General features: G+C 60.3%; 2 protein-coding genes across 3 annotated transcripts; both read left to right on the top strand.

The window, feature by feature from the left end:
- The first annotated feature begins 45,082 nt into the window (after positions 1–45,082).
- TMEM250 (transmembrane protein 250) lies at positions 45,083–48,544 on the top strand. Its single transcript, XM_028094876.2, has 2 exons — positions 45,083–45,376; positions 46,269–48,544. Exon 2 carries the CDS (start codon positions 46,319–46,321, stop codon positions 46,805–46,807), a length of 489 nt encoding a protein of 162 aa, XP_027950677.1. The 5' UTR covers positions 45,083–45,376; positions 46,269–46,318; the 3' UTR covers positions 46,808–48,544.
- Positions 48,545–65,843: 17,299 nt separating this feature from the next.
- Positions 65,844–131,012, top strand: NACC2 (NACC family member 2). Of its 2 annotated transcripts, none has more exons than XM_028094853.2 (6): positions 65,844–65,916; positions 103,670–104,614; positions 123,321–123,485; positions 125,453–125,558; positions 125,953–126,050; positions 127,330–131,012. In XM_028094853.2, the coding sequence occupies exons 2-6, from the start codon at positions 103,732–103,734 to the stop codon at positions 127,836–127,838; spliced, it is 1,761 nt and encodes a 586-aa protein (XP_027950654.1). In that variant the 5' UTR covers positions 65,844–65,916; positions 103,670–103,731; the 3' UTR covers positions 127,839–131,012. The 2 variants fall into 2 exon arrangements, with proteins under 2 accessions (XP_027950654.1, XP_027950653.1); XM_028094852.2 differs by lacking the exon at positions 65,844–65,916 and adding an exon at positions 102,241–102,317.
- Positions 131,013–133,570: the final 2,558 nt, after the last annotated feature.

Below are 133,570 nucleotides of genomic sequence, written 5' to 3'. Positions count from 1 at the left end.
CTGGGTCAAAATAACTCGGCCCATTAGTTTTTGATTCCAACTAAACTGTTTAATTAAATAGCCGGTTTCAGCTTTTAGGCCGATCTCTTATTAACTCTGTAATCTCTTGGAAATACGAGAAGACAGCTCTCCAGGTTTGACCGCGTAGGGTGTGTTTTAGACACCCGGACAACCTGGGCCTGAGGGACCCTCCCTGTGTGTCCATGACTGAAGTGGCTTTAAGTATTTAAGTATTTAAGGGAGTTTAATTGAGTCGTAGAAGTTCCTGGACATCGCTCTTAGAGTTTGCTAAGCTCCGTTGGTGAACCGTATTTGTAAACTAAAATTTAGAACTTAGGAAACAACGTGAGTTTTGAGTTAATTGAATTGCTGAAAAACCAAAGTAATTACACTGAATACTCTTTTTTTTTTTTTTTAAGATTTTATTTATTTGACAGAGAGAGCTGAAGCAGAGCGAGAGGGAGAAGCAGGCTCCCCACTGAGCAGGGGCCCGACGCAGGGCTCCACCCCAGGACCCCGGGATCATGACCTGAGCCGAAGGCTGATGCTTAACGACTGAGCCACCCAGGTGCCCCTGAATACTCTTCTTTTTATGCTAAAAAAAAAAAAAGGAACATTCAAGAGCACAGAATATTTGACCAATTAAATCTTTGTTGCCCAACTTCACGCTGGGCCGTTGCGTCCTCTGGGTGGTCAGAACCCCCGTCCTTACCCACCCCTCCTCTGGTGCGTCCCCCGAAGAGAGGTGTTTGAGTCTCACCCCCGGGATACGTGAAGGGGACCTGCTGTGGAAAAGGGTCTTTGCAGATGTAACTGAGTGAAGATGAGGTCATAGTGGTTGGGGTGGGTCCTAATCCAGGGACTGGTGTCTCCAGAAGGGAGTGAGCAGGGAGACACACAGTAATGGGGCCGTGCGAGGACAGAGGCAGAGATGGGTGGCGCGGGGATAGGCCGGGGTGGGGGGCCGCCAGGATCCCAGGCACCACCAGAGGCCGGAGGGAGGCCTGGACCAGACCCTCCTTGGAGCCTGCGGCGGAGCTAGCCTGCCCACACCTTGATTTCGGACGGTGGCCTCCACAGGTGGGAGAGAATATGGGTGTTTGAAGCGGGCACGTCTGTAGTACTTTGCTACGGCAGCCCCCCAGGCCTGCCACCCGGTGCTGGCACCACCCCCGTGATGTGATGTGGGTCCCTCGGGTCCCTGCCACGCGCAGGGCACAGGGTGAGCAGGAGTCCGTGGGTCCTGAGCGGGTCAGCTGGGTGCCTGCAGGGGTCCCAGTCCTCCAGGGGCCTGGCCCTTCCTTCCAGGGCCTGCCCGCACCAGCTGGGCCCGTCCTTCCCTCCCGGGCTGCCCCCCGTAGCCAATAGCCTGTGGGTATCTGCAGGTTCAACCTGCAGCCCAGTGGTGCCCCGAGTCTTCCAGGGCCTTTTTATAGGCTGAGGGGGTGGGGAGTAAGCACGTTGGCTGACCCTCCCCCGCACAAAGGCCCCTGCGACCCTGCCTGGCCCTCCCCAATCTGCCAATATTAGAAAGGATTTGTGTCCCCGATAAATAATGCAAAGTTAAATTACATCCGCTCTGGCTTAAATTTTCATATTCCTATTTCTCATCTCCATAAAGAAATTCTGCTTGTGGGCCTCCCAGGGTGGCCTCTGTCAGCTGCCAGGAAGCTCCTAATGAAATTGCTCCTCCGGGGGGCGGCCGGGCAGGGGGTGGGGGCGGCCCCCCTGCCGGGGGAAAAGGTAAAAGGCCGGAGTTCAAATTATTTATCTCCCTAATAACGTAACCGATCGCAGGCATCGAGCGGCCTCGAGCTGGGGCAGGCGGGTGATGCATGAGGAGGCGGGCTGGGGAGGCGTGGGATCTTCCCGGGGGTGACCCCACCACAAGGGCACAGCAAGGACAGGCCTCGGAGATGGCCGCAGAGCAGGGATCCCCCCACAGCCAGGGAGAGGTGGGGCCAGCGGGGCTCAGGGAGTGAGCACGACCCACACGCCCTTGAGAAAATGCAGGAGGACCGGGCCACAGATGCTCCCCTGGGGTCTCGGCCCCTCTGCCGTAGCTGAAGTCAGGGGCTGGCTTTTGCCCACTTTCTAGTGGTTTTCCCAGACCTGGGACAAAGCAGGTGCTTGGAAAATGTTGGGTGCACGGTGTTGCCCACTGAGGGGCCTCCTAGGGGTACAGGCAGGAGGGGAGACCCTGGGCTTGCCCCGGGGGGGGGGGCGCCAAGGGGCCAGATAGAATGAATTGGAATCCCAGGCAGGATGGGGAGAGGCCCCTCAGGCTGACATCCTTGAGAGTGCCAGGCAGGGGGCTGCGGATGGCCTTAAAGGGCCAGGGGGAGAAGGAGTTCCCCACCTGGGGAGCAGCCCTGGGAGGAAGGGCATGTGGCCAGAGTTTGGGAAGGAAGCAGCCAGGCATGGGAAGCCCCCAGACCAAGACAAAGATCTGCAGCTAGAATTTAAATCCCTGGTTACCACTGCAAGGAAGAGGGCGCCCACCGTGTGCACCCTTCCAGACCGCAAGGTCCTCCAGCATCAGACCTCCGTGCGCCCCTCTGCTCCACGAATTGTGTCACTGGTCCAGGACCAGCGTCCCCGGCTGGTTCACCCAGGCCCCGGTGGCCGTCCCCTGGGTCCCCTACCTCCAGAGAGGTCAAGGTGAGCCCTTGCCTGGCTGAGTGCTGCAGCCTCGCTGGCCTGCATCTTGGCCCCACACCCCACCTTCCCTCCCAGCCGGGTCCAGCACCCCAGGTTGGAGAGCCCCAGACCCTGGTTGGACAGGCAGCATGGCCCGGGTTTCCTGCCTCCCTCTCCGTCTGCCGCACCCCCCCACCACCGCCGTATTTATGGCCACTTAATCTGTGTGAGCGGCCAGCCCTAATATATCTCCAAGTATTGATCAGCTTTAGGCTGATAGAAGTTCAAGCTCACAGGGCCTTGCTCTTTGACCCCCAAATAGGGTATGAATCTCAATCGAATAGACTGATATTCGCACATGGCTTCTACCCCGGGCTAGAGGCTGCAGGGAAAATCAATGGAGAGTACTAATGACTCACGATTTATAGAACACCTGCCATTTTAATATTAGAATAAATGTTATATTGCAAAGGGAGGGGACGCAGGGGGTCTCAGGGAAAATATTTCTTAGAGAGCCTTTTCTGCTGGAAAATGATGTGCGTGGAATTTTATGAAGTCAAATTTATAGACCTCATTTAGGCTTATAATTTAAAACTGCTTATGAGAAAGACATTAAGTAGAGTGCTGGGGTGGGGGGGCAGGGGCTGGATGAGTGGGTGGTCCCAGAGCTGGAGGTGGGGGGAAGCTGCAGGGAGGGGGGTCCAGGGTGCCAGGGTGGGGCTCCGCCAGGGCCTGAGCAGCTGGGCATCTCGGGGAGGCAGTGGGCAGGGCAGGATTAGTCCAGGGCAGGGGCCAGCTGGTGGGGGAGGGGGCGCCGGGGAGTCTTCGCTGCAGGGCGGCAGGCCTGACCCAAGAAGGTGAGTCTCCCCGCAGATATCCACACCACCCCAGGCGAAGCCGGGCACGTGTGTGCATGTATGTGCCCTCCGCATGCTCGCCGGGGCACTGTCTGCCCCCACGCAGTGCACACGCACATGCCGCCCGGTGCCCGTTCACCCCATGCCGTGCCCCCGTGCACACACACACCCCTGCTCTTCCGCAGCCTTTCTTCCACCTCCTCTGATTTTCCTGCTGAAGAAAATTCTCGGCCCCAAGCTTCCCACCCCTACAGGGGCTCCAAGTCCCCTGTGTCCTGGGCTGGGTGAAGGTCAAAGGGATATCCTAAACTTTGTCATTTAGATAAACTCTGCTGGGTGACTGGGGGCGGGTGGGTACCATTGTCCGGTAGAAATAGGCTCGGGCCCAGGAGGGCTTCGCCGTCCGGTCTGACATGAAGGCAAGAGGCAGCCGCCTCCCCCGCCCCCCTGCCCACCCCGTGGCAGCCTGACCCCCCAGGCAGAGGCAGGCCCTGGGTATGGAGGAGAGGAGCGGGAGGCCCAACCCAGCTGGCACGGCCCCTCCGAGGGTCTGTGTGTCTGATGGAGACCTCTGGGGCTGCCTGTGGGTGAGCAAATCCTTTCCCTCCGGGCCTCAGTTTCCCCAGCTGTGTCTGGAGAGCTTCCTCGGACCCTGGCCTGATCCCGCACAGTCCCTGCCAGAAACATGCCTGCCCGCGAGGCCTGGCCTTGGGGATCTGGCATTTCTGGAGGAGCGCTGGACGGGGCAGGGATTAGCCGTTTCCTAAGCTGTATCCTCCACCCCAGGACGCCCCTCCAGGCGTGGGGCTCCTCGCTGACAGCTGGGGAGACATCTTTCTGGACGCAAACCTTCCTCCACCCCCATCCAGAATTGCCGGCTTCCCTGCCAAGCGCTCGGGCGGGGCCCGGCAGGTCCCCACTGCGCTTTCCCCAGCGCGAGGCGACAACTCGCTCTCCTTCGTAAGCTCCTTGCACGCTGCCCATGGCGCCCGCTGTGGGATGGGCATATGTTACATTTCCGACTTTATTAAAGGAGTGTGTGGAGCTTGGGAATGCTGCCTTCTCTCGGTGGTCAATTCTGCTCCTGGAGGCCATAAATCTCCAGGCCTATGATTTGTGACTCCGCACTCCCGATAAATTAAATCTTTCTTGATGAAAAGGTTGGAGCTCCCGGCTCTGCTTCAGGTCACTGTGCTTGTCCAGAGTGAGTGGTGAGGGGCCCTGGGCGGGGCTCCACGCTGCCCCCCACCAGCTGCCTGCCCACAGCGGGGCGCGGGGAGGTGGGGGGGCCAGCCTGGCAGCCGGGCAGAGGGGACACGGCTCCCTGGCAGAGCCCGGCCCTCGGTGGCGCCTTGCTGCCAGACGCGCAGCCGGCTCCCTCCGGATTCTCAGCTGCCAGTGGACATTTTAGCTCTTGGTCTAAAATGTTTGCAGATCTCCAAAGGAAGAAGAACAAAGCCGTTCTTGCTCCTCTCAGAGGGCATGGTCGCAGGGGACAGGGCCCATGCAGGGAGACCTGCGGGCATTGCCCAGGCCCTATCCTGCGGGCTAGCCTTGAGCAGTTCCAGAACTGACTTCTGGGGACCTTCCCTGCTGGGGCCTGGGGGGCAGGGGTCAGACCACTGGGCTCCTGCGTCCAGCTTCTTGGGCCACACCTCCCCCACATCCTCTGAGCCGAGGTCCCTAACCTGGGAGCTAAGACGGGCCACCGACTCCTGGCGCAGCGCCACACACACATGCTGAGCTCTGGGTCACCGCTAGCCGCCCGTCAGGCTGGAACCGACGACTGCCCTAACTTCCTCTGAACACAGAGGGCTGGACCTGAATGCCAGGCTCCTGCACAGTGGCTTCTAGAAGCAGCGAGGAAAGCATTATCCCTCCAGCCCACTCTGGGCCGGCGTTGGAGGTCTGCGCCAGGGACAACCGGACCCTGGGCAGGAGGTGGCCAGCGTTCCCTCAGAGCAAGCCTCTGACCCCACAAGGGTTTGAAAACCGTTCACAGAATCATCCAGGACTTTAGACCCGCTCTTGGAATACAGTGCAGATCTGTCTCAGAAACCAAAAGGAATGAGGTCTGCATTTTGGAACAAAAAGATTTATGGCCGCAGTTAAAGGTTGATCCCAGGGAAAGTGCTGGAGAAATTGCTCTGACCCCAGAACAGAATCTCCCAGAGCCCAGCAAACTGGGCCGAAGTCCACACAGCAGCCCGAGCTCGGGTTTCAGGGTGGTGTCTCGGAGCCCACATTCCTGCCCCGCAGGGGCTTAGGCTCTGGCACCCGAGACAAAAGCCCTAACCCCAGGCTTCCTGGGACTCCATTATGCTGATGAAGCACTCAGGCCTTTTTGGCTGATTGCTTTCGGGAGAGCTGCCCGTCCGGGGGGCCGCTGGGAAGTCCCATCTGGGAGGGGTGGGGGGCCATCCCGGGTCAGTGCCGCCTGGTGAGGGGAGGCCCATTTGAACACCAGTAACTCTCCCGACTAAACACAGGTGTGCCTTTGCCCCCTGGGCCCCCCCAGCCCCCAGAGCTGAGCTCAGGGAGGAAGGGGGGAAGGAAGTGGCCCTGCAGGGATCCAGGGACCTTTGGGTCCAACATCTTGGGGGCTCAGGGTTCCTGCCCAGTGAGGAGGGTCTATTCACTGGGCTTCTGGGCCCCAGGCCCTGGGCATGGCCGCCTCGCTGGACAGACTGTGGGTGAAGCTGAGACCGGCAGCAAGACCACAGCTGCCAGGCTATAGCCCATGAGGCTTTGGGACAGAGGCTCCTGGTGGTCGGGGGCATGTTCAGAGAGGTGCCCCCGGAAAGGCCCCTCCCCTGCTTGCCCAGGTGTCTGTTCACACCTGCCACCTCACTGCTCCAGACCCTCAGGTCTGCCCCTCCCTCAGGGAGCTCGCAGTCAGGGGGGCGGACCAGCCAGGGGGCAGCCCAAGGCCCAGTCCCTCACAGCCCAGCTCACCCATCCCCACCCGGCCCCCAATGCCTTGGCTCCTTTCTGACTCTCTGGCCTCAGGGCCTTTGTACCTGCTCTGTGCTCTGCCTGGCTCACCCTTCCACATTGGCTCCCTGGACACCTTGCACGTGGCTCACACCACTTGGGGTCACTGGGGTGGGGCCCGGCCTGCGTGCTGGGTCACCGGGTCGGGCCAGAGTGGGAGAGCCTGGGGCCAGGGGAGGGGGTGAGAGGTGGAGGGGCCTGGCAGTGGGGCTCAGGGCACACTGCTCCAAAATACCATCCCCGGGCATATCAAAGACCTGAAGCTGATGGAATCTCTCCCCAAATCGGTCCTGAGACCCTCCTGTGAGAGGCAGTCTCCCCACACCCGGGGGATAGGAGCACCCTTGTCTCCAAAGGCAGGGGGCACCCCGGGAAGAACCAGGACAAGGCCTCACTCCCCAGGTCACCACGCTGCCCCCACACTCCTTGACCTGTCGTGCTCCTCCAGGACGGAACTCGAGGTGCATGCACGTGCTTTTCTTCTGTTCATCTGTCTTTATCAGTTTACCTCTCAGACCCTCCAGGGATGCTAAGAGGGTTGAGGAAACTTCTTGCTCCCGTGCACTGGCGTGGGTCAGGTGCGGAACCGGATTCCAGGGGTGACAAGGGGCACAGACGCTCAGCTTTGGGGCCACACGCACCTGGGACTGTGTCAGTGTCCTGGCCCCCGTAACGGTGACCACAGACTGGGGAGCTTCGTACAACGGGAACCTACTCTTCCCCGACTCTCGAGGCTCAGTCCCAAACCAAGATGTTTGCAGGGCCGCCCTCCCTCCAGCCGCTGTAGAGGAGGGGTCCTGCTCGCCTCTCCTAGCTCCTGGTGGCCCCAGGTGTCCCTTGGGCCATGGCCACATCGCCCCAAGTCTCTGCCTCCTTCACACAGCTTCTGCTTTGAGCCTGCCCCTCTCCCCTTCTTACAAGAACCCCAGTTTTTGGATGTAGGGCCCACTCTAACCCAGGAGGATCTTGTCTCTGAGACCCCTGGGTCTGCCTCTCACTGGCTGACCGTGAGCCCCGGCCAGCCTCTGTGCCTCCATGCGCCCCTCTGTAAGGTGGACGCGACCATCCTCACTTAGAGAATCGGCAGCCTCTAGGAGGCTGCCTGACCACCTGCTTGAACTCTGGACTGAGAGCAACGTCCCTGACAGCCAGGCGGGCCCAGGATTCGAAGGCCTTGGCGCCAAGCTGAGAGCTTTCCTGCTCTCCCAAGTGAAGCATCTGGGCCTCAGAGAGGTGTCTCTGAACGTCTGTGCCCAGCTGGAGGGGGGCCATTGATTCAGGTGCATTTCGAGCAATTTCTGACTATCAAGGCATCGGTCTGTGGGGAATGGATGGTTTTGGGCCAGCAATGATTGGCCCAGCAGGGTTGTGCTGGCCACCTCTCTGGGTCACTACAGGGGCCCCGGCAGCCTCTGTCCACTGAAGCTTGTGGGCCTGAGGCCCAGGGGCCCCTGCTCTGGCCGCCCACCCTGCTCTCAGGGTGGGCTCTCCCTGCCAAACCCACCCTCCTGGGTTTGGACAGAGGTTCGAAGGCTTGCTCGGCCCCTGCTGTTCACCAACCACCTCTTCCAACAGTGCTGGCAGGGGGTCCCGGCCCCCATCCCGCACACCCTCATGCTGGCACATGGGGGCTTCCCAACCTGGACACTATTACCACCAGCAACAGTCATGGCTACCAGCCGCGTGGCGGGACTCTGCCCGGCACCAAGGGAAGATGACCCTGGACAACTTAGTGGATCCTTGTAGCAGTTGATGCAACGGGGCCCATCACCGACTTAAAGATGAGTAAACTGAGCCTCCCAGAAATGACATCACTCACTTAAACTCACAGGGGCTTCAGGGGCTGCGGGCAGGGCGCCAGGTCCAAGGCCACTTCCAGCTGATGTCAAAAGCTTGCTGCCCCCCTCCCCTTCATCTCCCACATCCACCTGTTGAAGTTTTCCAGCAGAACGGGAACCCCCAGAGGCCCCCACCAGCCTCCCCAGAACAGCCTCCGAGGCTGGGGGTGGAGGGAAACAGGCTCCAGGGCTCCATGAACACTGTGTGGGGAAGTTGGGGGCCCTCCACAGCCCAGAGCTCACCCCTTGGTGCCCCAGCTCCCCCTGGGCACCTTGTCTCATTCCTGTCCACCCAGCACTAGGGCAGCAGGTGTGGGTGCTGGGCAGGGGGCTAGGGCGAGGGCAGGTGTGGGTGCTGGGTGGGGGCAAAAGGGCCTCCAGGCAGCTCTGCCAAGGACCTTGGGTGCCAGCCTTGAGCCTGGGGATCTTTTGTTGGTGGGGGAGGGGGGACTGTCTGACTCCTGGGGTGGCATCAAATTGCGCAGGACGGAAATCAGACCCTGCGCAGCCTACATCTGAGAAGGGGACATTCTTTGTTTGCTCCTGGTGGTAAATTCCAGCCTCCTGGTGTCCCCTCTGCAATTCTGTTGACTTAATTTGGCTTTTGTCTGGGTGGCCCCCCCGGGGGGGGGTGCGGATTACCCGGGGGTCCTGTTACAATGAGTTCAGGGGCCAGTGGCAGAGGTGGGCTTGAGGCCTGTTTTCCTGTTGTCCTGGTAACAACCTGGCTGCTCTGGGCTCCGTCAGCAGCATCAGCGCGGCAAGGCCTGCCCTGGGGAGCAGGCAGGGTGGATGCCCCCCCGCCCCTGTGTGTGGGCCAGGGGTTGGGGGACGTTCCAGCTGGAGAACATCAATCGCAAAGGTCCTGAAGTGGGAAGACCTAGGCATGTCCCAGGACCTGGAAGGAGGTCGAGGCAAGGAGAGGGGGGGGTGCCAGACAGCTGGTGGGGCGGGACAGACATTGTGGCGATAATGGGCACTGTGGGTCGATGGGCAGGCTTAAGTGGGCTCCATTTTACAGAAGAGAAACTGAGGGTCAGAGTGGCTCAGAGGCAGCACCCTGGCGATGCAGCTGATGGGCTGAGCTGGGATCAAATCCCAGGGGAACCGGGGATTTCAACCCACCTCTGTGATCACTGCAGCCTGCGCCCACCCTTCCGGGGGTCCCCGACCAGAGTGAAGACCCCAATCCAATTGGACAAGCGGCCTTGTACACACACTCGCGAACAATGAGTCCCCCAGGCTGGTGCAATGTTGCTGGCGGACGGGTTGGGGGGCCCGTGAGCCCCAGCGCTGCCGCCCCCCACCCCACGGCTGGCTGACCTCTGCTGCCCCCTGGCGGCCACCCCAGCCCGCAGAGCATCGACCCCACTGTCTATTACCTCGAGGCTTCCTCTCAGGCCCAACCTGGGATTCTGCAAACAGGTTCACCAAATTGTCAATTAAGTGAAAATCAATCCTGAGCCATTCATCATGGGCCGCCATCGATCGGGGCCCCTGGGGAGCGATTGAGGCCAAGTGCAGCCCCGCATCTCCTGCACCAGGGCAGCCTCTGCGATCCATCATCTGGAATGGCCACTGCGCCCATGGGGGCTTGGGGCCGGCCTGGGCAGGCGGGTGGAAACGGGCACAGGGCCCTCTGCCCACGGAGCCTCCTCTCCTCCCACCAGCCCACACACACCTCCCCCTTCCCTGCCCCTGCCCACCCTCGCCTTCCCTGAGGACTAAGACCCTCCATCCCTCTCCTCGCTGGCTCTCTCTCATGGTGCCCACGAGGACCCTGGGGTCCCTCATGAGGGTCCATAGCCAAGGGTCCCGAAGTATGTGGGAGGAGATGGACTCTCCTCTCATCCTTAGCCTCCTCTCTTTGTCTGGCCTCCCCACCGTGGGCACCCTGATCTCTGCTCCCCCATCTGCCCTGCCCCCAGCATTGGGCCATAACCCATGTGGCACCTTAATGCACTGAGCTCAGCTCCAGTCACCCCCTCCAGGGAGGCCCCCACCCAGGGACCAGTCTCGGGACCACAGGCCAGGGATGCATCCCCAGGAGACCAGAGCCCCCACAACTCCCCCATGACTCCCCACACACACCTGGGAAGTCTGCAAGCCCCAGAGACACACACTTTTCTTTTAGAATTCCCTCACGATACAACACTCGAGTCATTATTTCTATGTCAGGAAGAGACAAACCGCCTCCACCCTGCCTGCAGTCTGCCTGTTCCCAGGCCCCTTGATGGAGCTGCGCCAGCCCAGACCTCTGGAGCCTCCCAGCAGGCCATGGCTGAGATCCCATGCATGTGATCAGTGCTTGGGGGCTGGACGCCTTGTTCTACAAGCCAGTGGCACTTCTGGTACAGGGGCCCCCCTGTACACCCTCGTAGTCTCCACGGAACAGATGAGAGCATGACAGGGACACCCCCAGCCCCTCTTCCTGGGCTTCAAGGTGGGAACCAGCAAGAGTGGAAACCACCACCCTCCCCCTACTCGAGCTCAGGATTTGGGCTGGACATGAGGATTGTTCCATGAGGACTGGAAGCAGCCAGGCACTCGGGTGCCTTACAAATGTTGACCCCCATGGCTCTCCTGCTTGCACTTCCGGGATCAGTTCATAGCTGGCCAGCCTAGCCCACTTTCTGTGGGTTGCGTACTGTGACACAGAGGAGGGCGGGTCATGCCACTTGCCCAGGCAATGAGCAACCTGAGTAGGAGAAAAACTCTTTGTTCAAATACACACTTGGAGCATCACTCATTCATTTGTTGATTTATTCACCCAGAAATATTTATTGAATCATCAGAGAACTTTAGCTTCTACCCATGACAGAGAAACAGGAACTGAATTTGCCCTCAAACTAAAAAGAAACAACAGCAAAATATATAAAATATGTATATGAAACAATGATCTTCTGACATTGGAAGACAGATAGCTCAGGACAGGGATCCATGGATGTGGGAAGCAAACGAGGTGCTTGCTTTCAGGCCTGGCATGGGGAGAGGAACCCACAGAGAGCCAGCAGTCTTCGGAGAGAAGGCTGTGCGGACAGAGGGGGCTCCCGAGAGCCACAGGGCTTCCCCCAGAAGTCTCTGGCTGCCTGCCCAGCCTGTGCATGTGCAAGTGAGGGCCCGGGGCTGGAGAAGAACCACAGGAGAGGAAGAGGAATCCTCGGAACTCACACAAGGCTGGGAGGGTTTAGAAGTGCCCACCAACCCGAGTGGAAGGCCCCATAATACACAGGACGTCAGGTAGAACACTCAGAAGGGTCTCACCTCAGCACTGGGGCAAAATTAGCCTGGAACTAAGGATGCTCTAACAGACCAACAGAACTCAATAGCCAGCATCCGAAGAGGCAAACTGTTCCTAATAATATCACTACAACCCAGAACAAAGCTCATGAGGATTTACAGGGATACAAAATATCCTTCACTGGAGAAGGTGAAATCTACACTGTCTAGCATCCAAGCAAAAATTACTAGGTATGCAAAGAAGCAGGGCAATATGTCCCAGGATGAGCGGAAAATCAATAAAATGAGTCAGAAATGATGCAGGAGAGAGAATGAGCCGAGAGGGCTGTCGGGACAGGTGCCAGAGCCGTGCTCCCTACGCTCCAGGAGAAGGAGAGAAGGCTGAGCGTATAAAGGAGGGTGTGGAAGACACAAAGGCTGGAATCACATCTCTGGAGAGGAAAGACCACGGCATTGGATAGAAAGACACTAGAGAAAGGAAGGTGGCACGTGAACTTGGAGACACGGCAACAGAAACACAGAGGGAAAAGGCAACGAAAGGTGGCCTAATGCACCTGCCGCTGGAGTCCTTGAGGTTAAGGACAGAGTAGGGGAAGTACATGAGGAATTAATAGCCAAAATCTTCCCCGAATTGATAGAGCCTATAAACCCACAGGTCCAAGAAGCTCTACAAACCCCAAACACAAGAAATATGAAGAAAAATGATGCTGAAACTCATTACATTTCTTAAAACCAGCGATGAAGAAAGAGCATGCCGGGAAAGCAGCATACTTGCAGAAGGACAGCCATCTCCTCTGCAGAAGCAGTGCGGGCATCTCGAAGGCTCTGAAAGAAAATACTCATCGCCATTGAATTCCACAAATGGGGACGTCTCTGTCAAAAATGAAGTGAAAGAAGGGCTTTTCGGGCCTAAAAAAGCTGAGAGAATTCTTCACCAGCAAACCCACAGTGCAAGAAATGTTAAAGGAAATCCTTCAGACAAAGAGAGAATTATTCCCTGTGGAAAGATCAATCTATGCAAAGAAATGAAGAGCACAGGGAATGGAAACCTTATGGGTAATAGAAAGTGCTTTCTTTGTAATAAAAAAATTTTAAATCATTGACTGTTTTAGGCAAAAATTGTGATAATGTGTTACGGGGTGTACGGGGTTGGAGAACAGACAGTAGGGGACACCAACAACCACAGCAAACATGAATGGTCTGAACACCCCACTAAAACCTGGCGCTGTGTTCTTCAGCTCAGGGTGCGTTAGCCGGAGAGAATCTCAGCCCGCGAGAGAAACCAAACACCGAAGGCCCGTAGTGCTTGGTTCCATCTCTAAGACCCACAGAGAATAGTCAAATTCCCAGAAACAGGAAGCAGGACACAGGCAACCGGGGTCTCTGTGCTCAGCAGGGAGTCTGCTTGGGATTCTCTCTCTCCCTCTGCCTCTGCTCCATCCCCCGTTCACACACACACTCTCTCTCAAATAAATAAATCTTTTTTTAAAGATTTTATTTATTGGGATGCCTGCGTGGCTCAGTCCATTAAGCGACTGTTTTCAGCTCAGTTCATGATCCCAGCATCCTGGGATTGAGCCCCATGACTGGCTCTCTGCTCAGCGGGAGCCTGCTGCTCCCCCTGCTTGGCTCTCTCTCTCTCTGACAAATAAATAAATAAAATCTTTTTTTTATAAATTTTTTTTAAGATTTTATTTATTTGAGAGAGAGAATGAGAGAGAGAGAGAGCGCGCGCATGAGAGGGAGTTGGGTCAGAGGGAGAAGCAGACTCCCTGCTGAGCAGGGAGCCCGATGTGGGACTCGATCCCGGGACTCCAGGATCATGACCTGAGCTGAAGGCAGACGCTTCACCGACTGAGGCACCCAGGTACCCCTCAAATAAGTAAATCTTTAAAAAACAAAGAAAAGAAAAAGACAATGATTGTCAGAATCAATGGGAAAATCTCTGTGTGCCAGGTACCGCTCTGGACGTGTGGTCAGCAAGCACATCCTCGCCTGCCCCCAGCCCCACTCACCTGTGCGGGAGAGACCAGCAACAAGGAGATGGTGTGACGACTATTGGGAAGGGGCGGGATGACAGGGCAAAAGGCTTCTGGAGGCCGTGGGGCCTGTGGGTGCCAGGAAGAGGCTTGGGGCCAAGGGAGCTCGGGGCTGGACCCCGCGTGGTCCATTTTAGCAACATTATTTATAATAGCAAAGAAATAGCAACCTCCCACATGTCTAAGTGTTGGGGAAACTATTAAGGGTTTTATGCTACAACCAATCCATTGAGGATTTTGCAGCCATTGAAAAAATATTTTTCAAACAGCGTATTGACTAACTTGGGAAAATGTCTGTTGCCACGAGTGGAAAACAGGAAATAAAATCAACCACGTGACACAATTATGACACGGCACCCACATTGTGCGTGCACACAGACATGCACACACACGGGCACAGATGCACAGATACACACGTGTGCAGGACACACGGAGATACACATGCATGTGCATGTGCACGGACACATGTGCGCACTCAACGCGCACTCACACGCACAGACACTCATGTGCGCAGGTACACACATGCAAAACACACGTGCAGTCACAGAGACACACACATGTGCACGGATGCAGACCCAGACACATGTGCATGGACACATACGTGCACTCACACAGAGACACACACGTGTGCACAGATGCAGGCCCAGACACACGTGCATGGACACACACGTGCACTCACACAAACACACACGCGTGTGCACGGATGCAGACCCAGACACACGTGCATGGACACACACGTGCACTCACACACACGCGCGTGTGTGCACGGATGCAGACCCAGACACCCGTGCATGGACACACACGTGCACTCACACACAGACACACACACACCACACACATCTGGCATCTCCCCCACCTTGGCAGAGTTGGAATTAAGGCCTTGTGACAGCCACTGGCCCAGGCCCAGCCACAGTCCCGAGAGCGCCTCCAGGATTACTCCCTCCCGTCCCAGGCTGGCCCCCAGGGTTAACACGCGGTGTGATGACTGAGCTCCCCCATCCGACAGGCCCTGCCCGCGGCCCATGTAAGGGCACGTAAACAGCAAGGCCGCTGCTCTGCCCTCGATGCACGGGCTCTGCGTCCCAGGAACAAATGAGAATCTTACTTGGATCCTCATAAATCTCCCATTCCTGACAAATCCGAAGGAAGACGGGGGCAAAGGAGAAAGGGGGCAGGAGAGAGCCGGAGTCCCCTGCTAATTCTTTCCAACTGCTGTTTATTGAAATGAGGCACGAGGGATAAACCAGAGCTAGATCGATAATGGTCTGTCTAACACAATCAGCCCAGGGCCTCGGCTGCCGGCCCCCGGCCCCGCCAGGTGAAGGCCGGGAGGAGAGAGGACAGCGTGGCCCCAGGCCTGGCTACCCGCCGCCCCACCCCGGGGAAGCTGCGCAGCCCCTGACCCAGGCCCTCCGACCCCTGGTGCTCCTCTCCTCCCCGCCCTCCTTCCCCACGGGCAGGCGTCTCTTCCCAGGGTTACCCAGAGATGTGAGTGGCTCATGGGGAGCAGGGCTCCCACCCAGCCTGGCTCGCGTCACACTGCGTGCTGCGCCCCAGATGTTCCAGCTTGCCTACAGTCCTCATTCCGCACCGTCACGGCGCCCAGGCTGGGAACACCTGGCCACAGCCGGCTCTGGGTAACCTGCACAGCCTGGGCCTCCCTGACCTCATGTCTGTGAGGGCCCGGGCCCCGGTCTCAGGCAGGAGCAGCGGGATGGGGCACATGTGGGGCTCCCGCTGGAGGCTGCATCTCCCAAAATGGACTTGACACTGTCGGCGGACCACCCTGCCCCTCTCACTCGGATCCAGGCTGCGTGGGGCCTCGTGAGTCCCCGTGAGGAGTGCGGGCAACCCCAACCCAGCCTCCTGGGGTGGAGACCCTGGCCCCTCCCAGCTCCCAGCTCCCCAGAGCCGGTCCTGCTCTCCATGCACCGCGCCCACCCCTGCCCTCCAAGCTGACATCTGAACGTGCGAGCAGCCCATGACCTCAACTGAGTCGAGAAGCAGGCTTTGGCAGAGACTGCCCCGTTCTGCCGCCAGTGAGGACCAGCACAAGCTGGGGTGAGGATGGAGAGAAGCGGGGCTGCAGGCAGGTGAGGTGGGGCCCGGACAGGGGCTCTGAGTTCAGTCGTTTGGAATACGCCCGCGGGCCACCTGTGTGCTGGCTTCCCCAGGATAGACCGGCCGGTCCGTCGTAGGAGGGAGACCGACACAGGTCACAGCAGGGCATGCATGTGCCCTCCCCACCGTAAGGGAGAAAGCGCCAAGAAATACAGTGGTCTTGAAGCCGCATGGCCTTGCGATGGGTCTCCCAGGACCGGCTGGGGAAGACGTCTACTGCTTCCCGGGTGATGGGAGGGGGATGTTTGGCCCCCCGTCCTGCCGGGCTCTCTGGGGTGGGGGGTCTCTATCATGCTGGGCCTGAGGCAGGTCCAGTGACTCAATCAACAAATCCTATGCCAGGCTTTGCCTGACCTCGAGGGTCAAAACTCAGTTTGCACTCGACCTTGTCAGGAGAACGCTTTGGAAGGTTTATAGTCGGGCGCCTCTTTCCAGAAGACTCCAAGACGTGTCCGCATGCTGCTCCTGCAGGTGAGAGACAATGGCATGGACCACCCCCCAGGAGGCGGGTGTGGCAGGGCCCAGGGCTAACGGTGGAGCAGGAACCGACTCTGCTTCCTGGCTAAGCGAGCGGAAGGGGAAATGGGCTGATCCCCGCCCCAGGTTCACTTCTCCAGCAGGGCACGGACACCTTCACCTGCAGTCAGGCTTTCCTGGAGGCGAGCGGCCTGAGCAGGGTTTGCCGCGTCCCCTCTGCAGGGACGTGGGTAGTGGGGTGCTCAGCCAGCAAGGCAAGACGCCTGGCCTCTACGGGATCACGAGGGAGCTGCCTGCCCTCTGGCCCTTTCTTCCTCCGGGAAATGTCTTCCCTGTGCCTGGCCCCAAGTGCTTTTTCCCCAAGGAAAACACAGGACAGTGGCACTGGAGAGACACCGCTACCTGAAGGAGCGGAAGGCCACCTTTCCACTGGGTGACCCCTGACCAGCCACCTCTAGGCATCTGCTTCTAGAGGCCCGGGCTCCAGCGCCCCTCGCTCAGAGCTCCGCAGGCAGCTTCCCCCGAGTGCCTGGAAACAAGGCTGCCTCAGGAGCAATGGCACGGTGGGTGAAAACCCTCCAGGGCCCAGACCCGCAAGCAACCCTTCATCTACAACTCTGGCGCCCAAGGGAGGTCCACAGAGCCGGGGAAGATGTGGTCATACAGAATGTGCTGGGCATGGCTCACCGGGAGAGCAAGAGACGGCCGCCTCACCCAACCTGGAGACCCCCACTCGGTGCATCTGGGCACGAGCAGGGGTCCATGGCCTCACAAGCTCCAGGCAGGCTGGTGCTCCGGGGGAGTACCCTGGCCTGGTGGACCCCAAGATACAGCTCTGCCCAGCAGAGGGCCGACCCTCCAGGGCCATCCCCACGTAGGCTGGAGTCCGGGGCTCATGTCTGCACAATGCCGAGCTCTCCCTGGGTGTAGATCTGCTTCTGACTCTTCCTAACCCTCTGGCCTCAGTTTCCCCATCTGCAGGGGAGGGGTCCGGGGTGGCCCCATTGGTTCTGGGTGCTGATTGAAATGGCGTGCAGTGCCCCCAGGAGGGGAGGATTCTGCACGCTCTCCCAGGAGAGGACAAGGCTCCTTTGCTTTGTTTTGAGTGCCCTGGCCAGGGGGGCAAGCTGACCGGGAAATACAGGGTGCCACCAGACACAGGGTAGGCGCCACCAGCAGCACGGCCGCCGCCTGGGCCCCGAGCACGCGGAGAGGAGCGACCAAGGTGGAGAGGAAATCAAAAGCAAATTATTTTTGGGATTATGGCTCTCGAGCCCCGGCAGGATATGGCCCATTTTTCAGAGCAGACAAAGCCATTTTCCGAGGGATCAATTTTGCCCGAGCAAGTCGCCTCCTCTCAGCCCACAATCCATCATATTTCCCCATTTGCAATTTCTCGTGTCTGAGTGTTTTAAGTTTCCGATGAATTATTTCATAAAGCTTTCTTTCCTCCTGCTGAAGCAAGGTGCCCGGGCCGGCCGGAGTCGCGGGCCACACGCACGGTCAGCCCTGGTCAGGGCCGCGGCAGCAGAGCCCCCGAGTGTGCAAGCCGGGCCACGAGGGCGGGAGCCGGTGGGACCACGGCGGGGCCAGGCCCCCAGCCACGCGGGGGCGGGGGAGGCGGGTGCGGGCAAAGTTTTTGAAGAGATTTATTCTGATGTGCTGCTGAGGGAGGGTCATCCTTCAAGAGGCAGCGCGTATAAAAATTTCCCGGCCTGTTGATTGGTCTGTCACAGTGATTTGTGGCTCTCCCCCCGAGGTAATGGGGAGCAACTGGGCCCTTGAAAGGCAGCCGGACAGATTGCTGAGCTGAGCGGGCGGGAGACCGCGGCGGCCGGCAAGATTTATTGACCTCGACCCGCGGAGGTCCCCTCAGTGCTTTTAATCTGGCCTTTAAGCTTGTCACCAGCCCTGATTGCGGCCCGGCCGGCTCCCCGGGGCCCCACAGGCAGAGGCACGGGGCCGCCCAGGGGCCTCGCCATCTGGCCCACTGCCCCTGTGGGTGCCCCTGCCCCATGGAGGAGACACGTTGACCCGCTGCCGCCCTGATTTGCCACCAGCTGGGGCTGCTGCTTTTTTATAAAACAACTTTATTGAGATATAACTCACATCCCATACAACTCACCCACTTAAAGCGCACGTTCGGTGGTTTCCACCGCGCTCGCGAGGCCAAGCAGCTATCACCGGGGTCCACCGCAGGGCACGCTCCCCGCCCCAGAGAGAACCCCTGGAAGCAGCTCTGCAGTTTCTTACTCAACTAAACAGACTCTCACCACACGATCCAGCCATCGCGCTCCTTGGTTTTTACCCAAAGGCGTTGAACACTCATGTCTGCGCAAACATCTGCACACATGTATTCGGAGCATGTTTATTCATGGTCGCCAAAAGTTGGAAGCAACCAAGGTGCCCTTCAGCAGGTGAACAGAGTGGACGTGTGAGCCGTGGTCCATGCAGACCACGGAATACTATTCAGAGCTAAACAGAAATGTGCCACGAATCCAGGGAGAGACGTGGAGGCAGCTTAAGTGCTATTAGTAACTGAGAGAAGCCGGCTGAAAAGCCGTCTACGTGTGGATCGAAACCACCCTGAGTTACTGCCCTTGCCGGTTACAAAGCCCATCAGGACATGGACAAGAGGGGACAGGTGTTGGCCAGGGCACGGAGAAAGGGTCCTGGAGCACGGCTGGGGAACATACTCTCATGTATTTGGAAGTTGCTAAGGTAGTAGGTCTTAAAATTTCCCATTACAGGAAGGAAGGACTGTGACCCCGAGAGGTGAGGGGGGGTCCACCGCACATGCATGTGCCCATCGTGTGCCATGTGGCCTGCTGACACAACATGGCGTGTCACCCTTCACACGAGCATGATGCCTCCGAGGGTCGCCGTGCCGCGCTGAGCGCGTCAGGGTCATTCCCTTCACGGCTGAATGATGTACCCTCCTCGGGACAGGTTCCTCTTGTTCATCCATCATTTGTGGATGGGCACGTGGGCTGTTCCCCTTTGGCCACCGTGAGTGGCACCACCGTGGACACTTGTGGACATGTTTTCCCGTGGAGGGCAGTTGTCATGTCTCTTGGGGGTGCACCCAGGGCTGGAGGGGCCACGTGTTGGGTGGCCCATGTGTGGCCGTTTGGGGAGCTGCCAGAGGGTAGCTGCCATGCATTCGTTTCCCACATGTCCCCTGATGGTTGAAGTGAGCAAGCCCATCATCCCAGATCTGCGAGACACAGAAAAGTGTGAAAACAAACTGTCCGCCGTGGGCCCCGCGAGCTCGCTCATCTTCTGTCGAGCCTTGTTCCTTCCTGCCACCAGCTGTGCCACTTGTTTGTCTTAGCCGTCCCTCGGGGTTTAGCAGAAGGCTTTCCCTCCACTGTTGAAACCCTCCTGCACGCATTTTAAACCACTGTCTCGTATTCCAGGTGCTGGAGGCCCCGCTGTTTGCCCAGCGGCGTTCCAGGCGCTCCGGGTACGAAGAGTAATGCCTCCCAGAGGTGCTGTCCACGCCCCGCAGCCTGGGTTTGCCCCTTCTTGGGGCCCAGGTCCTGGCGTGGCCATCGGCCAGCTAGAGGCACAATGACAGAGACAAGGGCAGACCCTCGGGGTCCAGCATGCCCCTCAGACTTGCCTCTCTCCGTGAGCACCCCATTCTTCCTAGGGCTGCCCAGAGGGCGAGGTCCACACCTTCCTGACCTCTGGGGGACCAGACCTGTCGTGGGCCCCTTGGGAGGTGGTGCACTGCAGGGGGATGGGGGGCCTTGCACCCCAGGTTCTTGGGGAACTGGGGAAGTCACGGGACAGCCCATTTGTCACCTTAGCAGGGACCAAATTCCCTTTTCTCCAGAAGACTGGGAAGCCCCTAGTGTTTGAAAATCAATAATTCCAACGACACCAGGGGCTGGGCAGGGACACTGAAGGGAGGTGACGAGGAGCCAACACGCTTTGCCTCTTTGAAGACACCTTTTCCGAGGCCCCTCCTGTGGCCGGGACGTGGGCTCCATCTATTCTGAGCTCGCATTTAGAAATTAAATTCCCTTTAGCCAAAAAGGAGCCTGGCTTCAATCAGCTGGGGGCACGTCCTCCCTCCCTCGCCCCAGCCCGCCCTCCCCACCGCACCTCCCGTAAGTATGCAAATGGGGGCACCTTGCGAGCAGCCAGCCATCGATCCTGCCCGCTAGTCAGGGAAATGAAATTAAAACAGGGTTGCAGGCTGCCCTGCACACGGCCCCCCGCTGCTTGGGTATTCTTGGACACAGCTCTCCTGGGCCCCGCCTGGCCCCTGGCCCCGCTGCCCTGGGGGACCTGTCCTAGCAGCGGATGGCCCTGACCTTGAGAACTTCCCGCCGCAGGATCCCCCGCCGGGTCAGGTCCAAGGAGCACCTTGGCCCTGGGATAGGAAATCACATCCCGAAAGTGAGTGTCCCTCCCGGCAGGGCCTGTGATGGAGTTCAGGTCCCAGAGCCCATGGAAGACCCCAGAATGGGTGGCCTGCAGTCCCCACCCCCGGTGGCTTTGGTACACACCCCTGAACACCCTCGTTTTCATCCTCGCGCCCACTCTCGTCCTATAGATGGCCCACAATTCCGCGGGAGCCAGGCCTGGTGCTGGACCCCAGAGACACGGGAAGATGCTGCCAATCCCCCGTCCCCCCACCCCAGAGCTGATCAGAGTGTGCTTGCTGGTGAGAGGCCTCCGGGAGGGGAAGGGTCTTCAGGAGTGATGGTGGGGTTTCAGGCTGGGAGCAGGGTTGCTGAGGTGGAGCCTCTGCCCAGGGCCCCCAACACCCAGCTCTGTGGCAGACGGATGTGGGTGAGGGCCCCTGCCGTTCATCCCAAGCCAGAACAGGCCCCAGGGGGCACTTCTGGGGTCATGGCTCCATCCCCACCTGCGGGCCCCCCAAGCCAGGAGGCAGTTGCTTCCAGGGGCAGGAACAAGTGAGGAAGTTGGGACCTACTTGGGGTGAGCCACTCTTGGGCCCTGTTCCCACTCAGGCAGCCCTGGGGGGCCAACAGGTCAGGGCCAGACCCACTCCAGGCTGCATGGGAGTTCTCGTGGAGATGCGGGGTAGAGTGAGTAGGCACCGTGAACTGGTGCTACTTGGGAAGGGGGTGGGATGACAGAGGGCCCAGGGTGGCCCTGCTCTCCTCAGCCCAGCCCACCCGCCTCCTCGGGTGCCTCCTGTCCCTACCTCAGGGCCTTTGCACCTGCCGCTCCCTGCCCCCAGGGCCTCGTGGGGCAGGTTCCTTCTTGCCACTGAGCAATCAGCTCTCAGGTCACCGCCTCCCCACAGACCCGGATCAGCACCTTGGCCTGCTGCTCCTCCATCACGACGGCCTCGACTTTCACCCTGGACAGTTACGTTTCTGCCCGTCTTCCCTGCTGGAATGTCAGCTCTGTGAGGCCAGGAACTTTGTGGAAAGCGGAGCTTGGCTCCCCGAGCTCAGACCCTGTGCAGAGACCATCCCAGTGTTCTGCCTGTGCATCTCCCGGACCCTCCCACTGGATCCCTGGGCTTGTTTCTGTTGTGACCCTATTTTACAGGGTGGGACCCCTCTAATAAGGGGCAGGACTGGGCCCAGGGCCCCGCCGCTGCCCCTGCAGGCTGCCCGTGGCCAGTCTGTCTGAAACGGGGCCTGCGGGTAGACCTTCAGACGGGTACGTGGAGCTGGCCCCACAGCCCGGGTTCTGGGGAGCCTCCTGTCCCCCCCGTGCCAGGGCGGGGAGCAGAACAGCCCCATCTTCGATTTAGAGCTGTAACGTTAATTACGATGTGTGACGCTCACCGTAATTAAACTGATTCATTCCCAACAATCAAGGCTACGCTGCATAATATATTTAATTAGCCAGATTTCCTGTGCACGTTGGCAGGACGGAACTGGCAAGTTCTCGGTGTAATACACTTAATTCTGAAATAAATCATTGTTTGTAGAGGCGCGCGCTCAGCCCACCCCCCCAGGGGGCCAAGGGCACTGGGGGGGTGGAGCTCTGGCATCGCTGGCCACCCCATCGGCATATATGCGTGGGGAAGTCCTTCCTGGTGTGGGGCGAGCGAGGGAGGAGGGCCGGCTGCCTGGCCCGGGGGCAGGGGGAGGCCGAGAGGGTGCTCTGCCCAGTGACATCCGCCAGACTCCTCACGGGAAGCGCGCAGAGCCCTCAGGCTGCCACCAGAAAAACCATCTGTGGGTGTCGGCGCTGGGGTCAGACAGCTGGGTATGGGGTCCCCCAGTCCTAGGCTCATGTGGGCCCCGTGTTCCCAGCTACAGCCCAGCCAGTGCCAGCACAGCCCTTAGAAGACCCCGGGCCTGGGCCGGCTCCCTTCCCCAGGCTGGGGCCACGTGCCCGTCCTTTGGAGCACCCTCGTCCCCACCTGAGCTCTGTGAGGACCCACACAGCTTCCACCACTGAAAGCCCAAACAAGGAATTAAAGACATTTCCAGGACCAAAGCCTGCAGGCTTTGTCCCTCCCAGCAGAGTCCCCGGGAAAGGAGGGGGTCCTTGTGCGTGTCTTCCACCCCCCACCCCCCCCCGCTGGGAGCAGGGTAGGAGGAGCCCTGGCGAGCCTCCCTTTTGGACAGCCCTCCTGCCCCAGGCTCCGGTTACCGTGTGCGCCACCACCTGCCACCCGGGTGGCTGGCCTCGTGCATAATTCAGACATCTCGGAGAGGTCCCAGCGAATGGGCATTGACAAGGCCTGACCAGGCTGATCGGATGTCGAGACATCAGACCCACGGGGAACAGGACCTGTGTCCTTTTGCCCTGTCTGTGCTTGGTGACAGGCCAGGCAGGGAGTAGCGTGGGTGGTGTCCTCCTTCCATAGGGGGCCCTGTTGGCTGCAGGTGCCTCGAGACACAGCCTTTTCCGCCCCCTGGGATGCTCAGGGGGTGAGGGCCGTGTGCCCGGATCCAGCCCCGTCCCTCACCTGCCCTGTGGCCTTGATCTGGACGTCATACCCCCAACCCTCGAGCCTCAGTTTCCCATCTGTGAAACAACCCAGGGCAGCACTGCTGCAGCACCCAGAACCCATGGCCACCCCCACGTGGGCCACTCCAACGGGACCTGCTGCTGAGGTCACTGCCCCTGTGGGCTTCCAGGCATCGTGGCTCTACATCTCAGCTCGGCCAGGGGCCACTGGGAGACTGCGTAGCCCACTGCCCCTCTTGCCAGGAAGGCTGCAGGGTGGGTCTGACCCCTAAAGGCCCTTCCTGGTCTGAATCTCGGGTGTGACCACAAGGAATTTTGGCTTAAGCGGAGAACCAGACGGTGTGTATGTGCATGCCTGCCCTGCGTGCCCCACCACCTGCTGCCGGCCAGTCCTGCAGGCCCTGAGCCCGGGCTCGGAGGACCCAGCCTCCAGGACCACAAAGCCACCCTAACCGCGTCCCCCCAGACATGCCAGTCCCGGGGGCGGGGGGAGCACTGGACGCAGAGAGAAGCCTGTGTGGGCCGCCTCCCAGGCCTCTGCCTCCTCCCTCTCTGTCCGAGGGGCCCCTGAGAAGGCTGCTGAGAGTAGAGGGGTGTGAAAGCCAAGGGCGGAGAGGGGCTCACCAGGAACCCTGAGGGCCCTGCCAGGCCTGCCCGGGGCCCGGCGGCAGCTCGTCGGACGTGGACGTGTCCTTTCTGGATCGGGCCGGCCCCTCCCAGTCCCGCGCGTCTCGTGTGGGCACCTGCAGACCAGGTAACCCGAGCCTGCTGCTCCGGCTGCCACAGCTCAGTTGAGAAAAGTGGGACCCCTCCCCTTAAATGATTGATGACCGGCGGGAACAGTGGACCCTGGAGAACATCTGGCGGGCAGGGGGGCCCACCTGTGCTAGCGTCAGATGAAACTGCCTTTCGGGAGGGGGCACCGGCTGGTGGGGGCCGTGCCCAGGTGTGCCCGCTCTGCGCTCTGGGTGCTGACATGTGGGGTTTGCTGGGGGCAGGGCGGCTGCCGGGTGCCCTCTCGTTGTTCCCAGGGATTCACGTGGGCTCAATGGGCGCTGCTGTGTCCCCACAGCAGACATGCAAGCCACAAGCATCACGTGTCCTTGTGCGTGCTCCCACACGCCCACATCACCGGTGCACTTGTGCACACGCGTGTGCTTGCATGCGCACACACCCCACACATGGGCACACGTCCTTCCGTGAGGGTGACCTGCCATCTCAGCCCTGACTCTGGGGACCGCGGGGACCTCTCTTAGCCTGAAAGAAAGTTCCCTTCCCTGCCCCACCCGGGAGGAGGTCCTGACCGGGGCCTCGGGGCACTGGCAAGCCAACTGGGCAGTGTGCTCCCCACTGAGGCCTGAGGACAGGGCATGAGGGCAGGGGAGCTGGGTGAAGAGGGGGTGGGCAGAGCCGTGCTCCTAGTGAGCCTGACCTTGGGGAGCCCCTCACCCTAAGTGGCTGCTCTGGGGACACACAAACTGGCACCGGACCCCTCCTCTTGTGCCATTCCATCCACTCCTCTCACCTGGACATCACCTCATTTTACATCTGGGGAGACTGAGGCCAGAGTGGGGAAGAACTTGCCCAGAGCTGCCCAGCCCCACAGCAGGCAGTCAAATGCCCAAATCCTCACACACGTGGGTGCCTGGCAGCTGGGGCAGCTGGCCGGGGCAGGGGACCCCTGCTCCGCCCCCAGGTGGACGATGGTGTCACCCTGCTTCTGAGCTGGGGTCAAGCCCCTTGGGTAGATTCACACCAGCTCTACCTGTAGGCCCTGGGTGCAGGCAGCCAGAGCAAGGGGCCTCCCACCAACTGCAGGGAAGCCAGGGTCCCACCTGTGGGCTGAGGCTGGGAGGGGCATCCCACGCTCCGGAACCTTCCAGAGATAGGGTACTAGGTCTAAGAGTGATGTCTGTGAAGAAGAAATGGTAATGCTCCCCAGAGCCAGGCAGCACCCCTTGGTGCGGGGATGAGGAGGGGGGAGGAGTGGGCTTGCACCCCCACCCAGGGCCCCCGATGGGTGGTTGAGGAGAGAACAGCCCACGCCAGCGGGGAGCCTCTGCAGGCTTGGCCTCAAGGCATCGGTGTTCTGCCCAGAGCAGGCATGGCCTGAGAGCCTGATGGCTTCTGCCTTCCTGGTTGTCCCCAGCCTGGCCCCACCCAGGGGGCATCTCACACTCTGGGCCCTGAGTCAACGGTGCCCTCATTGCAGGGACACCTGCACAGCAGCCCTTAATTGTGCCTCTTATTGGACTCCCGAGATCATGTCCTGGTTGATGTCTCTAATGATCCTGACCCGGGGCCAAGTGTCCGGGCTGGAGGGCGACAGGTGCCAAGAGCACCAGCATCCGGGAGCTTACGCTAGGAGCTAGAATGCAGCCCCTACTTCCCAGCTGCGACCAGGGGGAGGGGTGGGCCTCACAGCCATGCAGACGGCTGTGGAGCAGAGACTCGAGCTGCTGGGGGGACAGGGCACCCCACCAAGGTCTGGGGAAGAGCCCCTGCTCAGAAATGGTCCATGTCCCCACATGGAAACTGACACTTTGCCTGAATTCACCAACTCCAGGGGCCGTCCGGAGAGTGGGCTGGGGTGGGTGAGCAAAAAGCAGAATGGGCCCCTGGCCTGCCCCCCATGGAGCTGCCCGAGGGGAGGAGGTCCCAGGCTGGCCGAAGCAGCATCCCAACCCCACCCGTGGAGGCATTTGGACATTCCTGGGCCAGCCTCACTGGCTCAGAGATTCTGATTTCCCCATACCTGGTCCCTTCTGGGCCAAAACCTTCCCAAGTGATGCTAAGAGGTGGTCGAGGTATGAGCCTGCCCCAGAGAGATCCTGCCCCGGCTTGAGGACCTACAGGCAGATCTGGAAGGGGCCACTCCCTGCTCCCACCCTGCTCCTCTCCTTCCCACCCCTGTGCCCATCCTTATGGTTGGGCTGCTTGCCCATCAACTTTGAAGACACAGATCTGCAGAAGCAAATGCCTCAGGGGTCCATGGAGGGCCCACAGGTCTGCAGCCCTGGGAGGGTAGGAGCCTTGTTCCAGGTCTCATGGAAAGGGACAGAGTCGGGACTTCCTGTCCAGAGCCTGCCTTGGCTTCCCCTTCCCAAAATGGACCGGCATGGCCACTAGCCCAGGACCCCCGGGAGACCCTGGAGTTGGAAAGGCAACGGGGCCATGGGGCGGCCTCCAGAGCCAGTGAGAGGAGCCATGGGAGAGGCCCTTCCCTGCAGGCTACCATCCACTTTGCCCCTAGCCCATCACAGAGGGAAGGGGGACCCCTGTGGCACTCGGGCTGGGGGACTTGGTGCTCGAGCATTTCCATATGCCTCCAGCGTCCGCGACCACTCCCAGGGCTGGGGTGCTGGGTGCTGGGGTGTCTGCCCCGGGGGGGGGGCCCTGCTCTCTCCCAGAGGAGAACATCGGCACCTGAGCCAAGGCAGCCCCATGTCCCAGACCCCACCCAGCGGCTTCCCAGGTGAACCCAGCTCAGAAGGAGCCCTCTCCTCCCTGGGGGTCTGCCACCTGGCCTGCCGACACCTCTGGTCACCCTCAGAGGTCACTGAGGGTAGAGGCTGCTGTGAGGCTTGGAAACATAAATAATGTTTAGATTTTCTGTTTTACGACCTGGAGACAGGCTTCCAAATGGCCTCACCATGAAGAGGCAGGGATCTCGCTTTATGAGGGACCCAGGCCGGCCCCAGACACACACGCCCTGCCCCCGCGGCAGGACGCCCTCCTGATTCCCTGGGGACCTCTGGCCCTGAGCCATGATGCTGTGTGGCCCAGGGGACCGTCCCGTCAGCTCGTAGAATAGTGATTCCAGTCCCACTCATTGATCTCCCTGAGTTTTTAAAGGAAATTTTATTTGTTTGGGGTTTCTAGTCATTAAGTTAAAACCAGTAAAATAGAGCAAAATCAATACGTATAGGGCACAGCACAGCCCATCGTATTACGAGGGGAAACAGGCAGATTAAATTGCGGCTGGGCCTCGGCCTGGGGGAAGGGCCACGGTGCACACAGGGTGGCCGAGGGGAATCTCGGGGACCCTCCCTGACCTCATGGAGAACCCCGTAGGGGCCGGCGGGGGTGGGCGGTGCAGGGCCTGTGGGGCCGTGCGTGGCGGGGCTGGACCTCGAAGCCGGGCTCCATCGGGCCTCCCCGCTGTGCCCCCTGCCCTCAATGCAGATGAAGATTCTTCAATTCAAACTCAGGATGCACATTTGAGCGAGCAAGTGGTTTGTGATTCTCAGCTCCTATGACGCCCTCGGGCTTTGCTGATGGTGCCAATGGCATAAGCCCACATCTGCCTTGGCGTGCGTGGGGACAGCCTGGCATGGATGCGCCAGGAGGAGGTCCGGCCAAGCTGGGCACTGGCCAAGCACCAGGGCTCCGATCGGCTCAGTCGCCTCCCTGAGCGGATGGGGCCCATTAGTCTGAGTGCCACACGGGGGCAGTTGACTGGGAGAGGTGACAGCAGGACCCGCTGTGACAAGTGACAGGAAGGCTCCCCATGCTGCTGGGGAGCCCAGAGCTGCACGGGACTGAGCGTGCTCAGATGCCAGGTGGGGTGGGGGCCAGAGACTGCGGAGGGGCCGTGCCAGGGCAGGGCAGGTCCCAGCAGGGAACAAAGCCGACTTGGTCCAGAGTTCCTAGAAGCTTCTCACCGTGGGAGAGCCTCGTGTGCGCCTCCACCAATGAAACTATAGCTGGAAAACTCATAATCTCTGGTTTCTAAAGCTCAGCCCCTCACAGGACAGGGACGGAGGGCAGGCAGGCAGCCCCCCCCCATTTATAATTCACACGCCATACAATTCACCCAGTTGGGGTGGACAATTCAGTGGTTTTTAGTCTATCCATGGATGTGTATAACCATCACCAAGGTCAACCTGAGAACATTTTTATCACCCCAGAAAGACATCAGCTACAGTGCGGATAAACATGGAGAACACAGTGCTGAGTGAGAACAGCCCGGGGCAGAGGGACCAACCCTGAAAGATCCAATCCCAGGAGGCCCCAGACGAGTCGGACCCACAGACGGGGGTGGGGGAGGGTCGGGTCCGTGTTCCACGGGGACGGAGGCTCAGTCTGGGAAGGTGGAGAGTCCTGGGGACGGACGGAGGGGGACGGCTGTACAACAGTGTGAATGTGCTTGACGCCCCTGAGCTGTGCGCTTCAAAACGGTTAAGATGGGGGCACCAGGGTGACTCAGATCGTTAAGCGTCTGCCTTCGGCTCAGGTCATGATCTCAGGGTCGTGGGATCGAGTCCCACATCGGGCTCCCTGCTCGGCGGGGGTGTCTCTCTCTCCCTCTCCCTCTGCTGCTCCCCCTGCTTGTGCTCGCTCTCTCTCTCTCTCCCTCTCTCTCAAATTTTATTTATTTATTTGATAGACAGACCGTGAGAGCGGGAACACAAGCAGGGGCAGAGGCAGAGGGAGAAGCAGGCTTCCCGCCGAGCAGGGAGCCCGATGCGGGGCTCGATCCCAGGACCCCGGGACCATGACCTGAGCCGAAGGCAGACGCTTAACGACTGAGCCACCCGGGCGCCCCAATAAATAAAATCTTTAAAAAAAAAAGGTGGTCCCAATATGTATCCTAATCCGAGAGGAGAAAGGCCCCTCTCCAGAGCTGCTCTCTGGCCTGGAGGGATCCGGGGGTCCAAGGTCGCCATCATACATGGAACAGAAGGACGCCCAGTTCTTCCGTGGCTTCAAATAAGGAAAGGTCATGCCCACGACACCCCCAGAGGTGCCAGGCAGGGGTTTTAATCTCACAGGTGACTCCAGGCCCTTAGCTCTTGCTGAGGATGACAGTGTTCTTGGGAGACAGAGGAGGGAACCCTTTCTGCGTGCAAACCCCCGCCTTTCTCCCGCATCCCCTGCTTCCCAGTGCTGCCACCACCGGGCATTCTGCCCTTGGGGGATCCGTGGTGGGGCAGGGGATAGTCAACACGAGCTGGATGTCCGACCCCCCAGGCCCACCCCCGTCCCATGCGCTGGGTGGGGGCGCGCTAAGGGCAGCCAGGCAGAAATTCCCCATCCAGAGACCCACCAAGTCAGAACAGGTGTCACCGTCTTCTGGGATCCCCGGAGGAGACCCCTGTCTCCCCGCAAACCAGGGGCACCAACAGGCCTGAGCCACCGGAGGAGCTCAAACCGAAGGGATTCCAGAACCCAGGCAGCCGCAGGGGCACGGCCTGCCAGGTCCTGCCCATCTTCCCCATCAGGGACGACTCTTGGTTGCAAGGAGCCCCCAGCTCGGGTGGGGTCGGCAAATGACAAAGCCCAAATCTTGTGTGGGGGCATGGGAAAGGGGGAGGGGGGAGGACAGGGGGCGGGAGGGCGGCTCCTGGGCCTGGCTGCCGGGACTCTGGGAGCAGACCTCTCCCTTCCGGGAGCTTTGGCTGTGTGGCCGTCTGTGTGTCGCCACCCCCCGGAATCTGGGACTTCATGTGGCAGAGGTGTTTGACACTTGAATTCCATAGGAAATTAAATCAATTACAGAGTCTAATAAAGGACCCCAGGTTTTTAATTAAACTAAGCTTAATTAAATGGTGAGCACCGCTCTGTCGATGCCCTGATCAGGCCCTGGGGGGCTGGGAGCAGCTGGGGAGGCCGTGGTGGCGCTGGCGGGAGGGGGTCGATGAGCCGCATGCCTGCAGGGTCTGGCTGCCCGATGGCAAGTGTGGCGGGTGTCGCCGGGCAGCCGGGCACCACGCTGGGACGGGGGGGAGGGGAGGGGGCGTGATCCTGCCCTGCAGAAGGTCAACCACTTCCGGCCCAGCTGGAGAGAGCCTGGAGACGGCCCCATTTGACAGAGGAGGTTTGGCCCCCGAGAGCTGGCAACATGCTTGAGGTCACCCAGCAGGCTGGTGCCAGGGTCTCCCCTCTACTTTGCCCCGGGGCACCCCACAACTGAGCTCCTGCTGCCCCTTCTTGCGGTGGCCGTGGTTCCAGGGGTCTCACTGGCACCCTGGCTCCACGGGCTCAGCCTCCAGGCGGTCCGCTCTGCTCGCAGCTCCCTGCGGAGCCCTGGGCTGGGCCTCCCTCCCCTGCCCACCTGGGCTCCTCACCCTCTCCTGGCCCTGAACCTTAGTGGTTGGCGAAGCAAATGCCCAGCCTGGCCAGAGCTGATGTGCTTCCAGAGAAGCCATCTGTGCTGGGCTCAGGATGCTGGGTACTGCCCCTCACTTGCCCCCAAACCACCGGCACTAGGCACCAAGCACCCCGGGGCGACCGGGCGGCCAAGCAGTGGGCCAGGGGAATGGACCTGGGGAGACTTTTCAGGGACAGAGCCCTGGAGGGGGGGTGCCATGGGGGTGGTTTTGCTTCAGAGGCTGGGGAGGGACTGGGCAGAGGCCAGTGAGGGCCGTGCATGGAATCCCGATCATCATGAAACCACCTGCTTGTGACTTTACATCTCTGTGCTTGTACTGATTGGGGGTGAAGGAGGGGCGTTTGCCATGGCCGCTGGACAGATTCAGCGCCATCCTGGGCACGTACTCTGTGAAGCAAGTGTCCAAAATGGTGAAGAGAACAGAAGCTAAAATCAACAAACACAGCCAGGTTGACCAAAAGAGTTCCCAGCAGGACCCGTCCTGTACCCTTCCGCTCCAGCAGCCCGAGCCAGCCTGAAACCTGGTGGACATCAGGATGCTTGCACCGTTTCTGGTGAATTGTGCCCTGCCGCCTGGACAGACGGAGCAGGAATGGCCGGCCTCAGGCAGCTCCAGGGCCACAGAGCGGACCCCTTCTTCCGGGCTCCCCTGGCTGGATAGGACCATGCAGCCCCACCCAGCAGTTTTGGGCGATTCCAACTCCCTGTGCCTTGTAACTCCGGGCGGAAGCAGCCCACAGGGAACCTGGCCTCCCTCCTGGATGGCACTGTCCATCCAACTGTGGGAATCCCTTCAGGGGCCACCGAGGATGCCTGGGTACCTCAAGCTTCTCCCTGCCCCTGCAGCTCTGTCTCACTGTCCCTGCCCGTTCTCAGGCTCGGGGCTCCGGAGCACCTCTCTGCACCCTGCCCAGTGCCCAGAACCTGATGGATGTGTGTCAGCGGGACGCTGTGTGCATCCTACCCCAGGCGCCGGGAGCCAAACTGCATAATAAAAACAGAACCTTCACGGCGATTGTCTGATCTATATTTATTTCATAACATGCAGAATTAATAAGACACCAACTTTAAGGCAACCATGGCAACCAAATGCAGAAAGGCTTGTCCCAGCAAATAGATGAATTCATAAATAACCCTGAAGCGCTGATATCACCAGTCTCAGGACCCTACTGCAATGCTAATGCATCGCCCCTGCCCCTGGGCTCGAGTCCCAGCCTGGGCCTCTGTGCCGTGCCCCCCCAAGGGATGATGGACCCCCCCAACTGTTACCTGGAGCAGATGCAAGACAGGTGAGTGTTCTGTGGCTGCTCAGATGGGCAGATCAGTGGCCCTGAGGGTGCGGGGGCAGGGAGGCACAGGGGAGCCACACCATCTCCCTACAGCTTGGGCAGCTCGGTGGGGGGGCCCTGGTCCTGCCTTCCAGAGCAACCAGGCGACTCACGTAGGAAGTCAATCATTCATTCATTCATTTGACAGATGTCTACTGGCCACCTCCACCAAGAATGTGGGGCTAGGGCAGTGAGTGAGGCAAGCCAGGGAGGAGTGTCTGGGGGAGTCCCTGGACACCCCAGCAGGGGAAAGGGCTGGGTGGTCTCCAAGCTGCCGTCTTAGCACTGAGACAGCCCCCTGCAGACTCTCCCTGAGCACCTGGCAGAGAGGCAAGCAGGTGCCACGCCTTCCTCGGGGCCCTCCCTGCCTTGGTCCTTCAGTTTTGCCCCTGACACCAAAACCGCTCAGCGCGGCATGAGGGGCCACCACACTGGCCACTGGGCCGCCTGCAGGGCATGGCTAAGCCACACTTCCCACGTGTGTGTCCTCCATGTGAGTCTGGGTAGTGCCCCCCGGCTGCGTGCCAAGGCCGCTGTCATCCTCGACCTGGCTGGCCTGTCCCCGGGGGTGCCGGCCCTTCGCCCCTGAGCCCACATCTGCTCTGCTGGGCCAGAGTCCCACGAGAGAATCCAAATGAGAAAGAGAAACCTGGGTCTGGGGGGAAGGAGGGAGGATTTTCAGGGCAGTGAAACTACTCTGTACCATCTATAATGGCGGGCCCAGGACACTGCGCATTTGTCCAAACCCACAGACTGAGGCATGCCAAGAGTGAGCCCTCCGGTGAACTGTGGACTCTGGGTGACAATGATGTGTCAACCTGGGCTCGTCAACAAATGGACCACTCTGCTGGGGGTGTTGATGATGGGAGAGACCGTGCTTGCGTGGAGGCAGAGGGTCAAGAAGCCTCTGTTCCTTTCTGTCCATTTTGCTGTGAACCTAAAGTGTTCTGAAAAATAGTGTGTGTGTGTGTGTGTGTGTGTGTGTGTGTGTGTTTAAAGCGAACCCCTCAGAGATATGACCCTTTTGCAAATCACTCAGACACGTTTATCAGACCACCCCCCTGTAAGAGGTCTTCCTGAGCGCATCGCGCGGTCCGCACCCCCAGACCCAGTGGAGCTCTCCCCACGCATTGGCTGGTCCGCGAGTCCCCTTTGTGCCTGCAAGACTCTTTTGCACAACGGATGCTTGTGTCAAACCCCAGGAGCTGGGCGGGGCGGGTTGAGGCAGGGGCGGAGCTGTCTGGGGCAGGGGATGACCCAGGCTGTGCCCAGAAGCCCCCAGGGAGAGGACAGCATGCGCCGCTCTGTGGGGTTTCGAGACTCCCATCTGCACCCGCTTCAGCAGCCCCGAGCACCCACGGGAAGACAGTGGGCCAGCAGGGGCCAGCAGCCAGAACGGTGCCAAGGATGGACGTAGGGGACACTCCTGGAGTGGCCTGTGTGGGGCCAGCCACACTCATCCTCTTCTGCAGGAGGGCACGCGGTGCCCCACCCAGAGAGGGAGGAGCCCCAGTGAGCCGCCCACTGGACCCATGACCCCTGACCCTGCCCTGTGCCCTTGGTAGCTGTCTGGCGCCACCTCACCCATCCGAGCCCCCTGTCCACAGTCACATTTCTTATCAAACTCTGCGCCCCTCATTTTCTTGCCTGTGAACTGGGGTCTCCCACCCTCTGTGCGTGTCTCTCTGTGTGTCTCTCCCTGTCTCTGTCTCTCTGCTGCTGATCAAAGGATGACCCTTATGTACCAGGGCAGAGCACACACAGTCCAGGCCTCACGCTCAGCCCTCCGCCGCTGCGTTCCTGCAAGAAAATCTGCAGCCGCCTGCCCATCCCACCTGATGACGGCGCGTGCTGTTTCAGGAGCGAGGCAGTGGGCGCCCCCTGCAGGCCTCTGGAGGGGGGCGGTCTCGGCGCTGGGAGCCGGGGCGCAGAGGGAGTCCTGCCACCCCCGCCCTCACCCGGGTCGCGGGCCGGGGGACCCAGGACCAGGGGTCCCGGGAGCCAGGCGGAAGGGCACGGCCGCCCCCTAGCGCCGGAGGACGAGCGCGGGCACAGGGTTTGCCCGTTAGACCCCTCGGCCCGGTCAGGTGGGCAATGGGGACGCCAGGAGGGGGCGGGTCAGGACGCACAGCCCTCCCCTTGGAGCCCCCCACCCGCTGTGTTCGGGGATCCTTATGTACAGGGGGTGCAAGTCCCTTCCGGGCTCAGCGCTCGGCTCATCCCTAAAAGTAGGGCACGCCGGGTGCTCCGAGGAAGCCTGCGCTCCCGAAGCGGTTGCAACCCGGCCCCGCAGCAGCGCACCGGCCCCGTTTAGCAGCGCTTACCGCGGCCCCATCTCGCAGTCAGCTGACCCCAAGAGGAAACTGAGGCCCAGAGAGAGGGAGCGACCTGCCTGAGTCCCTCGGAGATACAGGGGAGCTGGGGTGCCCCGGAAGCAGGGATCAGCGGGGTGCGCTGCGTGCGCAGGGGTGCCCCAGGATGAGCCGGGGTGCCCCGCGGTGAACAGGAATGGGTAGCGGTGCCCCCAGGAGTAGGGATGAGCTGGGGTGAGCAGGGGCCCGGGGTGCGCCGGGGTACGTGGAGATGCACGGTCCTGGAGACACCGCGGCCCGCCGCCCGGGGTCCCCGTGGCCGTGAGTGCAGGCTGCGTGGACCGTGCAGATCGCGGACGCAGGCGAGTGCGCATCCTGGCCCGGGGCCGCCCTCTGCCGGCCGCCGCGCGCACCAGCCGGGCCAAGGGAGCGGGGTTGGGGGGCGCGCCGCGGGGACTCTCCGCGGTCCCGACGCCCACCTCTGCCCTCGCGGGTCTTCCCTCCCTGCCTTCCTGCGGCGCTGGCGGGTGGCCAGGACACCTGCTCCTTAGAGACGTTCACCTGCCCCTGCTGCGGGCTCTGAAGTGTGACACTCCTTTGGTGCGCTGGGGCGGGACAGTGTGGGGCAGTATTTTTTCTTTCTCCACCGAGTATGAAACAATGGTGGGCCCTCATGCAGTCAACGTGATCTCAGGTCTATGAAAAGCTGTGGGCAGGTCCCATAGGGAGCACCCATTGTTGTGATTATCCCCATTTAATGAAGAGGAACCTGCCCCAGGATGCACTAGCCTGTTGCCCACATGCTCTTAGTCACTCCTGGGAGTGGGCAGGGAGGGCCTCAGGGAGGCGATTCCTCCAGACCCAGACCACAGGGCCAGGGCCTGCAGCCAGAAAGGGGAGCCCTGCTGAATAGCGTGGGCAACAGCAAAACACAAGGTCAGTGCCCTGGTCCTGGGCTGCCTTCAGGACGGGCTGGATCCAGCACCTGAGTCCTGTGCCTGCAAACCTTTTGTGCTCCCAGGAGCCAGCAGGAGGCTCTCTGGCCCAAGGACATGGGTGGGAGGTGAGGGAAGGGAGGGGCCATTTGGTTGGCTCTGATGTCAGCCCAGCATTGAGGAGAGTTAAGATTCTTTCACAGCTGACCTTGGCCCAGTGCCAAGAACAGGTGGTCTTAACAGTGGCGTTGAGGTGTGATCAGCCCTCCCATGATGTCAAGGGCTGCCCCACGGGCATCTGTGCCCATCGGTTCCTACCCCACTGCACAGAGGCAGAAGCTGGGCCCCAGGTGTGGCGGGACCCTGGAGGTCCAGCCAGGATGTGGGGCCCCAGAGGTCAGTGTGGCCCCAGCGCCCCTGCCCGTGGAATTGGGGCTTGGTGACCAGAGTCGGGAGTGTCACTTCTCGGGGGGACACTGCTTATCTGGACACAGGACAGGAGAATTTTCAGTGTCCAGGGCACATAGTTTCTGCCGCTCTCCTCGGAGGGTCAACAAACCAAACTCCAGTGTCCTTTGCTGTTCATGACGCCTCCACCCTGCAATTTCCAAGTCCTGACAGCTCTTCTTCTCCGTGGAGCTGGGGACCGCACGAGGACAGACCAGTGACTGTCACCCGGGCCACGGCTGGTGTTTTGGCCAGGCAGGAACCGGGACAGGCTCGGGCGTCCCTCACCACCAGCCTTACTCCACAGGGACATGCTGACCGGTGCTTCTGTCCCTCTCAAGCTCCAGCACAGTTTATTTCTTTCTAGTAAACCCCCGAGCCCCAGGAGGCTGGAAGGTGATTCGAGGCACACTGCAGGAAGAGGAGTGTCAGCATGGATGTGGTGGCCGCATGTCATCCCCACGGGCCCCCGCCCAGCCCGCATACTCTCTTCCCTAGCACATTATGAGCAAAGCCTCCTAAACAACTGCTAGAAGACCCCCCTCCCCTTGGGCCCTGGCTGAGCCCTCACTTGCCCTCCGGCCTGCCCGAAGCTTGTTCCTGCCTGGCCCTCCTCTGGGCTGGGGGGTTGGCTACTGCATCAGCATCCACCCACTCCCTTCCCAACCTGAGCACCCTCGGAGGCAGGGCCAGCCTCATCTTGGCATCAAGGAGCCAGCTGGGAAGAAGGACCCAGGGTTCTGGTGAGTAGTCATGCCCCTAGGGCACTGGGACAAACACTCTGTCAAGCATGCCACTTTTAGGGATTCCTGGAGGGTAACTTTGGCTCATTCTGGCCCGGCAGGCCCTGTGCTGGGCATAGGGTCATACGGCTTAACCAGACCCAGGCCCTACTCGCAAGGAGCTCACGCCCAGCAGGCAGTCCCGCGGGGGCAGGTTCTGGGACAGGCACCCGAGGCGTGCCCTTGGTCCAGCCCTGGGGGTCAGGAAGGCTTCCTGGAAGAGGAGGAGCCTTGAGCTGACTCTCGAAGGATCAGAAGGGACAATTTTGTGAGGGGACATGTCCCAGAAGAGGAGGACCTGGAGGTCATGGTCCTTGTGGGGGGACGTTGACAGCTATGTTTCTGGGGGTGGGGTGGCCCTGGGTGACAGCAGCTGGGCTGCAGAGCCTCTAGAGCCTGTGGGTCAGGTTTGTCTTTTAGAAGATCCCCTCCACAGTGGGGGCAGCGGGAGGACCCATTGGAAGGAAACGTCGGGAAGGGCGGAGCTTCTGGAAGGGTGGCAGGGTGTGATGGAGGAAGACAGATCATGATTTGAAAGGCATCAACACTGCAGGCGTGCGTACAAGGCCATGCACTGCGGTGTTTGTTAAGTCTGCAGTCCGGAAACAACTCGGAGCCCCCAACAGGGCAGGAAGCCCCATCACCCTTCCCCACCCGCCTGCCGGGAGCACTCCCGCCAGCCTCCACCCACGCTTCCTACTCTTCCAGAGCTTTTCATGCATATCTCGGCACTCAGAAATTAGGTTTTATTTGCCCCCCCTTTCTTATTTAAAAATTTTTTAATTTTTATTTTTTTAAAGATTTGTTTGAGAGAGAGACAGAGTACACGCAGAGGGAGGGGCAGGCTGTGGGAGAAGCAGGCTCCCCGCTGAGCAGAGAGGTCTGACGCGGGACCCCAGGACCCGGGATCAGGACCTGAGCTGAAGGCCGACCTTCACCCCCGGAGCCACCAGGGCTCCCCTCCCCCCTGCTTTTCATGGTGGCTGGACGCACAGACACAGAGCATTCCCTGACTGAAGCAGTTTTAAGCGCACAGCTCAGGGGCGTCAAGCACATTCACACTGTTGTGCAGCCTCCCCTCCATCCGTCCCCAGGACGTGTTCATCTTCCCGATTGGAAGTTCTGCCCCGTCACACACGGCCCCCCTCCCCTCTATGCCGGTGGGTCCCACTGCTCTGGGGCCTCCTGGGAGCAGATCCTTCAGGATCTGTGATTCCAGCCTGCATGATGATTTCTCCGTTCACTGTCTTTGATTTAATTAACTCGGTGCCTCTGTGAGCTAACCTGCAGGTGGCCGGCTGCTCTTCCGGCTGGGTGGGCCCCGGTGCCCCTGCATCCTTCGGCCAGGCGGGCCTGCGCCAGCAGGATGCCAAACAAGTCCCCTCAGGCGTGTCACAGACCGTCACCCTCTGTGCTTCTGCAGAAGGGTGCTTCTCAGGACCCGCTGGGGTGGCCTCGGGCCTGTCCTCCCAGAGGTGCCCCTGAGCCCCCAGAATGAGCATGACATCAGCACAGGCCTGCTCACGGACGTCCGTGGAACCTGTCCTGTGCTGGTGATGATGAGCGGTGGGCGCTCTTTGCTGCTTGTTTGGGGAATGACAGGAGGCATGATTCCCTCAAGGGTTCTCGGGAGACTGCGTCTGTGCCAGGGAGAGCGGGTGAGGGGTGGCGAGGGCCGGAGCTCGGGCAGGGAGCCCCCAGCATGGAACCCTGGCCCTGGGCCATCTGCCGCAGCAAGGGGGCCAGGGGGCTTGCCACGGCCAGTGTCAAGAGCCTCCAAGGGTCAGTCTGCATCAGTAATCCATCAAGAAGAAACATGAAATGTGCATGCACACGGATTTATGCACCAGGGATGTTCATCACAGTATTATTTCTAATCATAAAAAATTGGCACCAACACACGTCCAGTCAGAGAGAAATTGATAAGGTAATGATGGAGCATCATGCACCAGAATGCCACGTGGCCCTTAGAGGCAAGATTTGTGAAGAGTGTTCATTGGCGTAGAAAAACGTTCATTATATAATAAGGTGGGGGGGGCAGGAAGCAGAATGCTAACCCAGGTATGCAACATAAACCCTATTTTGACAATAAAATAAAATAAGACTTTTTGCCTGACAGAGAGCAGAGTGAGTTCTGCGAGTTCAGCCGTGCACCACCCTGGGGACCAGGCCTGGAGCTGAGACACCTGCCTCCCCCCTGCAGGCCTGTGCATGGGCTTGGGCTCCTCCCCGGCCTGCCTGCACACTGGAGTCAAAACCCTCACTTATTTTATTTTTTTAAAAGATTTATTTATTTTAGACCGACAGAGAGAGAGGGAGGGAGCACGAGCAGGAGGGCAGAAGGAGAGGGGGAGAGAGTCTTATGCAGACTCCCCGCTGAGCAGGGAGCCCAACATGGGGCTCGATCCCACGACCCTGAGATCATGACCTGAGCCGAAACCAAGAGTCAGATGCTTAACTGATTGAGCCACTCAGGCGCCCCTCAAGACTCTCCTTTAATCAAGAATCAGAGGTTGGAATGGGCAGGCTCCAGGGGGAGATGCGGGGGGACAGAACCATTCCAAGCACGTTCTGGAAGGGGGTGCTGGTGTCCGCAGCCATTGAGACCACAGGGCATCTGGAGCCCAGCAAACGGAGTGTGGAATTCATTCCAGATGGTGATGTCCAGGTGTGGTTCCTCCGAGGACGCGGCCGAGTTCCCAGGACAGCACGCTCATGGGGATTTGAGTGAGTGCCTGGCTGCTAGCTCCCCCCGCCGTGAGAGGGGAAGTGGGGAAATCGCTGCCCTCGGGGAACACAGTGCCTTTCTCCGCGGCCCTGACCTCAGTGCGCTTGCCCACTGCTCTGCCCTCTCCCGCGGTACACGCACCCCCGCTCGCTCATCAGCTCCCGGCCTCCAGATTATTCTGGGGCTGATTAAATTAGTGAATGCAATCACAATCTGATGCAAGTTAATTGGGAGAATTTATTGGACCTGCCAGTTTTATGCATGTTTGATTAAGTATTATAAGGTTTGTTTTTGATTTTGCATAATTTAACTTTAGATCCTGCACTGGGGGGCCCATCAACCATTAACGACCCAAATAAACCTCTTTTAAGATGCGTCTATTTATGATTTATTTCTGAATGCAATATCTCCCAGATTTTTTTTGGTGCTGTTGCCAAAGTGACAAATATGTTAAAAGTAACAGTTTGAGCCATTCCGCTCACCCTATAAATCTCTCAGAATGTACACAATTCATTAAAAGTTTTGAAAGGAGTACAAGTTAGCATTTATATTGCAACAAGTGACATATAAATGCGTATGTTTGTCTTCCCAGCATGCCATAAAATATACCCGCCTCCCCGGCTCCTCAGCCAGCCACCCCGCCCACGCTCCGGGGCCGTGATAGGTTACACCACAAATCTTCTCCCCTGTCAGCGCAGAACTGCTCAATCAATGGGAGTAGGAACAGTGTCGCTGTGAAATTAGCACAGGAGGAAATACAGCCGGGGCCCTGGGGCCGCGTGGCTAGAGGAGGCTGAACCCCGCGAGAGCGCTCACCTTGAAAGCGAGCCTCCCGGGCCCTCTCTGTGGCCTGGGACTGGGTTTCCGGAGGGCACATCCACCAAGTGGCATAGGGCCTGCTGCCCCGTTGGAGGGCAGAGCCACCAAGAAACTGGCCGCATGGCCTCCTCCTTACCAAGGTGCGAGGAGGCTGGGTCTCTGTGCGCGAGCTAAATCCGGGGCTTGTTTACGACCAGCATTTCTCCGCATCCCAGTGGCAGCGTTGTTGAGCGCTGCTCAGCCCGGCCTTGGCGAAGGCCGCACATCATTAAACCCTCTAAGGGCCACTGGGGCTGCACTACCTCCTCGGCTCACAGATGAATGCGAACAGCCAGGACGGGTCAGTGATTTATCCAACAGTGGAGCCGCCTCCGGCAGCTCAGCGCCGGGCACTTTGAAATCAGGGCAAGTCAGTAACCTACAAACCGTCACCCAGCAGCCCCTGACAGCCCCCGCGTCGCTCACGGCCTCCTTCCATGTGGCCTGAGTGCTTCCCCAGCACCCAGCCCGGTCCACTTCCCCGGGGCGCCCTTCCCCCCCCAGCGCTGCCCGCACAGGCCGTGTGCATGGGGCTGAAGCCCCGTGGGCCAAGTGCCCACAGCTGTCCCCGGTAACAGGGTCATCCTGGGTCCTGCTGCGAGCCAGGCCGGAGATACAGCAGGACGCAGCAGCTCGGGGGCCGGGATGGGGGCCGGCGGGCAGAAGCCGCCCTGCTGCCCAGACCGAGTGCCCAGCTCAAGCCTGCCCTGGACTGGGAAAGACCGGAGAGAGCCGGCCAGCTTGGGGACAGTGAGAGGGGAGGAGCGGCAGGACGAGGGGCCACGTTCCTTCTCCAAAAGCAGGCCTCTGCTGAGAGAACAGAGGACCTGTCTGTCTGTCCCTCCTGCTCTGGCCCGCACCCTGGCCAGGGAGCCAACATCCAAAGATGAATGCTACCGCTGGCATTCGGGCCAGCACGGCACAGAGACCCCGTCCAGGCCTGCCCCCCGTCACAGCCCACAGGGACCCGAGTAAGGGGCTGGGCCCCCCACACAGGCTGTGACCGACATACTTGGGAGACAGACGACAGGAAGCGCTCGGCGTGGCTGGTGCTCACTGCTCAGAGCTGTGCCGGTCACCTGCGGCTGCCCGACAGGCGGTCCAGGAACAGGACGGCTTAACAGAGTGACAGATGTGTGTGTTCGTTCACCGGGGCGGCCGTCACAGAGCACCAGAGACCCCGGCTCAAGCCGCGGAAGCATACTCCCTCACCTCCCCGAGGCCGGCCGCACCCTGAGATCCGGGTGTTGGGCAGGGCTGGCTCCTCCGGAGGCCTCCCGCCGCGCCTGCCAGCTTCCCCAGTGAGCGCCCGAGAGAGCGCAAGATGGGGCTGCCGTGCACTCCGTGGCCTGGCCGTCACACTGCCACGTCTGCCACACAGGCCAGCCGGGCCCGGTGTGCACCAGGGGTCCGCCACCCGGGAGGCTCCCTCAGCGAGCAGCAGCTCCTGGCTTCACACCTTGGGGCAAAGTTGAGGCCTGTGTGTTACCGGCACCACTTTACAGATGGGGAGACCGAGGTCCAGAGAGGCGGACGCCTTTGCCCATGGCTCAAAAGCGGTGAGCCAAAGCTGCCCTGGGCGGGCGAGGCCTCGGCCGCACCGCCTCCATTAATTCCACCTCTCGTTTCCACGGTGACCCACCTCCGGGAGTGTCCAACGGGCCCTTGTGGCCTACGGGCAGATGGTTTCCGCCCTGAGGAGAGGAGCACCCTCTGGGCTCATGGAGGTAGACGGGGGGAGTCACGGTAGCAATGGGAGATGCTGGGAGGTGTTAGCGGGGCACGCTGCCACCCCAAAGAGGCTGGAGTTGTGCAGCCAAAACCCAGCAGGGACAGGGCCGCTGGTCAGACATGTAGAGGTCGGCTGGAGCGCCAGACCCCACAGGAATGCCCACAGGGCGTCGGGAGGAGGTGGCTCAGTGTGCATGTCACCCAGCAGCCACCTGGGGGTGCTGGACTCACCCCGGGGCTCAGAGTCAGGCCTGATGAGCAACATTCTCTCCCCATCTGTGAAATGGGGGCAAGGCTGCTTGCTGTCAGGTGGTTACAAGGATTCGAAACGACGTGTTCCACTCAGACCATTTGGTAACAGACCCCCCGCCCCCGCCCAGAACCTAGTAGTGAAAAACACCAATATTTTCCCTCGGTCACAGAGTCTGCAGGCCGGGATCCAGACATGGCCCACACAGGCTTCTCTGCTCTGTGCTGTCTGGGGTCTCGGCCCCAGCCCTGCGGCTCCCCCACCCACCCGCATTCCTGCCCTCACAGGGGCGATGCCCCCCGGCCAGGTGCTCAGATGCATGGGGCACGGGCGCCCCCCCCAACGGCCTCTCCAAACGTGCGCCCCACAAGACCACCACACGCCCCACGTGCTCCTCACAGAGACCCTGAGTGCCCTCCATGCAACACCCCACAGCCACACACATGGCCCCCCACATGCCCCTGGCACATGGCCCATGTAACCTCACATGACCCATATGTCCCCCCCGCAATGAATGCCTCCATATGGCCTCCCTCAGTGCCCACAGTGTGGCCTGTGACCACCACATGTCAGCCACATGACTCCCACGTGGCCATCTTACTAACCTCCCATGTGCTACCCACATGCTTGCTCCATGGAACCACCACAGACCCCTCCATATTTCCACTCTTACCTGCATTGCTACCACATGCCTGCCACGTGGCCCAAGGTGACCCCCACTGGACCCACATGCGCCCCACAAGCCCCTCCATACTGCCTCCCTTACGTGCTTCCAGCGTGGCCCACACGTGACCACCACGTGATCACAAGAGTCTCCTTCGCTCCCAGGTCTGCCACCTTTCCCGGACACTTGAAGGCGGTACTCAAAGGGCTCGGCCCCGGAGCCCCCCGCATGGCCTCCCCGCATGCCCACCACATGCACCTCGCCCACCAGTCATGTGCCCCCCCCCCCCTGCCGTGGCCCAGTGTCTACCAGCACAGTAGCTGGGTGCTGGGAGGGAGCACTGAGACATTGAGGTGGGAGGTGTCTTCTGATCCAACCCTGGAGATGGCACGGGGTCCCCTGGGCCTCAGCACTTGGTCGCTAAGGCAGCCCGGAGCCAGGTGGCAGGAATTCCAGCCCACGCTGCGAGGTGACTGTGGGAGTGTGTATGAGGACCATGGAGACTGAGCCCCTCTGGGAGCTGGGGGGGGCTCGCTCAGGCCTCTGAACTGGGGCAAGCACGCCCCCTGGAGTCCCTGTGATGAGGCCCCCCTGCCCCCAGTACACACGACAGCAAACGTCAGTATTACTGTGAGCTTGACGTCATACTGCACCCCTGCCAAGGACGGGTGAGTTAAAACATGACCTGAAGGGTGACACCGCTCCTCCCCTTGTTTAAAGTGGGGAGCAGGGGGGGCGCCTCGTGGCTCAGTTGGTTGGGCGACTGCCTTCGGCTCAGGTCATGGTCCCGGGGTCCTGGGATCGAGCCCCGCATCGGGCTCCCTGCTCTGCGGGAAGCCTGCTTCTCCTTCTCCCACTCCCCCTGCTCGTGTTCCCTCTCTCGCTGTCTCTCTCGCTGTCAATTAAATAAATTAAATCTTTAAAAAAAAATAAAGTGGGGAGCAGGGCCCAACAAACCTCACAAAGGCCAGAGAGGAGAGGTTCTCAGGTCTGTGGGCCCTTGGGTCTCTTCTCGGGGGGCCACTGCATTCCACCACGGTAGCTCGAGAGCAGCCCCAGACAACACAGGAGTGGGCGGGGGGGCACGCTGATTATAAGGCCCTTCCTTGAAGCGTCCAATGGACTCACCCTTGCTCCAACCCTTCCTACCCGCAGAGCGGGTGGCCAGCTCCGCAGCAACGCCAACGCTGTCCCAGCAGATGGCGCCCGGCCACTGCCCACCACCCAGCCCCGGCGGGGAAGCCCGGGGAGGGGGCTCCTCGCGAGGATGGACGGCAAGATTGCGACCCCCACCGGACCCCCCGCGAGCACCTGCACACAAACACAGCCCGGGTCGGAGGCCTCCCCTGGCCCCGCCACCAAGGCGGTCCTGAGGACACAGCGCCGTCGCACCCTCAGGGCCCCTCTGCCTGGTAGCGGTAAGGCTGCGGTGTGTGGCTCCAGCGCCCCGACACAGAGCAGCAACACCGCGTATCGGACCCTGGCGTCAGAGGTCCTGTCCCGGGCAGCTTCTGGGGTTGTCTAAACACGAGTGTGGGGACTGGACCGCGAAGCAGCAGCAGGTCTCCCCGTGGCCATGGGGAGGAAACCGAGCCGACGGGGGGCCTAAGTCTATTAGAGAAAACTCTGCGGTCTGGGGAGGGGAGAGAGGAGGGCTGGGAACAAGCACGATCCCTCCAGGCACACCGGGAAGGGTGTGGCTGCCAGGGAAGGCCGGTGCATGGTGGGAGGCACTTTCCAGAGGAGGGGTAACCGGGGTCTTGAAGGCTGAGGAGGAGCTCGGCAGGCAGAGCAGCAGAGGAGCAGAGGGAGTGAGTGTGAAGGGCCCGGCCCGCACGAGAGCAACGGGGGCTCCCCACAGAGCTAAGGAGGGGGCCTGTGTGGGGCGTCCCAAGGGGGAGAGGGCTGGACAGGGGGCTGCAGCGGAAAACCACCACCGCAGGCCCGGCTGCGGGGCAGGGAGCTGCTGCGGAAACCCAGCCTGCAAAAAGAGGCTGCATTTTCGCCTCCTCGTCCCCCGCCTTCTGCTGTCCCTTCACAGCTGCTCCGGACTTTTCAAAGCGCTCCTGCTCCTTCTGCATCCGGACCCTGCCGGATCCTCCTCCGCAGAGGGCCGCGCGCAGAAAAGCCAGGACCACACGAGCCACGAAGCAGGGAAGGGGTGCGGCGGCCGGGGGGCCCGCGGTCGGGTGTGCCGGGGGCCGTGGTCAGCGCTGGGGGGACATGCGGTGAGGGCTGCGGAGGCGGCAGGCGGGCCGCGCGGAGGGACAGACTGGCGGCCAGCCCGGAGGAGGGCAGCGTCCCGGCGCCGGGCGGGGAAGGGTGGCTGAGCGGCTGGCCTCCAGCCTCCGGGCCGCAGGGAGCCGCGTCCCCGAGGGAGCGACCCGGAACCCAGTGTCTCCGCGATCCTGACACCCAGCCGGGCTGAAACCCTTTAACAAGCCCGCACCGACTCCTCATTGTCCCGGGAAGGGGCAACCCCAGGGCGCGGCGGCAGCAGTCGGCCGGCCCCCACCTCCCCGGCGCTCCACCCGCTCGGCCCCCACAGGCGGCGGCAGCCCCGCGGCTCGCGGACACGTGAGGGCGCCGCGGCGCGTGCGCGGAGGGGCTGCCCGTGGTCCGCACGCGCAGGGCCACAACGTGCGCCTGCGCAGGGCGGCCTGAGCGGCCGGCGGCGTACGCGGGACGAGGCGACGGGCGGCAGCGTTAAGGACCGCGCGCGCACGCAGGCACGTAAGCACGCACGCCCTGGGGAAGTGTCGAGTTCCGGCCGCTCAGAGTCGGCTCCGAGCCGGGGGGGAAGGGAGGTGCTTTCCGTGTCGGCGCGGGCGGAGGGGCGGGAGGGAAGCCCTACGGTGGCCGCAGAGGGACGGCGCTACGGCTCCCACGCTGGGCCAAACGCTGCCGGCTGCCGGGCGCACGAACCCCGGGCCCTTAGGGGCGGCCTCGGGCGGGGACGCGTGAGCGGCCGGGCCTCGCAGCCGCCGCGCCGTGGGCACCATGCGGCCGCCCTGCTCCTGGAGCCCCGTGTGCCGGGCGGGCCCGCAGGCCCGGCCGCCCGCACCGCCGGCCTCCCCCGGCGCCGGCGCGGAGAGGGCACCTGGTGAGCGGCGGGCGGGCCTGCCCCGGGGTGGCGGGCGGCCACCGTGTGCCCGGGCTCGCGGGCCCTTGCCGGTGCTCGCCTCCTGCCCGCCCCGGGAGCCCGCGGCGCGGACGCTGGGGGGCCGTGCGCGGTGGCGGCGGCGGCGGGCGCGGGGTGGGCGGGACGCGACGGCAGGGAGCCATGCGGGGTCCTGCAGACCTGGCCCGGAGGTGCGGGCCGGACCGAGGCAAGCGCGCGGAGCCGCTCGGAGCTGTCAGACCAGGTTCTGCCCGAGCCTGCCGGGAGGGCTGGACACGCCCGGCCTCCGCCCCCGCGACCCCGGGGTCCCCCGTGGCGCGCCCCTGGCCCAGGCCCGTGTGATGTGTCCCCAGAGCCCGTAATCCACTCGACTGCCCTGCTTTTACACATCCTGTACCTGCAGGGTTTCCCACCCACGAGTTACTTCTCTCACCAGAGAGCCACTGGGTGTTTCTCCTTTCCTGGCACCCGGTCTGTAGGCCTGTGATGTGGCATCTGCCTGCCAGGCGTGGTCACCAGCTTCCCCCAGCACCCGCGGGAGCCCAGCGCTGCGGGCGGCCCTGTCCGGCAGGGCGGGGATGGGAGGGTGAGCCAAGCTGCGGCAGGTTACTCCTAGGGAGCCACAGCGCCAGGGCTCAGGCTCAGCACGTGACGCGGGACCCCGCCGTCTGGTCTGCAGCACTTGGCTCTCCAGGATGCTGAAGGGAACTCCTCCGTCTGTGTCCTGCGCCTTTGAAGTGTCCTCAGTCGTGCTTGTGGCAGGAGCAGCCCTGGGGCACGTGAAGAGTGGGATTGGTTTCAGTGTGGCCCGGGGCTGGCTGATGTCCCAGAACGGGGGCACCTGCCACAGCTCCTCTCTCTCACTTTCCTGCAGGCCGCTGCATCCCCCAGGGCTCAGCTGCTGGCTTCCAGGCCTAGGTGCCCATGACGCCTATGCTGACCACTGCCTGGACACCACTGCTGCCCCAAGCTAGCACCACTGCCCGGGCCCCAATGCCGGTCATGCCCATCCCGCGGCGGGTGCGCTCCTTCCACGGCCCGCATACCACCTGCCTGCACGCAGCCTGCGGGCCGGCGCGCACCTCCCGCCTGGCGCGCACGAAGTACAACAACTTCGACGTGTACATCCGGGCGCGCTGGCTGTATGGCTTCATCCGCTTCCTGCTCTACTTCAGCTGCAGCCTCTTCACGGCCACGCTGTGGGGCGCGCTGGCCACGCTCTTCTGCCTGCAGTACCTGGGCGTGCGCGTCCTGCTGCGCTTCCAGCTGAAGCTGTCGGTGCTGCTGCTGCTGCTGGGTCGCCGGCGCGTGGATTTCCGCCTCCTCAACGAGTTGCTCATCTACGGCATCCGAGTGACTGTGCTGCTCGTGGGGGGCCTGGGCTGGTGCTTCATGGTCTTCGTGGACATGTGAGGGCCACCCGTGGGCCCCGGGCTCTGGGGTTTGTTTATTGCGGCCCTGTTCTGTTCTTGAGGGAGTAGGTCAGGATTCTGCTCTTCCCAGCCCGTCTTGCGGATGGGTCTGCAGACCGTTCGCCTCTGGCCGTGGGTCTGGGCGCGGGTGTCGAGACTGTTCTGCGAAGGGGACGCTGGCGCCCCCTCTGCTGCTAGTTTTCTGCTCCGACACTCCTTGTGTTCATGTAGGTACAGCGCCTCACTGGCCACCGGCCCTCACTTTTCCAGGCTGGCCAGGGTGAGGCCCCGTTGGCCCTGTCTGCTCTTGGAGAGCCTCTGTGTCCCTCCTCCTGGCCAGCCACACGGCCTCTGCCCCAGCCTTAGGGAAGTGTCAGGCTCACCTGGCTGATGGACCCCACCGCGATGAAGCTGATCACTGCCCTGGGCCACCCAAGTCCTGGCACAGCTCACGGGCCCTCCATCTGACCCCCTGAGTCCCAGGCCAGGCTTCAGGGCCATGTTGGTTTGCTTAGATGCAGTCCAGTGGGAGTCAGGGGCAGCCTTGGCAGGTTCCCAGGTCAGGGGCCAGCCCGGAGTGCAAGGCAGATCTGTCTTTCTCTGGGGCAGGTTTGTTGAAAACGTCAAGCTGGATGCCATAGTCCCTTCAAGCGTGGATTTGTGAGGAGGCACCTTAACTCCTTTCTGGCTGGTGGGGGGGAGTGGAGCTTTGGCCTCTCTTCCTTTGAGGGATGGCTAGAATTGAAACGTGCGTATTGGGAGCTGACGTCAGAGGTCTTGAGGAGAAGCGCCACAGCCTCTGCGTGTGCGCCACGGAAACGTAAGCCACGCTTCTGTTGAAGGAGCACCTCGGAGGGGTGTGCGTGTGCACCAGGGCGGGCTGCCCGTGTTCCTGCCCTGGGGCTCTTGGAGCAGCTGCGGAGCGACAGGCAGAACTGAATGTGGGGCCGGAAAGAGCAAAGGGCCTGTTGGTCCAGCCGGGGGCCAGTGTCTTGCGCAGACCCTTTGCTTCTTTGTCAGAGGAGGAGAGGGTGGCCCGGTGGCTCAGTAGTCACCGTGGGTCTCCTCGGCAGGTGTGAAGCTGCTTTGAATAATTGTGCTGGGACAACAGGCATAGACCGGGGACAGGACACAGCCCCATCCTGGGGGTGACAGACCCCCACCTCATCCTGAGTTGTCCCTACCCCACCCCCGGGCATGGGCAGTGGCCCCTATGACCCTGCATGGCCAGGCAGCCCAGTGGCCAGGGGAGCTTTCAGAAGTTGGTGCCATGGGAAGAAGAACCCAAATCAGGTAGAGAAAGCAAAAAAAGCTTGGCTGTAAACCATGGTTTTTGATTTGTAGCCAGCTTCTATCCAGTGATTGTCGACTTGGGGACAGTGGGAAGGCTCCTTGGGTGAAGTTCTTTCTCGTGCTGAGTCTGTCCCTGGACGGCAGGTGGGGAGTCGACCTGCGTGGATCCCCCTCCTCAGCGCCCCAGAGAATATTTTGCACTAAATCATGCTGTTTCCTAAAAGTTTTGTTTTGTGTTAACTCAGATTCCCCCAAAGCTCCCGTCACTGAGGTGGACACCTGTCCACGCCGTCAGGATGGCAGGAGGGGTCTGGCCGTGCCACCTTGAATGTCGTTGCGGCCGCGTGAGGAACTGGCACGTTGAACACAAAGATGATCGGTGTGTCGAGTGCCTGTTATATTCTTTATGAAATGAGCCACCTGCATTAAACTTATTTTTTTAACACGTTGATGAAGTGATTGCTTAAAGCTCAAAAACTTTATTCTTTCTCTAAGGGTCTAACCAACCAAAAATGCCATAGAAGGCGTCTGTCCCAGGTAAAATTGGGAAGGACCGCTTTATTTATTTATTTATTTTTTAAGATTTTATTTATTTTGAGAGAGAGTGAGTGAGAGAGCACAAGCAGGGGGAGCGGCAGGCAGAGGAAAAAAGCAGACTCCCCGCGGAGCAGGGAGCCCGATGTGGGGCTCGATCCCAGGACCCCGGGATCATGACCTGAGCGAAGGCAGATGCTTAACCAACTGAGCCACCCAGGGGCCCCCAAATCAGGGACGCTTTAAAGCAGGCACCCGTGACACCAGGGAAGGAGTGGACATGCTGGGCTTCAGGGGGCCCACCTTGACCTCGCGGCTGGGGGCTCAGTCAGGACGGCAGGGAGAGCATGGCCGTGCCGGCAGCGGGTCCTGGCGAAGTCCCCGGGGCCAGGAACTAGGTCACAGAACCAAGCGTACAGCCTGAGCTCCGTTTCAGGGGAAGATACGCGTGTGCGGAGAAGACAGTGGCTGAAAACCAAAGTTGTGGTTCCTGTTGAACCGAACACACTTGGAAAAACGAGAGACACGTTATTACTTAGTATCTTTATTTTGTAAAGGTCTCCGAGCTCCCGTGCAGGGACACTCCTGGTCCTCGCTGCTGACGGCAATGCCCCTGCACGCTGCCACGCTGGCCAGAAAGTGCCACGGAAAGGCAGCCGGTCTGCCATTTCTCGGACTTTGTGGAACTGGGTGTTTTCTCAGAAGAAAACAGTCCAAGTCGTTTTGGGGTTTAGCTTTTGGTGGCAGAGTTGGTGAAGTCCCCAAAAGCGGCAGAGGCAGCTCAGGAGGTGCAGTTCGTGCCGCCAGGGTGGCACTGCCCGTTCTTGGGGCCGGGGTGAGCTCAGCGCACGTGCCTCTAGGCGTGGGTGGCAGTGGCCCAGCCGGCTGTCCCGGGTGGTCCTCACCACGCCAGAGCCTTGAGTTCGCCCGCCTCCCCGGCTGTTTCTTGTTTGAGGTGAGCACGAGCCCTCCTCCAGGGGCCTCCTGCCAGCTCCCACCTCCGGGGCTGAAGTAACCTCGCGCCGCCCCCCGCCCCCCGTCTGCTGGTCCCCATCTTCAAAGACAACGTGCTGTGGGCCAAGCAGTGGGAGAGCAGGGGGGGGATCTGAGGTTGCCGTCAGGATGCTGCCACCCAGAGAGGGGTCTTGGCCTCAGGGCAGCACAAGGGGGCATTTCGGGCATTCTGCTGAAATGTCTTATTTAGAGCAGAGTATTTGCTCATTATGGGCTCACGTCGTCAGGAAAATGGAATGACCTACAGGCCTGGAGGCTTCCGTGTGCTGTGAGGAGGCAGGGGCTGGGGGTCTGGACAGGACAAAACCCGGCCTGAGCGCAGGTCCCAGGGCCATGCCGGCAAATGCCAGGAGCTGGAGCTGGTTTAGGAAGCAGGATTCATCCTTACAAAGCCACCAGGCCCAAGTGGTTCCTGCTGCCTCCCTCCCCGCAAACGGCCCAGGCAGCCTTCAAGGCAGGGTCCGGGCAGGAGGTGACCTGGGACAGCCGGTGAGTCAGACCCAGGGAGCTGGGAGGGCAAGGAGGGCCCCTGCTGCTCGCGCAGGACCCGAGGTGGGTGAGGATGGGCCCAAGAGGGAGGAGAGTGCCTGGAAGGGTCTGCAGGTGGTGGCAAGTGGGTCCTCGATTTGGGAGGTGGGGGTGGGGAGCTGGGGGGCGCCGGGAGGTCTCCTGGCCTGGCAGGAGGATGGTCCTGTCAGGGTTAGGCTGGGTCAGAGGTCAGGGTCAAGGCAGAAGGGGGCAGAGAGGGAGGGAGCCGGGGAGGCGGAAGGGGAGAAGCACTTCCCTTGAGCAAAGAGGGGAGGCGCTGTGTCCCTGCAGGCAGAGCCGGGTGCTGGGGAGGCAGGAGGAAAAGCCTCAGTGGCCACACCTATGCCCTCTGAGGGCCTCCCACAGCCTGACCCCTCCGTGGCCAGCATGGAGGGTGTGAGGAGCTGTCCGTGGGGAGGGAAATCAGCCAGCAGGGGGGCGATGGCGAGGAGGGGTGGTGCTTTGGGAACTTCCAGAAACTAGAGCTTTATTTGAGAAAGTCTGGCTGTGCAGGCCCCGGGCGGGGTGGACGCGGCATCTCAGAAGATGCCCTCTCTGGTCCTACGGGCACTTCTGGCTGCCCCTGAGGAGGTCACACCTCGACGGGCGGTCGGACCTCTGTGTCTTTCCCGGTCCCCTGTCCCCTCCCCCCGCAGTGGGGGCAGCCTGCCAAGGGGCCGTGGGGGAGGGGCACGCCCACCCCCGGACGATGGGCAGGTGCACCCCAGCTCTGACCAGAGGGTGACCCCCAGTGCTACTGCGGAGGACAGGGCGGTCTGCTGGGGCCGGCTGCTCAGATACTGATGGTCCCTGACCTTGAGAGGTCCCTGTGGCTTCCAGCGTGTGATTGGAGGAGGAAGCCGGCCGACGGCAGGCGCTCGGTGCTGATTCAGCCCTTTCTGGGCCTGAGCGAGCTTCCTTCCCACTGCAGGGGCCAGTGCTTCTCCTTTCTCCCTCGCAGCTGCTGCTGGGAAAGGGCCTCTCTGGGCCAGCCCCTCTAGACGGCCAGCGCCCCCGTCCCCTCGAGGCTGGCCTGCCGCTCTGCACCAGGCTGCACCCAGGAGCCACTTTCCAGAAACCCCAGCAGTCTGGCCGCCTCCCTAACAGCTCCCAGAAGAGGGAGCGCCCCGCCTCACCAGCATCCTTGCCCAGAGAGGACACAGGGAGGACAGGAGAGCGCTGATTCAGCGGCTCGTGGGCTGCGCCCCTCCCCCCGCCCCAGCGGGCACCGTGCCCAGGCTTGCTGGCAGCTGTGTCACCCGGGGCCTCTCGCAGAGTGGCTGTGGCGCTCTCTGTGTGGCCGCCCCTGCGCTGGTGCCGGGGGTGGGGGGGAGGGCCTGCGGGAGGGTGCGTGGTATGCCCTATCCAAGAGAGGCCAGCACACCACTCCGGGCCACCAGCACAGGAGCCCAGGTCGGGCAGACCTCCTCCGCCGTTGGCCAGTTCAGCCACGTCACCTGCCTCCCTGACCTGGGACTGGACGCTGACCCTGAGCCCTGGGCTGGGGATGGGCTGCGCTGGTGGAAGCAGCCTGGGCCAGAGCCGGGCGGGGCATGGGCCGGAACCTCCTAGGGCCCAGCGTGGGTTGGGTTGGCCTCTTAACTGGTGGGAGAAGCCCAGAGAGACAGGTGGCTGGGGTAGGCGCTGAGGGTAGACCCGGGCCCAGGAGGGTGCGGCCCTTGTGGAGTGGGCCCTTCCTCAGGGTGCCCGTCGGCATGAGGCAAGCACCTGGGGAAGGGTGGGGAGCGCCGTGGGCCTGGAGCCGGGGCGGTGAGTCTGGCAGGGCAGGAGAGAGGCCACCAGAAGGCGCGGGAGAGGGAGACTAGTTTATAGGTCGCTGGGTGGGGAGGTCCCTGTGGTTGAGCAGGGCAGGGCCTGGGGCACCCCACCCGGAAGTGGGCATCCCTCCGGAGGGGGCAGTCCCGCCCCAGCCTCCCCAGTCAGTCAGTGGGAGCGTGTCTTCAGACAAGAGCCCCGAAGGCCCATGTGCATGCCTGAAAAGCGCACAGCCACCTCCCATCTGCTGCGCGTTGACCGCCATTCATTCCGCAAGGAGGAGACCGGTGCTCCATTCTGCTTCCGGAGAATATTAATGGCTCATCCTGGCTGCAATGCCGCATGAATATTCATGCGGAAATCAATCAGTCCGGGCTGACCGTGATGTCATGGGAGAGGAGCAGTGAGGTGGCCTCCTAGGAGGTGTGTCCCTGCCACGGGGGTCACTCCAGGTCACCTGGAGCCCAGGGGGGCCCTTTCCTTCCAGGTGCACCCAGCAGACGTTGTGGCGCTTTTGCCGTGGATGCCGCTTTCTCGGATGGGCGGGGAGTGGTGCCCTTCCTGCCCTGACTGGGGTCAGTAGACAGGGAGACATAGGCAACCCAGGCCCCACCCTGACCCCCGTGCCCCACTGGTGGGGATGTTTCTGCCCACGTGCCGACTCAGGTGAGCAGAGACAGTGGGTTTCCTGATCTTTGCAGTGGCCCAGCCGCACCCCTGCTCTATTGTCCCCCGGCCCCCAGGCTCTCCTCCTCCAGGACTGGAATGTTGCCCAGCCCCCGACCTGCCCTTCACGTTTCAGAGCCAACGGGGCCTCCATGCCCTGCCTGCCCACACAGGGCAGGGGCAGCCCTCAGACGATATAAATCTGAGTTTTAAATGTGAATTCGTTATTTACAACAACATCCTGACTTAATGGTCACAGGAATTATTTGTATGTTTTTCAGATTGTGCTTCGATCACCCCGTCTCTGTGTTCCCGGCTCCCTGGGTGCGGCACGAGGATCCTCCTGATGCCTCAGCCTGGAGCTGGTTCGGCCTGCTCTCGGCACCACCTGTGTGGCGCCCCTCGGGGCAGCTGCAGCCCCCTTGGACCTGCCACCCCTACCCCCGCCAAGCCGCTGGGGTGCGCGTGTGCGGGCCTGTGTGTGCGCTCACATGTGTGCATGATGCATGCGTGTTTTCCACCACCCGAAGTTTTGAGTCCCGCCCCTGTTCACCCCGAGAGCGGGCAGGGCAGGGCGGACTGGTGCTGGCCCCGCCTCCCTGCCCCGCTGCTCCCTCTAGGCGCTCTCAGACGGAAGGGAGGGAAGCCCCCAGTGCCATTATCCCCGTGTTCCCGCCTCGGAAACACCCCGCTGGAGAGAGCCGAAGGGCATGCTTGCTCCGATCACCTTCCCCCCGCGCGCTTGGGTCAGGTGATCACGGAGCTGATCGCATGAAGGGACTTGTTTCTTAGATGCTGCGCTGTGCGGGTGTTTGCTCCTCTCCAGGACCAGCTTTTCCTGTGAGACACGGGAGAGGAAGGCGAGAGCGGCCAGACTCACGGTCTGGAATGGACAGAGCTGCTGGACACAGCTCTTCCCAGAAGGGGAAGGTAGCCCAGGGCTGGCGTTTCCTCCCGGTGAGAACTGTGGGGGGCAGGGATGGCTCCAGAACGTGCCCAGACTACCTCAGTGGGCCAGAGCTCCAGGTGGCCCTCTCCAGGCGAAGGTGCTGGAAGCCAGGGGCCGAGGCTGCAGCCCTGCCTGGGGGAGGGGACATGCCTTCTGCCCTTTGTGCCCAGACCCATTCCTGGTCTTGACCTCAGGGGCAGGTTAGCAGACCTTCTCTGGGGCGCGGCTCGCTCACATAGTTGTGGGGTGGGGGTGTGGAGGGGCTGTCCTATCTCAGGCCAACCCAGTGGCTCTAACGGAGCACCGCCCACGGGCCCACGACCACAGCTCAGGGGGCTGCTCGCCCAGGATCCCGGCGACCACAGAGTCCGTGTCCGGCGAGGCCGCTCCCCGGTTCACAGACGAGACTTCTCGCTGCATCCTCAGGCGGCGGGAGGGGTGCGGGAGCCCCTGGGGTCCCTCTCCTGCGGCTCGACCCCGCGACCTGCTCCCCTCCCAAGGGCGTCCTAACACCTTCACCTCCGGTGGGGTTAGGTTTCAACACATGACTCTGGGGGGGGACACACACACATTTTTTTTTTAAGATGTATTCATTATTTGAGAGAGAGAGATCACGCGCACGTAGGGTGAAGGGGCAGAGGGAGAGGGAGAGGGAGAATCAAGCACACTCGTACTGAGCGTGGAGCCCGACGCGGGGCTCAATCCCATGAGGCTGAGATCACAACCTGAGCCGAAGCTTAGCGGACTGAGCCATCCAGGCCCCTGAGGAAACACATTCCGATGGCAGCACGTTGTTCCTTGTGCCCCGAGGGCCTGATGCTCACTTTTTGAAAGACTGCGTCCAGGGCCACTCAGCGCCCCGCAAGCTCAGCCTCATAGGCAGGACGTTTCCCTCCGGCAGTGTCCACGGGGATAGGTGCCTGCCCTTTGCTGACTTCTCCTGGGAAGGTAGCATGCCACCCAGGACCTGGCCCTGGAGCGCCTGCCCTTGACTCGGCGGGGGTCCCCAGCTCTCCACCCCAGCCAGTGTGTGCCCAGCTCTCACCTGTAGCTTGTGGGGGGCACAGAATACCCCCAGCTGCTGTGCCCACCCTGGCGTGACTGGCCAGGCTCTGCCATCCCTCCTGGGAGGGGGTGGGGCACCCAGCCACCCACCCCTCAGCCTTCTCGGGAGCTTAACAGCTGCACAAAATGTTGGAGAGAAATTTAGGACAAAAGAAGCAGAAGATCGGAGCATCCAATTTAAACTGAGGGGAGGCACACGGAAGCCGATGCGGTGCTGCCCTAATTCACTCGCACAGAGAACCACGGGTTCCGCAGCCGCTGCTGCGAAACCAAAATATTCACCCAGTTTCCTTCTGTGGAAGGGACCCAAGCTGGCCTCCGAGGACTCACAGATGTCCCCGGGCTGCAGGGCGCGGCCTCAGATGGCCCCGGGGCACGGCAGACCCCCTGGGGCCGCAGGGTCCCAGGCAGCCCTTGCTCTGGCCGCTGCATCTGCCCACCAGCCCCCGTGGAGGCCCGGCCGGAGCTCACCGCACGGCAGCACGCGGCAGCGGGTGCCCCAGCCCACACACGCTCCTCTGTCCAGCCCTGCCCTGCCCTGCCCTGCCCTGCCTTGCCCTGCCTTGCCCTGCCCAAGAACGGCTGGCCCGTCAGCTCTGAGGCCTTCGGGCTGGTGTTCCCGGCTACAGGAGGTGGTCCGGGGGAAACCAAGGCTGCCCTCAGAGGAGGGCTTTTCAGGAGTCTGGGGGCCAGGTGAGCAAGTCTTCATCTCCAGGGCAGCTCCCGCAGTCTCCCCAGCGGCTAAAGGAGGACCCACCCTCGGTGCAACCGCGGGGCCGAGGGTTGGTCTGCAAGCCAGTAAGTGGGAGGTGGGCGAGCCATGGACCCAGCACTGAGCTCCTGGTGCCCCTTCGAGCCTGGAGTGGGGTCTGTGTGCTGATGCTAACCAGGGAGGCCGCCCCTGCCAGGGTGGGCGTAGCTGTCCAGCGTGGCCACCACCTCTCAGGGAAGTTTAGGAACCTCTGGCCTGGATTGCAGACATGTTCCAGTCACGAGAATTAACACCCTGATGATGGGCTTTGGGTTTTGGGTTTTGAAGGAGAGGCGGGTTACACGACAAATAGTATTAAACCCCGAGGTCTGTTCGGCCCTTCAGCAAAAGGCTCTGGGCAAATCCCTCCCCTGGGCGGCTTTGTAGGTGGTCAAGGAGAGGTGTCCACACCTGCTCACACACCTACCTGGAGCCAGGTGCACTCCCGCTCAGGAGAAGCCCTGGCTGGGGTGGGGGCCAGGGCCCTGCACCCTCACGCACCTTCACTCTTCCTTTGCTCTCGCTGTGAGTCCGGTAGGGGCTCTGCCCCTGGCTCCCCTGGTGTGTCATTCCAAATGCAGGGCGGGCGCGACCTTGTTGGCTGCCCTCCCTGAGATGTATTCCTGGGCTCCTGGCAGGTGAGGTCAGGGGCGCGCAGGGGTGCAGTGTTGGGCTGTGCTGGCTTCCTGACCCTGCACTGCGGCCTGCGAAATTGAAGCCAGTGTCCCTGCTGATGCCCCCTGCATTGCATAGAGGTACCAGCCCCTTCACAAAGTGCTCTGGAATGTTCCGGGACGCATTCCTGGAAGCCTGGCTTCCCAATGGTGTCATAAGCACCTAGTTCCCTGCTTGAAGGTCCCGGGACCCAGCAGACACAGGGCTGTGGGGTGGGAGTTCGCTGGTGGGGCTGGGGCTCCAGCTGCCACAGGGACTTGTCCGTTAGCACAAAGCCTAGGTCTGAGTTAAGGCCACACCTGGTGACCAAAAGGCCCGCTCTGGCCCTTCCCCTAGGCTGACCACCTCATTCGGCTAGCCCAAATTTGAGCCACCGGGTCCTCACCCAGAATTTCCCAGGACAAGGGACAGATGACAAAGATAATGGCCATGGCCAGCCGGGACTGGGGCCGTGGTCCACCCTGCAGCCCCAAGCACCACCCAGAGCAGACGGTTGGGTCCTCCAGGGGCCAGGGCTGTCCGTCCATCTGTCACTCTTGGCTTCCTTCCCTGGGGGAGCCCAGACTGTGGCCATCTAAGGGGACCCCATGGGCCACATGACCCACCCAGGCAGGGGGGGGGACAGTGCACAGCCATTTCGACTCTTCCTTGGAGGTGAGGTTATTAGCAGGAGGGCCCTCCCCTGGACGGCCACATGGGGTGACATCAGGAGCTTGATCAGTTGGCGCTCCTACCAGCTCAGGGCCACCCTTCTCGATGACCAGCTGCAGGCCAGGGCTCCCCCTCCTGTCTGCCCGAGCCCTGGAGTCTCATCTGGGCCAGGGTCGGAGAGTAGAGCCCTGGGGCCCTCCTCTGTCCTGCCCCTCTGAGCAAGGCCCTTTGCAGGACTGGGGACACAGAGCAGAGGACTTGGTTCTCCTGGGAGCCAGAATGGCAGTGGGGGGCGGGAAGGGGGAGTAGAGTTACACCCGGGCTGTCCCACAGAAGCCCCCCAACCACCGCCCTGGCCCCAGGCCCCACGCCATTTCCAGAGGCCCCATCTCAGGGTCAGGCCATGCCTGCCGTGGGCTCAGGAGCAGGGACACGGCTGGTGGGGGCTTGGAAGGGGTACGCCCAGCACCATGTACAGCTCCTCAGAAGGGATGTGCCCATCAAGGGGCATGGCCACTGAGCAATGGCTCCCAGAGCAGTAGGGCTGAGCGGGGAGCCCACGGTGAGGGACGGCCCCCAGCCCACGGGGAGGGCACCTCGTACCCCCTCGGGAGGCCCTGATTTATGGGTAGCCTTCAGCCCAAGGGTTCTACCTCTGTGTGGTTCGACCTGTGGGCACCCAGACCTCTAATGCAGTCTAGGGGTGAGTCCAGCCCGTCCCCGAGGGGATGTTCTGCTGGTGGACACACCTCGGCTCTCTGTGCAGACCCCACCACCCCCGGCTCTCCCTTGAAAATGAAGGTTTTTTTCTTACCATGCCTCCAGACCACCAAGCTCCTGGTCTTCCTCACAAGACCAGACCCAGATTTGAATCTGTGGGGCCCAGCCGCCCGTAGGCTGCCTGGCAGCAGGAGGAAGCTCCTGGCGAATGAGCTGTAGCCTGTGTGTGTGACCCCAGACCCAGCCTTCCTGCCCGGGGACTGTACTCCATTCGTCACGTCCCCCCCACCCATCCCCGAGTGCTCTGGGTCCACGGCTGGCAGCCAGCCCTGGTCCTACAGTGGCAGTGGGGAAGGCAGGCCAGCTGGGCCCCATGGCACTCCCCACGGATCCCAGTGAGGACCAGCGCACCTCAGATCCTCACGTGCACCCTGGCCACCTGGGGGGGGTCCCCTCAGCAGGACAGGGGCCTAGGGCTGCGCAGAGGAGGAGGGGCCACAAGTGGGGGATGACCCAAAATAGCAGAGCGCCTCCAGAAGCCACTAAGTGCTTGGTGGAGGGGGGCCGTTCAACCTTGTGGCCAAATGCTGAGGCGTCAAGGGAAGACCAGGGGCGGACCACTGGATTTGGGGCAGTGATGACCACCAGTGACAGGAGGGCCCTCCGTCCCCATGCGCTGACCCCTGGCCGCATCAGCTCTGACGCCTGGGGCCGTGTGACCCAAGTGGGAACTCCCCAGGGGTTCCTGTGGCCCACACAGAAGGCTTGATTCCCCCAAGCTGTCCGCCTAGCTTCCCGTCTAAGGGAATGGACATCACTCGTCTCCCACCTCGGTCCTTCTGGCTTCCCTCAGGTCCTCACCCCCTCGGCCCTCCCTGGACTCCCGGGCGGGTCCCCAGCGGGTCTCCTGGAACCCAGCAACCAGGAGACCTCTTAACCCTCACGCACAGGGTCAGGAGGCTTGCCCGGTGCAGAACGCGCAGACTCCTGGCCCCGCTGACCAGCCCTGCCAGCGACCCCTTCCCTCCACACCTCCCACCTCCCCCTGCCGCACCGGGAGCCTGTCCCCCTCCATGTCCACTTAGCCTGGAGGGCCGCTTCCTCCACTTGTGTCTACACAGCATTTGGTGTTTTCTTGTGAAAATAGGCATCAGATTTATGTCTTCAGTGCTTTTAAGCGCACAGCTCAGGGGCATCCTGAGCATCCACACTGCTGTGCAGCCGTCCCCAGACCGTGTTCCTCTTCCTGGAGTAAACAGTCCCCACTGAACCGGGACCCCCCTCGCCCCTCCTCCCCACCCCCTGCCCCGTCTCCAGAGGGTGACTCCTTAGATATTTCAGTAAGTCGGATCTGGACGCTACTCCACTGCACGGGAAGACCACATTTGGTCCATCGAAGGACACTTGGGTTGTGTTCACCCCTTGGCCATTGTGAACGGTGCCATGAACATGGGGCACAAGTAAGTCTTTGAGACCCTGCTCCCAATTTTGACTCACATCAGAAGCGGAACTGCTGCGTCCCGTGTAATTCTGTTTAATTCTTGAAGAACCACACACCTTTCTCCATGGTGGCCGCTCTGGCTGGTTTCCGGTTCCAACTCTGACGTCCTACTGCATGAAGCACCTCATTGTATGCCAAGCACTTTCTAGTCCATGGCCTTCTGGGGGTTTAACCAACTGTGCCCCTGACTCAGACAGAAGGCCCTGGAGAGTGGCCCCAGCCCACCTTACTCTCTACCGCGTCCCAGGGCCGAGCACCGGGCCTGGCACACAGCCGTGCTCAAGGACAGCTAGGTCTCTCCACTCTCTGGGGGCAGGTGTGTGGCCTGTCCCCCCTCGCCCCCCGACACACACACAATGCGGATGGGCCTTGCCTGCCACCCTCCCAGGCTGCCTGCGCTCTGGCTGGGCCTCTCTTAGCAAGTGTGTCTCCTCACCCTAGGGGCCAGATTAATCCATCTGCTGGAGTGTAGAAGTGCACCCCAGGAGGCGGCCCAATGCTGTGAGAACCAGCTGGGGGGTCCCGACAGCTTCCCTGAGGACCCGAGTAGACCACCTAAAGGATGAGCTCATCAGAGTTCACTTGCCAACACAGGGAGAGGGGGAGCCCAGGCAGGGGATTGCAGGTGCAAAGGCCCTGTGGTCGTGGGCACAGACTGGCAGCCTGTGTGCTACAAGGAAAGCGTGGGTGGGTGGGAGGAGGACGGAAGTTGGGCAGTGGGCAGAGGCCAGCTGCTCAGGCCTGGAGGGAATTCACTGGGCACAGAGCGAGGCCCTGTCAGCCCTTCTCTCCCTTTGGCTGCCCCTCCCCCTCTTCCTCCATGCTTCTCATCCTTGGATACCTCCCGAGCCCCCAGCTCCTGTGTCTGCAGGACGACCAGACTCTCCATCAGAAACACGGAGGTCTGAAATCCCCTTCTCATACAGGGTCTTCATCGTCTGCAGGGGCACATGGGCTGGCCGGGGGTGGGGGGCTGCGGCCTCAACCCCAGGACTCTCTTGCCAGATGCGCTGCAGAACACACTTGGTCCCCATTCCAGTGTGGGCTGATGCCTCCTAACGCAGGCCCCGCACAGACAGGGTGATGGGTGCCTGGCAGGCAGAGCCAGGGGCCGCCGGGGCCTGCACGCCACACTGGGCTTCTGAGAGCGCCGCGTGACGCCCGAAGAGAGCCACCAGTGACCACGTGGGCCTCTGTGTCCCAGGCCCACGTAAGTGCCCTGCAGCCCGGCGTGTCCCCAGAGGCGGGTGGGGGCACCCCCAGGGGTGGAGGGGCTGCCGATTCTCCAGAATAACCACGGTAAGAGGAGGAACGGCAGAGGGACCTGGGGGGCCTCTGATGGGCCAGGCGGGCCTGGCTCCGGGGAAGCTGGGGTGCTGGCCCCTTTATTGGAGGGGCAGGGCCTGCCAGCACCTTCCATTGTTCTTCCCCTCCTGCAGGAGTGCACACAATGCTGTCCCGTGGGCAGGCCCCCAGGGTCCAGGAGCCGGGCCAGGAACAAAAGTGAGGTAGTTTCCTGGGGAGGTGTGTGGGCTGTGTTCAAGGTTGGCCACTGCCGCCCAGACAGGAGCCCAGACAGGAGCCAGGGCCTGATGTCCTGAGCTGGGCAGTGGCTGGAGGGTAGCCAGGGCCCTGGGGCAGATGGCCCCCAGGGGTCCCTGCCCGGTGTCCTGTGCCTTGTTGAGTCAGGGACAGGCGGGGTTGGGTAGGGAGAGAGGGGCAGGGGGCTAGTGACCAGGCTCACAGAAATCCCAGATGAGGAGAAATGTTACAGAAGAGATATTAACCGGACAGAAAGAATGCCTTGTTTGTGCTCATGATACTTACTGGAACACCCTCATTCCTCTTACACCGTATAGACAAGATATTTACCAAGTTCCCCGGTCAGCGTTCCATAAAAGGCTGAGCCTAGCCTCCCTCGGTGGCAACCCATGGAGGACGCGCACTCTAGAGAGCTTTTCTTTCTGTTCTGTTCTCACTTTCACTTCACTTCACCCTTCGGTGTCCCCGAGATCCATTCTTCGACTCTGTGAGACGAGAATCCTGCAACACTGCGGCCCTGGGCGGCCATGAGGTGTGGTGTTCTTACTCCCTCTGTCCTGTGGACTCTGGCTGCCCCCGAAGCCTCGGCAGTGCCACCCTGGGGTCCCAGGCAGAAGTCCTGGAGGGGGGTAGGCCACAGGATCCGGCTGGACTGTTTGCTGGCCTCAATTTGAATCTGAAACTGGGGATGGGGTGGGCCAAACCCACCAACTGCTCCAAGTGGGGGCCGGACTTGGACTGCAAGTCCGGGGGTTGGGGTGTGCAGCTGGTTCCTGCCCCTGCTTAGCTTCATGCGGCAGGGCTGCTCCCCGAGTCTGGGGGCCCTCCTCAAGCCCTGGCTGTGAGGGGACGGCCTGAGCGCCTGGGCATTCAGCACGCCCCGCGCTGCCTGGCTGGCACAGGGCAGGATCACAACAAAGGGGTCCTTTGTGGGCCGCTGACGTGTGGCCACAAACAGGCGGCCAGGGCCTCTCCCAGAGCTTCCCGGGGGCAGGGGGGTGGAATGGAGCCTCACCACTTTTCTGGCAGCTACCCTGGTCTCGGGGTTGGGGTCTTCCCTGACTTAGCCTTTGTTGGGAACGCAGGCGCTCGGGGCGATGGCGGGAAAACCCTCCATGGGCCGCTGCCCATTAGAGCAGAGGAAGAGCCCACCTGGGGCAGCTTCCGAGGGAGGGTTAGGGACCCACCGTCAGGCGTTTACTTTGGCCCCGTGAACTTCTCTTTGGCCGATAAAAGAGGCTTCCTCCCGAGAGTGCAAACGCCATGGCGCCAAAGGCTTTTCGGTGGCCTTGCTTCTGTGCTGACCCGGCAGGAGTGGAACAAGGGGCGCAGACACCCTCCCTTTGCTCTCCCTGCAGAGGCCTGGCCCAGGCACCCAGGTGCAAGGACGCGCTGTGGGCGGCCAGCTCCCACTCGGCTCGCCTCCCGGGGAAGCCATTTATGGGGCTGGAGTCTGTTCTCACGCCAACAGACCCGGCTGAGGGTCTGACCCTGGGGTCCCCAGGCTACTGCTTCCCCACCTGCTGACTGGAGACTCTGGACGCTCAGGCAGGAGAGAGGCACCGAGACTCAGGCAGGTGGACAGGGGCTCTGGCCCCTCATCAGCGAGGGCACAGTACCCCTCAGGCTCCCACACGCTGCGGATGTCTATGGTCCGCTGACCTGTACCAGGCACCCCACTGGGCCAGGGGTAGGGTAGTGAACAATACGGGGAGCCGGTACCCGTGGGGGCGGGGGGAGAAGGGGGCTGTGAGTGTCAGAGGGGATTAGCACCAGGGTTGGGCCAAGGAGTCTGCGGGCAATGGCCCATCTGGCTCTGCTTTATGGGAGGGTAGGGAAGGCCCAGGCCCCAGGGATGACTGGGCAGAGACCCAAAGGAAGTGAGTCGTCTCAAAGACATGGTGAGAGGGGGAGAAGGTATGGGTAGTGGGGACAGCAGGTGCAAAGTCCCTAGGGCCGAGTTGGGGCGCTGGAGCTGCACAGGGGCCAAGTAGGGGTGAGTGTGGGGTGGGGACCCAGGTCTTGGCTGTTGCAAAGACTTGGGCTCAAGTTCTGTGTGGGAGATGGGGGGGCACTGAGGGATCTGAGCAGAGGGGGGCTGTGATCTGACATGTTCAGAGGCGTCTCTATACTCCTATGTGGTACAAGACCCGGACAGGGGCAACGGGGTGGGGGGAGACAGGGGAAGCCCAGCTTCGGGGCTGCTGCAGTAACTTGAGGAAAAGGGGATTGGACCGGGAGGGTAGCAGAGAGATAGTGGGTGTGAGAAAGGGTCAGGTGTACGGTGGAACTGTGGGCCTAGGGGGCAGACTGGACCTGGGATGTGAGAAAGGTGAACGGATAAAGAGGTGTTTGGCCTGAGCTGCCCAAAGGGTGAGGGGCCATTTGCCGAAGCAGACGAGGCAGGGGGAGCAGGAGTGGGGCATGGCGAGGGGCTCTCTCCGGCCACGGCACAGAGGTGGCCATCAGCCACCCAGAAGGGGGCAGTTGAGGAGGCAGCTGGCTGAGTGAGTCTTGGATGTGTTTGATGGGCCTTAATCCTTCTTCGAGACAAACCTAGGATGGAGGAGCTCAGTGTCTTCCAGAACAGATGCAGCAGAGCACGAAGACCTGACCCCCAAAACCCCTCATGGAGGAAGCCTGGGAAAGAACCGTGGAGGAAGTAGAGTCTGGGGTGTGTGTGGCCAGGGGAGCCCTGGGAGGAGAAAGGTGCTCCCCCAGATCCCTCCTCGATGGATGGCCAGCACCGGGTAGTCAGCTTTCCACTCAGCCACCTGCAGGCCTGCGAAAGGCCTGCGGCATCCAGGGGAGGACAGACAGGTGGCCAGGCATTGGCTCTCTGCCTTGCTCCCAGGTGCACCCGGGCCCCCACTCCTGAGACCCCACCTCGTTGGCTAATCCGTTTGCAGATGTGGCTCTTGTGACTTCCCTCTTCCCTCCAGCCCGATGCTCTCTGGATCAGCTATAGGACCAGATGCCGGGCTGGGCCTTCCTGAGCTAAGGAGACCCTCACTGGAATCGCAGAGGGGCTGCAGCGCTAATCAAATCCCTCAAGAGGGGACTGTGGCCACCCCGTCCCCCTCTCAGCCAGCACCAGGCTGACAGTGCGCAGCGTCTAACTCACAGTGCTCAAAATGGAGGCAGGAGGTGTATGGCCCGCACCCTGGGTGCCTGCTGGGAGCCCTGGCTGAGCGAGCTCCAGGCTGCACTTTCTTCCGGAGCCGATTATTCTCATTAGCAAAACAGGAGCAGAGAGAGAGAGCTAACCTCACAGGGTTGTCGCAGCATAAAGTTAGACAGTGCGCCCAGAGCGTGCACAGGACACACAACCCAGGCCTGGAAGTGAGTTCACGGGCGAAAGGATTGGCATTTAAAATGTGCACATGCAGTAGACTCACACCCAGACACATGGAAACTGCACCAAATCTTGTTAGTTACCCTTGGGAAACAGGTTTCTGGTTATCTGTTGCCTTTTAAAAACTCCTCAATGTTTTCCAAATGTCCTCCATTGAAGAAGAAAGACTTCCTTTGATGTTTAGAAAGCAAAGTGATGGAAACAATCAGAATGTGCAAACTGCGAACTGGCTCCCCAGGTGAGCAGGCTCCCCGAAGGAGTGCGCTCAGACAGGGGCCACCACGCCCAGTTTTCACCGCCTGCGGGGGGGCGGTCACACCTCCAGACCCTCTGTGGGTCCTCATCCACACAGGGACCCCAGGGCTGCCACGAGAGGACCTCGGGGCCTAGTGGAGAGCTTTTGGGGCCTCACCCTGGGGTGGAAGGGCCCAGAGACTAGTCTGTCCCTGCTCCCCATGTCATCTGTAGAAGCCCCAATTCCCAGGGCGCTGGTGGGGTGGGGTGTTTGTACTGCCGAGATGGTCCATAGAACTTAGGAGCCAGTGGGAATCCCAAGGCTTCAGGGCTGATCTGGAGGCACCCAGCCCTTGGCCCCCACCTGTCCCAGAGCCTTCTGCAAGCAGCACTTGGGTCGGTGCTGGAGGTTTACCTTAGTCTCCCTCACCTTGCACCTCCTGAACCATGTGACCACATGCCAAACCACATGACTGTCTCTAGTGGGTAGTGGCCCCCTGGACAAGTCAGACTGCCCCATGGGCTTGGAAGTGGGAGCAGCCTGGACTGGTCCGGGGTGAGGGAACTAGGACCCTGTTTAGGTCTGAGTGGGGGTCTGGGGGTGTCAGACCCATTCGCCCAGAGGGCAAGGCAGAAGTGAGCTGGTGGGGGGATGTTTTCTGTGCAGACCCACAAGCTGGGGTGGGGGTTAGTCTATGATCAAGGTGAAGGACTTAGCTTGAGGCTGCGGGCAGAAGCACTTGGACCCGCTTCTGACCATTGTCCCACGAATGACCTTGGCTAAAAGTCTGGCAGGGCTTTGGCCCTAGCCTCCGACCCCCAAGGGGTCCAGAACATTCTCTGGGGAAGGAGTGGGCACCTTGTTCTTCACATTAATCCCCTCCTCCTGGTGACCCCATGCTCAAGATCACTGTTCTGGTACCACCCCCATTTTCCCATAAGGACCCTTGTGGGAGGCAGGGAGCCACGCTTCCCCTGGCCCAGGAGGACCGCTGTGGCCTGTCCTGACCCCAGACCCCAGATTAGGGTGGGGGCGACTTAGAAGGGGGCGTTTGTGGGTCCCTTTGGGTGCGTGGCCTGTTTTACTTAAAGGCGCACCTCTGTCCACAGGAGCGTGGCCTTGGACAAACCTGAAGGCGCAGGGGTGGGAGGGGAGGGGCGGATGGTGAGAATGAATCACAATAACGCGCCAGTGTGCCCGGATCCCGCCAGGCCTGAAAGCGGCCCCGGCCAAGTTCGCTGCCCCAGCAGGAGGCCCCGGGGGCCGGCGTCGGGCTCGCCCAACGGCCGCTCCGCACCCCCGCCTTCCTTGCACGCCCTCCGGCCAGCAGTCCCACTTGGCGCCGCCTCGCGGAGGCTGCTCGGTGCGAGCTCGGTCGCCGCGGGGAGGGGGCGCTCCAGGGCCCGGGGCTCCCGGGCTGCGCGGCTCCGTGCGGGGGCCGGAGGGCGGGGGAGAGCGTGGGTCCGGCGCGGCCCCGTGTCCGGCGGAGGGCGGGACGCTGGGGGGGGGGGGAGGCGGAGGGGGGGAAGGCTGCGCGGAGGGGCCGAGGGCCACCCGCCCGCCCCGCCCCCACCCCCCCGGGACGCCCCGCGCCCCCTCGCCCCCTCCCCGCCTCCGGCGCCTCCCCCCGCCCGCCCCGGCTCCCACCTGGCGGCGGGGCGGCGCGCCCCGGGGCGGCGAGTGCGCGCGCGCGGACGGCGCGCTGTCCCTTTAAACGGCCCGCGGCGCCTCCCCGCGCCCCGCCCGCCGCGGTGCGGCCGGTGCTGGGCGAGGCCGGAGAAAGTCCATGTGAGCCGGAGCGCGGGGACGCGAGACTTCCTGCCGCCGCAGGCCGGACCGGGCCGGGCGCCCGCAGGTACGCCCAACTTGGCGCCGCGGGCCGGGTGGCCGCCGCCGCACTTCCCGCAAACTCCGCGGCGCGCCCCGCCGCCTCCCTGCCGCAGTGCCCGCCGGCCGCCCGCAGCCCAAGTTCGCGCGGCGCGCCCTCCCGGCCGGGGAGGCGGCGGGGCCCGGCCTGGGGAGGCGCCGACCCGCCCGCGCCCGCGCCGCCCCGAGCGGGGCTGCGAGCGGGGCCCCGGGCGCCTCCCTCTCTCCCTCCCGGCCGGCGGGCGCGCGGCCCCGCTCGGGACGCCCGGCCTCCGCCCGAGCGCGCCGACCCGGCCCGGCCCTCCCGGGGCGGAGAGGCCCGGGCCAGGGTCCGAGGCCGGCCGCGCGGCTGCGCATCCGCCGTCTCTCCCTCCTGGCCCCGGCGGGCCCCTTTCCTGGGCGCCCCTGCCCCCTTGCCCCTTCCTCGTGCGGACCCCAACCTGGGGAGACCCTGGGGGCCGGCTGCCCCGGGAGGAGGCTCGCACCTGTCAGCCTCCGCTCCGACCCTGCGGACCCGAGGTCTTGTTGCTCCAGCCCCTTATCTGAGGACCTCAGAGGTGACCTCTGAGCCCGCCGCCCGCGCCCACGCCCATGACCCAGGCAGAGGACCCCCGGCTCCTCGGAAGTCTGCCGCGTTGGGGTGTGTGTGTGGGGGGGGGAGTCGTGAGGTCAGAGGTCACCTCCGGGTCCCCTCTTCCGGGCCCCCTCTTCCGGGCTTCTCAGAAGTTTGGTCCCGGGGCTGGTGATTGCCAGCTCTCTCCTGACGCTCTCTGATTAAACCGCTGGATTTGCAGGTGGTGGGTCCCCCGGAGCTGTGGCCTTATAGGGCCATTCTCACTGCTCCCACCCTCCTCCTCCTCGTGCTGGAGGCCTCCGAATCAGAGATGTTGTGCCCACATGGGCAGTTGGACGCCTTCTTTCTAGGGGTAATTCTTGGGACTCCCCGAGCACCCAGCTGTGTGTCCCCTGGTGGCATGTTCTAGTTGAGCCCATCCTGTGGGATGGGGGGCTGGGCGGGGGCTGGGCACTGCAGGCTGGAGGCGGGGGGGGGGGGGGGGGGGGGGTCCTTCCTGTCCTCAGTGTGCTCACCATCCAGTACCTGAGCAGTCCGCAGGCACTCCACTGTGCCTGCCCCTCTCCCAGTGGAGGGGGCAGAGGCCCAGGCCCATGGCCCTCCTGCTTCCTGTGCCCGCTGCAGGCCCGCCCTCCTGGCTGGTCTGGTCTGGTCTGGTGTGGCCTGGTGTGGTGTGGGTCTCTCCCCAGATCTTCCCACCCACCCCTACCCCTTCCTCCCCCTCCTCTCTTCTGGAGCCCCTGGCTCCTTCCCCTCCCCCTCCAGTGTGCCCAGATGATGGCAGCAGGGGGTTCTCAGCACTCACTCGCTGTCACTTAAGTCTCCAAGGATGCTGGGAGACGCGGCCTCTGTTACTGGCTCCATTTCACAGGTGAGGAAGCAGCTTGGCACGCAGAAGCCAGGTAGAGAGGGTCAGGCAGCGGGCGCTGCCTCCCACCTCCCAGACAGCCACCGTGTCCCTCCCTCCTGTGGCCCCCTGTGGCGCCTGTCCCTCCCAGGAGGTCCTTTGGCATTTCGGTAGGGTCATTCCTCTGCTGGGTGGCACCTTGGCTAGAGCCTGAGCAAAGGAAATAGGAGGAGACCCAAGATGTAGGGCCCCTGCTCTTTCAGTAAGCCTGCTGGAAAGAGCGCAGAAGTACAAGATACCACTTGTCACCTTTTGGCGGAGATCTGCTCTCAGTGGTCACACCCTGGGCAGAGGCGGTGCTGACTCAGAGCCAGCTCTGCCCATCCTCTCCTGCGCCCATTTAGAGGTGCTCCTGCTGTAACTGACCTGGGAGCACCAGGCTGCACGAGGCTGTCTCCAGGTTCTTTCCCTGCTTTCCAACTAAAACACGAGCATGCGTTATTCACGGAAGGGGGTGACAGCAAGCACTGAGCTGGTGTTTGCGGCTGGGGTTCCTCCTGAACCTTGGCTTCAGGGTCCCGCCTGCCTGCCTTGCATCCTGAGCTAAGGTGGGCTCAGTACCCACCATGGGACAGGAGATGAAAACTGTGGCATTGAACGTTCCCAAGGCTCCATCCTTACACCCTTGCCTCTGAGGCCTGTGCTCACTGGAATGCAGAGCTGGGGGTGGACCGTGAGGGCCAGCCCCAGGCCTCCTGTTGCAGTCCCCAGCACTGGCCATCAACAAGGGTGGAAGCCTCCGTGCCCTGAGGCCTTGCTCCCTCCGTGCCAGGGCAGCCTCGTCCACCGCCCACCCCCAGTGTGGGCCCCTTCCACCTGGGCCTCCCCTGCCCGGGCTCTCCCTGCGTTCTGTTGTCCTGGGGTGGGGGGGGGGTTGCTGCAGGGGGTGGGAGCGGCCCCCCAGGCTGGGGGCAGCTGTGGTGAGAGTCTGATGAAGGGCGCCACAGGGGGCCACAGGAGGGAGGGACACGGTGGCTGTCTGGGAGGTGGGAGGCAGCGCCCGCTGCCTGACCCTCTCTACCTGGCTCCTGCGTGCCAAGCTGCTTCCTCACCTGTGAAATGGAGCCAGTAACAGAGGCCGCGTCTCCCGGCGTCCTTGCGAGACCTAAGTGACAGTGAGTGAGTGCTGAGAACCCCCTGCTGCCATCATCTGGGCACACTGGAGAGGGAGGGGAGGGAGTCAGGGGCTCCAGAGGAGAGGAGGGGGAGGAAGGGGTAGGGGTGGGTGGGAAGATCTGGGGAGAGACCCACACCAGCCCAGACCGCACCAGATCACGGCCCCTCACCCCGGAACACTCCGCGTGTTGAGCCCTGTGCAGTGGGCATACTCGGGAAGTTTGGCCGTGGTTAGGTTCTGGGGACACGCCAAGCTGCCTTCCGGCTCAGGGTAGTGTTAGCCACCTGGCTTGTGCCTGAGGCTGGTCTTCCAGGCCTGGGCTTTTGGAGGGGAGCACGGTCCTGTGATGTGCTGCTACTCTTTGGGAGGGGGGTCCCAGGCAGGAGCAGGTGCGCCCCGTCAGTCCCTGGCTGCATCCTGAGCTACTCCGTGAGCTACTCCAGTTCTGGGCGGCCCCACTTTGGGAGCTAGTGAGGTCTGGTTGGGGCTGGGGTCTGCCTGGGGCTGGGAGTGGCCTCAGGGCCTGTTGAGGGCTGGCTGGGTTGGGCCTCTCCCCCGCCCTGGCCTGCAGGGTCTGCGGAGAACTGTGTCCTGGGCCCTGTTGGAGCCCCTCGCCCAGCACTGTGCTACACCCCTGTCTGGCCCCCCATTCCTCCCCGAGATGAGCAGCTTGGCCCTTGGGTACTTGCGGTGCGGCTCGGCTTGGGGCTACCGCCCGTTGTCTGTTCCAGTCTACACCTCAATTCAGGGGTGTGTGGGCCCCACCCTGTGACCTGTGGGCGAGGCCTGCGTGGCCTGGGCTGCCGTGGTTGTGCCTGAAAGGTTACATCCTCCCCTGACGAGGACCAGGGCTCCAGGGACCCTGGTGCAGGCCGGGGAGAGCATTCAGCTCCGACACTCTGGGCAGGGCAGGGCTCCTGGCAGTCTCGGTTTCTCTTCGCAAACGCTTGCTCTCACCAGGCCTGGCTCTCCGGCTCTTTGTAAACTCCAGTGCCCTGCTGGCCAGGGCTCCCTCTTCGTGTGTCCTGCAGCTGCTGCATGCTGGGAGCTGGGCTTCATCCGTGGTGGCCTCTGGCCTTTGTGCTTGCGAGTTCAGGTTTTGGAACTGGGGCCCTGAGGGTGAGGGTCTGGCGGGCTGTGGGTGGACACAGAGGGCTCTGGAAGGAGTAGCCATTGACACTTGGGACATGAACTTTGGAGTGGGGCTCCCTGGTGGCCGCCTTGGTGGTTAGCATCTTCAGAGTGGGGCAGTGTCCTTGAGGACAAGGGCAGCGGGAGCAGGAACGGAGGGGGGTCTGACCGTGACCCTGGGCTCTCCGGGCCCCCCTCCCCCAGCACGTGCCGACTGGCCCTGGACAAGGCAGTGAGGCTGGAGCTGGAGCTGCAGGGGAGCTCCCAGGTCACATCCTGCCTGGAGCTATGTGACCTTGGGTGCTGAACGTACCCTCTCTGAGCCCCACCCTGGCCTGTGTGTGTGTTTCCCTGTGAAGTAGTAGCTTCCTTGTTTGCTTGCCGGCTGAAGGTGAGCAGGCCCGGCCTCGGGCCTCTGTGCAGGTTGGGCCCAGCCTGGAGGCCCTCTCGGGATGCCCCCTCCCTGTACGTGGGCAGGAGCCAGTGAGGAGCACATGTCCCTTTAAGGGGAGGCTGTTCTCCGTGGCTCCGGGGAGGACGCAGGCATGCTTTTCTCTGAGGCGCTGTTCTCTGGTCCCAGGGGGAGGAGAGGCTGGGTCTGGGTCTCCTGGGGAAGCTTCCTCCTCCCCCTCGGCCCTGGGCCCTGGCATCCAGGAGGGCACATGGCCATGGATGGGCCCCGCCCAGCGCCTGCCTGCCGCCTGAGAAGCAGGCAGGTCGGGGGCGGGGACCACAGGGGCCTGAAAGTGCCCATATATAGTCACTGGGTTTGAGCAGAGTCCTGCTGCAGAGCTGTGTCCCAGGCCCCAGGCTGGCCCGCCCCCGGGCCCAGCCCCAGCCCCAGCCCCAGCCCCAGCCACCAGGTCCCTGAGGGAGGCCTTGCCTTGGGGGGAGGGGCTGGGGGTGTTGCTGAGAGGAGAGGTGGATTTGGGGTACACCATCCGATAGAGCAGCAGTGCTCTGAGTGTTTGTTGATTGAAAATAAAAATCTCCGGAGCCCTCCCTGGTCAGGACCAGGTGTATTTCTGCAAACAGTCTTTGAGAGTTGGAGCCAGTGATATGCGGCTGCCCCATCGATTTGAGCTGCCTGGGGTCCCTCGCTGTGGGTGTTGGGGGTGGGATGCCTGCTTGTCTGCAACCCCAGCCTTGGCCCCACAAAACACCCCTGTTATGGTGATGCCCCTAGATGCCCCTTCCCCACCCCCCAGCACCAGGGGCCGTCCACTCTGACGGCTGGTGTGCTCTGGAGGACACGTCCCTCCCTCTGTCTCCCAGACTGTGGGGTGCCCCTGTGCCAGTCGGTCGGTCGGGAGCAGGACGTTGCCCTGGGTCTTTCTGGCATGTGGGGCCTCCTGGGGCTCTCCGTCCTGGCCCTCAGCCTCTGCCCCTGCTGGCCCCTTTCTCTGCCCCGTCCCTGTCCCTGTGCCAGGAAGGGAGAAGTACCCGCCTCTGCCGCATTCCTGACTTTTGTGCTGTTAAAAAAAATCAAAATGTTAACATAGTTTTGCTCTTTTAATTTAGTTTCCGTTGCACTGCTGAGCGCCTTTGTTAAATTGTGTATACTGATACTTTTTGTTGTGTCAGCAGTTTTTTCCCCTTTTTTTGAATATAAAGCCATTAGAGAGGCAAGATTAAAAAGATACATTACAATTAAAATGTTAATGAAATCTGCATCATACAACTTTTGAAGCCCTTTAGGCATTAATCTTGCCTGTGTCATGTCCATTAAGTTGGGCTATTCTTGTTCCACACTGACCCCTGCTGAGAGATTTGTGCTATAATTGGATTTTTTTTTTTTAATAAAAAAGAAAAAAAAGCTTTTAAGAAAATAAAGGTTGAGTGGTGGCCCTGGCTCGGAAGCCAAGGGAGAGGGGAGCCGGGGAGTACACGGCCTCCCCTGCGGGGCTCCCCTTCTGAGCAGGGCGGCGACCCCTGTCCCTCCAGCTCCTGTCGCCCCTGCAGCTGCCCCAGGGCGGGGGTCTCTTCTGCCCCTGGGGCCATTGCCGGGCTTCCAGGGTTGCTGGGACGGGACAGCCTCCCCGGGCTGTTGGATGAGCCGCCGCCGGGGTGTGGGTGTGCCAGAGTCAAGGCTGAGCTCACCTGCCTGGGGAGAGGGTGCAGAGCCCAGATGCTGGGTGAGGGGGGGACGGAGGCGCCACCGGCCAGGCCCTCGGTGGGACATGAAGGGCTGCGCGCACCAAAGCCTAGAGTTTTGAGTTCTCAGGATCGTGCATGCCCCGTGCATCCCATGGAAGTCTGGCCTCCTGGGCACTGGGGTCTCCAGCGTGAGGCTGGGGCTGGGGACTGTGGGAAGGGGGAGCCCCTCTTGCCTATGGTCAGGGCAGTGGGGACCCCTGGTGAGAGCGGGTGGCAGGTGCCCCCGTGGAGTTCTCTGTGAGGACTCGCCCTGGGCGGGGGCAGAGCCCCAGCCGGGCAGCCCCCCCCCTTCCCGGCCTGGGCAAGGCTGGGGTCCAGGGTGGCGTGTGGCCTGTGGTGTCTGGGTCCGGCCGGCGGGGTGGGCTTTCCCGGATCCCAGTGCTGCAGTCACAGCCGTCACTGGGAAGCTGGTCAGGTGGTTGGCAGTGGGGCTGCTACAGACAGATTTCATGTCTGTGTGTTTTTGCAACACCTTTCTATAAAGGGAAACATAATTTAAAATATGATTACTTAGTGTTGTAACAGCCGCCTCAGCGCTCCACGCTATGCCGAGATCATTATCAGAGGCTGATATTAACTTGCAAAGAATATTATGCAAATTGCCTGCTGGCTCCTCGGGGAAACCTGCTCCCAGGATGGGCGTGGGGCACGGGGCCTGTGCCTCCAGGGGGACGCTGAGGGACACTGGGAGCAGGGGCAGCCCAGGCCCAGGGGAGGCTTCAGGACAGCTCTCTTCCTCCTGGCTGACCACCGGGCATTGTGGTGTTTGTTGAGTGAGTGTTGCCTCCGCGCTGGCACCTGGCCTTCCCAGAGGTCCCTGTGTTCCCTGCAGGCGGCCCAGCGGTGTGCTTCCCTGTGACCGGCTCTGGGAGTAACTGGACCTGGGGGTTCACGAGCCCCAAGCACTTGTCATTCCCTGAGGGAGGGACCGAGGTCACAGACCCCGTCCTGCCCCCCTGGGTGCAGAGGCCATCCTACTCACTGACTTAGCACCCTGGCTTTGCAGCGTGCAGGGGCGCGGGGCAGCCCCCGAGGGGCGTGTGGCGGGCCGACCTTGGGTCTGCCTTGTGGCATGGACTGTCCACTCACACTCGTGCCCTTGGGGAGAGAGGCGGGGTGGCCAAAGTCTGAGGATGGCTCCCTCCATCACCAGCCCCCAGCTGGTCCTGATGTCGGGGGCCGCAGTTTAATGGCTTTAGGATTTCCCTCCAAATGCCCTCTCCCACTGTCTAGAAGAAGTCGGGCAGAGCAAGTTTGGGGCAGAAGAACCCATTTATGTGTCCTCAGGAGTAGCATCCACCTGGAGCTGTGGAAGCCTGGTGGGGCCCCAGAACCTCAGATGGCCCTCCCTTCCTGTGAGCGTGGTCATGAGTGGGCAAGGTCCGGAAGCCGGGGACCCCCTGCACAGGGGTGTGCCACATCCCCCCCCGAGTGGACGGGAGTCTCGCTGTCCCTTGGGGCCGCACAGGTAGGAAGAGGACCGGGTTTGGAGGCAGCCGGGGCTGGACAGGACTGTGACAGTTCCCACGATCCTGTCGGGTGGTCCAGGGCTGCGCTTGGTCAAGCCCCCACTTTCTGCAGAGTCCGGGCGTGTCATCTTGGGATTTTTGAACCCTGTTCTCCACTGTGCTGCTTTGGCACCCTAGGTAAACATGGTGACCTCCCCGGGCCTCAGTTTCCCCACATGTAAAATGGGGGAAGAGCTTTGAAGGATGCAGACCCGGGGCTCATCCCACTTTCTGGTCGCCGCGGAGGTGATGCTCTGGGCACGAACACTCTGGCTGGAGGGCCGGGCCGCCTCTAGCCTGCCGTTGCCCCCGGTGACCTGACAGGTGCTTCTCTCTTTTCTTGCGAAGCTCCTCCCCCTCCTGGTGGGCCTCCCTCCCCCTCCCCCCCCCAGCTGCCTATTTTGTGAACGCTGCTTTGTTGGTGCCTGTCTGCTCCAGGAGGGCAGTGGTTTGCGCGTGCAGAGATGGCAGACAGGCAGGGAGGGCGTGAGCCTTATGGGCACCCTGTGGCCCTGGCAACAGCTGACCGTACACCTGGTGGTTTAGTGACAGAAGTGTACTCCCCACAGTTCTGGCGGCCAGAGGCCCAAAGTCAAGCAGTGGGCCGGGCTGCTTCCTTCTGGAGGCTCGAGGGCAGAATCTCGGGCTCTCCCAGCTTCTGCGGGTGCTGGCGTCCCTTGGCGTCCCTTGGCTTGTGGACCCACCCCGCTCCCTCTGCCTCGATGGTCACACGGCTGTCCTCCCTCTGCGTGTGTTCAAATGTCTCTCTTCTTACGAGGACACCAGTCACGGGGGCCGGGCCCACCCTACATCCCTCATCTCCATCCTTAACTCGTCACGTCCACAAAGACCCTGTCTTCAAGTAAGGTCCCGTTCTGAGGACCTGGGTGGACATGAATCCGGGAGATGTTATCAACCCAGTGTGTGTGTGGGGCCGGGGGGCTCACAGAAATCCTTCCGTGCCTGGCGGGGAGGAGGTGCTGTTTGGGAAGTCGGGGGGTGGGGACTTGCTGAGACAGGCCGTTTGGCTCCACCCTGCTCTTGCCCAGGAGGGTGGGCAGCCAGACACATGGACAGTGACCACTGCTCAGACAAGTACCGGATGGCGGGGCCGAAGGGCCAGTACCAGTTGGGAAGTCCAGAAGGAGCTTTGTTTTCAGGACCAGAGCCGGGGTCGAGGGCAGGAAACGGGGCCATGGGCGGAGGAAGAGTTTCCTGAGACACAGTGTCTATGGTTATGTAAGTTTTGGGACAGGAGGCAGAATTTGTGTTAATTGTTGTAACCTAGTTTAGTTGGCCAGTCCCTGTCACGTGAAAGGGCCAGGAAAGGCGCGTCGGCCACAGAGGAGTCCTCAAGGCTGGGCCTGCCTGTGTGCCGAGTCCCAAACTGTAGCACAGACCGGGGCCACGGGGCCCCTGTGACTCCTCCTCTGTTCCTCCCCCAGAAGAAAAGTGAGCTCATGAAGTGAGGGAAGTAACCCAGCAGAGGAGGTGGGTTCCCAGAACGGGCTGGAGGTGGGCTGCAGCGTCCAGGCAGTGGGGTGTGGGAGCAGAAGGTGGTGCTGCCCTGAGGTCCTCACCGGGCCAGACCTCGAGGGGCCCCCGACTCCTGGACCCAGGACCACAAGAAGCAGGCATCTGGCTCTGGAGAGATGAGGTGCGGGCCTTGGGGCCCTTCTTGGTGGAGGAGCAGGGTCCCCGGTCTCTCCCCACGCCTCTAAGCCACGCAGACTGACCTGGGCCGGGCTGGACTGCAGAGTGAGAGCCCCCAGGTCGTGGGGGCTGCCCTGTGGTTTTGCCCTGGGTCTCTTGTCAGGTTCTTAATGTCTCAGGAAAATGGAAAGGAAAACTTTTCCTGGAACGATTTGAGAATAAGTTGCCCTGAGTAGTCACGGCGTCCCGTGCGCACAACAGCCGGTGGTCTCTGAGACAGCCCACTAGACCAGGGTCGCCCTTTGCAGCCAGAGCATCGCTGTGGGTCCACGTTCCAGGCCTTTGGCAGGGCTGCCTTTAAAGTTGTAATTCAAAAAAATTCTAGTTGCTTATGTATAAAATTACCATTTTAACCAGTTGTAAGGGCACAGTCCGGGGATGTCCGTGCGTTCACACCGCTGTGCAGCCGTCCCTCTGTCCAACCCCTCCGCCCGTCCCCAGAACGCGGTCATCTTCCCAGACTGGACTCTGTCCCGTTACACACGGACCCCCTTCCCCCAGCCCCCTCCCGTCTCCCAGCCCCTGCCCCCCAGCTCTCTCCCCCCTTCAGCTCCTCTCCCCTGCCCCCTCCCCTCCCCCAGCCCCTGCCCCAACCTGTGCCCCCCCCCTGCCCCCTGCCCCCTCCCCTCCCCCAGCCCCTGCCCCAACCTGTGCCCCCTGCCCTCTCCCCCTTTCCCCCTTCCCTCCTGCCCCCGCCCCTCCCCCAGTCCGCAGCACCCCCCCCTTGAATTTTTTTCTCCCCCTCCCTTTATTGTGGTAAACAACACACAACATCGCCGCCGTCTGTGATCTCGACCCTTTTGAAGTTTTGCGGTTCAGTGCTGCTAAGTGGTCGGCCACCATCCGTCTCCGGGACTTGTCCTCCGGCGAAGAAGAAACTGGTCCCCGCAAGACAGCAGCTCCCTTCCCTGTGTCTGTGGGTCCCATTGCCCCAGGGCGTCACGGGAGCAGACCCTGCCGCATTTGTCCTTCTGCGTCCGGCTGTTCTCACGGAGCACGGTGTCCTCCCTCACGGAGCACCGGGTCGGGGATTCCTGCCTTCTAAGGCTGAGCCACGCTCCACACTGTGGACGGACCACGTTTGCTTGCCCATGGCTCTGTCGATGGACACTTGGATCATTTCTACCTCTGGGCTTTGTGAATGATGCCGCTGTGAGCATGGGCATGCTCTTACGTGTCTGAGCCTTACTGTGTCTCTTAGGCTACCTCAGCCTGGAACCTTCCGTGGTCTCTCTTGGCTCTGGTGACCTTGACTCCGGAATCTGGGCCAGTTTTGCAGAATGCCTCCCGGCCTGAGTCTGAGGCTAACGCGTGGTACCAGGCAGCGTGTCTCGGGTTGGGATGCTGCAGTGTGGACTGGCCCATCCACTGGACGTGGCGCATCACGTCATTGGGGGACGCTCTGTCTGATGTGTGTTTCCACAGGTGGAGGGCAGTGGGTGCGGGGAGCAGGGGAGCAGCTTCCTCAGCCCCGCGGACCTGTCTCCTCTACCTCCCCTGACCCAGCCTCGCTCCTGAGGGACATCATCCAAGTCTGGGCAGACCCGTCTGAGACCAGTGGGTCCCCATTCCCTCAGAGCAGGGTCCAGGTCAGTGTCCATGGGGCAGGTTGTGTGCATTTCCTGGAGGCCAACCGGCTGAGTGGCCTGAAACAGCTGAACTTTGTGCTCGCCAGGGTCTGGAGGTCAGGGTGTCACAGGCCCGCGCCCCCCCCCAGGCCCTCCCAGCCTCTAGCCGCTGTGGGCGTTCCTTGGCTCATGCCACGCCCCTCCCATCCTGCCTCCGTGGTCACACTCCTCCATGTGTCCGAGGCTCCTCAGGACACCCGCAGTCGGCCATACGGCTCCCCCTCAGTCCGGTGAGACCTCTTCTCGCCTGGGCTGGCACATCTGCGGAGACCGTGGTTTCTGTAAGATCACATCGTGAAGCCGCCAGCGTGGGAGCGGGGGCCCTGCTCCCCGTCTCCACCGCTGCCGCCTTCTCCCTCTCCCACCCCGAGTCTCGGAAGGAACGGCAGAGCCGGCGCCCTGAGCAGGGGCATGTCCCCCTGTCCCCCGGTCTGGGGTTGCGCCTCTGACCTCCCGCCCAGGCTCCCCTCCGGCTCCCGTGTCTGCCCAGCTCGGGTGGAGCCGAGGTTGCTGCAGCCGTGAGACACAGGATCATTCCTCCTGCTCCGAAATGGGCTGGGATCGAGGCAGGCAGCGCGAAGTCCTAGTCATAAGGTGGGCTGTACGTGAGGGCGAGGTGAGCAAAGTAAAGTCAGCCGCTCGTGGAGAATGTGTTTTTCTTTGGGGAGAAGGAGGGAAGCGAGCACACAGGGCCCGGGGCTGGCCAGCAGGACCGCTGGGGCTCCCAGCCAGCCCCACCCGAGGGCGTGAAGGTGGGCGCACAGGGCGGGGGGCTGGGGCTCTGCGGTGGCCTAGTGGCTGCCGAGGGGCACCGGGCACCATGGGCCTGTCCCTGGGGGTCCAGGAGGCCCAGATCTTCCCACCGGTGGCCCCAGGGGTCGTGGTGTCCTCAGGGAGACGCTGCCTGGGGCAGATGGGTGCCTGTCTGTGACTGTGGGTGCTGTGCTCTGTGCTTTATGGGCGAGGGCACCCCAGGGCTGAGTGCACATGGGTCAGTCTTGCCCGGGGGTCAGGCCGCTGTCCCCAGCGAGGCATCAGGAGGAGGCAGGTGAACTGGTGTCCAAGAGGTCTGGCAACCAGCTCAAGGCTACAGGCGGAGGCTTGGGATGGCACCATGGGCTGCTCCCCTTGTCTCGGACCCGTGTGGCCCTTTTAGGAGAACCCTCGTCCCCTGCCCCCGCCCGCAGAGGGGCTGGGCAGTCACGGTTTTACGTTGGTGAGGAGCTGGCCCACAGCTGCTGGCCCAAGGTCTCTGGAGAGTGTCTGATACTCCCCTCATTTTGTGAAAGGGAAGCAAGGCCTGAGGGCTAGGGGGGTTGAGTGGAAGAACTGAGCGGGGTGCAGTGATAACCGCCCCCACTGATGGTTTTCTTGGGGCCCCAGGGTGCTGCTCCGGGGGGTGCTGGAGCAGAGACAGCAGGAGCCGTGGGCAGGGGTGGTTGCTGGCTGCCTGCCCAGCCCTGCCCCCGCCCTGGATCTGCCTGGTTCTGTGGGCTGGGTGCATCCAGGTAGACGGAGCTCGGTCAGGGTGGGCCGGGGGCCACCACCCTGGGTCAGGATGGCTCCACCAGGGACCCGCAGGAAGGGGCGGGGTGTCCTGGTCTGGGTCGGGTGGCACGGTGGCAGGTGAGGGCCTGGCCACAAGGTGGGGCCGCCCCTCCACCAGCTCTTGCGTATTCCTGAAGGTTTCAGTTCATCCTCACTGTTTCTTAACTGAGCTTTCGTAATAATTATAACTGAACGGAGCCACTGAGCGGGCTTGCTCGGAGCCCCAGCAGCTGTGATTACATTATAGTCGCTGATTTCCAAGAAACCCCACGAGGGAATTCGTTAGAGCCCGCGGTGGAGGCGGGCGCCCTGCACGTCTGAGCTGCCAGGCCTCGAGATGCTCCCCCTGTCATCTGGACCGCCACTGAGCAGGGACAGTGCAGGGACAGAGGCACCCGCCCGCTGGAGAGGGGGTGGCCCCGGCTAACTCAGCGTTGACCCTGTCCTGCCTCCACTCAGAGCCCCTGCTGGGGAGCTGGCTGGCCCGTGGCTCCCGGCAGCCTCTTTCCCTCTGTGTTTCCAATGGCTTGGGGGGCCTGGAGGTTCCCAAGCTGGGCGTCTGGTTTGGTGTCCACCCTTGGAAACTTCGCCAGTCCCTTGTCAGTCCTGGAATAGCTGAATATGCACGACCACGTCGTGCCTTTTCCCCGAGAGTATTTGAGATCCTTGACCTTGGGCTGTGGTGTCCTAGGTCAGCCCCTTCCATTTGTCTGAGCAGCCACCCGTGGGGTTAGCCATCCCTGTGCCTCCTAGAGGCCGTCCTCACGCACACTGGCTCCTGCTCAGGCCTCTGGGGCCGGGCTCAGGGCTGCTCGTGACGGAGGGGAGACCAGTGGGGCTTCCTGGGGCCCACGTGGGGCCCAGAAATGCTGTCCTTATGGTGGTTGACAACACAGCGGTGGGGTTGCTGACTTGTTCTTGAATGTATGATGTCGGCTTAACATTAGTGCTAGAAATGGGCCCTGTTTACCTGTCACTGACCTCCACCCTGTCACCCCAAAGTGCCCCGTCGGGGAGGCCATGGTGCCTGCCTGTTGCAGGCGGCGGGGTGCTTTGCTGGATCCCGTAGGCGGCCCAGCCCGGGGGTCTGGCTGGTTGTCCTCTCCCCAAGCCCCTCTGCCTGGGAAATCGGAGTGCCCCCCATGTGTCTGGAGAGAAGACCCCCCCCACCTGGCCTACCCTCTGCCCCCCTAGAACAAGATAAGCAAGAGCCCCACAAAGTTTCCTTTGTTGGCTAAATTCTGTGCAGCCTAGGTGGGGGTGGTATATACGCTTGCCGTAGAGTTGATGACAGTTTAAGACCCCAGTGCAGCGGGCTGACACTCGGGGGGGCCGGCCATGCAGTGTTCCCTGGACGGGGCCCCACAGCCACAAGGACTCTGCCCGTGAGTGGCCCTGGCCCCCACCTCAGTCCCAGTGGCCACTGGACGTTTACTCCCATTCTTGCTGTGGTGCCAGCCGAAGCGGGAGGAGCAGGCCAGGGGTCCCTCGTCCCGGCTGTACCTTGGGTCACGGGCTGAAGAGCCGGGCAGCCGGGCCCTCCCAAGGGTGTCCCGGGCAGCCTGGGGTCTGCAGGCTCTGCTCCACCATGCGAGACGTCCCCTGCGAGAAGCCAGACATCACTGGTGGGTGATGCCACGGGGGAGCCGGGCTGGCTGCCCGTCATGTCCCCGGCAGGCTCCTTGTGGCCCTTGGCCCTCCCCTTGGCTCCCCTTGGCTCCTCGTGGTCAGTCTCCTCGCCCAGGACGGAATGCCCAGACATTCGAGTGGGTGGCTTTCGGGTTCTGTGCCCTAAACTGGTAGAGTATGCACTTTGTTTTAAAAAGCCATGATTGAAGTCAAATTAACAGGGGAACCGCTAGGGCATTGGGGAGGTGTGGCAGCGGCGGGCACAGTGACGGTGACTGGTGGTGGCGCCAGCTCTCCCAGCTTCGGGGACAGATGAGGGTCCTGTGCTGCCCCCCCAGCCTCCCCTCTCCCCTGGGCACCCTGCCCCCAGATGAGGCGGAGACTGGCTGTGCCCTGGCCCCCCCCCCACTGGCCTCTGCCCCCCCCCCCCCGAGCCTGGACCCTTGTCCCGATTGCTCTCTGGCACTGGGGTGGGTCCCTCCGGTCCACGTGGTCTCAGTGGCTTGTGGCCCAGGAGCACTTAGTCCTGGACTCCTGTCTGGACCAGGAGACCTGATGCCCGCTCTCGAGATTCAGGTCCGGTTCCTGGGCCAGCGAGCCAGTTCCTTCCCTGCTCAGAGCCTTGGTTTCCCTCTCTGTAAAAGGGGGACAGTGCATTTCTCTGGAGCTTAAATAAAAAAGCCACGCAGGACCTGGACGTTTAGGCCACGGCAGCAAGACTGGGGTTATTTAGCACCCCCTCCCGAATGTCAGCTCTCCCTGTGGAGATGGGGTTCTGAGGTCTTGGAGTTTGGCTGAGGGGGGTGGGGACGCAGCCTCTGACCACCCTGCCCCAAGAACACTATTTTTAAAAACTCGTGTGTGGATCGTTGAGATACGTTGCAGAAATGTTCGTCATCGAATATAAGCTGTTGAGACAGTGACGTTATTTACCCGATTTTCTCTTGTGAAAGGCACACATTTGGGTCATGGGGTCACAGCAGTAGCTACCTCTACCCTTCAATGCTCAGACTGTCGCTCACCTGTTCTGTTAGGCACACCTGGCGTATGACCTACAGAAACGGGCGCAGACGCTAAGTGCGGAGCTGGATCCATTTTTATGCAGCTGACAGACAGCTGGGTGAGCGGGGGGAGGGGAGAGTCAGGGTCAAAGTGCCACCCAGACCCTCCGCCCCCCGCCCCCTGGCCCGCCCAGCAGCCAGCCGAGCTCCCAGCACCTGGATGGGTTTGTTGCTGTTGAGTCTCAGGTGAGGGAGTGGGGTGCGGCTCCCTTCACCCTGTGCCCGGCCTTCACTGCGTCCCTGTGGGCACCTGCTGTCCTGGGAGTGCTTGCTGGACAGGGGTCCCTTGGGGACTCCCCACGTCTTCAGCATCTAATCTGTTGTAGGCTCCTGCGTGGGGGTGCTGGAGGCCCGGGGGGAGGGGGATGCAGGTGGGTGCCCCCCCGCCCCAGGCCCTGCTCCGTCTCCCTGGTGACTAATCCCCCCTGCCCTCCGTTTGGTGCCTTTGGATGTTCTCCCCGCAGCATCTGGTCTCGGCGTCCCCCCCCCTCCCCGCTGATGGGCTTGTGGAGTTCTTGAGACGTTCTGATCGCAAGTCCTTGGCTTTACGGGTCCTGCAGAAGGTCTCTTCCTCCTCGTCCGTCCTGTCTTGGTGCTGAGCTTTTCAGTTCTCGATTTCAGTGAAATGCAGTTTACCAGCCATTTCCTTTACGGCCGGTGCTGTTTGTGTCCTGCTCAGGACCTTTTTGTCGAAGGTCATGTTTCTCTTCTGTTCCTGACGTTTGACTCTTGCACGTTTCACATGGAGGTTTGATAAATTATTAGTTAAAAAATTTTAATGGTAAAGTAGACATAACATTTATCATTTTAAGCATTTTTAAGTGCACAGCTCAGGGGCATCCGCATGTTCACACTGTTGGGCAGCCGTCCCCTCCGTCTGTCTCTAGAACGTGGCCGGTCATCTTCCCACACTGAGCCTCTGTCCCTGTTGAACACGGACCCCTCCCCTCCCCCACTCCCAGTGTCTGTGGATCTGACTCCTCTGGGGCCTCCTGGGAGTGGATCCTTCGGGATCGGTCCTTCTGCGCCGGGCTGATCTCACTCGGCACCGTGTCCTCCACGTTCATCCGCGTTGTAGCAGGTGTCGGGATTTCCTCCCTTTTTAAGGCTGAATTACGTTCCATGGTGTGGACGGGAAGGCTGGTTCAAAGAGCATTTGAGGAACTGAGTATTTATAGTCACTGAAGAAAGAATGCCGGAGTCCGGTTGTTCAGTTAGTTACGAAATTGCTTAATGTCCCCAAGGACAAGAAAGCCAGAGCCTTCAGGGTTCTCTTTGCTACTGGACAGAAATCATCATTTGTGTCTCTTTTGGGCACCAATCTAAGAGCTGACACGACGTGGTCTGGGGTGTAATGAGTATCAAATAGCAAATCAAGCAGAAGGATCTGAACTAATCCTCTGAATGAGACAGCCCTCGGTGGGCCTGCCGGACCCTTCCTCCTGTCACACCGGAAGGGCGCACAGTTACCCTTTGCCGTCTTTCCAAGCTTCGGGTAATTGTTCTTAGCAGTATCCTTTTGTGTTCATAAATGATCTCCAGGTCCAGTTTTAAAAGGCTTGTTTTGCCCCGTTCTGGCTGATCGATTGTGCACGGTGGCAGGGGTGCCCTGTGGGTACGGCCAGCAGCCCCAGGGCTCCCCGCAGCCTCAGTGACGGCGGGGGAAACTCGTGCTCGCTTTGGTCTCCCCTTCAGAGCCCAGGAGCCTGACCGTGTTCCGGAGACCCGCCTGGGCCACGCAGTCAGCCAGCTCCGTCCTGGTGCTGGAGGGACAGGCTTTGCAGAAGCACTGCACGCAGCTCCGGGGAAGGGAGAGAGGCTCGGGGGAGAGAGGCTCCGGAAAGGTATTGCCCTCTGAATCGTGAGCCTGGGGAGAAGGCGCCCGTGCAGTGCACAGTGTTCCCTTTGGAATGTTTCCACACTGCGTACAGAAGGGCTCGAGGCCGGTGTCCGCCCGGAGGGAGGGCTCTCCGCCCCAGAATTCCAGGGTCAGCACTCAGGGTTCCGTGCTGCCCTCCCCGTGGTCAGTGTGGGCCTTGGTCTGCAGCCCACGTCCCCGTGGACGGAGAGGCGGTTGGACACCGGGTCCCCTTCCTGGGGGCACGCCTCCTCGTGTCGTCCACTCCTGGCCAGCGGCTTCCGGGGAGCAGAAGCCACCTGCTGACGAGCACGCAGTCGGTTCCTCTCCTAGGGACCCTGCAGCGCCAGCCTGGCGGACCTGAACCCCTGCACATAACTAGCTGTGGCGTGAGGGTGTGATGGCTCCCCCCAGAAGGAGACCATAAATGGACAGTGAGGAGAGACCAGTCTGGAGCTCTTGGAAGGCAACACGGGATTATGTTCCTTCGAATGGCACTGACAGTCCACGCTTGACCCGGGAGGGACCTGGCTCCGCGGCTGCCGCCTCCTCTGGGGCAGCTCGGAAGGCGGTGGGGAAGGCTGGGCGCAGCAGGAGAGCCAGCGAGCCCCGAGCCACACGCCGCAGACAGGTGCTGGCTCCAGACAGGTGCTCAAGGGAACTACGAGGAGCATCTGGAGGGTCTGGAGACCCTTTGGAGAAGACGAAACCAGTGTTCTCAGAGGAGATCAACACTCCACGGAGCGGGACAGCGCCTGGCTTTTGCTTGGGTGCCCATGGATCGAGTAATTCTAAATGATCATAGAAATCAGTAGTGCCTTTGTAAGGAAACTGCACTGCTTTGGAAGAGAAGAACTTTAAATTAAAAAAAAAAAAAAAACAGTCAAGATCTGGACACAGTCCGTACAGAGCACCCGGAGCTGCTTGGGAGATCAGGGCGCAGCTGTCGGGGCCGCAGGTGAGACACGGTCCAGCACTCCATCCTGCTGGCAGAGGAGCCCCATTGTCAGCACGGCCCCGAGTCCAGGCACACAGGCGAGGGATGCTGGGCAGTAAAGGACTCCCAGCACCTTTGAAAAAATTCTCTTCTGTAATAGCCCACCAAAACGGAGCAAACTTTGCCAGAATTTTAAGATTTTGTGCCTTCTTTGCAGAGTTATTGGCAGGTATTATAAAGCGAGGGAAATAAAGATCACTTTCTGCAGACTTCCTACAGTTTCCCATTTATCTGTTTGAAGTATTTTGTCCTCTCTCCCTTTCACATTCTGGAACAACCAGACATTTGACCGTAAGACAAAATGCCTCTTTTCCCCTCAATAACAGAACACACCCTTTGGTGTACTTGGATCTGTAGACACACTTCTTGGCCGCCGTGGCCCCTGATTGTGTCCCGTGTGCTTAAAGCGTTTAAACTCGGTGACTAATATCTCTCTGACAAAGGGGGCCGCGGGAGACCAGTGGACCTGCCCATCGTGCACTGCATCCCAGCATGGGGGTGCGAAGCCAGAACATGCCCTCTGGCCCTCCGGGAGCCCCTCCAACACGCGAGCGTGCACCTGCTTGCAGATACACACCTGTGCCTTTCACATCTTGTCAGAGTGGCCAGGAAGGTGTGTCCATCTGATCCATAGTGAGTACAGGTAAGCTGAGGTATCTGCCTCCTGATCATGAGTTTGATCCTAGGCTTAGGAGTTATGTAGCTAGCTGAACATTATTAATTAATTTAATACTAGTACAGGGTGTTAAAGGGAGCAAGGATTTGGAATCCTGTTTTATGTTGATACACCAAAGACCAACACAGTTGCTTCTTTTTTTTAAACTTTGTATTTTGAGATACTCCTAGATTCACATGCAGTTGTGAATAGTACAGAATGAGTGGAAAAACGAAAAAAGCTGTATATCCCTATGTTGGAACGCTGTTTGATCATAAAAAGGAATAGGTGAATTTTATGGTATATGGATCGTATCTCAGTACAGCTGTTATTGGGAAAGGGAGCACCGAGAGACCCAGTGCGCTCCGTCTCCAGGGGATGCCCAGGGTCCTGGCCACCCCAGTCCCGTTAGCCTCTGGCAGTCACCACCCTGGTCTCTTCTGTCAGCCATCCGTCTTCCCTCGTCCTCACCAGCATTTGGTGGTGATAGCCATTCTGATGAGAATGTAGTATATCTGGTTGTGGTGTTAATTTGCATTTCCTGTTGGCTCATGGCGGTGAACCTTCCACGTGCTTGTTTGCCATCTGTGTGTCCTCTTTGAAATGTTTCCGTGTCTTTGGCCGGTGTTCTAATCAGATTGTGTTTTCCTGTTGCAATGTGGGGCTTCTTTATATAGCCTGTATACTAACCCTTGGTCCCGTATGAGCCTGTGCCATGTCTTTTCGTCTTCCTAACAGGGTCTTTGGCCAAGCAGAAGTTTAGAGTTTTGATAAAGTCAAGTTTACGAATTTTTGCTTAGGGGGGAACATGGTGTCTAGCCCTAGATTCTGAAGTTACTCTCCCGTCCCTTTTTCTAGTTTTAAGTCACGTGCAGATCTCAGTCCATTTTGGCTTAATTTTGTACATGGCATGAGGTTGAGGTTCACTTGGTTTGCCTCTGGATGTGCACTTGCCCCAGCACCATTTGCTGAGAAGCCTGGTTGTCCTTCACTGAATTGCTTTTGCATCTTTGTAAAGAGTTAGTTGGGCTTATTTGTGGGTCTTCTTCAGGGTTCTCGATTCTGTTCGTTGATCTGTCTCTGTCCCACACTGTCTTAGTTTCTGTAGCTGTCTGGTAAGCCTTGAAATCAGGCAGGCTTGTTCCTCTCACTGAATTCTTCTTAGAAATTGTCTTAGCTATTTTGGGGACAGCTGGGGGGCTCAGTTGGTTAAACGTGTGACTTTAGCTCAGGTCATGATCTCGGGGTCCTGGGATGGAGCCCAGTGTCAGCTCCCTGCTCAGCGGGAGTCTGCTTCTCCCTCTGCCCCTACGCCTCCCCCCAACTCATGTTCTCCCTCTCTCTCTCCTATAAATAAATAAAATTAAAAAAAAAATTGTCTTAGTTATTTTAGTTCCTTTGCCTTTTCACGTACATTTTAGATTAATCTTGTCTATATCTACAAAAAATTGTGCTGGAGTTTTCATGGGATTACCTTAAACTGCATATCAGTTTGGGAGAATTCTTTGGGGAGAATCTCTCCATCCATGAATATGGTATGTCTCTCCGTTTACTTAGATGTAGATGTCTTTCATCAGCATTTTGGGGTTTTCAGCATACAAGTCCTGTATATCTTTTGTTTTTATTTACATGTAGTTTTTTTTTTAAATTCTACCCCCAACATGGGGTTGGTTACCACCCCGAGATCAAGTGTCATATGCTCTACCGACTGAGCCAGCCAGGCACCCATTATATGTAGATTTTTTTGAATCATCATAGGTAGTGTTGTATTTTTAATTTTGGTAATTAATAGTATATAGAAGTACAATTGTTTATCTCATATCTTGTAACCTTGATAAAGTCACTTACTAGTTCTAAGAGAGTTTTTTTGGTGGATTCTCTGGGATTTTCTGTGTAGACAATCCTGCCATCAGCAAATAGGGACAACTTTATTTCTTCCTCTCCAATCTATGTGCATTTTCTTGCTGCACTGCACTGTGTTGAGTAAGAGTAGTGAGGGTGGATGCCCTTGCCATGTTCCCCATCTTAAGGAGAAAGCATCAGCTGTTGGATTTTTGTAGATGCTCTTCTATCAAGTTGAAGAAGTTCTCTGAGAGTTTTTATCATGGGTGGATGTTGAATATCATCAAATATTTCTGCATTGAATGGTATGTTCATTTGATGTTTCTTTGTTAGTCTGATGATAGTGGGTTACATTGATTGATTTTAAAATATTGAATCAGCCTTGCATCCCTGGAATAAATCCCGCTTGGTCATGGTATATGTTTATATATATATATATATTGCTGAATTCTGTTTGTTCATATTTTGTTAAGGATTTTACATCTGTATCACGAGGAACATTGGTTTGCAGTTTTCTATTTTTGTGCCATCTTTGTCTGGTTTTGGTATCAGGGCAATACTAGTTTCATAAATGAATGGGGAAGTGTTCTGTCCTTTTCTGTTTTCTGGAAAAGATTGTGTACAAGTGGTGTTAATTTGTCTTTCTACGTTTGGTAGAATTCCCCAGGGAAATCATCTGGGCTTAGAGATTTCTTTTTTGAGAATTTTTGGAATTACAAATTCAGTTTCCTTAATAGTTAGAAGGCTGTTCAAATGCTGTGTTCCATATCAGGTGAATTTTGGTAGGTTTTTATTCTCTTAGGAATTGGTTATTTAATTTACGTTGTTGGGTTTATGTGCGTGAAGTTGTCGGTATTACTCTTTTTACATCTGTGGGGTCTGTAGTGATAACCCCTGTTTCATTCCTGATACTGGTAATTAATCTGTCTTCTCTCTCTTTTTCTTTGTCACTCATGTTAAAGATTTGTCAATTTCATTGATCTTTTAAAAGAACCAACTCTTTGATTCATTGATTTTTTTTCTCTTATTTTCAATTTCATTGATTTCTGCTCTCCTCATTATTTCCTCTGAGTTTATCTTGCTTATTTTTCTAGGTTCTTGGGATAAGAGCTTAGATTATTGATTTAAAATTTCCCCTTTTTTCTACTAGAAGCACTTAGTGCTATACATTTTCTTTTCAGCTCTGAAGTGGTGTCCCACAAATTTTTACATGTTGTATTTTCCTTTTCCTTCACTGGATCTCCTCGAGACTTCCTCTGACACGTGGGTGACTCTGAGGTGTGTTGCTTATTCCCAGCTGTTTGTAGATTTCCTTGTTAACGTTTCTGTTACCGATTTCTAATTTGATTTTATGGTGGAAGAACACACTCTGTATGATTTCGGTTCTTTTAAATTTCTTGTGATTCGTTTTTTTGGCCCAAGATATTGCTTGTCTTGGTGTACGTTTCATGGACACTTGGAAAGAATGTGTATTGTGCTGTTGTTGGATGATCCTGTTAGTTCACTTTGGTTCTCTATATCTTTGCTGATCTGCTGTCTAGTTCTGTCAATTGTTGAGAGAGGGTTGTTGAAGTCCCCAGGTATAATCGTGTATTTGTTTTTCTTTTTTTAGTCCTGTCCGTTTGTGCTTCATATATTTAGCTGTTCTGTTGCCTGGTCTATACACATTGAGGATTGCTGTGCCTTTGGGGTGGATTAAACCTTTGATCCTTGTGAAATGTCCTTCTTTGTCTCTGATAATTTTCTTTGCTCCGAAATCTACTTCATTTGATAGAGCAAGCCCTGTTTTCTTTTGATTGTGTTTGCATGATTTATCTTTTCCTGTCTTTTTCTTTTCAAATTGCCTGTATCATTATGTTTGAAAGTGAGTTTCTTATAGACAGCATATAATTGGATCCTGTTTTTTCATCTATTCTGCCAATCTCTGTCTTTTAATTGGTATATTTAGGCGATTTACATTTGATAGAATTATTGATATGCCAGGGCTTAAGTCTGCCATTTTACTTTTTGATCCTGTTTGTTTGGTCCATTCGTCTGTTTCTCTGTGCCTCCCCCTTCCCTTGACATTAAAATTTCATTTTGATGTATCTGTAATTTTTTTCTTTTCGAAAGAAAGCTTTATTAAGATATAAGTCACATACCATACAGTTACCCATAAGGTACACAATGCAGTGGTCTTTACTCAGAATTGTGTAAACATCATCACAATCAATTTTATTATTTTTTATTTTTTTTTAAAGATTTTATTTATTTGTCAGAGAACACAAACAAGGGGAGTGGCAGGCAGAGGGAGAAGCTGGCTCCCCGCTGAGCAGGGAGCCTGACACGGGACCCAACCCGAGGACCCTGAGATCATGACCTGAGCCGAAGGCAGATGCTTCACCGACTGAGCCACCCAGGTGTCCCCACAATTAATTTTAGAACATTTTCTTCAGCCCAGAAAGAAACCCTACACCCTTTAGCTGTCACTCCTATTCCCTCTTTTCCTCCGTGATCCTCTACCACTTCTGGCTCTAGGCAACCACTGATCTGTTTTATGTCCATAAATTGCCTGTTCTAGACATTTCACTTAAATGGAATCATATAATATGTAGTCTTTTGTGGCTGGCTTTTTTTTAACTTACCACGGTGTTTTCAAGGTTCATCCATGTCGTAGCATGGGTCAGTACTTCGCTCCTCTTTATGGACGAATAATATTCCATTGTATGGCTGTGCCACATCTCATTTATCCATTCATCCATTGATGGACATTTGGGTTGTTTCCACTTTTTGGCTATTGTGAATAATGCTGCTATTCATACACCAGTTTTTGCATGGACGTTTGTTTTAATTTCTCTTGGTTTTACCTAGGAGTGGAGTTGTGTATGGCACAGGGCAACTCCATGTTTAACCTTTTGAGGAACTTCCAGATTGTTCTCCAAAAATGGCTGCACCCATGTACATTCCCATCACGTCTTCACCAACACGGTTAATCTATCTTTTTGATGATAGCCATTCAAGTGAGTGTGAAGTGCTATCTCATTATGGTTTTGATTTGCATTTCCCTAATGGCTCATGATGTTGAGCATCTTTTCACATACGTATTATTGGACATTTGTGTATCTTCTTTGGAGAAATGTTACCGATGCTTTGCCCATTTTTAAATTGGGTTATTTGTCCTTTTATTGTTGAGTTGTCGGAGTCCTTTATATATTCTAGATACAAGTTTCTCATCAGAAATATGATTTCCAGGGGAGCCTGGGTGGCTCAGTTGGTTAAGCGACTGCCTTCGGCTCAGGTCATGATCCTGGAGTCCCGGGATCGAGTCCCGCATCGGGCTCCCTGCTCAGCTGGGAGTCTGCTTCTCCCTCTGACCCTCCCCCCTCTCCTGTGCTCTCTCTCTCTCTCATTCTCGCTGTCTCAAATAAATAAATAAAATCTTTAAAAAAAAAAAGAAATATGATTTCCAGACATACCCTCCCATTCTTTGTCTTTTCACCTTCTTGATGGTGTCCTTTGATGCACAAAAGTTTTTATTTTTTAATTTTTTTTAAAGATTTTATTTATTTGAGAGAGAGAGAGAGAGACAGCAAGAGGGGGAACACAAGCAGGGATGTGGGAGAGGGAGAAGCAGGCTTCCTGCCGAGCATGGAGCCCGATGTGGGGCTTGATCCCAGGACCCTGAGATCATGACCTGAGCCGAAGGCAGTCACTTAACCGACTGAGCCACCCAGGCGCCCCGCACAAAAGTTTTTAAAAACCAAGTGAAGTCAAATTTATCTGGTTTTCTTTTGTAGTCTGTGCTTTTGGGGTCATATCTAAGAATCCGTTGCCTAATCCAGGGTTACAGAGATTTACCCCTGTTTTCTTTTTAAGTGTCGTATAGTTTTAGCTCTTATATTCAACTCTTTGATTTGTTCTAAGTTAATTCTTGTATATGGTGAGAGGTGAGGGTCCAACTTCATTCTTTTACATGTGGATGTCCAGTTGTCCCAGCACCATATTTTGAAAAGATTATTCTTTTCCTGTTGAATGGTCTCGGCCCCCTTGTTGTTTGATCCTAGATTCTCCCTTTAATTCCACTGATCTGTGTATGTATCCTCATGTCAGCACCACACTGTTTTGATTACTGTAGCTTCATAGTAAGTCTTGAAATCGGGAGTTGTGAGTGCTCCAACTTTGTTCTTTTTCAGTAATGTTTTGGCTGGGGGCGCCTGGGTGGCTCAGTCGTGAAGCGTCTGCCTTTGACTCAGGTCATGATCCCAGGGTCCTGGGATCGAGTCCCGCACCGGGCTCCCTGCTTGGCGGGAAGCCTGCTTCTCCCTCTCCCACTCCCCCTGCTTGTGTTCCCTCTCCCGCTGTGTCTCTCTCTGTCAAATAAATGAATAAAATCTTAAAAAAAAATAATGTTTTGGCTGTTCTGGGTTCTTTTTACTTCCATATGAATTTTAAGATTAGCTTATTAATTTCTGTGATGATATTAGCCAGGATTTTGATCAGGATCACACTGAATCTGTGGATCATTTTGGGGAGCACTGCCACTTTAACAATGTTAGATCTTCCAATCCATGAACATGGGTATCTTTCCATCTATTTAGAGCTTTAGTTTCTTTTCAACAAAATTTTGCAGCTTTTGAAGTGTAAATGTTTACAGTACTTCTGTTAAATTTATTCCCAAGTATTTTATGCTTTTTGATGTCATTATAAATGGAATTATTTACTAAATTTCATTTTCAGATTGTTTGTAGCATATAGAAATACATTTGAGTTTTGTATATTGATCTTAGATCTTGTAACCTTGCTGAATTCATTTATTAGCTCTAATAGTTTTTTGGTTGATTCCTTAGAATTTTCTGTGTTACAAGATCATGTCATCTACAAATAGAGATAGTTTTACTTTTTTTCTTTCTAACTATTTTTATTTCACTTTCCTGCCCAGTGGCCTCCACTAGAGCCTCCCCTACAGTGTTGACCTCCTTGCCTTCTTCCTCACATAGTAGAAGCAGCCAGTCTTCTGCTGTTGAGTATAATGTTGGTTGTGGATTTTCACATATGCAGTTTTTCAGGTTGAGGAAGTCTCCCCGATTCCTAGTTCACTGAGTGTTTTTATGTGTTGTTTGTGTGTTCCGTGTTTTTGGATGACAGATGTTAGAATTATCTGACAGAGTTTAAAGCCTCACTCCAGTCTTTCAGTGTTCCGTATTCCCGGAAGTGGGAGTCTAACATAATTTTGATTCCAGTTTTGATATCAGTTTGAATTATTTAATAGAGTCGACGATAAATCTTCTATTTCTTCATAGTCTTGAGCACAGTGTAGAAGTTCTCTGGTTGGTCAAACAGTATAAGGAGTTTGGGAAATTCAGATTAACTACTTTCCTCATGAGAAAACACATCCAGATCTTGATAATAAAATGCTAAAATGGGCACTAGATTTTTAAGTCTCCCCCCCACCAAGTTATCAGGGCAGTCTGATTTATTCAGGATTGTGGAAATTTGGAGTTTTATATGGAAATACTTTTTGAGCTGGTTGTTTCTCTGAAAACGGTCCCCTCCCCCTTAAATGCTGGCTTATTTACAATATTAGAGGTTCCCTTTCTTTATATTCTGGGAATTTTAAAGGTTTTAGATTTACAAAATCATTTATTATCTGTTAGTGTGTGAGGACACAGCTCCTTAAGAGACTGTAAGTCACAAACACCCTTCAGAGTTAGGAAAAATTCCAGCCTAATGTGAGAAAGGGCTCATCTTGGGTCTAGACACAGAGAACCTGCAGTGTTAACCATGGGTCAGAAGTAAACACGCAGAACAGCTCACCTTTCCTTGTCTGATGAGAGAGGTTTCTCTCTGCTGTGGACATGAGCTACGTCCTTGATGGATGAACAGACATGACAGACAGCATGGATGAGACCCCTCATCCGCCCCGCAGAGTCTCCTCGTGGTCAGACTGGAAAGCCAGACCTCAGGCATCGCCGCCCCCACCCACTCACTGGCTCACAGCTCTGGGGGTGCTCTGGACAGGGCGGTCCTGGTGACCACAAGTGACCCAGGATTTGGATGGGCGGACAGGCCGGCAGGCAGAAGGCTGGCTGGGAGGGTGGGCACTGGGGGAGCAGGTGGTCTCCTGGCCCCTCGAGGCTAATGTCCTGTGGAGCAAAACCCCTCATCCTTGGGGCTGTCTTTTCCTATGGAGAGAGAGCTTTGCGTCTTTCCTGGACAAAAATGAACGTGTTGATGGGTAACGTGACAGAGCCTAGGTGGACAGCGAGTCGGAGGGTGTCCTCCCAGCCAGTGGTCATCTTGGAGCGATCTTGGGGGCCCTACTTCCCTGTGATGGTGAGGGGACATTTACTTTACTGCCAGGTGTTTGAGAATTCTCGGAACGGTGTACCAGCCATCTGGAATCGATGTTTATCTCCTGAGCTTGCTCCCCTCCCCAGCCTGCCTGCCTGTTTTCTGAGCTGGTGGTCTTGGGTGTCTTGCTGGGGGCGACCCGCTGGCTCCAGCTGCCACATGGGCCTCCTGCCGCACCCTCTCCTGGCAGAGGGCAGCATGTCCCCACCTCCCCACCGTCCACCGTTCCCTGCCCTGCCTCTCTTGGCTCCTTTCTCTGCTATCTCAGAGTGAGCGCCGGCCTTCCCTGGACCTCCAGCTTCTCTTGCGGGCTGAATTCCCAGCTGACCCCTCAATGGCCAGGGCCCCCCAGGGACAAGGCCGGGCTTGGGAAGCCTCGTGTTCTGTGGGGCCAAGTGAAGCATCTCCGTGGAGCAGGTGCCCAGCGTGGGTCCGACTGTGGGGGGCAGCGCGTGACCCAGTCCGGTGTTGCTGGAGTAGCAGGAGCCCTGACCTCACTCACTCTACCCCGGTCAGGCAGTGAGCTGGTGGCTGTGGCCTCCCTGACCTCCCTGGGATTCCAGGGCAATTAGGGACCAGGCCTGGGAAGGGCCTGTGCCGTCCCCTCTCCCCAGCCCCCGAGCAGGGGAGAGTCTCCTTCAGCCTAGAATGTGGTGGTACCAGTGGGCCTTGTCCCTACTCTGTGACAACCCAGGATGAATAGTGTGCTCTGAGGCCAGGAGGTGTGGGTGTGTTCCACACACACCTGTCTCCACCTCGGCTCCCCTTCCACCTGTGCAGACCCCCCCCCCAGGCTCTCAGGTGGCGTTTGGGTCTGGGAGGGCTCCGGTATGCAGGAGGGAGGTCGTGGTAAGCCCGATGCCCATAGCTGGATACCCGGATAGCCGCTGCCTGGCGGTGGGGTGGGGGGCATGAGCCGGGAGGGCTGGGGCCCTGGAGTCCAGAGGGTGGTGAGGCCACGCCCACCCAACTGCGTCTTCGATGGTCACCCAGGCGTGTTCCGTTGCTGTTTTGTCCTCTGTGTCGACTTCCACCCTTGAGGTGTGATGGGCCCGCGGGAAGGGGTGGGCCGGGCTGGGCCCTCAGCCTGGGGGGACAGCAGGCCTGGCTGATCCTCAGGGACTGCACAGAAGGCCTTTCACCCCCTTGTGTCAGCTGGCCAGCCCGTCCCGGGGCTCCTGCCCTTCCCCATGTGAGCACTGGGCCCTCTCTTCCCGGGCACACCGGCTGGCTGGTCCGGTCCCTGTGCCGCAGTTTCTGCGAGGTCTGGGTGTCTGCAGCCCCCACCTCCCGGCTTGCCATGGGAGCCACGAGAGGTACGGGCTGGGGGCTGCCGTGAGCCCTGATGGGAGGGGAGTGGGGTCCTGCCCACTGCCCTGGCGGTAAGCGGCATTCCCTGGGCTGTAAAGTCAGGTATTTATGGCCTTTATTTTTCATATCAGTAATTACCTTTTATGGCCCCGGCTGTAAGCCGCGGCCTGTGCCTCAGATCCCGGGCGGAGCACAGAACCCGCACCCCCCACCCCCCTCCGCTCCTCCTCCACACACAGCAAGATGCGTCCGCCTTGCACAAGGGCTTGGGGAGATCGGGGTTTGTGGTTAAGATTCTCACATTGGAGCACAAGGACAATTATGTGTAGCTTTTATTCGGCCCCCAGGATTCTTACTGCATTATCTATATTTCCTTTAATTTGTGGGATTTCTAGTAAATGGGCTTAAAAATAGGTCTGGGCGTGATGCCAGGCAGATGCGGGCAGCAGGCTCTGTGTCTCCTCTGAAGGCAGAGTGGGGCAACCCCTGTGTCACTTGGGCCCGTGCCTCCCACAGGTCCCCCGAGGTAGTCCCGCCACCGCACCCAGGAGGAGCAGGGCCATGCCAGCCCAGGTGCCCTGCTCCTGGACGAGAGGCCAGGCTGGGTCTTGGCTGCAGCTGGGGGCCAGGACCAGGGCTGGGCCGGGGTGTGTGCTGCTCAGGAAGGCAGGGCTGGGGGCATTTGGGGTCTGGGTGAGGGGTGGTGCCTGCCGGGCCAGGTGGAGGCTTGAGCACCTCTACGCTCACTGGCTGAGCTTTGCCCGGGGGCCCCTGGTGCACCAGCTGCAACCTGGCCCACAGGGGCCCTGAGATCTATCAGTGCCACCTGCTGGGGTCCCAGATGCCCCTTTGATGCCCGCCTGTGAGGGTGGGCACTGTATCGGGCCCTAAATAGCTGGCGTGGCCTCTGTCTTCTTCCTTGGCCCAGACCCTCCTGTTCTCTAGGCTCCTGTGCAGTGTCTCCCTGCAGGCAGGAGGCCTGGCCCCAGGCGGCAGAGCTGGCTGGAGCCCACCCAGATCTCTCCTGCCCATGCAGGGCTGGAGCCTTCTCCGGGCTCAGAAGACCCACCGTCCCACCCTCGTGGCCCTTAAGTGGCTTGGCGCTTTGTCCAGGATTCCATCCCTAGAGTGGGGCGTCACCCCAGAGGGTGGGGACATTTGGTTCTCCACCACTGGGTGAGCTGAGCAGGCAGGGGGGTGGGGGGGCGGGCAGAGTGTTCAGAGGGTTAAACGTGGAGACAGGGTGGTGGAGACAGCCCCCACCCATGGGGTAGACCCTCACGGACCACGGGGGCCTCTGTGAGCCGGCTGGCCGCGTCAGGTGGGCAGCTGAGTGTCCTTGGGCAGGGAAGGAGGCACATGCTGGAAACCCCGTAGGGAGAAGGTGAGACAGGCTGGCTGGCCCTGGGGGACTGGGGCGCATCCCTGGGCTTCTGTGGGCATGTCCCCCACCCCACGCTTGTCTCTGACTTTAGGGCCGACAGGGCTGAGGTTGGCCAGGAAATGGCTGGGGACCCTGCCACCCAGCCCCAGGCCACCATCACCAGCAGCCTGCTTGCCTGGAGCTCCGAGGTGGGGTCTGCTGCGTCGTGGCCCCGTCCCTGTGTAATTGCCCCCCCCCCCAGCGGCTGATTTAGTATTTCTGTGTCGGTCTGATTTACATTAGGTTTTTAAGCATAATTAGAAATGCAGGGGAGCTTTGTGTCTTACCTCGACTATTTATGGCATGATATGCAGATGAGGAAGGGCTATGAATATTAACGGGCGGGGGTGTGTGGCGGAGTCGCTGTGGGTAAGGAGTTGGTGACCGGCACAGGGCAGCGCCCGCCTCCTGCCGCCCACCGGGGACCCCCCACCTGGCCCCCAGGTGCTCTGGGACCCCCTCTACCCCCACCACGGGCCATCGGCAGGGGAGAGTGCTATGTGGGCTGAGGAGAGGGTCCAGCTCCCTGGGGCCTGGCCAGCTCAGTCTGGGCAGCCCCCGAGTACCCCCGAGCCAGGGGTGCGAGGGGGGGTACCTCACGTCAGCTGATAAGGGAGGAGAAGGCCCGTCTGCATGTGCGCAGAGCTGGCTTTTTAAGTTATTAAACTATGCCCGAGGGAGACACTCTTCAAGCTTACGTTATTTAAATTACAAATACGGTGAGGGAGATTGTCGGCTCTGTTCAAAACACTGCTTCACATTCTTCGGAAGCCTTCTGGAACTGTTCTGTGACTCATGTGTGAGGACTTGCTGGGTCCATAGGGCTCCCGGCTCCTCCTCTGAGGGACCGTTCACACCGTGTTTGTTTGTCCCCAACCCCATGCCCACGCTAGAGTCAGCATATTTGAGGGAAGGGTCGGAGGCTGGCATGTCGGTGGCAGGCGGTCGTGCTCGGTGGGCCACACTGGCCACTGGACTGGACCCTTGTCAGAGCCTGCACCGTGGGATGCCTACCCAGACGCAGGACCCGCTGTCCCGTCCGATGGGTGTCTTCCCAGCCTGAGCCCAGCCCCCTGGCCCTGCAGCGTGGCTCTGATGGCCGTTGGTGGCCTGCCCAGTGCCCTGGGTCCTTGGGCGTGTGCTGGTCTCTGAGGACCAGCCCTGTGTCTGTGGCGCTCTCCTTGGGGCGGCACGGGGGAAGACTTGATAAGCACATGTTTGAATTTGCAGATTCTGGCTTGCTGCCCTTTTCTGTTTGGGGAAAAAAAAAGGTTCCAGGCAAACGTGTGTTAGTGGAGTTAAAACCGGCTCTGAGGCTTGATGCCGGTCCAGGCTGTGGTCTGGGGCGGAGGCGCCAGGTGCCAGGAGTGCGGTGAGCCAGGGTGGAAGTTTCCGGGGGCCTGTGTGCCCCTTCCCCTGGGGGTCTCCTCTGCCGCCGAGCTCTGGGGGCCCCCCCCTCTCTTGACAGCGAAGCTCGCGCTGGCTGGGTGCCGACGCGGGATGCTGGGTGGGGAGAGGGCAGGTCCTGGCCCCCAGGCCTCTGCAGGGTCACGCTGTCGGTGCCGTGGTCTCCTCGTCCACACCCACCCGGAGAGCAGGGGCTGGGACGCAGGCGCACAGTAGGTGCGGGGGCTGCACGTTGGGGGCTGGGTGGAGGGGGCTCCTGGCAGCAGAGACCTCACCCTGGAGCCCTGCTTCTGCTCACCCTGGTCCTTGAGGGGTGACTGGCCCTTCCATTAGCAGCAAGGCTGTGGCTGCTCAGCCGTTTTAGGATGTATTAAAAGTTGAATGCAGACCGGAGGCCCAAGCTGGTTGGTGCCTCACCCAGCCCCCAGGGGACCTGGCCCGCCCTGAGCTGGGCTGTGCTGAGAACCAGCCCCTCTACCCTCGAAGGGCCCACCTCCCTCCCTGGCCCCCTCAGAGGAGCAGAGCCAGAGCATTAACTGGGGTTGGGGATGGAAGTGAGCTTCTGCTCCCCATAACCAGAGCCTGCCCTGTCACTGAAAAGCCAAGGCAGGTGCTCTGCAGGCCTCGGTCCAAAGTGAGCCTCCCTCCCCGCCGACTCCCCCTCACCCTCTCTTAGCAGCCTTGACGGCTCAGTGTGTGCGCGCCGACTCACAGGGTACCTCGTCTCCCTCCGGGCCCCGGACCCCCGAGCACCTTGACTTTTAGGAGGTGTCCCTGTGGCCGGACTGGCTTCTCCCAGGATGGCGGGGGCAGCCCCCAGGATGGGCTTCGGCCTCTGCGCAGGGGAGGCAGGGAGGCAGGAGGGGCTCCTTTGTTCCTGGTGCGTCTGCCTCCCTCTGTGCCCGCTGCGGTGTACTAGCTGTGTGTTTGCTCAGGCCCGGGCCTCTTACTAGATTGGAGAAATTAAATCCTGCACAGTAATTGTATTTAATTTCAGTTACCTCGCCTCTCCTTCCCTTGCTGGTGGTGACCCTGCAGAAGTTAAATGCTGCGTTCCTCTGCCAAAGGAGGCTCCCTGGGATCTGGGGGTGGGGGTTGGGCGGACATGGGAGAATGAGGAGCGGCGGGGCTGGGGTCCTGGCAGGGCTTCTGAGGAAGTCTGGCAGGGAGCTGCAGACCTTGGAGCCGGGTCTGGGTGGGATCCTGGGAAGGAGGCCCCTCCTCTTGGATGGCCCATCCTTCTCTGGTCCTCTGAGCCCCAAAGGGAAGACCTTGGCGTGCTCCTGGTACCTGATAGAGCCCAGTGTGGCCGGCCGTGGCCTGGCCACACCCCGAGAATCCGTGCCCCACTTGCATGCTGCCTAGGCCCTCGGGCCCTGTGTGGGTGCATGTCTGCAGCTCTTGGGAGAAGAGACACCACACACACACACACACACACACACACACACACACACACACACACACACTACCCATGTTTTCTCATTCTGGGGGAGGTCTTGGAGTCTGTTTGGGGTGGGGACCCCCTGAGGCTGGCACAGCTACAGGGGCTGGACTCTGGCTTTGGGGTTTCCCAAAGTGGGTTCCATTCTGAAGGGCATTATGAGGGGGGAGGGTTCCGTGGTGCAGTGGCTTTGAGGATGGCCAGAATGAATGGAGAGATCTCTGATGGTCCTCCTGGCTCTTCAGAACCTTCCAGACGCCACTGGGTTGGCGACTGTTGCTGTGGGGTGGGGGGAACCTAATGGGTGTTGCCCGGGAAGCCGGGAGATGGGGAAACTGAGGCATAGAAGGGGAAAGGTGTTCTTGTGGGCCTGGGCCCCGCCACACAGGGAAAGGTGAGGGGGTGTCCCTGCTGCCCTCAGCCCGCTCAGGTCCTGGGGCGCTCCTGTCTGGCCACCGTGCGAGGGTCTGTCGGCCCGAGGCCTGTCCTGTTTTCATGGCTCTGGGCATGTAAACCAAGCCTTTATTTTATTCTTTTCTCCTGAAGTCCAGCTTTGTTCGCGTCCTGGCCAAGGCTTCTAAGAAAGCAATCTAACCCCCCCTCCCCCGGCCCCGGGGCTCCCAGGGGCTGGGCTGTGGGGCAGCGGCTCCGCCCGTGCAGGTGGCTTGAGGACACAGGGGCAACAGCCCGGCTGTCCCCTCTCCCCGGGGATCAGACGGCCTCATCGCCTTCTAGGAGAATAATGGTCCCTCTCTGGGTGCGCAGCCTGGCCCGCAACCCTAGGGCGCAGGGGCTGGCCGAGACGGGCAGGGGAGGGGGGTGGAGGGAGACACCCACCTGACCACCGCCTCCCGTGCAGGTCATGGCAGGTAGGCGTCCTCGAGGTGCCGTTTACCGAGGCATCGTGCCAGGCTTGAGCCGAGTGCCTGACGAATGCCATTGCCCTCGACCCTGCGGTGACCATCCAGGGTAAACCCGACCCCCCTTGACAGATGAGTATCCCAGATGTGGTGCCACCTGCTTGAGGCCACAGGACATGGACACAAAGTAGTCGGGGCGGGGCTGGCGTGAGGTGGGGGGGCGCACTGGCCTGCTGGGACCCAGGATTCCGACCCAGCCGACCAGGCAGAGCCTGCTTTCTGAAGGGACGGGCTCTGAGGGCCTCACGCTGTCCCCTGCTCTCAGTTTGGGACCTGGCCACTTCCCTGCCCAGCCCCAGGCAGTTGGGGCCCTCTGGGAATTGGTGCCCAGTGCAGCGTTGCTGGTCTCTGCCCACCCCCGCCGGCCTGGGCCCCCCCCACTCAGCGCCAGAGCCCTCGTCTGGCCCAGGGGAGCCTGCCTGGCTTTCTGGGAGACTCCTGGCAGTAGGTGCTGTGGGTCTGTGAAGGGGCCATTTGGGGGGCTCTTCTCCAATGCACTGTCACTGGCCAGCACAGCCCCACACTTGCGGCCCTCCCTGGCGTGCCCAGCATTTGCCTAAATGCCCAGCCGGCATTGGGCAGACCCACCCTGCCCTTGTTCAGCTCAAGAGTGGCGCCTGGCAGGCTTCTCGGAGGAGGTGACAAAGAGGCAGAGTCCTGAAGTTGGCGGGTCTGTCCCAGGGAGTGCAGGTTGTGTGCCCTGGGGCCTGGGGGCCGAGTCCTGCACCCAGGCCAAGGTTGGCCCTGCCCTCCCCTTCCCTCCCCAGCACAGTTCCACCAGACTTTGGCCTCTGTTTCCCCATTTTGGCCCTGCCTGTGCCCTAGTCTGCTTCCCTTTGTGGCTGCGTGGCATGTGGGGGCTGTGTCCCCCGCCCCCACCCCAAGGCTTCAGCCCCCTCATCTTGAGGGGGACTTCCACCACCATTGGACTTCCCCTGCGCCCCAAGAGAAGGAGACCATCCCCAGTCTGGGGGCCTGACAGGGCTTCTGGAAGGGGCTTCCCTGGGTCGGTCTTTCTGGATTTGGATAAAGGTGAGCTGGCAAGGCTGCCCCCCTCCTTGGAGCTGCTGCTCAGGGCAGCCTAGTGGCTGTCCCCCAGGTGACGGCTGACCATGGCCCCAGGACCTTCCTAAGGGCAGTGGGGACCTGGCTGTGAGGGGCGTGTGGCCTGAAGCCCGTCTGCCCGCTGGACTTGCTTCATGCAGCTGGAGGTGAGGGAGGGCTGAGGTCTGGCCTCGCTGCATCACCGGGGCCCTGGGGGGCTGAGGGTCAGGCCCCTGAGTCCCCTGGCCGGCCCCTGCATCCTCAGAGCAGCGAGCGGGGACCAGTTCTGTCAACACTGCACCCACAGGGTTTGTCATCTGGAGGGTAGTCCTCAGCCCCCTGCAGGAGGCCCAGAGCCGCCCCTGGAGGAGCCCCTGCTGCTGGCCGCTGGGCGCTTCCCTACACCTGGGTTTCTTCCTGCTCCGTTCTTCCGCAGTGTTTTATCTGCTCTCGGAAGCTGAGCCGCCGTGGGAATGGGGAAGCGCCAGATGGCCCTTTCTTTCTCTCCGGATGCCACTTGCCGGTGGGAGGGCTGCTGCCTGGCCCCCCCAGGCCCTCCCTGCTCCAGCCACCAGGGTTAGTTGTCAGGGTGGTGGCCCACCTGTGCCGGGGGCTGCAGGGGACCGGACCTCTGACCCTGCCGGTCTGGACCCCCTGCCTCTCTCCAGGTGCCTGAGGTCTTCCCAGGGCCACAGTTGGTGGCAAGAGGGGAAACCGAGGCTGGGCGGGCCATAGGCGGTGTGAGCCTGGAACAGGACAGGCAGCATGCACAGCACAGCCTCCCCTCCTGAGAGAGGCCCAGGGGCGGTAGGATGCAGTGGGCCCTGCGCGGCAGCCTGGCCTCCTTCGTACCGTCACCCTCACGGCTGGTGACTTTGCTGCCCGCCCGTGGGGATGGGTCCGTCGGGGCTGCTGGTTGCGTCCACCCGGGCCTGGCCCAGCTGCACGCACAAAGTTGTTCTCGACAAGACCCGTGTCGGGGGTTGGGGGACAGGGTGACTTCCCTGGGCAAGCGGGATGGGGTGTGGGCTGTACGGGTTGGGCCTGACTGCTCCGGGGACCCAGGGAGAAGTGTGGAGGCCGAGTGGGGCGCTGCGGGGCCTCGGGCCTCCTCTCCCACTTCGTTCTCTTCACCCCCTTCCTCGCCTTCTCGTGCTGCTTTTCCCATTGCCCCTCCTGCCCCCCACCCCAGGGCTCCCCACCCTCGTGCGGCTCGTACCCTGCCGGCCCCGCCCCCTCGTCCCACCCCGTCCCTTTCCATCTCCTTGTCCCCATCCCCCAGCCCATCCTTGCCACCCCCTTCTCCCCGACACCCACCATCCCTTGTCCTCCTCACCCCATCTTCCTGCCCCTCCTCCCCCCGCCCCCTGCCCTCCCCTGCCCCCTGCCCTGTGCCCCTTCCCCCGTCCCTCCACCCCCTGTTCCCCGACCCAGCTTGTCCCCCACCCCGTGTCCCCTGCCCCAGCCCTCCTGTTCCTCTCCTCCCCCACCCCCTTAGTCCCCCAGCCCCTTCCCCCGTGCCCCCCCCGTGCCCCGGCCCCCCCCCCCCCCGCCTGCCCTGGAGGAGTTGGGTGGCTCTGCCAGCCCTGCAGACTGTTTGGAATAGTTTAAATGCTTTGACACTCGGGCTCTACTGGATGGCAGAGCGGCAGTTTACTGGGTAATTCACATGCAGAGCTGCACCATAAATCTCGGGCGCTCAGTTGCCGTGGCACCACGGAGCGTTTCCCCACGTACAGTACAGTATTTCTGCCATCTTTGTTTGCATTGCGGTGAGTCATCAAAGTCTGTCTTGTACCAACACCCGGAGCCGTGCATTCCTCTGGCACCGGCACTCCACTGTTTTTAAAGCTGGGGCTGGAGCTGGCATTTACTTGGGCTCCGAAATCAAAGGCGGCTATTCATTCCCGAGAGCTGCCTGAATGTCCGTCTGCATCCGGCCTCTTCATTTAGATGCTGTGCGCTGCCCCGGAGAGCCGGGCTGGGTGCAGCTGAGCTGCGGCCGCCGAGCCCAGCGCGGAGACTCTCTGCCCTCCTCCCCCTCCTCCTCCTCCTCTCCCCCCCGGCTCCTCGCGCCCTCCCCACCCCAAGGGCTCGCGCTCCGTTTGCTGCATTCCCGGAGCAGCCAGCGAGCCTGCCCCTGTCAGGCTGAGCGGGCAGTGCCGGGCCACCGGCAGCAGCCGCCAAAGGTAGGTCTCCCCTGCAGGCCGGTGCCACGGCCGGCCCGGCAACTTCTCTGCAGCGGGGGCACTGCGGGCCCTCCCCCAGCGGCCACCCATCTGCCCAACTCCTGTCGCCGGGGTCCAGGCGCTCCGCCCTCCCTCCGCCCTCCCTCCCCGGCCGCCCGGCGCCTCTGCGGCCGCCTGCACTTTCCTCCCGCGGGACAGAGCAGCCCTTTGTGCGGGCGCCGCTGTGCGGAGTTGGGCCGGCGCCTTCTCCGCCCGGCCGTCCCCAGCCCCCCCCCACCCCCCCGTGAACCGGGCATCGGATCAACCTCGCTGGAGCCCCGTCCCCCAGCCCCTAGGGCGCCCGGTGGCGGCAGAGGGAGCGGCATCCCGAGCCCTTGCCGGTCCCTCCCCCGTCTCCCCCTGACCCCTTTAGTCACCTGGGCTGGGACCGAGCCAGCAGGGATTGGCCAGCGTGGGGAGCTGGGGGACTGGGAGGGCAGGCAGGTGGGGCTGCGCCAGGCTCCCCGCTGCTGGTCCGGCCGGGTCCCTGCCCGTGGCCCCGGGAGCTCGTCCCGGGGGAGGGGCAGTGGGGCGGGCGCCTGACTTGGAGCTTCCGCTAACTTGGCTCACTGCCCTGGGCGCCCCCACCCCTGGCCATCCTCTCTCAGCCACTGGGTGGGACTCCCCCTGTGTGGGCCCTCCGTGCGGCTAGTGCTACAAGGGAAAAGAAGAAAAACAAACCAGAAACCAAAAGACCCCCCTTGCAAGACCCACTTGCTCGCTCTGGGTTCCGGCCCCCCCAGGGGAAGGGCTGGGAGGGGCTCCTCTGCTGCTAACTTTTTCTTGGGGAGAAGAGTTTGCAGACACGGCCCGCCACCCTCACCCCTCCCAGCCGCCGCCACCCTCACCCCTGGCAGCCGCCGCGGGTGGCAGTGCCCTGTTCCGTGTTCTGTCCTCTGTCCTCTGTCCTCCCCGTCCTCCCGGAGCGCAGGCCTCTGTTTCTGTTCCTGGCGTCTGCTAAGACGGGGCGTCCCTGCCCGAGGGCTCCGGCGCTCTCCTGGGGGTGGGCTCTGGGAGCTGCACGAGGTGTTGGGGGCACGCCCCTGGCTGGAATGCGGCTGTGCAGCTCTGAGCCCAGCCAGGGTCCCGCCACCCCCTGTGAGGAGCTTGGCCCCAGGACCTCCCCTGGGCCCCTTGGCTGGAGGGGTTCCTGCTGGAGGGCCGGGGCGGCGGTGGGGGGGGGGGCACCGCGTGGAGGAGGGGCGGAGGAGGGCACGGGCACGCTGGGGCGGAGCGCATTTGCATACCCTTGGTGGGTGGGCCCTGGCGTCTAGGGGCCTGACCAGGTGTCCCCATGCCCTCTCTCCCCACAGATGTGCCCCACTCGGGCGCTCCCGCGCTGAGTCTGAGGCCCGCCCTCTAGCGCCTGCCCGCCATGTCGCAGATGCTGCACATCGAGATCCCCAACTTCGGGAACACTGTGCTCGGCTGCCTCAATGAGCAGCGCCTGCTGGGCCTCTACTGTGATGTGTCCATTGTGGTCAAAGGCCAGGCTTTCAAGGCCCACCGGGCCGTCCTGGCCGCTAGCAGTCTGTACTTCCGCGACCTGTTCAGCGGCAACAGTAAGAGCGCCTTCGAGCTGCCGGGCACCGTGCCGCCCGCCTGCTTCCAGCAGATCCTGTCCTTCTGCTACACGGGCAGGCTGACCATGGCGGCCAGCGAGCAGCTCGTGGTCATGTACACGGCCGGCTTCCTGCAGATCCAGCACATTGTGGAGCGCGGCACAGACCTCATGTTCAAGGTGAGCTCGCCCCACTGTGACTCGCAGACCGCCATGATCGAGGACGCCAGCTCTGAGCCCCAGAGCCCCTGCACCCAGCTGCAGCCGGCCGCCCCTGCAGCCCCCCCCTACGTCGTGTCCCCCTCCGTGCCCATCCCACTGCTGACCCGTGTGAAGCATGAAGCCATGGAGCTGCCGCCGGCCGCCGGCCCGGGCCTGGCCCCCAAGCGCCCGCTGGAGACGGGGCCCCGGGATGGCACAGCGGTGGTGGGCGCCACGGTGGCGGGCGCAGCCCCTCTCAAGCTGCCCCGGGTCTCCTACTACGGGGTGCCCAGCCTGGCCACCCTCATCCCCAGCATCCAGCAGGTGCCCTACTCCCAGGGGGAGCGGACCAGCCCGGGGGCCAGCAGCCTGCCCACCACCGACAGCCCCACGTCTTACCACAACGAGGAGGACGAGGAGGAAGACGAGGCGTACGACACCATGGTGGAGGAGCAGTACGGCCAGATGTACATCAAGGCTCCTGGCAGCTACGCAGGTAATGCGCCGTGCAGCCTGGCCCCGGGTCCCGACCACGCCACCCGCCCGTGCGTGTGGGCGCGCCTCCAGGCCCTGTGGGTACCGAGGCGAGCCTGACCTCAGCCCCATGGCACGGCAGCCTGGCCTCCCCCATACCTGGTTCATGTGCCTCCACCTCCCTGGGTCCAGCGCCGAGGGACATGCCGGAAAGTGCTTGTTGAACTGAATGAGCTGCCCCCCGTTATTTGTGAGGGGTCCCCCACTGGGGGCCTGCACACCTGAGATGCCCCCACTTAACACGGTGTTACAGATCGCATCCCCGTCTCTGGAGACCATTCAGGGTCTGCTAGGTAGAGGGTCCAGTAGTTGGGGTCCCGGATCGGGTGTCCACCTGCCTTCCATGTTCCCCGAAAACTGGCTGTGCGCCTGGGCCTGCTGCCTGCTCATTTGCATGCAGGGCCCGTGCCCAGTGCATTGGCTTTGGACACATGGTGCTAGAGGGAAGTGACGTCCCAGAACTGGGGCCCCCAAGGGGCAGTGTGGTGACTCTTTCCTCCCCTCTGTTCCCCTATGTCCTGGTGCCCTGATGGGGCAGATGCTGCCCCCCCCCCCCCCATCTACTCCACCTCCAGGCCCGTACTGGTCGATCCGACCAGCTGGGGCCCTTGGGATGGCCACTCCCCGAGAGCAGCCAAGGACTAGATGGTATGGCCAAGTCGGGGGAGCAGGGAGGCTCTGCCTGGGGCGCCCGCCTGCCCTCAGGGGCTGTGAGTGAATGATTTTTCCCTAGAGCTCATTATTTGAATGTACGTGGTCATATCGAGTGACTTCCACAGGACATGAGCATGAAGACCACGTTGATCTGGACTTGGTTCTTCTTGGAGTGGCAGAGGGAAAGGCTTGCTGTCCTGATACCGGGAAACCTGCAGGCTCTGGCTTGGCCCTTCAGAGGGCCCACTGGGCTTGGGCCTTACGGGGGCCTCTGGGAACGTGCCCCGTATGGAGTTTCCTCTGCCCACTGCTGACGGCCACCTCCGGACCCGGGGAAGGGCCACGTGGAGCCCCAGACCCAGCCAGAGGGAGCTGGAATCTGCCAAGGGTCCAGGGGCAGGGCCTGTCCACCAGTGGCCCACAGTGGGACACCGGAGCTGGGAGAGAACCCCAGCCTCCAGACGTCTCCATCCAGTGTGGCCATGAGCCTTGGCAGGAGTGGGAAGCTGAGAAATGGGAGGAGGTGTTGGGATTGCTGGGTGCAGGTGCCATGCCAGAGCCCATCCGAGTACACCTGCCCATCCGGCCGGACGAGTCCGGGGCCCTCTCCCGACCTGGATAGTGGCCTCTCTGTGTCCTTGGGTTTTCCAAGGAGCCAGTGGGACAGTGGCCATGGAAAGGCCAGGGTAGGGGTTGGAGGCGGAGCTGCCCGGGGCTGCCCCTCTGCCTTGACCGTGACCCAGCTTTTCTCACCAGTCCCCCGCCCTGACCCCCTCCAGCGCTCACATGAGATGCCAAGGGCACAGGCCTGGCCCAGGGCCTGCAGGGGTCACCCATCCGTCAGCATCCCTTACCTCCTTCTCCCGGGGGTGTCGGAGGGAGGGTGGGAAACGGGAGAGGACAGTGGGCGCGGGAGGGCAGGGCTCGGGGCCGGCTTGGGGCGCTACAGTCTGGGTTTTCTCCTCGGTGAGACCATAAGTGGGGCAGGGAGGGGGGGTGTGATTTCTTGGTTAAAATCTAGGTTATTGGCAGTGACGTCGCTGGCATCACTGGGCGCCGGGTGAGCTGGGAAGAGGGTTGTGGGGGAGGGGGTCGTGGGGGCAAGCAGGCAGAGAGAGGGGCCTGCCCTCAGAGGCTGCCTGCCTGCACCCCGGGCTCCCGCTGCACCCTGGCTTGGCCAGGTTGGGGGACATCCTAACAGCCTCCCGGGTCGCTGAGCAGCCTGCTGCCTCCAGTCTGGGGCCTGGACACGGGTCGGGCAGGCCTGTCTTTGAGCTGGTGGAGTGTGTTCCAAGGTGCCCCCCCCGCCATATAAGGACATGTGGGAGTCCCCCCTTCTTCCTGGCCTGTTTTCCCCACCTGTCAAGGGAGAGGTGGGCCCGAGTGACCTTCAAGGGTCTTGACCAGCACCGTCTGTGTAGGAAGGTGTGGGACGCCACAGGGGTGCCCCCCATCTCCACCCTCCACCTTGTGAAGAACCATTAGTAGCTCCTGGGTGTGAGTCTCTTGTTTTGGAAATCAAGGAGTTAAACATGACAGATGAGGTTAGTTGGCCGTCCCTGGTGGTCCCACTGTGTTCCTGCAGGGCCTGTGTCCCCGTGTCTCCTGCACCTCCTTGTCCATTGTCCTTTGGGCGGAGACACCATAGCTGATTTATCTAGTCCCCGAGGACACTGGGGTTGTTTCTGATTTGTTGCTCTTAGGACTAAGTGACCAGGAAGGTGCTGAGTAGGGGCAGCAGGTGTCGATAGGGCGGGTCAGGCTCCCTCCCCTCTCCACAGCTCCTGGCTTGGGGCGGGGTCTCCTCGGGGGCTCAGGAGGCCCCTGCTCTAGGAGCGAGGCACTGCCCCGTCAAGGCGGTGGGGGTTGGTGTTGGTTTGGGGGTGGGCGGGGCACAGAGGGCAAACCAGTGTGGTGAGGGGTCTGCTCCCACAGGCCGTGAGCAGTGGTGGCCCAGACAGGGAGACAGACAGACAGCAAACAAGACCTTGAACAAGTATTTAATCTTGGCTGGGGGTTGTCCTGAGGCAGGATGGGCTGCCCCTGAACCCCCGGGAGTGACGCTCAGGGCCAGGGAGAGTGAGCTGACCAAGGGTGTGGTGGGAGGGGGCTCCCTCTGCCGTCTCTGCAGGTGGGGTGAGGCTGGCCTGAGGGGCCACCTTCTGTGCCTCTGCCCCACTGCCAGGCTCCTGTGGCGCCTTCTGCTGCAGGCCCAGCCCCTCCTTGGTGTGGGCAAATGTTGCTCCTGCTGATGTCAGAGACAGAGGCACCCCGAGCCGGGCACTTCCACCTTCACCTGCTCCCAGGAGGGGACCCCTGTGGGCCGCTGTCCCGGGGTGTTTGGTGGCTGTGGGCCGCTGTCCCGGGGTGTTTGGTGGCTGTGGGCCGCTGTCCCGGGGTGTGCGGTGGCCCTGCTCTGTCTTGCTCCCGCTTCCCCCTGGGGGCCGGCTGGCTCCCCTGGGTCTGCCCATTGTCCCGACACCAGACATGAGTTGGGGTCCTGGCACGCAGCAGCACATCTGTTCCCGACTCCGCCCACTGCGAGCAGTAGCTGCAGGTGGCCCCTGTGAGCTCCGGAAGGAGTGTGCGCGCTCTGCCCTGGACCAGGCCCTGTGCAGCATCACCCACGAGGTCGGTGCTGTGTCGACCCGCAGCTGTCCACCCCTCCACCCCTCCCCTGCCTGTCGGCCGCTCCCACCTGCTGCCTCTTGGGGGTCTCATAGAGAAGGGGAGAGGTGAGGTTTGTTCTGCAAATCCTAATCCCAAGCAGCTCTCACAGCTTCCCGGCGGGGGTGTCCACACTGCTGGAGCTCAGCCCCACTGCTGGGAGGGCCCAGGGAGCAGCAGGGGCTTTTTGTCCCTGGCCTGGCGAGGGTGGGGCCCAAGCAGAGGTGGGGTGGGCTTCCTCCCTTTGAAGGCAGCACAAGGGAGGTGCCGACCCTGGTGTGCCCCACCCTTGCTGGCCCTGGGGTGTTGGGAGGCCCGGCAGTGCACTCCACCTGCGGTTTGGGGCTCGTTCCCAAGAGCCTCCGGGGTGGCCTCCCTGGCTCCCCGGTCCTCAGTGTCTCCTGTCTCAGGTAGAGGACAAAGCACGTCGTGCGACCTCACGCGTAACCTTCCACCCCGAGGACTCCGGGGTTTCCTCCTACGGCTGTTACTGAGGTCTCACTTCTGTGCCTCTGGGAAATGGGTGTGAAAGGCCCCTGAGTCTGGGCTGTGACAGCAGAGCACGGTCACCCACCCGCCCCCCACAGGCTCCCAGCTGCCCTCTGTCCCTTGGGATGTGTTTGCCCGTTCTGGAACATCAGGTGAGCCATTGTGCGCTACGAGCTCCCGCTTCCCTTGTTGGCAGAATGCGCGAGGGGCTCGTCTGTGCTGCGTGGGTCAGGCCCTCGGTTCCCTCCCCTGCTCTAGTGCTTAGTCAACCATTTCTATGCAGTAAACCAGGCCTGTTCCAAGGGTGATGAGTCTGGTGGTTGGAATCAGTCCACTACCACGGTCAAAGCGGCACAAGAGACAGAACAGTCTACCTCCCGTACAGTGTGTCCTGGGTCCTCCTGGCCCCCAGCAGCCCCCCCGCCCCGCCTTTCTGTCCCTGCCGCCTTGCCTTTTCTAGAATCTTTGGAAATGGCATCGTACTGAACGGAGTCTTTCCTTTTTCTTGCCATGTTTTGCATTTCACGCATGTGGCATTGGTCCTCGGTCGCCTTGGTCGCAGCTGTGGACGTGGCCCCCGGTGGCAGATGTGTGGGTGGCCTCTGGAGGGGGGCTGTGATCATCAGGCGGCTGCGAACATCCACGTGCCTGTGGGACTGCTGGGTCACATGAGGAGCGCGTGAATCGCGCCTCACTGCTGCACGGTTCGCTGGTCTTCCGAGAGTTGTTTTTTGTCATGAATGATTTTATGGGTTTTCACTTTAATTTTGCAGACATGTTGCGTCAGCTCACTTTCAAATGTTGAAGCCTGCTTGTGCAACTGGGATAAACCCCACTTCGTCATCATGTGTTGTGGGTCTTGTATGGCGCTGGGTTCGATTTGCTACTGTTTGCTTACGGAAATCAGCTTGTGTGTTCCTGGAGGTCAGGCTCCTGTGGCTTTCTTACAGCGTCTTGCGTGTCCCGGGAACGCAAACTTTCTGTTCCCTCCTTTCGTTTTTGAGAGTTTGTGTAGTAAGTTTGATGTTATTTCCTTCTTGTGTGTTTGATAGAATTCATTCGCCGGTGAAGCCACATCGCGTTCAGTTTCTTACTGTTGTTAATTGTGCAACGGTTTTTAAGGGTAAATTCTGTTCTTTTAGATACAGAACGATTCGGATTCCTCTTCCATCATGCTCCAGCCGTGGTGATGTGTGTGTCTCCTGGAGCTTCTGATGCTCCCGTGGCTGTGGCGCCTCGCGTTCTGGGCTTTGACCACGCTGGTGCCGTGAGTCCTGTGGGTGCTTCTTACACATCGCACATGGCTGAGACCGCGGGTTCCTGCGGTCCCACGATCCGTCTTTTATCTGGAGGGCTTCGGAGCCTGATGCGGGGCTCAGTCTCACAACTCTGAGATTGTGACCTGAGCTGAAATCAAGAGTTGAACGCTCAACCGCCTGAGCCACCGGGCCGCCCCTCTGCCGGCCCCTTTTGGGTTGACTTTTTCCTCCTGGGCCCCACTGTTGACCTCCTCTGCCCTTCAGTGGCCTGTGCCCTCAGACGCCTCCCCGTCGGCCCATCCACTTTCTCAGTGACACCACCCTCATGCCTCCGTGCGTTCCGGTCCCCTCTGGCCCCTCGAGCCGTGTGGGCACGTGCTCCCCAGCTCACCCGACGCCATTCTTCGTACCGGAAATAGCCAACTATCTTGGTTCCGTTTCTAGTCCATTTAATTAATTAATTAATTAATTAATTAATTTTTTAAAAAGATTTTATTTATTTATTTGACAGAGACACAGAGAGAGAGGGAACACAAGCAGGGGGAGCGGGAGAGGGAGAAGCAGGCTTCCGCGGAGCAGGGAGCCCGATGCGGGGCTCGATCCCAGGACCCTGGGATCACGACCTGAGCTGAAGGCCGATGCTTAACGGATGAGCCACCCAGGTGCCCCTCTAGTCCATTTTAAAATCTAAGTCCAGGGGTGCGTGGGTGGCTCAGTCTTGAGCCGAAGCCCCTGACTCCTGATCTCAGGGTCGAGAGTTCACGCCCTGTATTGGGCTCCATGCTGGGTCTGGAGCCTGCTTAAAAATAAATAAATAAGTAATTTAAGTCCATTTTGGCGTCCGGCTTTCCAGTTCACACCGATGCAGGCAGTCCTGTCATTGCCTCTGTATGCCCTCGTCTGGTCCCCGGGGACCCTGGCCCCCCCAGGTCGTGCCCTGCTGCTCTGCATTCTCCTGTAGATGGACGTGCGCAGGGGGCCAGGGGCTGGGGGCCGGGCCGCGTGGAGCCTCGTGTGTGTCGTGTGAGTGCGTGGCCACAGTGGTTGGTCTGCTCCTTCAGCAGTCAGAGGGCGTTTGCGTGGCTTCCGGTCTTCAGCAGTGACGAGGGAGAGGCTGGTGCAAATGGGCACGTCCCCACATTTGCCTGTCCTCGAGGTTTCTGTCCTACGGGGTGGACTCCCCCATGGCAAGGTGGGCCTCACAGGGCAAGCATGCGTTTGACTTTGTAAGACGTTGCCTGGCTCTTGTTGGAACTAGTGCTGCGGTCACAATGCACCCGGATGCGCCACGTTCCCGCCAGCACTTGGTTTTGTCTTATTTTAAAGCCTCTCCCGCCGGGCTGTGGTAGTGTTTCTCCGATGTCCGATGATGTCGGATTTCTTCTGTGTATTCACCACCCATGTATCTCCCTGGGGCCTCTGCCTCTGAATCTTGTCCCTTCTTACTGGGTTGTTTGGATATCGAGAATGTTATGTCCCTACAACAGTTGTGCAATCTTTATGTATTCGGGCGAGGGCCTCTGTTGGGCGTGTGATTCACGAACATTTTCTCCTGGACTGCTGTTTGTTCATTCCCTTGATAGAGTCTTTCATAAACAGACATTTTTCCTGGCGCCTGGGTGGCTCAGTTGGTTAAGCATCTGCCTTCCGCTCTGGTCATGATCTCGGGATCCTGGGATCGAGTCCTCCATCAGGCTCCCTGCTCAGCAGGGAGTCTGCTTCTCCCTCTCTGCCCTTCCCCCTGCCTGTGCTCTCTTTCTCTCTCAAATAAGTAAATAATCTTTAAAAAAAAGTGAAAAAAACCCCTTCGATATTTACCCACGTTTATTTTGTGTAGGTTTGAGTTTCCATCTGATATCATTTTTCTTCTGCTTGAAGAATTTCTTGTGACTTTTCTCACGGTCCTGGTGATGGACCAGCAGTGAATTCTGGAAACTTGCAGAAAGGTTTCAATAGCACCCTTTTCAGAGTCTGCCTCTGTGATGCGGGATGCACGTGCAGTAAAACCAACAGGCGTCCGCTGCACGGGTGCCTCCTTCACCACGAACATGTCTGTGCTGGAGTCCCACGCGGATGCTCTCATTGGCTCAAGGTAGACACCTCTCTCTTGCTTTCCTCCCAGGAAATCACAGGCCTTCCCCGTGATTTTCTGCACGCACTATGTCTTCCCAGGCTTCTCTGGGAAGAGCCCTTGTGTAGTTTTCTGTGTGTTTATTCCGTGATGGTTTGCGGAGCTTTTTGGGACACGTGTGTTTGTGCTGCTATTTCTCAGGTGACTTCGTGCCCCTCTGCCCAGAGCCCCGATCACTTGTGCTTTGGTCCCCGAGATCGTTGAGGCTGCGTTTGTTGAGTGAGTACTTCCTTTCGCTGTTTCTCCACATTCACCCATCTTTTTGGCGGCTCTGTCTTGCTCTTCCCTTGGCCGCCCACGTCTCCTCTCATCGGGCTCCTCTGCACATGACTGTAGTAGCCGTGGTCCTGTTACGTCGTTGGGGTAAAGCCTCTGCCCTCGCCCCGTCCTGCGTCCTCTCTTGGCCTGTGCATCCCCAGAGCGTCCCCACTCTTGTGGGGTGAGCTGCCTGCCCTTCTCACTCTTCCGGTTCCGTGTGTGTGGCCTAGACATCCTGCCCCGGCCTCCGCTTGCCTGCATTCCCTCCAGACACTAGAGGTTTATTCGCTTTTTCTCTGGATCAGTAGCAGTTTTTGTATTTTGTTTAAAGATCTTTTTCTTCCACATCCAGGTGATTGTGATGTTCTTCTCTGTGTTCCTTAAAAAACAAAAAAAGAAAAAAACACGCACAAAAACTTTGATTTTTGAAATCATTTTAAGTGTACAGAAATGTTTCGATAAGTGCCCTCTGCCCAGCCTCACTCACAGGTCAGAACGTGCTAGGTTTGCTTTGCCGTCTCATTTCTCTTTATATGGAGAGGCTGTGGGATTTTTGAACCGCCTGAGAGCACGTTGCAGAAGTTAGGCCCATCCGCCCCCCGGTGCCGAGCATTTCTGGCAAACGAGGACATTCTCATGAAAACGCGGGAGCACGTTCAGCACTCGGAGGCCGGGCTGTGGTCCAGCACGCCTCCCTAGCCTCAGTCTGCGTCGGGGTCTCCCCATTGGCCTCTCCCCGTCCTCCACAGCCACGCTGTTTCCCCGATCCCGGGCTCAGGGCAGAAGCACACCCTGTATTTTGTGGCGATTCTCTGCCCTCTCCTTAGTCTGGAACAGTTTCTCTCGCCCTTTGTCCTTCGTGACACTTCCCTTTCTCCAGAGCACGGTTCAGCTGTTTTGCAGAATGTCCCTCTGTTTGGGTTTGTCGGGTTTTGCCTGGTGATGGGGCTCGGGTTGTGCATTTCGGCTGGAACTCTGAGGAAGCCACGCTGGGTCCCTCCCGGTGTGTCCTGTCAGGCGGCGCCTGATACCGCGCGGCTGCTCGGTGGTGACGGGTGACCCCTGCCAGCTAAAGCTGCGCTTTTCCCTTTGCAAGAAGAGACTGTGCGTTACCCACCTTTCCCCCGGCAGTTTTAACGTCCAGTGAGGGTTCCTGCCGGTTGCGAAATGGTGATTTCTAGCTCCTAAACCCCCGGTGTTTGCTGGCGGTCTTCAGGCAAGGGCTTCCCCACATCCCCCACTCGCTCCTTCATTTATTGTTTATTTAGTGTTAGCATAGAGAGTTTTTAAAGCATCTTTCATACTGTCTTATTCCACAAATGTTGCAGGACCTGGCCGTTCTTCCTTCAGTGGGGAGTGGCACGTGTACCCGCCGTCCAGGTGTGACGTCTGCCTGTTGCTCCCAGGGTGGCGTTGACGGTTACACGCTCCTGGCCGTCAGAGCTGGGATTTACAGATTTAAAAACCACGGGTTCAGGCCAGTGTTTCCAAATCCAGTTCGGCCCCAGGGTCGTCCTGGCCTCCCCTCTTACGCCTGTTCTCCTCCTGACGGACAGGGCTCTGGCGCTCCCATTTCCGTAGGAAAGGCTCTTATATCTGCAGTACGTCTGGGGTTGGTATTTTTTTTTTATAATGTGCTGCGATATGGGGCCCAACGCCGACTTTTCCCCCACCTGACTCCCCAGTGGGTCTGCCACGTGTCATCGGGAGACCACCTCTTCCCGCACCATTGTGCCGCGCCCGCGTGGTGTAGTCCAGAGGTGTGTGTGGTGCGCGAGCCCCCCCGGGCCGCGCCATGCCCCCCCCACGAGCCCCCCCGCGTGCCCCTGAGCCAGCGTGTGCCGCCTGCATGCCCGCGTGAGCTCCCTGTCTTTGGTTCTGTTCTTCAGAGTTGCCCGGCCTGTCTCCTTTTTGCATTTTTATGCACATGCCTTTTAGAATCGTTCTGTCAGTTGTCACGCACAAGGAACTGCCCGGACCTGGGTGGGGTTGCGTTGACTCCGTCCTCTGTCAGGCCTGGGCTGCGCTGACATCCCGACGGTGCTGGGTGTTTCCCTCCCCCCATTTACATCTCTTTTGGGTTTTTCTTGGGACTGTCCTGTCGTTCTCCACACATCTGTTAGATTAATTCCTAGAAATTCCTTTTTTGTTTGAATCTACGTGGTATTTAAGTTTCTGCTTTCTTTTCGTTGGTTGTTCCTCCTGTATAGAAACAAATTGGATTTGTTATTTAAGAAAAAGTCTGGCCACAGCTCACGTACCTATTCTGCTGGTTTGCCTGCAGATTCTTCGGGATTCTCTCTGTGTGCAGCCTTGGTGTCTGCTAGCCCCGGGGCTTTATTTCTGTCCCTGACCGTGCGGCTTTCTCTCTGCCCGGCTGGCCTGGCCAGAGCTTCTGTCTCATCTCCAGACTCGGGGAGAGCTTTCCATATTTTGTCTTCAAGGAGGGTATTTGCTCCAGGCATTTGTGACGCACATTAGGAGATTAAGGACGTTCTTTTCCTAGGTTAAGAACATTTGTTTGTTTTTTTCCATAAGTGTTGAATTTTCACAAAAGCCTTGTCTCTAAATATTGAAACTGTCGCATAGTTTTGCTCTTCTTTTCTGAACTATGGAGATTGCTCTTCTGAATATTCAAACAAGACAAAACCAGACACTTGTTCAGCCCAGTTGTGATTGAACCCCTGGATTCGGCTTCCTGGTTCCTCCCTCCCTGTTTTGGGTGACTGTTGTGAGGTGTGAGGCCCTCCCCAGGGTCCGACTCCTGGTAGGGGTGTCGGGCAGAGGAGGTGAATGCAGGCGAATCGAGGGGAGCCACCCGCTCTGGTCAGAGCCTGGCCCCCGGGGTCGTGGCCCGCACGCTCGTCCTGACCTGCACCCTCGATGCTCGGAAGCCTGTTTGATGCGTTGCAGCAGTGCATGCAGTGTGGACGCTGATGAAGCCAGTGTAGACACCCCACGCCCACATCAGAACCAGGGCCGGGAGGCCACAGTAAGCGCTCCGCAGGTCGGGTCAGGTTCGCGGGTGGCCACAGGTCACAGGGGGCGTGCCCTCTAATTCTCCGCCAGGTAGCGTCTCACGCCTCTGTGTCAGGGTTCTCTCCCTTCTGAAATGAACTCAGAATTCTTTCCCGCTTGTTTCTAATTTCTCTCTTTTCTGAGCCATCCGGAAGACTCGGTGCAAGACAGGCTGTTTCTGAAATGCTTGCTGTGACTGACAGGTGACGCTGCTGCTCCCCACGTCCATCTGGAAGCTGCGCTTCCGTAGACGCCTGTCGGCTGCGTCCAGTTCTCTGACTGATTGGCGTGAGTTTGTTCCTGACATCCCGTTACGGTCCTCTTGAGGTCTGTAGCCGGGGCGGCACGCCGTGCCCTGGGCAGATCCGGCCCCTCCTGTGGTCTGTGCGGCCCACGACCCAGGATGCCATTTATCTTTTTAAAGAAAAAAAAGCAAAATAAGGAAAGATACGTAACTGACGTCGCGTTCGGCCCAGACGGCCTCTTCACACTGAAACTTCGCCGACCCCTGTCCTGCAGGATCCTGCCCTGTGTCCTAAACCCCATTAATTTATGCCCTTTCTCCTTTTTTTTTTTTCTTTCAAAGAACCAACTTTGGGATTTTTTTTTTTAATTTTTTATCTTCGTGTATGTTTTCATTTGAGTTTGCTTCAACTTTCTGAGTTCCACTAGCTGTTGTTTTCCTGGTGTTTAAGGCAAATCTTTACACGACTGACTTCTCAGACTTTTCAAACGTGTGCGCGTAGGACCGCATGCTTCCTGGTTCGCGCTGCCGCGTTGTGTGCGGTGCATCTTCTTGTCATCGGCACAGAGCGCGTTCTCCTGTGTTCCTGAGCTGACCCGGGGGGTAGGCGGTGGGGGTGTGGTGCTCAGCTTCCAAACGCATCCTGGGCTTTCTGCTCGTCTCTTTGTTATAACTTCGGGGTTAAATGCCCCTGGCCATAGGGTGTTCAGAGCACTGGTTGCTCTGGAGTCTGTTGAGAATGACTTTATGCCCCGGCGCATGTTCCATATGCACCGAAAAACATGACTGCACCGTTCAGCTCGATGAACCGTCCCGATAATTAAGGCACACCTTGCACCCTGCTTCAGATTTGTTTCCATCTCCCTGTTGAATTAGCCCTTTTCCCACCCGGCGTCTCCTTGGAAAACCTGCTGGGAGTGTCTACGTGCTCTTTGGCTGGCGTGTCCTGTGGGTGCGGACGCCGTGTGTCTGCGTGTGGCTTCCAGCTTCCGTTGTCCTCTTCTTTCAGGTGGGCTCTTGGGTTTGGGTTTTATAGCCAGGATTCACAGACTTCAACTTCTTAGTCTTTTTTAGCACAGTCTGGTTACATTTCGTGTGATTACTGACAACTTTGGGTTTCCTCTCCGTCTTACTGACGAGTTCTCATACGTCCCCGCTAATCCGCTGTGTTTCTCCGTTTTTCCTCTTTCTGATTAATCAGTCATTTGATTCCGTTCCTTTCCCCTTCTCTTACTGTAAGTTTGTGTGCCGCGCTCCCCAGGGTTAGGGATTTCAGCATCCATGCTGATGGACGCGTCTCCTTCAGGGACCTGCTAGGCCTCCCATCCGTGCTCTTAGTTCTGGGGATGTTTTCGGGGCCCCCAGCTCTTCTTGGCCGTGTCAGGGGTTGTGTTGAGACTTCTCCACAGTTTTCCGGGGCTCACCCGCTCCCTCCTCACTGGGACCTCTCGGCCACGATGACTTCCCGTGCGCACCGCCGCGCCTCCTGGGCTCCTGGGACACGGGGTCGTGCTCTCCCGCACATTCTCTGTCCCTTGTACTCTCTCTCATGACTCTCCTAGTTCCGTTCCCTTTCTCTGCTTCAGTCTGAATTATCTTCCAGGTCGGAAATCTTGTCACCTGCTCTGTTTCATCTCCTCTGACACCGACCCCGTGTCCGGGGTCTGATTCTGGTTTTCTGGCGAAGTTCTCCATCGTGTCCCTACATCTCCTGTGCGTAGCGAGAACCGTCGGTTCACAGTGGTGGTGGCCATTGTCCGGGATGGATCGTCAGTGGGTCTGATCCCATGTCTTTTTGTAAATTGCCTTTTTATCACTCATTTTCCCCATGTTCCTGGTAATTTCTTAGTGAGTGCTGGACAGTGTATGAAAACATCTGGGAGCTCCCACCAGCGCTACTGCGAAGATGGTCTGTCCGAAGATGGTCTGTTGCTGGAAGCCTGGGCCTGGAGCTCGCAGGGGCTCGGCGCTGTTCCCGGGCCATGGCTAGTTCTGGGTCTCTGCAGAAGGCCTGGGGTTCCCCAGGGTGCCTCCTCGCGGGCCCCAAAATCTGATATCTGTTTATCTCGTACGTGGGCGCCAAGTTCTCGATTTAACTTTTTTTTTTTTTTTTTTGGTATTTATGTATTTGACAGAGAGAGAGACAATGAGAGAGGGAACACAAGCAGGGGGAGTGGGAGAGGGAGAAGCAGGCTTCCCGCGGAGCAGGGAGCCCGATGCGGGGCTCGATCCCAGGACCCTGGGATCATGACCTGAGCCGAAGGCAGCCGCTTAAAGACTGAGCCACCCAGGAGCCCATTGATTTAACTTTTTTTTTTAGTTTCTTGGTGGTAGTTTTTCTGAATCTGGTCCTGCACACGTGCTGCTTAGTGGTAGAAGGAAGTTGAAGGAAAACTGGGCAGTCTCTTGGGCCGTGGCCCCTCAAGTCTGCACACTCCAGGCCCAGTTCCTCTGCTGCCCGGCCCCACGGCTGCTGCCCGCTCAGCTTGGGGGTCCTGGCCCTAAAAGTCAAGCACCTTATTTTTGTGCAGCTTCTGGAGTTGATCTTAATGGCGGGGGGCCCACTCCTTCATTGCCGCATAGGCGTCTCTGGGGTACCTTACAAGTTACACGCACTTGTTTTCGTATAGCTAATGTATGTTCATCATCATAAACAGTATAAGAAGTCCTCACTATTAGGGAAGGCCATTCTCCCAGCCGTCCCCCTGCCTCCCACCGTCTCCCAGGGGCCTGGCGTCCTGGCGTCCTCCCTACAGAGCGCGTGCGTGCGCTTTACCTAAACACGTTCCCGGGGCACATAGAGCCCCGCTGGGTGTTCATGGTGACCAGTGTCACTGGTGTCACGGGCCGTGATCTGTCCAGTCGTGTGCGGGGGATGGGGAGGCTGCTTGTATCTCGAGGCTGCTGCCGGATGAGCCCTGGGAACTGACAGAGGGATGGAAGGCAGGGGGGGTACGGTCAGCTTGGCAGTGAGAGCGGCCCCTGGGTTTGCTGGATCTCTGGTTGGGGACTTCATGGGGTCTCCCAGGGCCAGACCGGGTGCTGGACACAAAAACAGCAGAGCCCGTGGGGTCTGAGGACAGGCAGCATCGTGGCAGGTTTGACTGGGACAGGCTGAGTTGGACGGGGAGCCGTCCAGAGGAGGTCTCGGATGTTCCGAGCTGGGGCCAGAGGGGCCGCAGCGCGGGGCTGTGCTGGGTGCTGTCCGGGGCTGAGCTATCATGTGCCGCAGTGGAGGGCGTGGGGACCCTGGTGGCACTCGTGTGTCTCCCCACAGAAGAACAGCCCTCGGTGATGACACCCGGCCCCCTGATGCTCTGCACCCGCCCCCCCGGGCCCAAGTGCGACTTTAGGAACTGCCACCTGCCCTGTTCCCCGGACGCTGACCCAGCTGTGTTCGGAGGCACGGATGCTCTTCACGGGCGTGGCCCTGTCAGAGCTGCTGGTCTGGTTGGTGCTGAGCCGGCAGATGCAGAGCAGGGTGAGACCTTTGTGAGGGGAGGCCGCCTGGGACTGAGCAGGAAGGGACAGGGCAGGGCGGGCGGGCATCCCGGGCACAGGGGTGGTATGGCAAGTGTTTGCCATACAGAGTAGCTCGGTCACGCCGCCGTGCTGCTCCCGACAGTCACCCACCCCCGCGCCGTCCCCTGGCAATCACTGATCTGTTCTCTGTCCCCAGAGTTCTGTCTTTGGGGCCCTGTCCTACGAAGGGGTCACCCAGTGCATAACCCTGTGAGATTGGCCCCTTCCCTCCCACAGCGAGTCTGAGACTCACCTGCGCGGTGCAGCGGCTGCAGCAGTCCTTCTGGATGACTCGCCCTGCAGGTGCTCGGCGGTATATCCGCCCGCTGCCGCGGGGCATTGGGCTGTCTCCAGGCTGGGGCAGGTGTGAGCAGAGCAGGTGTGAGCGTCCTTGCTCGGGGCCTGTGCGGACCGTCTCCGTGTCTCCTTGCTCCCGGGTGAGTACTTTGGATTGGACCGCCGGCTCCCTGGGAAGCCGCTCGGCCAGCGTGCGCACCCGCCAGCCGGGGTCCCGCACCCAGCCGTTCCGCACCCTGCGCCGCCCAGCGTGCCCGGGGTCTGCGAGCTCAGCCGCTCTGTAGGTGTGAGGTGGGGGTCTCTGTGCGGTTTTATGTGCTGTTTTCTAATGGCTGATGATGTGGAGTGTCTTTTCATGTGCTAATTTGCCATCTGTATATTCTCTGGCCAAGTGTCTGTTCAGATCTTTTGCTCATTTTAAAAACTGAGTTGTCCATTTTCTTGCTGTTGAGTTTTGAGAGTTCACGCTAGATTTCCAGGGCAAGTCCTGGGTCAGATGTGTGGTCTGCGGACCACTCCCTCTGGTCCGGGGCGGGCCTCCTGTCCGTCATTCACAGACTGGAGGTTTTTGTTTTCATGAAGTCGGTTAACCTGTTGAGTCTTTCATGGGTGATGCTCTTGGGGTCGTGTCTAAGCTTTTAGCTGAACCCAAGATCACAGAGATTTTCTTCCAAAAGTTTTATGCTTTTTGTGTCTTATGTTAGGTCCGTGATCCATTTCTACTCATTTTTGGGTAAGGTGTGAGGTTTAGATCGAGGGTGGTTTTATGGTTTTGCTTTTGCGATTTGCCCGCGCACAACCCCTTTCTGGGCACCACGTGTTGGAACAGCTGTCCCTTCCCCCACCGTGGTGAGTGACCCTTTGTCACAAAGCAGCTGAGCGTGTGTGTGGGGGGGTCTGTCTCTGGGCTGTGGACAGGGTGTCCCTCTGCTTGCCCGCACAAACCTCGCGGGCTTGGTTACAGTCATTCTATAGTAAGTCAGAAGTGGACGGTGTGATTTAGCATTTTTCTTTCCATTTAGTTGTAAGTTGTATTTTCCTACATAATCACAGACAAGGGGCTCCTTTCCTTAATCTGCCGTTTTAACAGTGTATACTCTTGTAGGGTGGGAGTACCCTTCTCTGTCCCCCCACGTCCCTGCCCAACCTCAGTGGAGCTCTGTCACCTGCTGGCGGCCACTCGCACTAGTGGGGGGCTCCCTACCGAGGGTGGGGGCTGCCTGTGCCGCCTGAGTGCATCTGGGGACAGGAACAGAGTCTACTCCTGGGGCCCTGTGACGCCAGCATCCTGTGGCTGGGGGCTTGGTATGTTTTGCTTGGGGAGAGGGCCCAGCGCTTTTTCTAGCTCCTCAGTCAGTGAGCCACAGGAGGTTGAAAAAGTACAGGAGTAGAGGCCAGTGACCCTCCCGGGGTCCCGCCAGACCTGCCTCGCCTGCTCTGCCCTCCGTTGGTCCTCCCCCCCCAGTTGTATCGAGATCGAGTCGGCAGACGTCACTGTGTAGACTATAAGATGAGGACCACGTGGCGTTGGGTGAGGGCCAGCGTCTCCCACGGATGCCATTCGTCTCTTTCAAGAGAATAGTTCTGTTGCACCGGAAGATACACCACTAGGATTTCCCACCATAGCTGGTTTTGGGGGCGCCGTCCAGGGGCGTCAAGCATGCTCGCACTGCTATGCTGTCGTGCCCTCATCTGCCTCCAGGACTCTCCGTCTTCCTGACCCGACTCTGTCCCGTTACACACGGACCTCCGCTACCGCTGTCCGTCCCTGCGGACAGACCAGTGGCATCTGGCGGGATCTGTCCTCTGTGCTGGGCTCACCTCTCTCATCATGATGTTCCGAAGGCCCCATCCTTCCTTGGCTGGACTCCCGCAGCGTCACCGACTCAGGGAGCACTTGGGTCCCTTCTTGGTGCCCAGAGTTCCCCGCAGAGTCCCTCCTTGCGTCCAGTTATAGCTCTCTTTGTGCGTGATCTGAGGGTCACTGCCTGTCCTTGGTTGCTGCTTCCCTTTTGGCCCAGATCAGCTACTGTTCCAGATCATTCCGCAGAGGCCCTTTCGACCGTGACTCACCTTTCCTGCACTGAGTGATTACTCACCTGTTGGTACAGATAGCTAATTGCTCTTTCATGTGCTTCTCTCCAAATTCCACGGTGCCAAAATATTTGGAGCCCACAGTCCTGGAAGCCGGTTAAAAACGGGGCCGTTGATGGGGAAGGGAGCAGTGGTGCCTCAGTGCGATCCGCAGGGCAGCCTGCCATGTCCCTGCCCACAGCCCACCAAGGGGCCTCCCAGCACGCCTGCAGCCAGGCGCCCAAACGCCCGCCCCAAAGCCACAGGGATGCACGGGGCGGGGGGTCATGCCCCCTGGCCTCCCTACCCCCCGCACGCTCTCCCAGGTCTCCAGAACCTGGTTGTAAGCCATCCCCTCTGCTCCCTGGAAGGAGGAGCACTTGATGCTCAGCTGTGGGCTGCAGTGGCGGCGGCAGGAGATTTGGGGCCCGGGGAAGGGGCGGGGAGGGGATTCGGAGCACCTTTCCAGATGAGCCACCACTCGGGTTCGGGTATTTTTAGCTTGCGCAGTATCCGGCGCTCGGCAGAGCAGAAATAGAAGAGGCTCTTTTGGATGTTCTGGATCTGCCGGTCTCTGGCTCTCGGGAGCCGGGCTGGGGGGCTGGGGGGCAGGCGCGCGGACCGCAAACAAGTTCTGCTGTTGAGAGAAACACGGCAGGACGCGTTGTGGATGGCGTGACTTCGGCTGGTGAGCGCTCTTTATGTAAATGCCACGCGCTGGCGTGCGTCTGCGTGTGTAATCACAGCCGGCCGTGGGGGGCGGGGGCGGGTAATTATGTTTTAAAATATCATCCGGGTTGTTTTTGCTGTGCTCCCTGAGCCCCCGGGTATTCCAGGTTTGGAAGATTCTCTGTTGCTCTCCGCCGATCCGCCCCCGCCCGCGTGCCCCGCACACACCTGGTGGGAGGTGTCGCCCGACCCCCAGAGCGGCCCGATGCCCTCTCGCCTGTGTCCTGGTCTGGGGCAGGCTGCCTGGAGCTGCAGGCCCCCCTCCGCACTGAGCCCAGCCGCCTGCCTTCTCCAGAGAGGCCCGCCCGCGGTGTCCAGGAGGCCGGCCCCCCAGGGGCTGGGCGGCCCCCACCACTCCCCTCCGGGAGCTTGAGGCTGCTCCAGGTTCTGGAGGCCTGGGGGTGTGGGGGGTCTGCCCAGGACCCTTCCTTGCCATCCTCGCTCCCGCAGCCCCTTCGCGGCAGCCCTCATGTGGCTTCCCCAGGTCCTCGTCCCACAGCCCGGCCCGGCCCCTCCCACCTCGGTGCCCACAGGAGCTGAGTCTTCCTGTGACCCGTAAGGGGGCAGTGGGTCACAGTGCGGAGGGGACAGGACCCCTGGCCCAGCCTGAGCCTCAGCAGGCAGGTTCCCGTGGCCGGGCCGGGCCTGGAGGGCAGCTCAGGGGTGGGGTCCTCAGGGCGGGGAGGGGAGAGGGGCGGCAGCCACCTCCATGTCCACAGCCTGCTGCTCTCATGTTCCCGTGTGGCGCAGGGCCGTCAGAGGGGGCCCCGCCCCCGCCCCCCGCAGCTGCAGGTGTGGCGGGGGGCCGGGCTCTGCTGCTGGCAGGTGTTTATGCAGTGGTCTCGTCCAGGCGCTGCGGTGCACCCTCTGGGGAAGCGCCCCACCTGTGAGCCATCAGGCTGGGCGCATACACATGGCCTGTTCCGCTCCCAGCCTGCACTCTGTCCGGAGAGGGGCCGCTCCACCTGGTCAGACCGCGGGCCCAGCCCCCTTGCACAGGCCACTCTTGTTCCTGCCTTGTCTGCAGGCCTCTGTCTGGTGCACACTTCCTCCTGGGAGCCTCCTGGGCCCTCACAGCTAGTTTCCAGGTCCTGTGGCATCCCTCCCTGCCTTCCTCCGTTTGCTTACTCACTCTGGTCCTCTTTGCCAGGGTCAGGACCAGGTGGGCCAGGAGAGAGAACGGAGGGCAGGTACAGAGCAGTCCAGCCCACTGTGGAGAGTGGGCATGGAGCGTGTCTGACCCGGGCCTGGGTGGGCAGGGAGGGCATTCTCCCTGCCCTGGCCCGGCCTGAGAACGCCCCTGACCAGATCGGGTGTGTGTCCGCAGTGCAAGAGAAGCCGGAGCCTGTGCCACTGGAGAGCCGCTCCTGTGTACTCATCCGCCGTGACCTCGTGGCCCTGCCCGCCAGCCTCATCAGCCAGATCGGGTACCGCTGTCACCCCAAGCTCTACTCAGAAGGGGACCCCGGCGAGAAGCTGGAGCTGGTAGCAGGTGAAGGGCCCTCCCCGCCCATCTCTTGTATGCAAATGCCCTCATTTTTTTTTCCTTCGGAGCAGTGAACAATGTACTCATCACCAATCAGTCAAAAAAAAAAAAAAGAAGATAGAACATCTTAAATTTCCTCTAATTTCCTTTTAGAAGAATGTGTCATTAAGAGGAGTTATTCAATTGAATTAATTTAGCATTTTAATTGAATCCCCTGGGCTGGCCGCGCATCTGATTGGCAGGGGCTGCAATCACGATTGTGTTTTAATTTAGGTGGCAGAGAAAACCACATCGAATAGAGCGTGCTGGTCCCCCTCCCCCAGCCCCCACAGTGCCCCCCCACCCCCCGGCAGCGTTGACGGGGAACCACCCGAGGTTCCAAATGCATCTCGGAGTCGGAAACAGAGTTCTGTGAAGACAAAGGGCACCCGTTAGGGCCGCGTGCCTTTGTCAGAAAGACTCCTCTTCCCAGCGTGGGGCTCCGCTTGGCCTCACAGCTCCTGGCAGACCTTTAAGGCTCTTCACGGGGAAGATGCGGCTGCTGTCACCCGCGCTGGGGCCACTTTCCAGGAGTGTCCTCCCGTGGCCACGGCGGGGGGCCCCAAACGGGCTGGCCAGGACCCACGGGCACCGTCCCTCCTCAGTGCTGGCATGCACCCGCTCTGAGCCTCTGGGTCCCCCCGGGCCTGTTTGGTACTCCTGACCGCTGCACCCGGGGCAGTACTGTGGGGTTCTGCCCGACCGTCCCCTCTGCTGGGAGGTCGCAGAGGGCGGCGGCAGAGCAGGGCAGAGAGGGGTGGCTTGGCCCTGCAGCTAACCGGAGAGCAACCGGGCCTGGGAGGGGTGGGGCACACCTGTCTGTCAGGGTTTGGGGTTGGGAGGGGCGAGGACTGACCACCTTCCCTGGCCCGACCCACAGCTGGACATCAAGTGGCCAGGCCCCACGGTGCCCTAGCCCCCGTTACAGAGTCCCAACAACAAGGCCTGTCCAGCCCGTGTGGCTCACGGTGACCTGCTCTGCTGTTGGCTTGGAGCCTCTGCAGACAGGAGATGGGCGGACGGGGGCCCTCAGGGGCACTTGGCATGCCGTGGCCGAGCACGGTCAGACAGCACTGACCTGACGCCCCAGTGGTGGTCTCCACCCAGAGCCCCGAGGCCGCCGAGCCAGGGCCCGCCCAGGCCAGAGCACCTCCGCGCACCTTCCTTCCACCCTGCTCCCTCCCTGTCTTTTTTCCCAACAAGATCCACTCTGGGGTCTGTGACACGGGGGTCCTAGGGGAAGGCCTAAAGGGAAGAAGACACCCCGCACGTGTGTGCCCTTTGGTGTCTTCTTGTCCAGAGTTGGGGGCACTGTCCCACGCATGCATCCGTTCCTTTTTCCGTGGGCGCCGTCTGGTCCAGCAGAGGCCGCCCCACGTTCTCAGTAGGCTCCGGCCTTGGTGCTCCCGGGCCGTGCTGGGTACCTGAGCCTTGCCAGTCTTCTTCGGGGTAAACAGCACTGCGTGCCCTCGCTAACCACACCCCTGCCCTGTGGCTGGCTGCGCCCTCCCCCCACACACCCTGGGCCGGGTGACCTCCCTAATCCCAGCTCCCCTGCACTGTCTGAGGTGCTTTGGTTTTGGGGAAAGGATGGAGAGGTGAGAAGTGTTTCCCAAGCCGAGGGCCGAGCAGGGGATTCCCTTGAGGCTGGAAGGGTGATTTGGGGACGGTGCTCTGAGGCATGTGACCCAGGCCGCCTCCTCCAGGTGGCAGGGCCTCAGCACAGCGAGGATAGCCTGGAGCGATGGTCCCCAGCCTGTGGGGTCCCAGGCCCGGGGGCAAGTGCTGCACTTAGCAGTCAGGGCGGCCTTGCACTGCTCCCCATGCTGCCAGCACCCCCGGGCCTGCAGTGCGCCTGTTCTGGCGCCAGCGGCCCCTGGGAAGGTCATGGCCCTGGGTTGTGGGTCACAACCTCTCCTGTCTGGTGGTCACAGGCTCCGGGGTCTACATCACGCGTGGTCAGCTGATGAACTGCCACCTCTGTGCAGGGGTGAAGCACAAGGTCCTGCTGCGGCGGCTGCTCGCCACGTTCTTTGACAGGTGGGTCCCTGGGCCGGTGTGGAAGTTTCTAGGGTCTCCTCTGGCAACGAGCTCACGGCGGCCTCACCTTCATGGCCCCCCACCTTCCTGACGTCCTGCCACGGTGTCAGCCCGAGGACTGTGAGGCTGTGTGGGGGGCACGCCCACCCAGACAGGGCCCGGCTCTCCTGGACACCCCCCCCCCCGGCCCCTGTAAAACGGAGAGCCACATTGATTCATGGTGGGCCGGAGGAGCCCCGTCCCCAAGGGGCTTTGCTTCCCTCCTGTCTCTGGAGGGTGCTACTGACCCCTAGAAATGAACAGCAGTGCCAGGGGGCGGCTGGGTGGGCAGATCCCATTCCTGCGGCACCTCTGGCCAGTGGCGTCACTGCCCCCTCCGTCCCCCCCCCCCCAGGAACACTCTGGCCAACAGCTGTGGCACTGGCATCCGCTCTTCTACCAGCGACCCGAGCCGCAAGCCTCTGGACAGCCGGGTTCTGAACGCTGTGAAACGTGAGTGCTCCGGGGTCCCCTGGGTGGGCTGGAGGGGCTGCCCGGGTCCCCAGGTGCCGGGGACGGTGGCCTCTCCATGGCGCCATGCCAGCCCTGTAGGGCTGGGGAGGGAGAGAGAAAAGAGCAGCTCTCGGGAGCCAGGTCTCGAGGTGTTAACGTTCTTGGTAGGTTTCCAAGCATGATGGATTCAGCTGCGTGCGAAACTATTTTAATATGTGAAATAGATCTAATTTTCCTTTTTGAACAAAACCCCTTATTTACATTTCGAGGTTATTTTGAGCCTTTGCCATCTGCTCGCCGACTTCTGCCTCCCGCTCCTGGGTGCGTGGGGGCGGAGCCCAGTCCATCTCCGCAGCCCACGGCTGCCCCCCGCCCCCCCCCCCCAAGTCCCTCCACCGCCCCGGGACGGGGAGGGGCCTGCCGTCCGGCCCAGGCCACCCCGGGTGGCCCTCCCACGGCGGTCGGCACACAAAACACCGTCTTCCTTCCTTGCTTGGAAAACATGTCTTGTGAGACTAATTCTGTCTTAGAGCAAAGAGGGGCCTTTGTGGTCGGTAATTACGGTCCCAAAGCTGCTGTGCTGGCTGGGCGCCGGGAAGAGGCGGGGGGTGTGCGGTGCTGCTGGTGTGAGGGGCTCGCCCCAGGGACCTGTGTCCAGCCCCCAGGCTGCTTGCAGAGCTGGGTCCTGTGGCTCCTGGTGGAGGGGAAGGAGGGGCGCTGTTCGTGATGCTGGGGTGCTGATAGGGCCCTGCTGCCGCTTCCTCCTGGCTGGGTGCTGGGCCCAGGACAGGTGTGGACTGGCTCCCGCCGTGCTCCTCATCCAGCCTGTGAGGACGAGCCTCTGATGAGGGCCCCGAGCCCCAGAGTGGGCAGGTGCCCGGGGCTGCCTGACTTCGGGACCCTGCCCTGATGGCCCCTCTGGTCAGAGCAGCATCCTCGAGCAGGCTTGTCTCCGCAGGCCCTGGGACCCAAGGTGGGTGGGACAGAGAAAGTGAGGCCCAGAGATGGCCAGGGACCTGCCAGTGTGCGGGGAGGCCCACAGCCCTGTGCCCCGATGCTGCCTGTCCCTCCTCCCCTGGATGCTCCCGCCAGAGGCTGTCCCGAGGGAACAGGGCAGGGCCCCCGGGACGACCACTGGTCTACAAGCTGAGGCCAGCAAGGACCTGGGTGGCCACACGGCCTGCCGTGCCGGTGGGCAGCAGGGTGGAGGGCAGTGTGGAGGCCCCGGCCCCGGCCCCTGGGTCGCTGACGCCCGCCCCCCCGCGCCCTCTGCTTGCAGTGTACTGTCAGAACTTTGCCCCCAGCTTCAAGGAGAGCGAGATGAACGTCATCGCGGCGGACATGTGCACCAACGCGCGCCGCGTCCGCAAGCGCTGGCTGCCCAAGATCAAGTCCATGCTGCCCGAGGGTGTGGAGATGTACCGCACAGTCATGGGCTCCTCGGCCGCCGGCGTGCCCCTCGACCCTGACTTCCCGCCCACCGCGGCGCAGGTGTTCGAGCAGCGCATCTACGCCGAGCGGCGGGGCGACGCCGCCACCATCGTGGCTCTGAGGACTGACGCCGTGAACGTCGACCTGAGCGCTGCCGCCAACCCCAGCTTCGATGCGGGCGAGGAGGCGGACGGGGCCGGCTCGGTCATCCAGGAGGTGGCCGCGCCCGAACCGCCGCCACCCGCTGCCGCGCAGAGCCCTCCAGCGCCCTTCGAGCAGGGCAGCGCCAGCTCCAGCCGGCCGCAGACGCCCGCGGCGCCCCGGAGACAGGAGGCGTCCTACGCGGGGACCTTGTAGAGGAGCCGCCGGGAGCCTCGCGGGACCGGTACTAAAGCTGCTTGCATGCGTTACTAATACAAACAAATGTGATCAAGCCACTTACCTACGGGACTGCTACTGTTGCCTGACAAAAATGTGATTTTTATTCTGCTTGTATTTAAAGTTTATGAAGGAAACAAATGCATTCGTTATACTGTAAAGGATTAGTCCGCTGGTGACCTAGTTGTGCAGAAGGTCCCAGGGCTCCTTTTGATATCTGCGAGGTTCGTCTCCGGGCTGTGGGCCCCTGACCCCGCTCTGGGAGGGGCGAGAGCCTGCGGCCCCCGGTGCCCGGGGCCCTGTGGCGTGGGGCACGCGTCTCCCAACACTCACTGCTCATCGGGGGGACCCCGCCTGCTCCTCTGGGGCCAGGGGCCAAACTCCTCTTGTTTTCCCTTCTTCCTGAGACCCGGGGCTCAGGCCTGCCGGGTCCCCCGCGTGCGTGGGGTGCGGGAACGTGTGTGTGAGTATGCGCGTGTGTGTGAGCGTGTGCGGGAGCAGCGGTGTGGGCACCACAGAGGGGAGGGAGAGGTGCGTGCCCCTCCGTCCTCCCGCCCCACGCCCGTGGGCCCTCCCGGCCCCTTCAGCTCCACGGCCCCCAGTGCCCGCCAGCTCTACCTGGCCGCCCGCCGTCCTGTGGTGCAGCCCCACCGCCCTCAGCCATGTTGGGATTACATTTGTTTATTTGTTTTTGTCTTAATTCAGATCTATTTCATGTATGGTTTGAAAACTTTCAGACCCAAAAGAGCAAAAAATTAGGGAGGATTTGGTGTCCCTGCCCTCAACCTGCTATGCTTTGGGCTGGGTCATCTGTGCACCGCGTCCCGCCCAGCCCTGGCCCAGGTCCCACGCGCCTCCTGTTCGGAACCGGGTGGCGGGGGGGGGTCCAAGGGAGACACAGCCAGGGTGTGTGGCAAAGGAGGGGCTGGGGGCCCCACTTGGCCAGGCTGGGCTGGGGCGGGTCCCCCATATTGTGCTGCAAACCTTGGGGCCAGGCGGGCAGGAGGTGGGCACGGGCCAGGCTGCTGGGCAGTTTGCAGGAGGAGCCCGGGAGCAGCAGGGTGGAGGTTCTGGAATGCGTGTGGCAGGGTGCAGTGAGGAGGGGCCCTAGAAATTGTTGGCTTGTTTGAGGCTGGAAGGCTCACGTTGAAGTTCAGTTGCTGTTTTTTGGTGAGCGAGGGCACGGGTTGTGTGCACATGTGGCCACTGGCCCGGGGGCTTCCTTCATCCTGAGCCCCAGGCAGTCTGGTCCTGGGGAGACCAGACACCCCTCCATTCCCGGACGTGAAGGGGTCTATTGGTCCCCCTCCTCAGCACTCTGCCTCCCCTGACCAGGTGCAGAGCAAGCCCACCAGACCCCCTGTGTGCACAGGGCCGAGCAGGTGTGGCTCAGCCTCCCTGTGACCCACAAAGCTGAGCCTCCCCCGGCCGCAGGCAACCTTGGGGGTGTTTAGGCATCTTTCCGCTCAGGTTCCTCCTGACTGCTACCCTGTGTGGAGAGGCTTTGGGGGAGACCTGGGCTGGGCGTGGAGCCTCCAGGCCTCCTCCAGCCGGGCCAAACATGTGCCTGCCCTCCAGAAAGATCTGATGGCTCCCAGGAAGGGGTGGGGAGACCTTGGGCAGGCCCATGGGGAGCTCATCTCAGCCCCTGTGCCCGAGGGCAGGGGGGTCTGGGCCTGAAGAGACTGCACTCCTGCTAGGGCTCCGAACCAACCACCTGGCCTAGGGGTGAGCCTCTCTCTTTCCCTGCCTCTTTCTCCCCTGACCTGGGCCCAGGTGGGCTTAGAGCTGCATGAGCCTGGGGCCCCAGGCCACTCAGGACCTAACCCTCTTGGAACTGAGAGGCCAACCCCCAGCATCCTCAGGCAGCCACTGGGGGGTGGAGGTGAGGATGGGGAGGGTTGACCCCATCCCCCTCTGCAGCTTCCCTCCCTGACCCCAACGTGCACTTTAATTTGACCATCCCTGAGGACCCCGGGGAGACGGCTGGCCTCTCCTGGCGGTCAGCAGAAGGGCTTGCGCGCTTGCTCTCCCCCTCCCCCTCTCTTTCTCCTCCACTCCAGAGTGGGAGCGGCCCCCGACCCGAGGCCAGGACATGAAGGGGTGCCCTTGGCCCGGCGGCGGCGGCACCCACGCAGAGAAGGCCTGACTGCTGCTCAGGCCAGCACAATGTCCCGTGACCTCTGTCCCTTAATCGTTTATAACCGCCGTCTGTTTTGTTGTTCTGGGTAAGGAAGGCAAGAGCTATACGTGAAACTTTAATACTTCAATGTGAATGGGTTCTGAGCTCTCCCTGTGCCCCGGGCGGGCCAGGCCGAGCGTTTTGCACTAATGTGTCCCGCGGTGGACGTGGGTCCGGAGCGTTTGCAGACGGGCATGGCTGATGATTGTATCTGCCGGGGCGCTCCCTCCGCGTCCTGAATGTTCCGCGGGGCGGGCAGCGGCGGGCCTGGGCTCGGAGGGGCCTTCCAGAGTGCCTTAGCATCTTCTGATCATTTTTCCCAAGGAAAACCAATTAAGAAAACCGGACCCTCCCCCTCCTCTGTTTACAAGACGACTAATTCCTGTCCTGTGAGCGTGATCCTGACTCACCCAGACCCTGTAGACCGAGAGACAAGCCACTCAGTATTTATGACATGTCTGCACCTTTATTCCCGAGCTTGACTATTAGCAATACGCATACACTATGTAGTCTATTATAGAGCTAAGTTAGACCCGCGCCGTTTTGAGGAGGAGAGAAGGGACTGGACCCCGTCGGAGGGGACGTGGCGGGCAGCCGGCCGGGCCCCCATCCTCACCCGCCCTCCCCGGCGGATGGGCTGTGCTGAAGGAGGCAGCTGGGACGGAGTGCAAAAGGTCCAGAAGCAGGGATGGGGGGGTGACGGATACTGTGAGCTGGCGGGGCCACCCGGCCGGTGCGCCTCGGTACTTGAATTCTGTCTTGTGTTCTGCACTGTGTCTGCTCTCACCCAGAGTTCTCTGTGGTTGCTTAACTTTGCGTTGGATTCGATAGTCTTGCCTTGCCCCCTGAATGTGGCCGTGGCCGTGGATGAGCGGCCGGCGGGGAGAGACCGTCCGGGGAGCAGACCGGCTGCTGTCTCCTCTGGGGAAGCTCGTTCTGGGGCGGTTGTGTTTGGAGCTGGGAGGGACGCAGAGGGGGAGGGGAGGGGCGGGGGCGGCGACTCTGGGGTGCCCGGCCCTGACCTGTTCCCCCTTAACGGCGGAACGTTCTAGTGCCTGCCCAGTGCCACCCCCAGCCACTTACTGCTTAGATTCCCCTCAGATGGGTTATATTTATGGAAATATCTTGATGCCGGTGGAAGGAGGCTGATGGCCCATTAACCAACCAAAAACTGCGAGAGGAACCTCTGTTTGCCTCTGCCAGCAGTAAATCCTAAACACAGAATGGAGAGTTCATAGCTGTCTTGAGCTTTAACTACTGTTTCAGAATGTTGCTGATGCATAAATTTGTCATTATGTCAGCCGGGCAGCTCCGAGCGCGTGTCGCCCGCCACCGGCCGGAGATCGTTAGGGCTTGGTACAAGATGTTTCTAATGTGGCAAAGGTTTTGGGTTTTGTTTGTTTGTTTTGTTTTGTTTCTTTGGAAAAAAAAACCGAAAAGGAAAATTATGCAGAATCTAAAGCATTCAGATTGGACAACCTGCTTGAATTCTGATCAACCCCTTCATTGTTAGCGTTTTGCACATGATTGTAATTTTTATGTCAAAAGAAGCCAAAACTTGCAATACTATTTTTAGCAGACAAAAAAAAAAAAAAAGAACTAAGTATAAAATGTATAAATATTTTTGACTTGAACATTTGGATGGCACTGGGTGCAAACAGACCATTCATCCTTTGGACGGAATGTTTGGGAAAAAGAGCCTTTTTACAAAGAGACGGTTGATGTCCAGTCTGGTGAGGGGGTGAAGTCCTACTGTAACTCACGACTGTTAAACAATAAATAAATGAAGTCACTGTTCCTTGTGCCGCGGAGCAGGTTTGTTTTCCTAGGACCCACCCCCAGCCCCCCTGAGAGAGCGAGTGGGCTCGTTCCAGCCCCAGCAGGTGCGTCCGCTCCTCCTTCCGCTCTTGCTGCATTTGAGCCACGGCTGACGCTGCACCAGTCACTCAACCTAAAACAGAGACGCCCCCCGGCGGCCAGGAAACCCAGGGCTTCCGTGGCGCGCCGAGCCCGGTGCAGGAGGTGGAAGTCGTTGCAAACAGAAGGATGTGATCGTTAATTGTAAAGCGCTTTGTAAAATTCACATTTACAGAATAATAAAGTCAGTTCAAACCCAAGTGGCCTGCGCTTTGCTCCATCAGTGGGACTGGGGGAGACATTGCGGAGCCGGGGGGAGAGCCGGGTGTTGGGCAGGGTGACCCGGGGACTCGGGACACCCCCAGGAGCCAGGATCACCACATGGGGGCGGGCCCCCCCCCAGGCTTGTTGTCCACCCAGGGCCAGAGATCCGGCTGCGGGGGTCCAGAGCCACTGGGCCCTCTTAACCTCCCGCTCCCCCAGCGTCTCACCTTACACGGGAAGGGGGCTGGGTGCAAGGGGCGTGTCACATGCTTGTGGGAGGGCCTTGGGCTGGCCTGTGAGGGGTTCCTTTTCTCTTTATTGTCTGCACACTGGGAAAGCCACCTCATCCGGCTCACCTGCCTGCCACCCGCCAGGTGTGAGGCTACCTCCTTCCAGTCCCCCAGCCGCCTCCTCCTGGGCCAGGTCTGCCCCCACATGGACAGAGGGGGAATTGCAAATGAATCGCAGGTCCCCTGGCCTGACCTGGAGCCCCTGGTGCCAGGTGGGTGGGTGGCATCTTCCAACCATCTGGGGCGCCGTCCCCACCGGGCCAGCTCTGGACTGGGGTCCTCAGATTCAGGCAAGCCTGGCAGCTCACGGCCTCCTTTGTTTCTCTGCTGTGTCCACAAGAATGTTTGTGAGCTCCCCCTGAAACCTAGGCCCTGGGCAAGCAAGGCCTTGCATCAGGGTGTCCCTCAGCCCTGGGTTAGGCCCCTCACACGTGCTTCCCACACCCGGACACCTGCGTGGTGGGCTCCTGTCTTCTCAGCTGCACCGCTGGTCTCTGCCTGAGCTAAGCCATGAGGTGTATTTGCTCACTTGTTTAGCGAGCTTCTCCCAAGGGCAGGGGTCTGTGGGTCTGCTTCACGGTGACGTCCCCAGAATGGGGTCCCCTGGCGCCATGGCCAGCACAGAGGGAGCACAACGTCTAAAATGAGTGGCCGTGGTTTTCAGAGGGGCCCCCTGCACAGAGGGGCTCTGCATCCACGGTCAGCACATCACACTCTCTCCCCAGGAATGCCCAAGGAGCCTGGCCCAGGCGGGGCTGGGGAGCTGGGTATGTGTGTCCCCGCCCCACTGCCAAGCCCAGCTCTGGCCACCGGGGCAGCGTGCCACTTCTGGTCTTGTTTTCAGAGCTGTTCCCTACCACCCCCAGCCAGCTGACCAGTGTTATCTCAGGCCTGTGCAAGGCCCTTCCCACCCACGCCTCAAAGCTGCTGGATGGGGTGGATTCCCCTGTCATCTCCCTGGGCTGGTGGAGACAGCCCACCTCTGGGCTGTGGGACACGTACGTGGGAAGCCCCGAAGCCCCCTCACGGCCCTCCAAATGCCCCACCCAGGCGGTCCGGGGCCAGCCGAGGCCCAGTGGGGTAGGAGTACCAGGAGGGTCTGGGCTTGGAACCCAGTT

The sequence above is a fragment of the Eumetopias jubatus genome, unplaced genomic scaffold (assembly GCF_037043125.1).
Source record: "Eumetopias jubatus isolate StellerSeaLion01/CBP00866 unplaced genomic scaffold, mEumJub1_p1.0 scaffold_15, whole genome shotgun sequence".
In the NCBI taxonomy this organism is placed as follows: Eukaryota; Metazoa; Chordata; class Mammalia; order Carnivora; family Otariidae; genus Eumetopias; species Eumetopias jubatus.
The sequence above is the reverse complement of the archived record's forward strand: the minus strand, read 5'-3'. Positions and strand labels throughout refer to the sequence as shown.

What these genes read in the sequence shown, in the direction of transcription:
- TMEM250 (XM_028094876.2), top strand. Translation starts at nt 46,319, where the DNA reads ATGACGCCTATGCTGACCACTGCCTGGACACCACTGCTGCCCCAAGCT.
- NACC2 (XM_028094853.2), top strand. Translation starts at nt 103,732, where the DNA reads ATGTCGCAGATGCTGCACATCGAGATCCCCAACTTCGGGAACACTGTG. An exon ending in CTCGCCACGTTCTTTGACAG is followed by an intron (nt 125,559 to 125,952) that starts GTGGGTCCCTGG and finishes CCCCCCCCCCAG; the next exon opens with GAACACTCTGGCCAACAGCT. An exon ending in GGTTCTGAACGCTGTGAAAC is followed by an intron (nt 126,051 to 127,329) that starts GTGAGTGCTCCG and finishes CTCTGCTTGCAG; the next exon opens with TGTACTGTCAGAACTTTGCC.